A 108,572-nucleotide genomic window follows, 5' to 3' on the forward strand; every position below is an offset into this window, starting at 1 on the left:
AGAAATCTCTAATAAAAGCAGAGTCGATTGTACGTATCCGACTATATCATGAGCATGTGTTTATGAATCACTCGAGAATAGTCATGATACCAGGTGTTCGCGAAAAGCTGAGCGTATCCTGCACCACCGGTGGCACCCGTTACAAACACATTTAAAGGCAAGTTAATAAAGGTAGCCCTGAGGGCAGGAACTGGAACCTCCCTCAACACATTACTTATATCATCTGACCTATTGTCTACCCCCGCAAACTCTAAAACTCTTAAACTTAGCAAGAGGATCAAATCATTAATATAAAATAGCATCTAATTTTAAAAATTATATTCCAAATTGTAAACCTATATGGTCATAAAACCGTTCACTCTAAAAGTGACACCTAACCTCACCCCTCCGTATTAAGACACTGGTACTAAGTTTGCGGTTGCTTACAGCGGACCAAACAACTACCCTCGTAGTAAGACTGCTGAATCGACGAAGCTAAACTCGTTCTTCTTGCAATTAATACTACGTTTTATTGATATTAAACCAACAGTTTGCATGTTTCACAAAGAAAACAGCATGTATTGATGTTACTACACCTTTTATAGCGGAGCTGGACAAAGATAGAGCTGCAACGAATGGTTAAAACGGTCATTTCGCAGCAAATACTCTGTATGTGTGTACATACATGTATGTATGTGTTGTTGGCCAATGTGTGAAGGCGTTGGACAAAATTCTCCTCGTGAAAATTTATTGACAAAATAATTCGGTGTGTGTATAGTGTGCACGGGTTCGAATCCCGACATGGGTACAATGTGTGAAGCCCATTTGTGGTGTCGACCGCCGTGATATTGCTGGAATATTGCTAAAACTAATATACACTGCATAAGTGTGTGGAGGAAGCCGTTATGACCTCAACGAAACTGTTTTCTCTTATTTACATCACCATATTAAAACGTTCGCTTCTCTGACGAATATCCGGGTCTTGTACCCAAATGGGGTAAAATGTGTGAAACCCATCCTTGGTCATCCCGACGTATAATTGTGTAATTGGTCAAGTTGAAAACATCAACGACATAGGTGTAAGAACATAAACAGAATTTAGAATCAATATGTTTTATGTACATGCTGTATTCTTACATTAAATGATATGCTTCATTCATTGACGACATGGGACAATCTCCCCCCTCCCACCCCCGCCCCCTCCACACGCACGCACGCACGCACGCACAGAGTGACAGAGAAACCCTCTTACCGGCCTGGTGCCCTTGTGCTGTTTTGTATCGAATATAACATCACATCATCTGCGATTCGTTACAGCCACAGCGATTATTCGTTTACATAATTATCTATTCAGATTGTTGAATTCAATATTGCTGCACTTACCATGTCGTTTTGTTCAACGTCCTCTCCAGAGTGAAAACATGCGGTAGGGCAAGAAAATCAAGCTGAAATGTGTTTCTTCGTGAAAAGTCTACATAATGCACATGACATACCAAAGTTTTAAACACAGCGATCAAAGTAGCGCGTGAATAATATAAACATGAGAAATAAGGGTCTAAGCCCATTGTAATTAATTTAACATGCAGCGGTGCATTTGATAAAGTAAGCGTCGTCTGCTTCGATCAATAGAGTCTGGATTACGCGCAGGAAAAACTCGTGCAACGGAAGTGTATCCCGATTGGCTAAACTCGTTACCATGACATCACGTGACTATTCCGGTGAACACCTGCATGAAATATACAACACTTCTAACCTGATTTGACATTTGTTTATATAAATAATCTCAACCGACAAAGTCATTGGCGACGGGGTTTGTCTAGCGGGGTTAAAGCGTTGACTCGTCACACCAATTCACCACATGGGTGAACCATTTAGAGCCAATTTTGACGCCCCTCTCCGTAATATGGCTTGGATTTTGTTCCAAATTTCGCAAATGATTTTGTAATAATAAATGGTAACTTTTAGCAGTATTCATCATAATAGAATGGGGATGTAATACAGTGGATGGTTGACCATGAGTTGCCAAGCGCCTTAACATTTTAAAGCATTTTAATCATAATGATGATTATGAAAATGACAATTATCAAAGAATTATGAACAATATGTACAAAGTACCACACGAGCAAAAACGTATTAGCTGAGGTTGACCCTGAGGTTTTTGCCCGTGTGGTGCTTTATACATATTGTTCATAATTCTTTGATAATTTTTTTTTCATAATCATCATTATGATTAAAATGCATTAAGAGAGTATACAGAGGTTTTTTTTATGAAATGGAAAATTATTGAAAGAACTGTTGTTAAATTTGATTATGTCTATTTAACCATCACTCATTCTTGCAACAGTTTGTTAAAAGTAATCTGTGGCTAAATAACTTTGGGTAAAAATATATTGGTTCGATGAAGACTAGGGTAGGAAATGAACTTGCAAACACATGGCCCTTAACATGCTTGAAATGTTATAAATTTATGCAGAAAAAGCGAATATTCATTGATTTTCAAGAAAGGATATCAAAGATACCTATCAACAAAATTCATATAGTCGGTGCCTTAGAATGTATATAATTGTGAGTCAATTTTAAAGAGACCAAATTGCTGGGTTCATCACTATATTCCAGCTCAGTTTCAAGTATCCAATGGTTCACAGGATAATGAGGGGAGGGTGGTAGCCTTGTGGTGGTTAAAGCGTTTGGTCGTCACGCCGAATGCCCGGGTTCGATTCCCAACATGGGTACGACCCGTGAATCGCCGTAAAAGGCGACTAACGGGATCGGGTGGTCAGGCTCTCTGACTTGGTTGACGCATGTCATCGATCCCAATTGCGTGGATTTGAACCCTCCGTTGTAGGTTTAAAATGATGCTACTTATGGTACATTTATACACAGAGCAACAATGTAAGGCAAATGCTACTGTAACAGCATAACCTCTTTATTCACGAGTACTAGTATAAATAATAATAATGTTGCAGTACACATCGATATAAATCAACAATCAATAATTATATTCTTTTTAACATTGGACGGATGTAAAAACGTGTAACAAATGTGCCTGTTGTAAAACCTACGGACTAAATGTATATATAAAACACTGCCTACAGCCTATCAAGAAATTGAAGTTATTACAAATGTATATACATGTTCTGAATGAAAAATCTAAAACACATTTAATACCTATTTAAAAGGCTAAGTGTATATGTGTATATGTAAATAGTATATTTCTCTAGAATATATGAGCATGTAGAGGGTCAAGAATCAGTCTAATATTTATCGGGTTTTATATAGTTTTCACAAAAATATCAGATCTATCTATACATAATTAATGTAAGACTCTTATCTAACGATTCTAGAAGAAGGGTCGATAGCAGGTGCGATCTGTTCTGTCGGACGCCTTGATTGCTTTGTACACGGCCATAAACAAGGGAGGGAACCGCGCCAAGAAGTATCGACAGGGGTCATCAAGTACATCTCGGGCACCGTGGGACCTGTGGAGAAACACACGTTATCAAATGTATTACTGCTTATTACTATCTACAAACTGAAAAAGTCGGAAGAATGATGTTGGATGATAAATAAAATCTCACCCTCGTGTCTTCCGATATCAAATATATCAACACTTGTTGATATCTTTGATATCAAAAGACACGAGGGTATCAAATATATCAACACTTGTTGATATCTTTGATATCAAAAGACACGAGGGTGACATTATCTATATAATACAAACAAATGTAAAAACTTATATGAACGGAACTTTATAAGTGAGTGAGTGAGTATGGTTTTACGCCGCTTTTAGCAATATTCCAGCAATATCACGGCGGGGGACACCAGAAATGGGCTTCACACATTGTACCCATTGTCGGGAATCGAACCCGGGTCTTCGGCGTGACGAGCGAACGCTTTAACCACTAGACTACCCGACCGCCCCTGGAACTTTATAAGGGAATAGCGTATAGGATCTCTTTCTTCACTCCAGAAATAGAATTGCTCACATCTTGTCAAAATGCAGACAGCAGTTGTAGATAAACAGCACCATCTCAGCCAGGGTGTTCTTGTACTGGCGGAACGCTCGCATCTCCTTCAGCACGGAGCTGTCGATGACGTTGATCTGCAGAAAAGTGAGTGAGTTAGGTTTAACACCGATATCAGCAACATTCCCGCACAATCACGGCGGGGAACATCAAAATGGTCTTCACACATTGAACCCATGAATCGAAACCGTATTGTCGGCGTGACGAATCAACGCTTTAACCACGAGGCTATTCCGTCGGCCCTGATCTGAGCAATCGTTGGAGTCAATGCAAGTTCTATTCTGGTTCAAATTCATACAAACGGGATGGTTGTGTTTCTTTGATTTATGTTGTTTAACGTCACATTCAGCAATATTCCAGCTATTTGTCTGCCGTATGTAAATAATCGAGTCTGGAAAAGTCAAACTTGATAGCTTGGGCAATGACCAAAAGAGTCGATGAACAATGGCATTTAATCTGTCACATGTCACAAATTGTCACCATTTGTAAAATAAATGGAATTGTGCGATGCAATCCCAATGGTTAAAAACATTGTTAAATGGTATCGGATGAATTCTTTTTTGAAAAGTATCTTTTTTTCTCAAAAACTGCCTGCTAAAATAATTGAACATTCTCTACTCAATAACACCAGCAAATCTGAAAACACATAATGTTTATCTCATAAGTGAGTCAAGTCAACTACAATGAACATGTCTGGTGAACTGGACGCCTGTGTTTCACACGGCTGCAATACCTCACACGAGTGCACTATTTAGGACACTATGAGGACGCCGTACAGCAATACACAAATTCTTCTGTATGATCCCGGAGAATGATGGACCAAACAGGACAGCTGTGCTCTTCGGCTCTGTTCAAAGTCAACTAAAAAGTGACCAATACGACTGCCGAATACGTGAAACGTGTTTTGACCAGTGCATTCAGGCCATGCATAATACCTGTTAGCTGCACAACGTTGCAACATGAGAGACTGTGGGCCAACGTTTGACGCTTGCTACTTATTGAAAGCGAGTTGCACGACAAAGGCACGCTCTACTTTCTATAAAAGAATGACAACACTCTCATGTTAGCCTTCTATACAATAAGCTGTTGAATGGCGATAACACTTGTATGTATAGACCGAAACGTTTCGCCTAAACGGTCGGAGTACGCCAGCGTCACGTCGTCCAACAGGGCACACACTCACTCACCCAGCCGTCGCTGATCACCAGATATTCCGACACATTCAGGAAGTCTGTCATGGTGGTGCTTCCCGAGCCAGTCAGGGCAATTCTGGAAGGAGATTATAAATGACACCACCTGGGCCCACTTGCACAGAACAATCTTAGTTGTGCAAGAGGACCCTGGTCCGCTCTGTTAATTCCTTAACATTTCATACAGACATTGGAAACTGCCGCATGAAGTTAGCATGTCATGACAGCCGATTATGAACACAGGGTATTCTGCACTCAACAGAACCACATGTTGTTTGTTTGTTGTTTAACGCCGCACCCAGCAATATTCCAGCTATATGACGGCGGTTTGGAAATAATTGAGTCTGGACCAGAGAATCCAGTGATTGAAATAATGAGCATCGATCTACGTAATTGTGATACGATGACATGCATCAACCAAGTCAGCGAGCCTGACCACCCGATCCCGTTAGCCAGAAACAAATGCCTTAAACAGATAGTATGTGATGCTTCGATGAAAGATAAAAAACGCCGACAGTATGTTCTTTATCCTTCCATGATGCTCGCTTTTTAAATTGTGTCCTCATTTTTAATTAACAAGGTACAGTTGAAAGTCTTACTTGGCAATTGCCACATCAAATTGTCACCTTTCTGTTGATACATATGTGACTGTTTTTCGTTCTCGCGATTGTCAAAGCCAAGATGTGTTTTATCGATTTACTGTATTTTCACTGATCTAGTAAGATGGATGCTCTATCTTGATTGACGGGAATGGTAGAACTAATTTGCATGTTACTAAGGATACGTTAGATCCCGATGGGAAAAGCGTGTACTTTATCGCAAAACGTGTACTTTATCACAGGATAAAGTACTGTCCGCTCGTTTGATCTTTCAGCAAAGTATCTTAGAATTCGTAACACGATAATGGGAATGCGGACATAACTGGGTAATCCCAAGTACAAGTGATAATGAGATTATTTAACAAAATGTCTGACCCTGTTTTCATCTCCTTGAGCACATCCGAGCCAGCGATGAGCACCATCCGGAACCGCTTCTCTTCTGACCAGAAGAACGGATGCCTGGAACATGGACTAAGCACTGTCAGAAATATTCAACTGATTATTCTTATTCTTATTATCGATATCGAACATAAGATGTCTGAAGGTCAGTAGGGGGGCATTGATGACCAAGCCGTGGTCTAAGGCGATGCATTTGCGTCCAACGGGCAACCAGGAGCCTATGATCACGGGTTCGAATCCAAGATTGCCCTGGTTATGATCTTTGGTTTGTGAGCAACATACCAGTGATCGTGTGTTTAGGTTGTTCTATTGTTGATATAAAACAATTCACATATATTTAAAAACATACATTTTGACTTTAGAAAAGTCTCAATTTCTTTAAGTATACCGCCCCACATCTTGCCTTTGTAATGAGTGCCATGTATAAAACGTAGATATTTTCTTGGTAGACTTTGGGTAACCACTGACTGCCAAACTGACATATATCATAAATTTTGAGCTTCTTCAAAATAAATTGAATTAAGCTTGCAAGGATTACCAATTGGCCCGAAACAAGGTTAACAAAAGGGTTATTTCAGACATGTCTGGGCCCTGATTCATATAGCGCTACGACAGTTGTAGGTCTATGTTCAAGAATTGGAGTTACGGTTATCGAGGCGCTACGATTTCTTTGCTAAACTAGGCCCAAGTAGGTCGTCTTGGCAACTGAGAATTTAAAAAAAAAGAGCATTTTTGAAGCTTCATTCATACAGATTCCAAATGTACATTGATTTCAAACTGAGTATATGTTAAAGGGGAAGTGTACACGCAAAAATCACTTTCTTTCTTTTTCTAAACAAAACGCAATTTTAGAATTAGTTAGTATCTGTGTTTGAAAATATACACTCATTTTTTTCACAGTGAAAGTAGGAAGCTCACAATAGTATGAAAATGATATGCCGTTATGAGGCCTTCGTTTTTCGAGCTAAACAGGCCTGAGTTATCCCCCTTAGATTATGACGTAATTGGTGCCAATTCAACTGGGTCCCTGTCTATTCTTAACGCAAAAGATATCAAGTACAAGTTTTCGGTAAAACAACATGGCCTACGACACACTCCGGCGCAGTGGTGACTCAGCATAACACTATGCTGGCTGGCATCTGAGACGCTAGAATCACACACCTGTACCTACACCACGTGAAGCGGCTCTAACAAAGCATGATGACGTCATAATGTTTATCAATTGGCACCAATGACGTCATATTGCAAGGGGCATAAGCCATGGTGTTTTTGTTATGGAAATAGAACACTTGGTAAATGTGAAAAATATAAATCGTTTTAATGCAAAACATATGTTAATTAATTGTGATATTTTTTATATTTTTGTCTATGACACTTCTAGGTTAACACTTTTATTGTGGAAAAAGTACAAGAAAATTAGGTTCATTTCCGTGTGAACTTGCCCTTTAACAACAGTGGGCAAAGATCTGACTGTATTTGGCTTCTATTCATGGAGTTATAATAGCCCTGCTCCTACCTGAGACAAGCGTCGATGGATGGCCTGGCGCTGACATCAGAGAACAGCATGTCATTAATCAGATCGTTAGCCTCCTCGCTGATGAAGGAGAGCTCCGCACAGTTTTGACACAGGTTCAGCTCAATCTCAAAATTGTTGTTGCCGTAGGGATGTCGTCCGCCGGTGAGGATGTAGTAGAGGATCATGGCGACGACCTGCACGTCCGACCGCGTTGTTGGGATGGAGTTTTCATCCTCTGCAAAGGTCTCGGTTGCTTGCCAGCACAGGTTCCCCCCTGCGAGTAGATCAGTGAGTAAGTGAGTGAGTGAGTGAGTGAGTGAGTGGCTTCTGTTGGCAGTATGTTACATAAAATTGACACGAGACATGTTAACCGATGATCTCGACAGAACTGATGTTAACTGATGATCCCGTCTCACCTGTTGGACGTGTAGAGAAGTGGCCGAACTTGTCCTTCTTGATGATGCCGTAACCGCCCACCCTCAGCTTGCCTTCGCTGTCTACGTAGATGTTGTCGGGCTAGAGGGCGTTAAGGGAGGCGTTTTACGTAATATGACAAATAATAATTGACATATGCAAATAATGAAGATTTCGAATATTAATTGTTAATGTAACAACATGTCACTTGCAAAACAAGAGCAGTCAGTATATGACATATTATCTGCAGTTTCCTGAAAAGATAGACAGGTTTTGAACTAACAGATATAACAGACAGAAAACTTAGAGTGTGTTTTACACGTTTTAGATTAGGTTTGAACAATTTAGTATGTAATACAGGTCGTTTTTCCTCAGTTTAAAAAAATATGCGATTTTGTCCTTTTTGCCCCACATTACCATTTTATGCTTATCTGTCCATTTTATGAATCGCTCAGAACAAAATATTTCCAAGGTTTATCCCAAAACATCAATACACTAATCAAGCTCCTCCGTTTTGATGAAATATCTAACGAGCAACAAAAGAATACTATCCTATACATTAATTATGGTTTACGACTTCGTCTTTGTACAAATGATGTTTAATTATTCTTGAGGTTATTTGCCTTTATTAATCAAATGCTTTAATCTCTTCTTGTTGTGTTGTGATGCGACTTCTTTTTCACAAAATTGTACACGTGCACATCTCTGTCTGTCTGCATGTTTATACTTGTACATGTACAAAATTGTATATATATAATGTTATTGTATGTATATGGGCCTATGGCCAGAATACAATAAATGATGATGATGATGGACTACATTCATACCATTACACTCTGGTTTATCAGCTCCAAGCTCGACTATTAATGCGCCACCATGATACAGCCGTGACATTGCTGACTGCTGATCACCCAGGGCGTTGGGGGTAGCCAAGTGGTTAAAGCGTTTTCTTGCATCGCTGAAGGCCCGGGTTCGATTTTCCAAATGGGTACAATGTGTGAAATCCATTTTTCCCTGTTGCCCCCGACGTGATCTATTGCTGGAATATTGCTAAAATCGTCGTAAAACTATCACTCACTCACCCTGAGGTTGCCGTGGACGATGCCGATGTCGTCGTGGAGGTATCGGATGCCCTTGAGGAGCTGCCAGGCGAGTCTGTTTGCGGCCAGAGGGTCGTGGTTGTGGTCCAGACGGGTGATTGCGATGTATTCCTCCAATGTGTAGTCGCACAGCTCAGTGGCCAGGTAGTGCTTACTCCCCACCTCCGCCAGGGCCTACATTGGTCAATAAATAAGGATCAGTACATATATCTGTGTGTACGGATTTTGGGAAAGGGTGTCCAAGCATCTGTATTTCCGAGGGAGAATGAAGTACAGTGGAAGTCAGTACGACGTACACCCGTTTGTTTGTGTAACGCGCACTCATTAATATTATGACATGAATAATCGACCCGTGAAGATCCGGGGTAGAATAGGTCTTCAGCAACTATGCTTGTCGTAAGAGGCGACTAACGGGATCGGGATGTCAGGCTCGCTGACTTTGTTGATGCATGTCATCGTATCCCAATTGCGTGGAACGATGATCATGATGTCAATCACTGGATTGTCTGGTCCAGACTCGATTATTTACAGACCGCCGTCATATAGCTGGAATATTGTGCGGCGTTAAACAACAAACAAACAAACATTAATAATCGAGTCAGAACCCGACAAACCAGTCACTGATATCATGAGAAACGATCGTAGCTGTCTGGGTACGATGATACCCGATCAGCCATGGCACCAAGCCAACCAGTCGATCTAATACTCGTATCTTACAACAAGCATATAAGTTGCTGAAGACCTATTCTAACCCGCACATTCCATATAATAGGCACACTAATGTCATAATCTATTTATTATCCATACGTAATATAGCTGAACTGAAAAGTGTGTAGGCTACTGAATCCGGTGTCCTGAAGGCAAACTGGGTAAAGGCGTAAAAATATGCCACGTCATTTGTATTGTGACGTCATTTGTACTGTGACGTCATTTGTACTGTGACGTCACTCACTGAACATAAAGTCAATAATATACAAATAGTTTCTCCGGACGAGGTCACTATGCGAAAACAAGGACCGAGGACCCGATCCCTGAGGGTCCTTGTTTTTGTATATTACCTCGTCAAGAGTAATCATTCGTTTTGTCCTACCAACACTCACTTTAACGTTTATGAAGTCTTTAAACTGTCCTCTACTTACAGTAACTTAGCTGCGAACCATGAAATGTTAGTACCAGACGCCATCTTCTTTTTCTAGCAGACGAGTCAATATTCATCACATAACAGGTCAATACAGGGAAATTTTCAGTTATTCACACTGGGTATAAAAACAATTAGCTCATTGTTTTTATTGTTTTCGAAGAAGCCCTAGAAACGTGACAAAGATGACTTCATCCATTGTTCTTGACGTCATGGCGAGTTTATATGACGTCATTCAAACAATAGAGTAATTTCAGATGAGGACTGCCACAATTTCTCTACATTTTCTCAGGGAAACGATTATGGATAACGTAAAGAACAACCTATTTGAACTAGGAATTACGGAATATCTCTCCCTTGTGAATTAAAATTATATTTCACGCCAAGGTTCATTTGAGGCAGATAATCCATACTTCCTCGTGGCTCGTAGGTTATCCTGTCCCTGTGAAGGAATTGTGTAAGCCCCGAACATTTGGCTGATGATGTAGCTCAAACCTTGTATCTCAGGAGAAAGTTGTATTTGGTGTCGGACGCGGCCAGTTTCTTGATGAGGTCTTTGTCCACCATCTCGCGCTCAGCTTCGAGGATGCTGACCCCCACCTCACACCCGTCCGTCAGGAAGCCCAACACCACGCTTTCACCCCTAGAAACACATCCATATATCCTGTACCAGTTGGTAGGTAGGCCCTTGTATCTTGTCAGGACTATTAAGCAGGGACAGAACAATATCAATCATTTTCGGTAGAATTTAACAAAAAAAAGAATTTTCACACCCAACACAAAAAGTACACAAAGTTATGAGGTGTGAACAAACACCCTAGACCAGACAAAATTTGTTTATCTATTAACGCATAGACCTATTAATGTATAATAATTAAATATTAAGGTTTTGCAATTAAACCTTACATGAATTCTTATTATTGTGTCACCTGTCCCCAAGGGTTTGGTCGGGTAGCCTAGTGGTCACGCCGAAGACCCGGGTTCGATTCCCGACATGGGTACAATGTGTGAAGCCCATTTCTGGTATCCCCCGCCGTGATATTGCTGGAAAATTGCTAAAAGCGGAGTAAAATCAAACTCACTCACTCGTTTACTCACTCACTCACTCTTGTCCCCAAACTGCCAATTTAACTGATACGGGTTTCGTCCCACAAAGGGATCTGCATGCATGATTATCGTCTAAACTATCATCTTGTCAATTAACAAAATACTGTAGCTACTCGGGGGCACGGGTGGCCCAGTCGTCTAAGGCGCTGCGATTCGCTGTGCAGAGTTGCGTCCCTTGGGCACGCCAGAAACCTATGATTGTGGGTTCGAATCCCGGTTCGCTCCGATTATGTTTCTAGGTTTGTCAGCACCATACCCGTGCTCATGGGTTTCACCGAAGTGGTAAACGTCTGAGACCTGCATCACTTCGGGCTTTCCTCCCACATTAAGCTGACACGCCGCGATATAACTGGAATACTGTTAAAAGCGGCGTTAAACACAACTCACTCACTGTAGCTACTCACGACTTGCTAATCTTGAAATCGTCGGTGTTGAGCGGTATGACAATTCTGCCCATTTGCTTCCTCATCGTGTACGGCAGATCGATAAGCTGTGCTAGTTTATCCTTCCACCTGCGACTCTGGGCCGTCCACTGCACTTCGGCCGCCTCAGGGTCCTCTTTCTCAAGGCTGATACACGTAGTGTGATGACCAATCACGTGATCGCTGACCTCATTCCCTTTTGTAGCGCTATTCATCATGGTCGCCAGACCTTCTTCAGGATTGCTGATACCATCCCCTTGTCCAGCATTGTTATTGACGACATCGTCGACGGGGATCTCATTAACGTTGGCATACTGAGCAGCGTTGTCTCGCAACTCCTCGGTTGTTAATCCATACAGAGAGGCGTAGTAGTCAAAGTCGTGGAAGTAGACTGAGTTCTCAAGCATTGGCTTCCCGGCTATTGTCCTGTACTGACGTTTCACCTGCTCCTTGGCCATGTTCTCAAGCAGGAATGGGTTCAGACTTTCGTTGCCAGCCACCGAGCTCTTCATGTCATGGAATCCGGGGAACACCTCCTGGTTCTGAGGAAACGCGGTGGCTGCCGGAGCTGCTGTTGCAGAAGTCTTTTCTGCTTCATCTCTCAGAGTCTCCGGGAAGAGAACAGATTCGGATTTTGACGCAGCCAAGCATTTTGCGATGTGTGCAATTATTTTGCCGAAGTCCTCTTCATTCAGTCCCTGCTGGCACTCTTGCCCCGGAAACCCATCACGTCGGCACAGATCGGGAGACTTCTCTGAAAGGACATTTTGCTGTACACTTTGCTGGGCCGGTTCTGGGATGACGATCCCTTCATTAATGCTCGTCGTCGTGTCTTTGGTCAGCATGTTTGTCCAAGACGCAGGTGCCCCAGGTGAACTGCTCTCAGATGTTTCCAGGAAGCAGTTGTCTGGCTGTTCTGCGTTCCAGATATTCTCTGTAGCATTCGGGGATGCGTTGTGGAAGACTGGACTCACTGTCAAACAGTCCTCCTCAGTAATCACAGGATTGTCAAAGCCATTCCATTTGTTCTCTTGAGGCCGACATTCTCCAGCAATCTGCTCTCTTTCCTCGCCATGCTCCTTCTCTCCCCCTACTTTGTCTTCGACAAGGTACGGCTGTAGCAGAGACTGTGCAATGTTAGCCATCGTCATCTGCGGTGCAGGGAATGCTGGACCTTGAGGAAAGTTGACTCTAAAGCCGTACGGCTGGTGCATCTGTGGTACCCTTGGCCGCATTTGTGGATGCATCATACGAGGCTGGAACCCCGGAGGTGGTCTTGTAGCAGGATTTAGCCCATACCTACACATCCACGTTTGTGTGGGCACTGGCATCTGACCCATCATCGGATATGGAGATATGAACTGAGGTGGCGGAGGCTGAAAATGTTGAGGATATTGTTGCTGTTGCTGCTGTTGCTGCTGTTGCTGATGATGATGCAGCTGCTGCATATGCATGTACGCAGTGTCGGTTTGAGAGTTATCATCCGAATGAGCCTGGTTGACTGGTACACTGCCCATGATATCAGACTCCACTACAGGGTCAGGAATCTGATCGATTTCCTGCTCCTCACAGAAGGACACTGTGGAAGTCGACTGAGCTTCTGAAACGTCGGTTTCGCAAACGCTTGCCCTTTCTTCTTCCTCTGGCAGGTTAGGGAAATCGTCTTCATATGTGAAAACCTCCTGGCGATGGGCACTGATGTCTTGGCGTTGCTGTTCAGGACACCTCGGGTGTTTTTGGCGTTCTTCAAGTTTTTCCTGCTGCAGTCGATACTGTTCTGTCTGTAGCAGTATTTCCTGCTGTTGATGCAGGTGCTGTGACGACACTTTACCCTTTGCAACATCAGCCCAACACACATTGCCCATGACTCGTTTAGCGGGCTTTGCAACTGCCGGTTTAACAAAATCCTTGGTTTTGTTTTGTTGCCTCTTTGGTTTCCTTGATGGTTGAATATTTTGATTCCTCTGGGCATGTTTGCTGGCTGCTGTCTTTGCAGCTGCTACCCGTCTGTTCTCAACCTTCTGCCACTCAGTCTTATCGTCCTTGTTGGTTCTCAACGGCGGAGCCGTCTGATGCATGTGATAGCCGTTCGACTTCTTAGCATGTGTCGGTTCCACGTAGTTGTATCTGAACTGCATTGGATCATGTCTTGTCTGGATTATATTACCGTCACTTTCCCTGACGTTCTCTATACACACATTCCAGTCAGGCATAAGCACGTGTTGGTCGTACCTGACGTTTTCGTCTGTCCTCTTTGTGGATTTCTCCGCTCCCACAGCTTTGTTGATCTCTTCGTCCGACAGTTTTCCATTGGCGTTCTTATTGACATTCTCCTCCTTCGCCTCCCGCTGTTTCTGTCTCCTCAGCCTCTTCCGATCCCTCTTCTTTTTTGCCTTCTGTTTGTCCTTCTCCTCGTTCATCAACAGATGGGTCTGATTCTCCACCCTCCTGTCCATCACCATGTTATCGAAGAACTCAAGATAGGAGTTCCAGGCCTTCTTGAACCTAGGGGGACATTTGGCACAATTGAAAAAATTCTCAATCGTGGATCCAGATCGGAGGTAATCCGTCATCTTAACCAGATGCAAGTTGCTGAGGTTTTTCTGCAGCCAGTCCCGCCCTTCCTCGATCCCATGCATGCATATCAGAGGCAGCAGCATCCCCGCTATGATATCCGTCTCGTTCTCCTGTCTCTGTTCCAGCTTCTCGATGTCCGGGTTCTGCTTGATTGTCTTCATGACGAGGTCATGGCCCTGCGATCTGATGAACTGCAGGGTGAACCGCTCATCTATGATAGTACCAAAGTCGGTCATCAGCATGCTGCAGAGGAAGAACATGGTGGACATGATGTCGGCCTCGGCTGTGTATTGGCGGGAGGTGTTTAAGACGTTAGGGATGGCCTTGATCCTGTACAGCGTGTCCTTGAATATATCGGACTGGAACATGGTGAACAGTGTTTCGAAGAAGGCGTCGTGTTCCTCATTGCAGTGACTGTCTAGTTCCTCCATCGTCAGCGCTCGCAGCTTGTCAATGCGGCCCTGAAAAACGTTGAGAAAACAGGGAATGAGTTTTCAATTTCGACCATAGACGGCAATATTCCACACACAGCAAACTTGATAAACTGGAGTATGTACATTTTAGAAAACAGTGAACTTCATAAAAAATGATTTGGATAAATGCAGGTAACCAAATACATATACTAATTTAGGTTTAATATTATACATACAGACACGTCAGCAGCAAGGTAACACACATAGAAGCACTTCTATTTCTGACGTAACCAACAAAATACGGCATTGTTTCCGAAGCCTTAATGCTTGTAGACAGATTTGTCGATTATCTCAAAGAATGATTTGCCTGTTGATTGGTTGTCTTTTTTTTTGTGCGCCACAATCAACAGTTTTTTCCAGCCATATCACGGCGATAATTTTCGAATAATCAGATTTTATCATCGACATAATTAAGTCACTGAACCGGACCATCCGATCCACTTGGTCGTGTCTTACAAGCATTGATTACTGGGGACTTATTCGAACCCGGAATCCCCCACAGGCCCAAGCTGAGACAGTCGTTTCCATCGCCTGTTCATCTTCCCGGGGGCAAGGGAGTTAACTGACTGTGAAAGTCCAGTTTCCAATCAGAAGCCTCGGGAAGATGCCGCCTTTAAGGCAAGCATGGGTTGCTAGGGACGCCCTATTCTGTGGCACCTACCTTGGCGTAGAACTCTTTCTGGGCGTTACTGAGTTTGGTCATCAGGTACTTGACGATGTCCTCTTTCTCCGCCTCAATGCCGCGACATATGGCGGAGAAGCCGTCCTGTTGGAACAGATTCACAATAACAATCACCAAACCAGTGTATCGGCTGGCGTCCAATGCAGCAGCCTTAAGTTTAACCAAAATGTATTGGCAACAATTAAAAGCCGTGTTACATTCTATATGTTCTGTTGTGAGTGAAGTGGGCTTAACGCCATATTGAGTAAACAAACAAACACATAGGCTAAGCTGTATCAACGTATCTTGGCAACTGGGGAACGGTGAGGTAGGTCACTGGCACTTACTGGCAGCAATAATAGTTTAAGTATTAACAGAAAAAGTAGTAGTAGTAGTAGAAGTAGTAGTTGCAGTTTAACATGAATACCCCACTCAGACACAGTATACTGACTCCGAGCCGAGCAGTCCTTGTTTTAGCCCCTTAATGCCAAGCGCCAGACATGGTGACAACAAGTACCATCTTTTAACGTCTTTTGGTATGACGCGGTCGGGGATCGAACCCCGGACCTTCCGCTATCCGGGCGGACGCTCTATCACTAGACCACGGAGGCAGTCAGTAGTAGTAGTAGTAGGAGTAGTAGTAGTAGTAGTAGTAGTAGTAGTGGTTGTGGTGGTGGCAGTGGTGTAGTAGTAGTAGTAGTAGTAGTAGTAGTAGTAGTAATAGTAGTAGTAGTAGTAGTAGTAGTAGTGGTTGTGGTGATGGTGGTGGCACTGGTGTAGTTGTAGTAGTGGTGCTGTTGAAGTAGTAGTAGTAGTAGTAGTAGTAGTAGTAGTAGCAGTAGTACTCACATTGTCCTCGATGAGGATGTCTGTTCCCTGTGCCACCAGTTTCTCCGTCAGCTTCATGTCGCCGGTGACGACAGCGATGAATAGAGCCGTGCAGCCATTCTGAATACAAATTGTACAATCCTCAGTATAATGTGAGATGTTTTCGAAAGAATGTTTGAGGAAATATTATAGCAACTGGTACAAATTCTTGGAGATAGGAATGGTAGGGTGGGGGGACAGTTGTAGCTATATCCCGACCCAGGGGGGGTGGTAAGCTGTAGGACAAAGTGGAAAGACTGCTATATCATGTGGTGTTTCATTCCTTGCTATGACGATGGTGTTAATGGTGATGACGTTCAAGTCGTTACTCACAGCGTTGCGTCTGTTGACATCGGCACCGTTCAACAAGAGGAACTCAACACATCCCTCCCATTTCTTCTCCGTTGCCAGGTGTAGCGCTGTTGTCCCATACTGCAGCAGTGACGGCAACGACGTTAACAAAACGTACATGTCTACATAATCACTCCATCACACCGCTCCATACAAAATGATAAACACTGGCCTCTGTACTATATTTATGGAAAATGTTGACAGTAATATGTACAATTTCCGATAAATATATTTTAGGGAGCCTGGGTGACGTTTCACGAAAGCCTCTCAGCTTACGTCTTTAAGTCGTGGTATTTGAGGTGAGGTGAAATTGGGTTTAACGTCGCGTCCAAGGTTTTTGCACTTATATTGCGACGTGCATGTGCGTGTGTGTGTTTATGTGGCTGCTTGTACTGATGCCGATTTTTAGAGCTAGCTCACTGAGATACCATGCCGCAGTTTTAACTCAAATACCCCACTCAGACACAGTATACTGACTCCGAGCCGACCAGTCCTTGTTTTAGCCCCTTAATGCCGAGCGCCAGACAGGGTAACACCAAGTACCATCTTTTAACGTCTTTTGGTAAGACGCGGCCGGGGATACCCCGAACCTTCCGCTCTCCGGGCGGACGCTCTTCCACTAGACCACGGAGCCTACGGTCCTCGTGGTATTTGAGTTTGTAACACTAAGACTTCCGTGAAACGGCATCCAGGCCTGTACAGGTAGATAATTGTAGTCGGAACTATTTTAGAGAGTGTGGCAGATATCGTCGCAACCTTGCTTCTCCCTTACAGAACTTTATAGTTTTCTTAATCGGTGGGAAAATTGTAAATAGGAGTCAATTATTGTACTTACAACACTAACTGGAAGTACCCGTCAATCACAATAAAATTTTCTAATTCAAAAGTTCCGCCTTAAATTGGCCATGCGCAATGAAAGATTATAAACGAAAATTTGACCCCGAACAATTTACGCTAATGAGGCCTATTTGCAGGGCTCCAGATAACAGGTTGAGCATTTAGGGGGTTAACATACAGTGTTTTCAATGTAGACCAAGGTGACCTGCGCTAAATTTAAATTGGAGCCGAGCAGGTAACCTAGCTCTACATTGAAAACACCGTATGATTATCTCAATTCTACCATGCAAAAATAAACGCGAACTCTTTAGTGTTAACGAAGAATGTTCGAAAGCCTAATGGTACCAACTTGGCAGCAATATGTATTCTTTTAAATCGAAATTTCTCGTTATTTCAATTATTTGTTTAATTTCTCGAAATTTCGCGTTTTTTCTCGTTACTTCGAATATCTTATCGTTATTTCAATTATTTCTCGTTGTTTCGAGTTTTCTCTCGTTAATTCGATTAATGTCTCGTTATTTAGATTATTTTCCCGTTATTTCAAGTTTATTTCAATAACTCGAAATTTCGATTATTTTTCTCCTTATTTCAAGTATTTTCTCGAATATACGACTAAGCAACTCATAACAATATGAATTTTGTCACTCAATAAGAAAAACCTGTTATTTGACAGACAACAGAAAAGCCAAATATCCTCTATTTGTTAATCAGTGAATGAAATAACGGTTTTGAGAGCATGATCAGGAAGGTCAATAAGGAAAAACATTTTGAACGCAACATGTTTCATCTCTGCTTCACTCAGGAACATATCAACTTTGTCAGGTCACTGGATGAGTAATATGACAAAAAGGAAATGAAAAAGTGAGCCTAAACACAATAAAAACAATGACGTCATCTTCACGATAACAATGCGACTCACTTTGTTGGCCTGGTTAATGTCAAGGTCACCTCTGTAAGGCCACACCTTGTTGATGATATTGGCGTCTCCCGTTACTATGGCAATCATAAAAGCGTTGTCCCCTTCCTGGTGTAAAAATAAACAAAGACGCATACATTACCCGAACAAATGTCTATATTTAGACACAGTGAGTGAGTGAGTGATTTGGGTTTAACGCCGCTTTTAACAGTATTCCAGTCATATCACGGCGTGTCAGCTTAATGTGGGAGGAAAGCCCGAAGTGATGCAGGTCTCAGACGTTTACCACTTCGGTGAAACCCACGAGCACGGGTATGGTGCTGACAAACCTAGAAACATAATCGGGGCGAACCGGGATTCGAACCCACAACCATAGGTATCTGGCGTGCCTAAGTGACGCAACTTACAGCGAATCGCGGCGCCTTAGGCGACTGGGCCACCCGTGCCCACATTTAGACACAGATGTAAATGAGCACGTAAACTGAGTTAATGACAATGTACACTACTTCCGGTCCTGTTTCCATGCATGGTTTCCTTTGTTTAAACCGGATGTCTATTTTCGTCAGGGACACAATGATGTTGCTACTCTGACACAATGATGTTGCTACTCTGACACCGCTGATGGAAAATAAATATGGAAACTATTTAAGCCTTACAAAAAGTTTTTTGGATAATATTTTATTATCGTGTAATTTCCGATTCGTATATACATCGTCAATATTGTCAATCGAAAACGGACCCGTGAAGATCCGGGCTAAAATAGGTCTTCAGCAACCCATGCTTGCACTAAAAGGCGACCATGCTTGTCGTAAGAGGCGACTAACGGGATCGGGTGGTCAGGATCGCTGATTTGGTTGATGCATGTCATCGTATCCCAATTGCATTGATCGATGTTCATGATGTCAATCACTGGATTATCTGGTACAGACTCGATTATTTCAAGACCGCCGCCATATAGCTTGAATATTGCTGAGTGCGGCGTTAAACAACAAATAAACAAACAAACAAACAATCGAAAACGAAAGTAAATACCTACGCCTTCAGTGGGATGGATATAAGTTAGTCATATGTATTCTTTCCTCGGCTAATATACCAACAATGTCACTCGTGAGTATGTAGGTGTTTTGGCCAACACACCTCGAAACGTATAATTTAAAGGGCAAGTTCACACGGAAATGAACCTATATTTCTTGTACTTTTTCCACATTAAAAGTGTTAACCTAGAAGTGTCATAGACAAAAATATAAAAATATCACAATTAATCAACATAGTTTTCGCATTAAAACGATTTATATTTTTCACATTTACCAAGTGTTCTATTTCCACAACAAAAACACCATGGCTTATGCCCCTTGCAATATGACGTCATTGGTGCCAATTGATAAACATTATGACGTCATCATGCTTTGTTAGAGCCGCTTCACGTGGTGTAGGTACAGTTGTGTGATTCTTGCGTCTCAGATGCCAGCTAGCATAGTGTTATGCTGAGTCACCACTGCGCCGGAGTGTGTCGTAGGCCATGTTGTTTTACCGCAAACTGGTACTTGATATCTTTTGCGTTGAAAATAGACAGGGACCCAGTTGAATTGGCACCAATTATGTCATAATCTAAGGGGGATAACTCAGGCCTGTTTAGCTCGAAAAACGAAGGCCTCATAACGGCATATCATTTTCACACTATTGTGAGCTTCCTACTTTCACTATGAAAAAATGAGTGTATATTTTCAAACACAGATACTAACTAATTCTAAAATTGCGTTTTGTTTAGAAAAAGAAAGAAAGTAACTTTTGCGTGTACACTTCCCCTTTAAAGTATCATTTATAACATGGGAGAGGAAATTGCGCATTGAATCATTAGAACTCAATTACGTTTGATAATGGGGTCAATAATGGACTCTAGACGAAGGACACGTGTTTGTTGTAACTTACATAATTTTGTAGGGTCACTATCGCCCCTTTCTTCAAGAGCAGTTCGACGATTTCGAGGAACTTTCCCCTCACCGCTTGAATGAGGGGGTAAGTCCCATCCTGAAAAAAACAAGCATTTCTAAAAATAATTGTCATATTTCAAGTCAGCTGATTTGTTTTGCGTGTGCAAGACGTCACTGACGTCGCTTTGATGCGGGTACTTTGGGGGAATATATTTAATAACGCTTTGTACTCCTGACTCTAGCATTAGTACATTTATAGAAGCGTCGCTGATAACGTCTTTGAAAAGTATAAGAAATACAAACCTGGGAATGTGAACGGACAGATCAAAACGATCACGAATGTTAGCACCATTATTGGAATGTTGACGTCATTATCAAAATTCAATAACTCATGTACTGTTTTGGAAGTTCGGCGACAGCATTATTTACCGTTGTAAGCTACGGGGTTTGCAAGTTAACCCTTAACAAAGAAGACACATGATCGCGGGTTGTTTAAATTTCAGACATTTATTCAAATTCCGTGCTCACTTTCTTATTAAGATTGATTTCAGGGCACCTTTTAGAATTCGTGGACCCATTCCACAAAGCGATCTGGGTGTCGTTGTACAAAACAACCTTAGCGCTACGACTATCGTAAGACTATGTTAAGGTATGGGAGTTAAGATCACCTTAGCGCTAAGATCGCTTTGTACAATGGCATCCTGAGCGCTACGACTATTGTACGCCTTTGTTAAAGTATAGGAGTTACATAAATCTAAGCACCAGCTAGACCTCTTTCTGCAACGGCGCTCAACCCCGCAACAATACGATTACAAAGCACATTAAAGTGAAGTCGATGCCTAATATAATACATATGTATATACTCACCGACAAAAGAAACGTGAATACCATATTTGTTGGTTAATTGATAACGAATTACTCATATTCAAGAGGTGTTAGATTGGTTCGACGCACAAACGAACATACTGTTATGTTGTGTGAACTGATGTTCATGAACGCATCACGTGTGACGTCATAAATCCATGACTCGAGATGCACCATTTATCTCGAGCAGGATAAGCGTGTAAAGTTTGGAAACCACATGCAGCATGTGGTAACACTTGACTGATTGTTAGTTTGGTCATTATTGTTTGTTTGTTGTTTAACGCCGCACTCAGCAATATTCCAGCTATATGAAGGCGGTCTGTAACATAATCGAGTCTGGACCAGACAATCCAGTGATTGACATCATGACCATCGATCCACGCAATTGGGATCGATGACATGTATCAACCAAGTCAGCGAGCCTGACCACCCGATCCCGTTAGTCGCCTTTTACGACAAGCATAGTCGCCTTTAACGGCAAGTATGGGTTGCTGAAGACCAATTCTACCCCGGAATCTTCACGGGTCAGTTTTGTCATTAAGTGGTACACATTGGACACACGTGTGCTCATTGTCACTCTTCTACGTAAATACTACTTCTCAATCATTCATCACCATTCGCCCATTTCAGTAACCTGCAAGAAGACTCGGCACCCTATCAATGAATGTTATGTGCGAAAATACGACAAACCAATCAGAATGCGCAGATGATTTCAAGTACTTCGTCAAAGAATCCCTCAGAAATAAATTTTGATTTTACATATGTCATACATTTAAAAATATACCCAAGACACAGTTAAATGTGTTCAATCATACTGTATAATTCCGCACGTCCAGATGTGCATAAAATTGCATCTGAAATATATATAATATATGGGGAAATATATGTGAACCATTACGCAACGAGTTGACAATGTGTTTTAGGTATGTCCGTTTGCGCTAAGACGGAACCCGGTCGCAAAAATGGCCATGAGAGGGGCACGAGTCGCTATTCGGCTTGTCCCGGAATAACACGAGTTTGTCACGAATGCTTCTCTATATGTTTCTATGGTTCGCGTTTCTTTTGGCGGTGAGTATATATGGATTACATGAAGACATAACCTGTGTGGGGTATCGTGACAGTTATGTCATCCTCTGGTTCTGGGTCAAGTTTTAAGATAGTTTTACGATAATCGTAGCCTGATACATGGCAGCAGCACAACCTTTCCCCCAAAATTGACAATATTATTACGACGTTGACGTTTGAGGTTACGTTAAACACTTATGGTAATGAGTCGATATCAACAATGAATTTGTCTTGGTTTGGAAAAGGGGAGACGGGCTGTCATTCATTGTATTGTGCAAGTGCCGACGTACCGGTGACTGCCTGTTGACGTTGTAGTTGACGTTGAGGAGACAGACGACGGCGTCCTTATGACCCACACTGGCAGCCAGGGCGAGGGGGGACATGCCCAGCTGAAAGAGGAGACACGGGCAGCGAGCCACTTTGAACACAATTTCAGTTACATGTATATCACGGCAGAGATGTCAGCAGAAGAGCTAAAATGTTTTTGTGTTTGTTGTTGTTTTACGTCACTCAGCCTATTCCAGCTTTTTGACGGCGCGCCCTGTATATAATCGAGTCTGGGACTGATAAGTGTTAGACAGACAAACACGTGGTTGATATCATGAGCAACACCCCACGTCGGGTACGATGACAATCGAACAAGCTTGTTTGACCGACAGATGTAAGTAAGTTGCATATTGGGTCAGAATGCACTATACTGGGCACCGTTTCACGAAGCGATCTTAGCGCTACGACTATCGTAAGCCAGTGTTAAAGTATGGGAGTTACGATCACCTTAGCGGTAAGATGGCTTTGTGGTACGGGGCACTGGACACCTACCGCCATTTTGGTAAGGGATGTGCACGAGCTCATTCCTTGGTAACGGTTGTTCAGACGCCATATTTGTCGCCCCGCTGAAACACTGGGGGGTTTAGACTAAAATTACCCATATTTGCGAGGTTCTTGGCCCTTGGTGACCAGACTAGTCCTTTCAGACCATGCCTAAATGGCTTATAAGGGCTTATAAAATGCTATATTTTTACTGACGGTATGGGGTTAGTCGTTCTATCTGTTCTCTAATTGGCCAATCTCAATTTGAGGCATTTTTTCCTTAATATTAGTTATGGTGACTTTAGTTGCCATATACGGTGTCATATTAGGTAAGCAGAAAGATATTGGGCGAGGCGTCAAATAAGACCCAATATGCAACTTACTGAAGGATACAGGCTGGAGGCCCCTTGATTTTAAGCATGTAGTTGAAGTGTAGTTCATGCCAATATTATCAAAATTTTGTGTAAAATGTAAAGTTTAAAATGGTTAAAGGTTTTCGGGGCATTGATGTCGCAAGTTATTTTGGGGCAGAAGAAGTAAAAAAGAGTACACACATGTGTTTGACTAATGTAAGAATAATTCATTAAGTAAAAAACTCACAACATCAGCCGAGGATCCCATTTTCACAATGGCTTTTGCATCATTCCGTCTGAACAGATCTGTGATGATCCGATACCCCTCTGTCTCGTTTATGGGTTTCGGTTTTGGAATTTTTGCAACGGCTCTCCCGCCATGTCGTTCTGGTTTCGCTTCGGCTCCTTGATATCTCTTTTCGTTGATTTTCATAAACATTATATTCTTCAAACCGTTAGCTTTTGTCATGTTGATTCACAATTTATACCCTTTTCCTTATTTTCATCGCAAAAAACAGCATTGCAACATGACTGTCAAACGACAGACTGAAACGGCTTCAGAGTTGCCATGGGCGACTTCATAGCAAAGAGCGTCACAAAGGAGTGACGTCATAATGCTTTGACGTCACAGATCTGATAGCGATCGAACATGGAACCACAGTGTTTGCAGAGGAAAACATCTGTGGCGTTTATGAGGATTGTTACAATATCCACTTCAAAACTTTACAATATAAATTCTTCCCACCTTTACAAAATAAATATATATTCTAAAACTAGAATTTGGTGACAATAGTGAACAGTTTTCAGTGGATTCAAGACTGGTCAAAAGATACGTTTGTATTTTGCAATGCAATTAAAAATAGTATTTCTATAAAATAATAGTTATCTTAATATGTTGGTTGTTTGCAGTGTTTATGAAGCCGACCTTGTCAGTTTTACAGTTTAACTAATAGGATGAATAGATTTGTGGTTGCAGTTGCCGAAAAACGACAGAAACCTTCAGATTTCTTTTCCACTTTTTAAATTTTTAGGGCTGGGTGGATCTGTGAACAGTGGTTTTTCTTACAGTATTGACTGATATGTAAATAACTTTCAGATAAAACAAGAGCCATAACTCAACATATTAGTATCTGTTTACTTTTATCTGCGATTTCGCTGTGTTTATCATACCATGATGTAACCCGGCAAAGTCTCATTTCAATATTGGAGCACAGGTGACCAAGCAATTCACTGTTCAGGGTCCATCGGGCGTGCCAGAAACCTATGATGATTAGTTCGAATCCTAGAATCCTGCATTGATTGAGTTTCTAGGTTTGTTCACACATACAATAAAGATCCGAGACCGTCTTCACTTCCGCTTTCCTCCCACATCAAGCGGACACCCAGAAATACTGAAATACTGTTAAACCAGACTAACTCACGCACTCTACCAATTTCTCTAACATAAGTTTGATATAATCCTGCAGTCTTTGATCTGAAATGACAAATGTCATAAATGCCCAAGTAACTGGTAACAAATTTCATATATTCCTTCCATGACAGGAAATGCTATAAAAGAGATTGTAAATTTCCAGCAATTTGAAATGTAGAAATTGCAAGTGATTTCGTGGCATTTGATTGGTTAAACAATCAATTGTTTCGGCAATTTGCATAAACCGAAAAAATAGGCCACGCCAATCTAAAGAACTTCTGTTTCCTGATCGGCTGATAATACAATGGGCGGGGCTTGTGTATATTGCGCTGAAAGATCACCATTTTGTACTGTTGTCAACATTTTTTGGGTGTTAATTATCAAATACGTAGTTTTTGAAGATAGTACTGTAGACACGGATTTACAGAGTTTACACACCGGCTTTCACGTGCATACCTTCATAAACGCAAAACACAAGTGGGATCTACCATACAAAGAAAAGTTATGTAGATCTAGTGATGCCAGATGTAAACAAACGTAAGCTATTATGTCCCAACGACAGGTTACAACAAGCATCTTCAGTATTGTCCATGATCTGTGATCTGACACTGCACTCAGTATCAACATTCAAGTTCAAACTTTCCCAGCCAAAATAGAAAATTAAGTCACCCTCCTAACCAACCCCTAGTGATCCTCCTGTCACCCACCCAAAGCGACCGTCCTTGATTCTTCGTCTTTTTTACACATCTGCCTTTTTGGGTTAGAAAAACAAACACCAACACAGGATACATCTAAACTTCAAAATCAATCATTTATTTCAATTTGCACTAAAACTCATATTTACAAATTTTACAAAGCAAAACAATGACATTAAAATATAATATAATTCAGTCAAGAATGGAGACTGGTAATTCAACAAGTTTAAAAATACAATAAGGGGATATCATTAAATAACTTTCATCTCCATCAGGTATAAATGTGACAGACTAGGCAAATCAGATGTTAACTCATCTTGAAACAAATTACTCCGCCATCTGACCTAAGTTTTTCCCTGCATTACAGATGACCTTACCCTATATTCAGAAAACAAGAAAGAAAAAAGGAAATAATGCCTTTTGTTGAATGCACCTTTAATTCAAACCCTTCCTTGAAAATAGGGTTGTATTCTTTGATATCCTGACATCATGGGTTATATTAAGTTAATATTCTTTCAGTCAACCCTACTTTTATTTTTGGAACTTCTGCATTTTAGCAAATTAATCTAACGTAAAACAAGAATAAAATTAATATGGCCCAATGATAGAATTTCATTACAATTTTAAACTGTAAATCATGAATATAATAGTACTCACTACCACCATTCCATTGTCGTGTCTTTAAAGTGATGTTGGTTGGTAAAATGTTCATTTGAATATCTGGGAAATGCACATTGTTAGTGAGAATGCCACTTATATTTTAACTTTGAACTGTAGCTCATATTACTTTCATGATTCACCGCAAGTTCTCTCCACAATCAAGCCCTGTGGAATATATCCATTAATTCTTTAGAAAATACTTTGATGGAAGAAATGATGTAGAATATTTGCACCAGTGAAATAGGACAAATTTAAAACTTCACAAAGTGATACTAATTGTTATGATGGATCTGGCTTCTATCAGGCTTCTATTAATTGTGTTGTATCATTATGGCAAATAAAAGTTCATGAAATCCACACTGTCAGACGGTCTCTAGAAATGGCAAATGTAGACTGGAAGTAGCAGTACCCTCAGTACAACATGAGGTCAAGTTCTGCTTTTTGGCAAAATTGCAATTCAAACATGAGAAAAATATGAAATTATCAATCAGCTGTTCACACTAAAAATTAAACACAAACAGGAAATATAACATTAAAACATCGGATAAATATTATCGAGACAGAGATTCAAAACTATTTACTTTTCATTTCATCTTTTCAACAAATTAAAAAATGGACATTTTCGAGTAACTAAAATCCTGAAAATGTCTAAAGCTGCACAGGAAAAGACACGGTCTGTTACACAGTTCATGACATACAGCCTTAACTGAAGTGGCTCAAGAGGTCTCTTCAGATAATGATACTCTTTGAACACTGGATGTTTTTGAAACAGTTTCAATCGGAAGCAAATCAAAACAGATGTAGGGCCAAGAGTATGGTGTCAGGGATCAGCAACCAATTACTGTCTAAATCCCTACAGGTTCAGTCTTTCTATTTTTAGCCTTTCTGTATGACTTCATGATTGTGGGTGATACACTGAGAATTACTCACATGCTGTACCCCACGATGCCTGCAAGGAGTAATGATGTTGAATAAAATGGATCATAACATTAAATCAGTCTCTTGCAACTCGCCCAATAATACCAATGAGGATCGTAGAAAATATCAACAGGAGACACTGTTTGTTTGTTGTTTAACGCCGCACTCAGCAATATTCCAACTACATGACGGCAGTCAGTAAATAATCGAGTCTGGATCAGACTATCCAGTGATTGACATGAGCATCGATCCATGAAACTGGGATGTGATGACATGCATCAATCAAGTCAGCGAGCCTGACAACGCGATCCCGTTAGTTGCCTCTTACAACAAGCATGTCCGCCTTTAACGGCAGTGTGAATATGATGAACAACGTAGACTACAAAAGGCATCAGACAAAGATAATTATTTCATCCTTCCTAACACATTTAGATATTTAACTCAGACAATATCAGCCAGGATTTAACTCTGACAAGATCAGCCAGGAAGGATACAGTTATCAGGAAATATGTGAAACAAATCACATCTTGAAAAGTAATGGAAGACAAGACAAGTGATAGCTTCAAAGAAGGCAAATACCACATTCAGCAACTGAATCTATATTCAATTATGTTTCCTCTTAAGCATATAAAGTAATATTCAATACAGGCTGTTTCATCTAAACTGATCCCGTTACAATATACAGTTTAAAGTGCAACACAGCATGAACTACAGCATACACAACACAGGTGAGTGTTTGATAAGCTGCTTGTGTTAATTGCCACAGTAGGACTTCACATTTAGGTGGGGGTCCAGTACGATATTGAAAATGTGTTGATATATTCAACTACTGTGATACAGTTGTTCATCCCTACAGTTAGATTCACTGGATGAAAACAAGCGGTGTACATAATGAATTAGACTGTAAAACACATAAATAAGAGTGACTTTCAATTGCATTGCATTGTTGCAAATCATTAGCCTTGGAAAGCGGCTTGCCACATTATTTTTCCAGAGATATTGTAATACTGTGGAAGTTAGTTAGTCTTACTCCTAACCCAATATCCTGAAGCCACTAATTGTTTTTAGATGATGTCAGCATCATTACACCACAAAAGCAAACATGTTAGAAACATTTTATTTACATACTCTGACGTTAAAGTACTTAAAATAGCTATAAAAAAAAACAGCGTCATAACTATCCCCCGCCATTGGGCACATTAGAATGATGTTTGTTCATATAGTATTGAATACAAACTATAAAAAGATAGTTCTATAAAGCCCCAAGAAGAGATAGGCACTAGGGTCGCTTTATGTCATCAGAATATATTATCAAATGTGAAATTATTACACACTAAAGGCCCCTTCTCGAGAAAAAATCATTTATGGCACAAATTCGAGAACTTAGTCTTGATTAAGTATCTCTTCGATAACTTCAGTAGTTTCTGAGAAAACTTGGCAGGGGATAAAAATAATTCAGGAACCAATAAGAACAGGTTATTACTCCATTAACCAATCAAATGTAAGCAAACATGGACTACCCATTGAGCATGTACAGCTATAAAAATCATCCATCACTCTGCCTTCAAGGTTGCAGTCTGACATTCTCACAACTTCCACCAGCTGATGAGTCTGTACATTCTCTGCTGAAACTGTCTCTACTGCACAACATCGGTCAAGTCAACATTTAAAGACATTGAATCAATGACTAGCAACAATTGCTCCATAGCTTCAGTTGGCAAGGTGATGACATGACTCAGCATAAGCATGCGACCTACTGATTGCTAAGTTCACATCATCATCAGTAGTGTTGAAAGTCCATCACACAAGAATGAATCAACATAAGGCATGTTATGTATAGGTTACTAAGCTCATGACCAAGCATGCTTCATACAGGGGGTGGATCCCATATCAGGTTCATATAAACACCATTCCTGAGATACAACAAAGCATTTGACAGACATCGTGGTGGGTCGTGTAACACATGATTGACCTTTATATTATCAAGGGATAATACACAGATCATGTTTGTCAGAGGATACGACAATTGAGCTGTTACCTACCACATGATTACAATAGGGAGAAATTGTTTACCTTTCACTTATAGAGGTGGCTAAAAGATCAATAATCAGAATCATTGTTGATGGGAAGAAATATTACCAATTATCTATATGAAAATGTTGTCATCAATAATAACTTAAATAAACCATTGTGATGAAATAACATTTTGATTTTACAGAAACAGACTTGTTATTGTCAATAATGCCAATTGTTGAAGACGGAAAGCAACTGTTTTTTTCGACAAAATAATCTATGCATAAACGCCTCACCACTCACCAGTGGCGTGAATTATGTTGATTTCTTTTGGGATTTTCTTGCATATTTGCTTCAAGTTACTTCTCCCATAGTTATCGATAATTGATCAATATTTAGATTATCAATCTCAATAATCTATATCGACAGCCAGCCCTATTCAATTATACATAAAGCACTATTTTACATTGCAAATGACTTAAAGTAAGTGTGGGAACCTTATACCGTCATCATAAAGAAAATGGATCATAACATTAAACCAGTCTCTTGCAACTAGCACAATAATACCAATGAGGATCGTAGAAAATACCAACAGGAGACACTGTTTGTTTGTTGTTTAACGCCACACACAGCAATATTCCAGCTCTATGATTCCAGCTCTATAATCGAGTCTGTATCAGACAATCCAGTGATTGATATTGTGAGCAAGGATCCACATCATCAGGGGATGATGGAACACAATCATCAAGTCAGTGAGTCTGACCACCCGATTCATTTCGTCACCTCTAACGACCAGCATAGGTTGCTGGGGACCTATTCTAACCCGGAATCTCCACAGGGTCACCCCTAACGACCAGCATAGGTTGCTGGGGACCTATTCTAACCCGGAATCTCCACAGGGTCACCCCTAACGACCAGCATAGGTTGCTGGGGACCTATTCTAACCCGGAATCTCCACAGGGTCACCCCTAACGACCAGCATAGGTTGCTGGGGACCTATTCTAACCCGGAATCTCCACAGGGTCACCCCTAACAACCCAACATGGGACATTAGAAACGGCAAGCACCACAGTGAAATGAGGATATCTGTATATACACATCAAACTATCTAACATACATATTAGCTGTCACTTTCTACACAGAATCACACATGATGGAATGAGTATGTGACACAGAAGCATGATGTTTCACATCTGTGCATAAATTAGGACAAGACACTCATGAACATCAGAATTATCACAAGAGATCGCTTCACATAAATTTCTGCAAAAATAAATTAAAGACGCTTATACATACTGACATTAATTCAGACATTATTGTTTTCATTAGTAATATGGACATGATGGATGTAAAACATTAATTTCTTCTTTCAAAACGATACAATAATATCATATTACAGTATACCCATGTTCTCTAGTGTGCTAAAACAGAGACAGCTAAATGGCTTTTTTACGATAAGTTAACAGGCTGAGCACTACATGGTCAATAAACATAATTGCAAACACACAAGTGGCAAAAACCTATTGCCATACTCAGTGCAAAGTAATCAAAACTGAAAAGGTATTTTCGTTCTGAAATCTACCCATTTTCCAAGTCAACTTGCTCAAATTAAAAACAAGATATTTTTAGCTTGGTCAAACTGAATTCTTTCATTAGGTCACACTTGATTAATTTAAAGTTTCACAGATTTATTCCAGCTTTTCCACAAAAGGTTGGTCGAAATAAAAATAAAAATAAATAGCATTGTCAATAATATATTTATTTTATGAAATTCTTTCTGCCGTGGCGATAAAACTGGCTGGCTTCTTGAATCATTGATGGTGATGTAGACATGGACTTTACATACCGTATAACATTTTATATTGTATAAGAGGGTCCATATTACTAGCGGGATATATAATAAACATAAATCTTTTATGATTAAATCATTTCTTTTGCACCTGCTTTTCTGTAGGGGTAGGGGGCCTGTGAAACGAAAAATAAAAAATGTGTGGCCTTAACAAGTTTAACATGAAACTAAATAGCCCGACCAAACAAGGATAAAAAGTGTCAAACTGTATATCAATAAGTACAGAAATAATCTACAAACACCTCGGTACTGACATGACACAGACACAGTTAGAGGTGTTGCTGATTGGAAATTTTAGTATCAATGCATCAATTAATAATGAGATTAATTTATTCTGTGTATAGACAAAAATTACCCATGAAGACCTGCAATTAATCAGTATAAAATTAAATTGAACTCAGACGATTTTCTGCCTTCTGCTAGTCCATCTTTATACCATGGTTATTTTAATAAATGTAAATGTTTCTGTGGCAGTGAATTATTAATTTAGAAGTAATATTTATAAATTTGTATCGGTACAGTATCAACATTAAAAATGTATCGATACATGTACGTCAATATCGCAATACATTCCTAGTCTCAGTTAGGGCATTATGCATTGATAGGATGCTCTTGGAATGACTGTGATTATGCATTAACATTTTTCATTATCACTTTCAGAAGTGTGGAAAATATATCAGCTATACCTGTTTCATGATCATATATCAGACAATCATCTATAGGGTAGGCAACATGAGGCCAACTAGTGGCTGTGTAGATACCTGATAGTTTAGTGTGACTAGCCTTGTACCAAATGCAAGAATCAGAGTATATTCTCAGTACTGAAGAGGTCACTGTGCATATATATTCTAACAAACTATAAAATTCTCTTCGTCCTCAAATTCGTCACTGTTTACCGGTACTGATCTGGGAGTTTCACCTCACAGTGTCGCATAAGGGTTAAAAACAAAACTTAACATCAAAAGCTTCTCTTGATTTGCACATATTCAAACAAATACATATTTCCCAGTTCAAAAGAAATTGTAATCAAATCACACCGAGATATTTTATCATTTACATATAAAATATAACCAATACTCATTTCATTACCCATTCAGTACCTTTCATTTCCTATTTAAAAAAAGACTAACCTTTTGATGCATTAGCTATTGACAACTGTTTTAATGTAAGCTAAGACATCTTTATTGGAGAGAATTTCTGTGTGTTCTGCCTTGGGGAACTCTTTATGGTAAATCTTCTGTTTCTGTTTTCCTTGCCAAGAGAGGCATCCATGCAAGCTTCGGATGTTGACAGTGCCATCCCCGTTCCCAGTGACCACTTTAGGCTGCTTGTCAGGCCACATTCCCTCTTTAAATATAAACTGCAATGGTGTTGGAACCTGGACTCCATGAAGACAGTGGATTTCCACCCCAGGGGGAATGAGGTCTTTCACAAGATTCTCTGTGTCCTGGCGCATGAGGTATGCATTTGGAATGCCCAGATCTGTGAAGAATGCCTTGTAGTCCTTGACTGTATAGTTCCTCTTCGGCTGGGAGACCAGCACTTCATTCGCTGCCCAGAATTTCTCCGATGGCATGAGGAAGGCAGAACTTGGCATGGACCTTTGCTCTTCTCTAACATTGATGCCCTCGACAAAGGGAACATTCAAGTTGTCACCTGAAATTGAATTTTTAGTGTTTTATTAAAAACTTACAATAAATAACAATATATCGTGTCCAATTACTGAGTATGGCTTAACACTTTTAGCAAAATTCCAGTTATATCACACCAGGAACCCATGTGGGGAATCGAACCCAGGCTACCCCAACGCCCTCAAATTTGTGTCATAAGATGTGACTTATATACAATGCATGTATACAGATACAGAATTATTATGGATGAAAATTGCGTGCACTTTAAGTCCAAAGAAATCATTTCAATTGTAGACATTGTGCTTGTAGCATGCACATGAATTTTTACTGTCTGTGTGTGACTTTCTTCACTCAATCGCTAAGCACGTTAAATATTGTTTCAAACAAGGAGTGTGTGAGTGAGTTGGGTTTAACACCTCTTTTAATACTATTCCAGTTATATCACAGCATGTCAGCTTAATGTGGGAGGAAAGCGTGAAGTGATACAGGTCTCAGAGGTCTACCACTTCCGTGAAACCCACGAGCACGGGTATGGTGCTGACAAACCTAGAAACATATTCGGGGATGAACCGGGATTCGAACCCACAATCAAAGGTTTCTGGCGAATTGCGGTGCCTTAGATGACTGGGCCACCCATGCCCCCTTCAAACAAGGAAAATTCATCAAGGTAAAGCTGGGCTCGATTTCGCTAGAGTGCAACCTATTGTTGAAAAATGCAACCTTGTATTAGATGCCCCAACATCCTGTCAAAATGTTTCAAATTTGTGTCCGACTGAAACTTACTTGTCTAAACAATAACAATTTTGAACATTAAATACCTCTAAGCTATATTTACCGTACTACATCACTAATCCAGGTGTCACATGCAATTTGTCATGCTTTCATGGGCTTGATGTCATCAAACTGTGGTTACTTCATGACAATTTGTAAATGTTCCCATTACATTTTACGCCATGTGTAATTAATTTATTCAACACTGGCAGCAGGCCGACTTAAATCTCTAGCACTCGTGTTGTTGCTTCATGTGAAGGATGAAAATCTTGACAAGCAGGAACCAAAAGTCCATCAAGACATTTTTCACCATTCCCAGAAGCAGTTCAGTAACTGATACTAAATCATATTACATTTGTAATTCCATAGACAGTGGCAGCATCCCGGTCTGTTCAAATGTGTCAGTTTTGGCTATGCCTAGTAATGCTAGTGAGTGTTCTAGAATTGGTTGGTTGGTTTGTTGTTTTACGCCGCACTCAGCAACATTCCAGCTATATGAAGGCGGTCTGTAAATAATCGCGTCTGGACCAGACAATCCACTGACTGATATCAAATAATCATGAGCATCGATCCACGCAATTGGGATTGATGACATGCTTCAACCAAGTCAGTGAGCCTGACCACCCGTTAGTCGCCTTTTACGACAAGGATAGTCGCCTTTTACGACAAGCATAGTCGACTTTTACGGTAAGCATAGTCGCCTTTTACGGTAAGCATAGTCGCCTTTTACGGCAAGCATGGGCTGCTGAAAGCCCTGTAAAGTTGAATTTGCGTCAGGCGCATCATCTGGCAGCATAATAAGTTTTGTCATGTCAGCCTACATCACAGTGTGGATGAATAAATTACTAAATGTTGTTTTAACCCGCAGACAACAAAATATCCGCTTTATTCCACAACCTGCAAATAATCGTACAATAGCCCTATATGGCTATAATTCTGAACCAGTTCTCAATGCTGAACTGAATAAAACTGACAGTATTAAACATTTTTATCTTGTACAAGCACGACTAGCTTTAAAATCTGAAAAATACGATTTCAACGAACCTTACAAAAAGCACACATTTCTGTCCTGGAGACAAATTCCGTCCTAGCATCCCCAAAAGGAAGCAGAGCAGAGCAGAGCAGGGCAGGGCAGGGCAGGGCAGGGCAGGGCAGGGCAGGGCAGGGCAGGGCAGGGCAGGGCAGGGCAGAGCAGAGCAGAGCAGAGCAGAGCAGAGCAGAGCAAGCGAGTTACCTACCAGCAGAGAAGAGGCGGAGTGGTTTGACGGCTCCTCCCCACACCCCTGAGATGGTGATGAGGCAGTGCAGGTACTTGTCCTTCCACACCTGAGGCCTGTGGTTGAGGAAGTACAGAGTGGTGGGGTTCCCCATGCTGTGGGCTATGAGGATGACCTTTGTGTTGTTGTTCCTGACATATGTGTCCTCAACCAAAGACGTCAGATTTTTGTAGAAAACATCAAATTCATCTGAAATAGTTTGGAGAAAACTATGAACTATAAATTTTGTCTGTTTCATCTATACTATTGTGGTCTGTAAATAATCAAAATTGGGCCAGGGTCACAAGTGATACAAGTGATAGCCAAATTACACTTTTCTGAGGGTACCCAAAGCATGCGATCTAGACTACAAGTTGTAGGACTTCCATATTTTTGAAGCCTCAGTGGGCTGAGTGGGTTAGACATCTGACTTAGTGTGCTGGCGATTAGGTTCTTCTCTCTGATAGTGTTGGTTTGAATCTCAGATAGGATTGAACCCCCAAAAGTTCTAGCATTTGTATGTTACTAAGAAAAGTGTTATCCCAAATATTACATTGTGTATCAATATAATATTGTCAAAAAAAACCTGATATATTTCAGTTCATTAATCAAACAACTGCCTTTCCTTGGAATATCCCCAGTTAGAATTTTAAGTACTTCTTATCATGATCATAGTCATAGAAATTCATTGCAATGAGAGCCAGTTTCTACCAAAACCTTTAACCCAAATACACTATAACTGACTTCCTTCATATGGTAGGCAGTATATGAACAAATGGGCTAAAATTAGTCGAGTTCACTCCCCAGAATAAAATCCTGATTATTAGATTTTAGAAAAATATACTGATAAAATTATATAAGGGAACACAGAAGTAACTGTTTGTTTGTTGTTTAACGACACACTCAGCAATATTCCAGCTATATGATTGTGGTCCGTACATAATCGAGTTTGGACCAGACAATCCAGTGATTGACATCATGAGCATCGATGCACGAAATTGGGATACGATGACCCCCTTTAACCATGTAAGCAAACCTGACCACGCGATCCCGTAAGTCGCCTCTTACAACAACTTTCATGTGCGTTTCTGGTGTATCAACAATCTCAATAAAATCTTACTGCCTGCTACTGTTTTGTGCAGTGGAAGTTGGAATGAAGATATAAGTTAAAAGAGGTTGGGAGCGCTGACATACACTATCAGGATTTACCACATGTCATTCCCTTATTTCTTTCCATCAGCATATCATATGTCATAAGACTTTCTTTTTTTTTTTAAAATCATTTTTATTCCAGTCTCAGTGGTTACATACACAGTGATAAATACATATATATAGCAATTAACATTTTGACACCGCATATTTGGAGGATAGGCCTTGATCATGAAGGATCGAGCAAGATGTTCTGGCATGAAAGTAGTTAAAACCATATTTATGAGCAATCGTAGAAAGATAAGCTAATAATAAAGGAATAAACAGTACCGAATTATAGTATTGTAATCTTTATCTTGGAAAAACATTAGTCTTTCTTTGGCAATAGTGTCAAAGTGATTGGAAACCATCAATAATAACACACAGTCAGCAATCTATGTAAGATTCAAGCCATCATGTAAACCACAATACAATATCCACTTTTTGTTATAAGTGCTAAGCTTATTATTAGTTTTTGCTGACAGATATTCCAAATAAATAGCATCTTTTAATACTTGTTTAAAAACGTCCAATGAGGGTTTCCTTTTCTTTAAACTAGAAATAAAAATGTGTCTCTTAGCTAACATAATAATAAGACTTACTTGGTGCCTTCCTGAAGTCATATGGTGCTCCGCGGACGCTCTCTCCTCGCTTGTATCCCCATTTTACCAGGGCTTCCACAATAGGGGCGAAGTAAGATGCTGGAATGACATCCTTAACTCTTAATTCAACTCTAGCTGACCTGACTTATTATCACAATTCCCTTTCAGGCAAATCAGTCTCTGTTTTAGTTACAAGCTGGTGACAATTGTTTAGCACTTCTTATTAACATATTGTTGTTGTTGGTTTGTTGTTTAACGCCGCACTCAGCAATATTCCAGCTATATGACGGCGGTCTGTAAATAATCGAGTCTGGACCAGACAATCCCAATGTTCACCAATGTTCACCGTGACACAGCTCCAGGAGCAATATTTTGTGTTTCCAGAATTACTGATTGGAACACATTTTGGTTTTGAGTCTTGACTTAACACAGAGACATACCAGCAGACATTCGAAACAGAACGAAAATTTACTCCTGCAATACATTATATAGTAATAAGTACTTAATCTCAGAATAATCTCACTGAAAACAAACATAAAAAAATACATTTCCAAAAATGTAAAATGTTCACAGTATCAGTAAAACAATGCGTATTACCCCAAGGCTGCCCATTATCCATAGTATACATGTTCTAACACCAAGCTTGGTTTTTGTCATTTTCCCTACAATCCCTTCAGCATGACTTCATATGATTTTCACAGGAAATAAGACATTAAACTTAATCAATAAGACTTGTGAGACTCTGTCTTGGTCACTATCATATTACCACAAGAATCAGGAGATTATAGTGTGCTCGTAAGTTGAAAATAGCCCTACTGTATGTATAACTATGTGTACGGTGATGTACCATATCTTAAATACACTGAATGAAAAGCTCAACAAACCTTTTTCTTTGTGAACATTTATACAAACAAGTACACAACTAAATGTTTCTTCTTATTGTGTGAGCAAAATTATTTGGAAATTTTGCAGTGCACAAATCAAGTGGCCTAAAGGACTAGGGTTAGATTTTTACAAGGGCATTTCTTTCCTCGTCTGTATCTTGTTTACATATAGTACATATTAGGTAGGAATACAGCAATCAGGCAATTATATCACAACCCACACTTAAATTTCAGCTTCCTGTGATAATTACAGATTCATATCAAGGATTCTAGTGCCCTTGGCAGGCAAATTGGGGGAAATCTTTCTATTGTCCAAAATGGGGATTTTTTCAAAAATTCTTATTTTCTTAAAATTCAGAGGTACTTTAACTTTGAATTGTGACATTGCTTCCATGCAAAAATGTAAAACCGAACATAAAATCCTCTTCCTCTGTATTGGTTCTGTTAACAGGGAAGTCACCTCTACAAAAGCCACAACATTTGTTTTAACTATATAACTGTATGAATTGGGAAATGTTTAATTTCAATTTGGAAATGTCAACAGACAACTGCTGCAGATTTGGGGTCAAATATTGGTCTCTAAGCAGGTCCAGATAAACACTTGACCTATCCCAAACTGTGTATCACTGTTACCCTTATCATCACACCTCACATGCTCCTATCTCTTTGAAAACTGTCAAGATAGTGATGTGGACAAATGTGCTTATCACGTGCAGTCACGTAACATCTCACTACACATTACTCCTCTAATTGTGACAGGTTCCGTTGTTATCATAAGTTAGTTCGAGAAGAATACATTGGTATCAAGCAATTGACTATTGACCATCTGTGAGCATCTTCACTCTTAAATGTATCATAAGTACTCAATGTACATGTGATTGTATTGCAGATGGACACATGATATTGTTAACCATTTTCATTTACCGTCTTTACAACAGACTTACATTCTCAATAAGGAGGTTCTTCCTGCTAAAACAGTTTCACATGTGTCTGCATCATTTGGCTTCAACAATCAACTACAAACTTCTACAATCATGACATGGTTTGAAATAATGGGGGGACCTTGAGGTTTGCACCTATTATATTTCAATACAGCAGTGTCAGAAACTAACAGTTTTAATCCACTAGTTCTTATAATGATAACATATAGCAAAACCCTTAAAAAGGGCAAAATTTCTACTATTCCAATCCTTATGATACCTTAACTATTGGGCAGCTTGGCAAGGACTATAGGACTAGTGCCAATTTCTTAAACTGTACAGGAACCCCTAAATTGTTAATTCTTAACATTAGGGTCATCACGACCCCTTGGCTTTGATGCTTAATTCCCGAATTGCATAATTCATTGCTTGATATGTGGCTTAAAAATAAACTGCTATATAAAGACATAGTCACTGATTGCTTATTACTGGTATTAAGGAAAGATAGTTATTTTTTTGTATCAATGCTGAGCATAAGGATGATATTAATATATGTACTTCATGTGTTCTTATTGCTCAAAGTCATAAAATCATTTTTAAAGTTGCCATGATCGAGGACGAATATCAAGAGATATTGTTACCATGGAAAAGGTGTTTCTAAAATTGTTTCAATAAGGATATTGTTAAGATTGACTGGAGATAAGCGCAACCTTGAAGATAACAGTGTGGCTATTGTTTGCTGTCCATACAGAGTCAATGTTGGTTTGAGGGAACCCTTTAACACAACGCTATGAACTTACTAGCAGCGAGCTGACTGGAGTCTAACCATTCAACAGACGAAGTGTTGCCAAATCCGGGGATCACAATGTCTACCCCGACTTGGTTTCTGGTTTTACGAGTTGTATTATCATAGAGAAGCCTGCGAGAAAACAAGTTTCATCTTGAGTTCACGGAATTGCATCCTAACAGAAAAACAAACTCAATCTTTGTACAGTGTTTCGCTTCAGGAGAGATTCTCTTTTCATTACTTAAATAAAAATAATTCAACCAAACCTCACTGCAGTTGTCTGGAAAATGACCCGATAACAAGGACTACTTACAACTTACCGTATTCAACGTAATAAGCGCCCAGGGCGCTCTCAAAATTAGAAATAGGGGGCGCTTATTAGAATATTATTTTGAGTTGAAAGATCGTAAATTTCGTGGTTTATGCTAACAGCCTGAAGTGTTTACATACGACAGATATATTTTTCAAGAATTTAATTGCCCATAATTAAGGGTAATATAACACAAGAGTGCGTATTATTCACGAATAAAAAAGTCCTGTGTACATTGATCAATCGGAAGGGGTGCTGATTGGGATTGTTCACTAGCCAATATATTAGCAAATATCGCCGTGGGCGCTTATTAGAGCGGGGCGCTTATTACGTCGAATACGGTAATTATTTAGCATGATGATTAACATGATTATTGTGATCGAACTTTCAAATATCAGGAAGTTTATCCAAAAGGCAAGAGGAAATTGTCTGTCAATAACTGATAATTTAAACAAAGCTGAACTCAACAATCACGAAATGCTAAGCAGAAATTACTCAAAAGAATAGTTTCCTCATAATGCATATTAGTTACACAAATAAACTTTCCTGATTGCTTTTTGTTGGATTATTATGCTTGTTATGCTTTCTTATTTGTAGGCCTGTTATGTTTGTGAAAAACCAAAGGCTACATGTGTGTTGATAGCACACATTTTCCAGTACCAGTACATTGTTTCATAGGTCAAGCTTTATTCTAGCAGTAATATTTTCTGGCAGTATCAAGACATAAGGTGAAGATTCGCTTGTGGGTAAAATGATATGGTTTTATGATATAAAACCTCAGGGTTACAAAACCTATGCTGATAAATAATGTTCAGAGATCAGGGATTTAGCCACGATTCCAAACTATTAGTGCCAATGGTAGCCAAATTGGGAAATAGTGAGATTTTTTTTTTAAAAGTTCTTAATTGAGAATTTTGAATTTAACGCAATAATATAAAAAATAAATTTAAAATCTCTTCTCATTTATTGCTCCTGTTAAAGATCATAGATGTACAAAGCCATTCAATTAGTTATTATTGAGAAATTTGGAAATTATTAATTCCAATTTGGAATTTTTTTATGACATTTGCTGCAGACTTGGTGAATAACAGCCTCTGAGTAGGTCAAGATAAATCTCTTGAGATGTCAACTGAAATTGGTGCTTTCTTCATGTCTTAATTTGCTAAATTTATATATGCTAATTTTTTCCCTTTTTTATACATCATCTCATACAGCTTGGCTTATTTTAAAAACTTTTCAAGTCCACCAGCCCAAACACACATTATTTACATTATTAAGGCATTATTTACAGTGTATTTTAGTCTTAGTTAGAACTACCTGGTAGTACAAACTGAAAATTTCATAGATTCGGTTTTCAGACAAGTTTCAGACTGTGATTACCAGCACTAAGAATAAGTAAGATACTTTAATCACAACATAATCAGGAACTCTACTGCACTACAGCAACTGTGATCCGGTCTGATATTTCATTGAACAGCACTTAAATTCATGTTCATGAATGACATGATACACAAATATTGCAAAACATATCAAAATACAAATCTCTCCTGTATGGAAACACTGTTCATAGATGAAGCTTTGGCCAAACCCACATGCAGCCCTGGGTTAGATACACAAAGGCTATATAGCGCACACTTACTGGATGAGAAGTGCACATAATAATCAGGGTCAAGCCATTCTACACTAGACGTGTTCCCAAAACCAGGGATAACGATGTCCACACCAGGGGTATTGCTTGTTGTGTGTGAAGTTGAATTATAATGAAGTCTGCAGCAGAGAGAGAAATAAGTCACTGTCAGTCACAAACACAAGCAACACATGCATACTGTTATAAATCAAAACAACTTGGCAAGGGTTAGTGGGCAGGGATATACAAAGGCAACATGAAACGTCAGGTGGGATGGAGGGATGCCATAATGTGTTTTGAACTGTGCAGGCTGCAATATTAAAGTTAATATCAAATCTCTAACACCCCCCCCCCCCCCCCCCCCCCCAATAATAACAAAAATAAAAATAAACAAATAATTAAAAAAAATAAAAAATACACAAAATACAAAAACAAGTGAATGTGTTTCTGGTTTCTCAGCCAACCCTATAGTTAAACCTGTCAAGAAAAGAAAAGAAAAGAAAAGAAAAGAAAAGAAAAGAAAAGAAAAGAAAAGAAAAGAAAAGAAAAGAAAAGAAAAGAAAAGAAAAGGAAAAGGAAAAGGAAAAGGAAGAGAAGAGAAGAGAAGAGAAGAGAAGAGAAGAGAAGAGAAAAGAAAAAAAGTCCTTCCCGCAGTACTTTGGGATGGGCAACAATTCAAGCTCTGATAGTGTTTCAAATTAAGGATAAGAATCTGTTTGTTGTTTGATGTCACACTCAGCAATATTCAAGCTACATGACAGCAGCCTGTAAATTATTCAGAAACAGAGTCTAACACCCCAGGCCATTGGGACAGATGTTGAAGAAATATTACAAATGATAGTTATTTGCCCCTCAAAACTGCTCGAACTGCAAAACAGTTGAGAAATAAATTTACCCAAACACAAATATTGAAAGAAAACAAAATGTGCCAGAGATTTGAAGCATGCATTAGGATAAGGAAAATTAAGTGACAAAACATGAAAACTGGTCCCCTGGTGTAGACAAGGTAACAGTCATCAGCACCTCATTAGCCAGACAAGTGACATTTTACACTCCTTCCTCGTCAACCGACAAATACACACTTCCAAAATGTCAGATGACCCATTATATGACTTTACATCCTGGTGATCTGAACTCTCAGAGGAAGAACTCGGCCTAGAAACTCTACCAGCCCCAAAAGTGGTAACATAAAGTTCAACCTTTCAAAACTCAAATAGATCTGAGGATATCCTAAAAATGATGTAAATGTGCACTGGCTAGTGCTTTTAGCATTGCTTAGCAATCAGCTTTTTTTTACTTGATGTATCAAAAATGTTAGATTAGAGAGAGTAAGAGATTATTTCACATTTCAAAATTTTCATTTAGAACTGGTTAAATATTGTCAAATGGGGAAAGATCAAGTAGTCTAAACGTCATCCTCAACCACCCAGTGTATCATATCACCATTCTGTTATGACTGAAACTTTTTGCCAGCAGAGTATAATCACTAACGTAGCTCGGAACTTCTCACTCATGAGAGCTATTTGAAATGATGGCTATTTGTAGTGCTGTGTCATTTAATCGAGCTCGAAACCACGATAGTAAATGAATCCAGGGAGTTTATTATAACAGGGTGGAAATATCATGCCCTGGACAATAGAGGATGCAAAAAAGACAGCGTTGAATCTCAGTTGTTTTTGGTACAAAACTCATGATCCATGATTGCTAGTTACCCTGTTGACATCATTCATTAGCATGATTACAGTTGCAATTACATCGCACCAGGTATTTGTAAAGTGTCAAAGTCTGGCTAAAATAGTTAAGGTGACTGTTCTGCTAATATGTATATTCAAGCAGATGTTTGGGCAAAGGACTGGGGAGAAACAATACTGCTTCTAGAAGCAAAGCAAAAACATTCAATTAGAGAAATTCACATATTACAAAAACACACAACTCAAAATAATCAAAGAATATTGTCTGTATGCAGTGATTAACACAGAAAGCAAATTAGAATGGAAACTTTCAGGTAGAACAAGTTGTGTCATGGTACACAGGTATATTTACCACAATGTTTGTGAAAACACTTTGCAACAGTCCTACTTCATTTGCAATACGTACCAAACATATTTTAAGCATCTTAAAGTGAGTCTTCAAGTCGCACCCCAAATTTGGAAGACGTAATGTAGCACACACTCAGTTAGGGTGCTGACATTTGCACATGTAATGATGTATTATGGAATACCATTGACAGGAATAGAAACAAACAGTTTTAGTCCACTAAACCTTATAATGATAACATATAGTAAAATCCTTGAAAATGCAAAATTTCTACTAGCCCTTAGGATACCTTAACTATTAAGCAGTTTGGCAAGGACTACAGAACTAGGGCCAATTTCTAACGCCAATTGACACGAAATTGTATGTTCACAATGTTCAACTCTAAGACATGAGGCAGCAGTTTAAATACAGACAGCAGACAAGATTCCAATTGTTACTGAACCTTAAAGTTATTTACGTAAATATTGACCAATCAAATCATCAAACAATAACATAAATAATATATAATAATCATGATAATCCAAGGACAATTAAGTGGTCCTTAACTTCTTTTGAGTAGTAAATTACTATTCATAAATGATTCTATCTTTTCAACAAACGATGTCATTAAAAATCTACTCACTTCATATTATCGACAAAACAATCTATGACATATGGGGCCAATTCCTCCAAGTTGAGCCACAAGTTAAAGTAATATGATGTCTTCTGTTGGCAGAATTCATGTGGTCCTGTTGATTTGTTCAGCTTGGCCATAAACTGACTTCCACCATCACCAGGAACTGGAAAAAAAAAAAAAAAAATATTGTCCCTTAACATGTTTAATGCCACACCCAGCAATATTCCTGCTATGTGACCACAGTCTGTACATAATCCAAGTCTGGACCAGACAATCCATCATGAGCATCGATCTACACAATTGAGAAACGATGACATGCATCAACCAAGTCAGCGAGCCTGACCACCTGACACATAGTGAGTGGCCTCTTATGGCAAGCATAGTCACCTTTTACGGCAAGCATGGGTAGCTGAATACCTATTCTATCCCGGATCTTCACGGGTCGGGACTAATGAGCAAGTGGCCCAGTCAAATAGGGGTGTGCATTAATACTGGTCTACTGCAATACGGCAATACAACCCTTGAGTATTGATATTTTTCGATACAGTCACAGAAGAATAAATCCACAATTCTATAAATTATATCTACTAACTTGAGGAATTTGGATGGACTGGGTTCCTATCTAAACCTAGGAAACAGCACATGTTTCATGCTGTTTACATTAACATTCCACATTGATGATGTAATACATACCGTATTCGACGTAATAAGCGCCCAGGGCGCTCTCAAAATTAGAAATAGGGGGCTGTTATCAAAATATTATTTTGGTGAAAAAAAAACAGAGTTGAAAGATAAATTTCATGGTTTATGCTGATGGCCTGAAATGTTTATGTATGACAGATATATTTTCCCAGAATTAAATTGCCCATAACTAAGGGTGCATAAGTCTTGTGTACATTGATCAATCGGAAGGGGTGCCAATTGGGATTGTTCGCTAGCCAATAATATTAGCAAATATCGCCATGGGCGCTTATTAGAGCGGGGCGCTTATTACGTCGAATACGATAGTCACGTTTATCATGTTTGTCTATACTACCCATCTTGCAATCTGAAGACGAGATTATTGAATGAAGAAATTACATACGTATTGAAATATGTATCACAATACAACTCTCTGTATCGTGATATATATTGCAATACAATTTATGTGCCAATACACCAACCCTACTGTCTAACACTATACAAGTGCCTGCAGTCTAATACATGTATATACACACTGTATTATCCACACGTCACACGTTTTTGAGCCTCACCTCTTTTCGAGCCCTAAACAATATGTAACAACATGCCTGATAACGTAATGAAGTTAGACACTTCAAAGTCCACTGAAGATATCCAAGTGTTTGCTACTTGCCGCTGAAGTTATGTTACAAATTTAGCTGCACGAGGTAAGAAATTCAATAAGTAATGAAAACAAATCTCAAAACTTACTTTTTCACTAATGCACATTTTATTCCAACTTCATTTGATGATAATTTTGCATCAGAATCAAACAATTGTATGCACCGAAATTGTATCTGATGCTGTATGCAAACTTCCTGTCTGTAATGTGATGTGATGTGACTGATCATGTTGTACATCTATTTTTAACTTCACTGCTATGGTGGGGCTCGAAATCATGTGACAGTAACAAGATGGCGCCTGATCGAGTCGTCTTGTCTGGCAAGGCATTATCACTAAAAAAAATGAACAAGACATGGTCATTTGACCATCCAATTGTTCACAGAAATAAATGTCCCGAAAGGTAAGACTTAATTTTAGTGTCATGGGATTGTTATAAGACACAATCAGAAATACTTTTTAGGAGCTCGAATGTATTCATAAGTGGTGGATTCAGCCAATAGACCTTGCAGGACTAGTTATTTTTTATGACCCTGTATTGCAGTAGGCTAAGGCTACACAGTACTGTGATTCACCTCTTCTTTTTATTTATCATAAGAGCAAATCTTCAATGCTACTGATCAGCACCTACAATGTAAACAATCATGTGTACTTTCATTCTTTCACCAATAAAAAAATAAACTGAAAAACATTACCTTTACATCCGATGGATGACCATCATTCATAAAATAAGGTGAATGGCGAGATATAGGCTAACCCTTATCCCAAGTCCCAACTAAAGTGGAAAGGGGTGCCTTACCCCATCCAGAGACCACATACCGGTATATGGTCTCTGCCCTAACGATTGTGAAGGGTTTACAATCTAAGGCTAGTGTTAGGATAATCTCCCCTTACCATTACATAAGTAACGCCTACAGACACTGCAGATACGGACCGACGAGGCTTTCAGATCAGTGAAGCGTAAGCCAGCGTCACATAACATTCAAATCAAAGTAGATGTATCCGGTAAACGGCTTTCCCCAAAAACATTTCTTGTAAAATAGGGCATTTTAGTACAAAATGAAAATAGGGGACGAACACAACACAGAAAAGAGTGACCAGATGACATATCGAACAAATTTATACGATTTAATTGTACAATGTACTGTCACTTTTCCTAAAGATATATCTGAATCAGTGATGATCCAGTCAGTGAAACACCACGTTTCATGTCATTGACATTGGCATGCTTCGATCGAGATCGTGAGTTGGCCAACTGGTGATTTTCAGTTACTATGGTTTTATCAATAAATGTGTTCGAAGCTTAGTACATGTCTCAGATAACAACACATCAGTATAAACACGCGATACGTACCTAGTACAACCGGATATCTAGCTTCTAATAATGTCGTTAATTGACATATTATCACAAACAGAAGCAGAAAACGGCTTCCCATCTTCTCCGTGTCCACCATTACTGAGGCGTCAATATTTGTTACGGAAACCTTTATTGGACGGAAAGTAGGTGCCCTACATAGCACAAATATGATTGGATAAGAAAAATGGTGTGTGGCTCGCTAAAAATAGATTTTCACACTCGTGTTCTTCATGTGATCGAATGGTCACAGCTACTGTTGTGGTTACATAATATTTATATAACTTACATATACTGTTTGAGAATCTAGATATTATTGAATGAAGACTTGAAACTGGCCTTGTACTTTTCATATGTTTATCTAACAGGTCAAACACGTTTTGGAACGCGAACGTGAACGTATAATGCCGCGAGCTTCTCGGAGTTTGCGTATATTGATCAATGCGAGAGTGAAGAATGTTTTACATCGTATCAAAAACATTTAATACTGTCATTCTCTGCGAGGACTTTGTCTCTTGACATTCTTAGACATTCTTTTTGGCAACAATGCAGTTTACTGGGTGCAGCCCGAGCTCTACCATCCGCTCAGTTACCTCGCTATAATGCCACTGCTGTCTCGCTATACCGTTACTGTGCCTCACGCTCCGGTGACTCTCGCTTCACGATCGAATACCCGTTCTCGGTCTTCGGGAAACTTACACGTCTTTACGATCTAACACCCCTTTTTCGGTCTTAGGGAAACTTACACGTCTTTACGATCCAACACCCGTTCTCGGTCTTATGGAAACTTACACGTCTTTACGATCCAACACCCCTTTTCGGTCCTTAGGGTTAGCATGCTTTGGGCAAGGATTAGCCATAATTTCTTACCTTTTCAAGCCTTAATCCGGTTAATCCGATTAGTCGGTCATGTTGACATAAACAATCGCGGGTGTGGTTTCAAGAAAAGATGAATTTTCACCATATTTCACTAATTATCTGTTTAATTGTAGATCGTCCTGCTTGAACCTGACAAATATGTTCCTAATGTTTACATCTTCTGTCAGTTTCATTCAGTACCACCTTTCAGCAAAATTGAAGCATTGAAGACAGGTTCCGAATTATAGCTACTAGTCAATGAGAACTACTATCTCTGGATTTTAACTTGTCCTCAGCACAATTAGAAGTCTCAGGCTATATCAATCCTGGCCATGACTTTGTTATACTATATTCTTAACGACTTATAATTATCTATCGCCGGCTAAATAATCTGCACCACACAAACCAGTTATTATAAAATGAGCTGGATCCATGCCATCAGCGTATGAGGACAGCCAATCAAAGTCACCGAGTCTGACCACCTGATCTATATCAGCCCCCTCTATAGGAGGGTCAATTAATATTTCAGAATCCATACAGTTCTTAGAGTTGGGGAAACAAGATTAAATACCCATAAGGCATTTTTTTTTTTTTTGGTTTACAAATACATTAAAAAAAGGTTTGTAAAAATGAAAAAAACACACAACATTTTTCAAAGTAACCCCATAAAAGTTGGAGAAAGTAAAGCACAATGAGTGAAAATTGTGCTGCTTGGTGCGATTGTAGTTGTATTTCACTGTCCGCAACATTCTAGCTATAGCACATGGTTCTGTAGACCAGGGAAAACAGTACTGGATCAACGTCCCATGTTTGTTGTAAGGGTATGCTGGCACTAGGGATGGGACGAGTCCAAATTTACTACCCGGGTACCCAACATCCTATTACCCGACCCTACCCGGGTACCCGCTGTAGGTCTCAAGAGTTGGAAAAACACAATGTCTAATTGGGAATAGTTTAACTGTAGCCCTGGCAAAAACTTTTTTTAGATACATGTATGAAACCATCAAATCATGTGTACACTGAAGTTGACTGAAGCTTTATCTTTACTCAAACATATACAAGTCAAAAGGAATGTGTGCATCTTCAGAAAGAAATGCTAACATTAGTGACTTGTAGTGTTACCACTGAGCTTTAGCGAGTTTTTGTCATTAAACAATATATCACATGACTAACCACTTGTCCGGGTAGTACTGTGGGTACCCGGGTCCTACTCAGGACCCACCCGACCATAGTGCCATGTTACAGAGCCTGACCACCCATTCCCCTTTGTCTACAAGAAGCATAGAGGGGGGGTGTCTGTTCAGACCAAGGATCCCACAGGTGTGTGTGTGTGGTTGGGTGCATGTAGTATGTGCATTTCTTTAAATAATGAGACATAGAGGTACTTCCTTTCTATGGGTTAACATGAGTAAACAGGAAGAAATGGACCATTTCCTTGCAATATTGATTTATTCACGCATTTGTAAACATATTTACCTTAAACTGGTATATGTAAGTGTAATTTATTGTTAAACAACATTGTAATTGTATTAAAAGTTTAAAGTTTTGAGATGCAGTAGAATTAGTTAATAGAATTGTTTTGACAATTGTTAGTTGTCAGGTCAATGGTTAGTGCTATCTAATGTTAGCAGTGGTGTGAAAGTTGCTATATTTAGATGCTTTTGGAGTTGAGTGTATTCTGGAATCTTGTAGAAGGTATTTAATAATAATAATAATATGTGAATTTAAAATGCTCCAATTTCCATTCACCAAGTGGATGATGTTTAGACGATATAAGCGGCCATCAGCGTGTCTCTCTCATCTCACATTACATCAAGACCAGCAAGTGTGTGAAGATCATTGTTTTCACCCTGGATATCAAGCCTTAACCTATTTTGGAAGCTTGACCACTGTTGCTGCTAAGTGAATTTCATTATCCCTGACTTTATTGCTATTACCACTGTTATTGTATTTCATGCTGCCACTGTAATTGCACTTCCACGGAATCTTTTGCATTGACACTCTACTGAGTACTGCCATTGTAATAACTTTGCAGTAATTTGTATTGATTTGTAACCCTCGTTCCTTTTATAATACAATTGTTAATCGTATACCATTTCTTTGTTGGTAGTTGGTTTCACACTGGTTAATTAGCCAGAATCCCTGCAGGATAAAAAAACAAAGTAAGAGGAGTGAAGGGAACATCATTTATTGAATATGCATATATATATATATATACACAACGTTGTTCGCCAGCTACCTTGACCTCTTGTTGCGACTGGTGGGTTCCCAACTGAAAGAAACAATACATAAATGTTTGAATTTTCACTACCATCACATGCGTCCAATATTTATGTGATCTATCTGTCAGACATTGAAGCCATTGCAACAAGGAATAACAATTCCACTTAAAAAGTGAAACCCTGGGTCCAATGAAATGGCTATTGGTGAAATAAGGTATATATTCAAATTCGCCGCACGTTTCATTTTTATTTCCATTTTTAACATTTTAAAAAAAATCCTTAAATATTTCAAGTCCAACGGTAGTCAAATACTGTATTCCAGTATTTTACTCATCAAGGAATACAGGTTGATTATACACAATTGTTTATTGATTACACAACTGTTTATTGGTTACATACTAGTTTGAACAACCCAAAAAAAAAAGACACCGCCCGCCCGCACTATATTTTCAAAATTCATTGCCTGAGAACCACTTCTTTTTATTTATTTCAGCCTTAATAAAAAATTTTTTTTGATCTGTAGCCATTCAGAGATGTAGTGCCTTGTAGGTATTACATCCAAAACTTTCACAAACTTTTCCAATTTGTCTATCTGTAGCCCCAAGTCGGGACAACTGATTGTAAATGAATGAATGAGGGGGATGCAAACACCACAGCTGGTTAATGTTCATAAGACTACAGAGGAACCAATCAAATATTTTCATGTTCTTAGCGACGCTCTCAGCAATATCCCAGTTATATGACGGCAGTCTGTACATATTCAAATCTGGACCAGAAAATCCAGTGATTGATATTGTAAACAAAGGATCCACATCGTCAGGGTACAATGACACACAATCAACCAAATCACTGAGCCTGATCACCCTATCTATTGGTCACCTCTTACGACCAGCATTGGTTGCTGGGGACCTATATTCCTACTTAACAATGGGTGGTCAGGCTTGCTGACATGGTTGATGCATATGTGATTGTATCCCAATTGCATAGACCGATGCTCATGATGTCAATCACTGGATTGTCTGGTCCGGACTTGATTACTTACAGACTGCAATCATTTTGCTGGAATGTTGCAGCATTAAACAAAACAAAAAACGTCTGTGCTCACTTAAATAGGTCTTCAGCTTCTCGTTCACGTTCATTCTCCTGACTCTCGGCCTGTGAAAAAAGGAAACCAAACAGTAAACATAGGATAAATACATCTGGAAAATATTTAATGACATAAGTCAGGCTCAACATTTGGTGTTGTTATAACCATGTGATGGCTGACTTAATACTAGGAACGCCTCAGTGGTCAAGTGGATAGAGCATCTGCCAAGAGACCACCTCCGTGGTCAAGTGGTAGAGCATCTAGTGGTCAGCGGATCCCCCGACGCATCGTACCAAATGACGTTTAAAGATGGTACTTGTCTGTCTGGCACTTGGCATTAAGGGGCTAAAACAAGGACTGGTCGGCTCAGAGTCAGTATACTGCGTCTGATTGGGATAGTCATGTTAAAACTGCAGCATGGTATCTCAGTGGGTTAGCACTATAAAATCGGCATTAGTATACTCACGCACAGAGCAATCTTGAAAGCGACCTTAAACCCCATTTCACCTCACCTAACTAATAGTGAGATGTCATGGTCTACAAATCTTCTCGTAATTAATCCTAGATAACCATTATTATGTGACCATGGACCTACAGTGAGTAGGTAAGGGAGTTAAAATTTAACGTCACATCAGCATTATTTCAGCCATAAAGCGATAAGAACAAGTATTGACAGATGCGTCTATCAAACTTGTGTGTTTACAGTGGTGTGTCTCCAAACCATGGTTCCAATTCATCTACAAAGTTTGACAACAGTCCTGGACTAATTCTTACTTAGTCATTTGACCCTTCAACTACTTAATCATGTTCATGCTGATAAACTAGACTATTTAAAAATTGAGATATCTTTACGTCGGGACTGTCAACACTGAACAACACACTAATACCTTCAATATTTGTTATACGTTTACAAATAGAAGTGTGTTTGTTGTTTAATGCTGCAGTCAGCAATATTCCAGCTACATGTAAATAATCAAGTCTGGGCCAGGCAATCCAGTGATTGACATCGTGATCATCAAACCATGCAAATGGGATCGATGACATGCATACACCAAGTCAACGAGCCTGACCACCCAATCCCGATAGTCACCTTGTACGACAATCATAGTCACCTTTTACGCCAAGCATGGGTTGCTGAAGACCTATTCTACCCAAGATCTGATCGGGTGCCATTTATACCTACAACCTCATATTAAACTAAAATATTCAATTTCGGTGTTTATATTATCTACCAATCAAACTACTAATTAATCTGTTGCTACATTATCTCATCATACATTACAAGAGAGAACAAATAATTGTAACATATTTAACAGTATTGTTGCCAATTTGTTCCAAAATTCAGTGCTGACTAAACTTTAAATGCCCGGTTAATAACGTAGTAAGTGAGTGAGTTGGGTTAATTTCTACTTTGAACAGTACTTGTTATATCATGGTGTGTCAGTTTGATGTGAGGAATGTGAGGGTTTGGCTTAATACTGTATTAGCAGTATTTCCAGCATGTTTGGTTGATGTGGGGTCAGACTTACGCAGGCCTTAGACGTTTACCCCTTCAGTGAAATGCAGAACACATAGAAATTATCATAATCCCTTGAGCCTAGGTTTCTGACATGCCAAAGGCAAAGGGACACCAAATTACCGCACCTTAGACAACTGGACCACTTGTTTCCCCTAATAACACAATGATACACACCTGTCTTGCATCTCGGAACCAGTCATCCATCTCACGGCGCTGACTTCCCATGTGTTCTACGAGGTCGCTGCCGCCGATGATACGAGGAAGAAAGTTGGCTCCTGCATGGCTGGACTGAAAAGAAAGCTTGACAACATCAGTCACAGTACAGCTAAATATCTGTCAACATCAGTCACAGTACAGCTAAATATCTGTCAACATCAGTCACAGTACTGCTAAATATCTGTCAACATCAGTCACAGTACAGCTAAATATCTGTCAACATCAGTCACAGTAAAGCTAAATATCTGTCAACATTAGTCACAGTACAGCTAAATATCTGTCAACATTAGTCACAGTACAGCTAAATATCTGTCAACATCAGTCACAGTACTGCTAAATATCTGTCAACATCAGTCACAGTACAGCTAAATATCTGTCAACATCAGTCACAGTACTGCTAAATATCTGTCAACATCAGTCACAGTACTGCTAAATATCTGTCAACATCAGTCACAGTACAGCTAAATATCTGTCAACATCAGTCACAGTACTGCTAAATATCTGTCAACATCAGTCACAGTACAGCTAAATATCTGTCAACATCAGTCACAGTACAGCTAAATATCTGCCAACATCAGTCACAGTACAGCTAAATATCTGTCATGTGATGATATGGAGCAGCATTTTTCTTACACAGCAGTTGCTCTAGCTGGACATAAAAAGTATTTCCTGTACAAAGACCAAATTAAAGGTTTGGTTGTTTGTGATGAGTCAAGTATGTTTTGGCTAGCCTACTGGATTTATAGGTAATGTTCATGGCGTTCTTGTGAGTTTCATGAAGTGTTTAGACTAAAACAAATAATAGTCTTGGTTCTCGGGCACCGCCTGCTTCATCACAAATACTGTTGCGCATTTCATTTATAGTTCCATTTGCAAAACAAAACATAACAAGCGTATAGTCAACAAAGTCATCTATATCCCCCACCCATTTTAACACGTTATGGTCCAAAACAAGGTAACTGACCCAACATTTCTCTTAGCCCATGTCAAAATAGCTTCAATGGAAATTCTAAAATAAACATTTCTAAAACTCCTTAATATCAAATGGCACCAGTTAAGTATGTGCCTGGTGGACATGCAAAGTTTTGTAAGAAAGTATTTTTTGAGTTACGCTCCAGACTTGTTGCCATGGAAACGTAAAAAATAAAAATTTCTAAAATTCCTAAATAGCAAAAGGCACCAGTTCAGTATGTGCCTAGTAGACATGCAAAGTTTTGTTAGAAAGTATTGAATGGGTTTTGAGTTATGCTCCAGAAACAAACTCTACCCTATAGAACCTAAGTCCAACGTGTTGCCATGGAAACATAAAAAATTCTAAAATTCCTAAATAGCAAAAGGCACCAGTTCAGTATGTGTCTGGTAAACATGCAAAGTTTTGTTAGAAAGTATTGAATGGGTTTTGAGTTATGCTCCAGAAACAAACTCTACCCTATAGAACCTAAGTCAAACATGTTGCCATGGAAACATAAAAAATTAAAAATTATAAAATTCCTAAATAGCAAAAGGCACCAGTTCAGTATGTGGCTTGTAGACATGCATGCACAGTTTTTAAAGAAAGTCTTTGACAGTTTTTGAGTTACGCTCCGGAAACGATTTCGGGACGCACGCACACACGTACACCTCCGCACGGATGGACGGAACACATTTCAATATCCCCCGTCAACTTCGTTGGGGCAGGGGATAAAAAAAGCCTAATACTTAAAAACAATGCGATCCAATATAGCACACAGTTACTTCCCTGCCTTACGGTGCATCTCGTGTTATGGTAATGGTGGCAATAGGATTTTATATGCTTGTTTATGTTGGGAGGCCCTTTCCCAGGTTGATGGTACACAACTGCTTATCTGGTTACATACTTGTTTGAACAAGCAAAAAAGAAAAAAACAGCACTGCCCGCCTGCACTATATTTTCAAAAGTCATTGCCTGATAACCAACTTTATTTTTCTAAGCCTTAGATAGCAAAGCTGTCTAACATTTTGTTGCTAAATACAGAGAGTGAGTGAGTGAATATTTCTAAAGCTACAGTCAGTAATTTTCCTACTACATGATGGCAGTCAAATAATTATTGAGTCTGGTCCAGACAAGCCAGTGATCGATATCATGAGGAACATCTAACACAGTCGGAATAACAACTCACAATCAAACAATTAAACAAAACACCAAGCTAACATTCCCCAAAGCGATCTTAGGTGATCATAACTCCCATACATTAACATAAGCTTATGATTGTCTTTGTGGAATGGGGCACTGGGCTTTGTGCTTTATAAACATCCATTTTAGTTCAGAAGTTATTATTTTCATAAATTCCTGGGCTTGTCATAATGTATGTTATTACCTTCCTAAACCTCTTGAAGTTCTTCACAAGTTTGCCATTCCATTCAGCATATCCATCAGGAATATCTTTCTTCCCTGACTTCTTGGCCGGGGGTTTAGGATGCCTGGTAACCAGATTAACAAACTGTGTAACCATGACAGCAGTGGGGATATCTTCCTCTTTGATGAAATCATCTCTTTTCACTGTCTGCTCCTGAAACCATGGCAACAGAAAAAAAAGAGGTTAGTCTTTATTCCTAATACGGGATATTTGTCAGGAAATATCAACACAGCATATTAATAGGGAGATTGTCTAATTAATGGCGGAAACTGAAAGTGATGCAATACCAGTCACATGAAGTCCACGATAACTGCATCCCTGACCTAGTAGATGGAGTGTCAGATGACGATTCAATCCCAGACGCATCATACCAAAAGAAGTAAAAGATGGTGCTTGTTACCCTGGCTGGTGCTCAGCATTAAGGAGATATTATAGGACTTATCTGAATTTGGTAAACAGAGCTGGCAGAAGAAGAAATAGTGCACTACCTTGATGGGCAGCCTGGTCGTCAGGAACCCTGTAGGGACTGTCCTGTTGTCATGGTTACCTCCATTCCTGGTACTGTCTCTGGCCTGTAACAATGAACATCACGAAGTAATGTACTATTCCACTGTGGCAGTGACACACGTGATGTTATCACATACTCATAGGAGAGTGCGGTTTCGCACTGATTTTAGCAATAATGCAGCCCTATCTTGCTTCGAACATTGTACCAATATGGAGAATTGAACCCATATGGAGAATTGAACCTATATGGAGAATTGAACCCATATGGAGAATTGAACCAATACGGAGAATTGAACCCATATGGAGAATTGAACCCATATGGAGAATTGAACCCATACGGAGAATTGAACCCATATGGAGAATTGAACCCATATGGAGAATTGAACCTATATGGAGAATTGAACCTATATGGAGAATTGAACCTATATGGAGAATTGAACCCATATGGAGAATTGAACCCATATGGAGAATTGAACCTATATGGAGAATTGAACCTATATGGAGAATTGAACCCATATGGAGAATTGAACCCATATGGAGAATTGAACCTATATGGAGAATTGAACCCATATGGAGAATTGAACCTATATGGAGAATTGAACCTATATGGAGAATTGAACCCATATGGAGAATTGAACCCATATGGAGAATTGAACCAATACGGAGAATTGAACCCATATGGAGAATTGAACCCATATGGAGAATTGAACCCATATGGAGAATTGAACCCGTCCTTCAACATGCCAAGCCAACAATAACCTTCAGATACTCGTGACTGATGACACAGATCATGTTCATACTTTGGCCACAGTGACTTATAACATTTGACTTTGCTTTTTAAATAATTTGGCAGGGGTAGATTTAACAACAAATTTGTATGTAGCCATCAGGGCTAGGTCCTTTTAAAATTTACCGTCCCTTCTTCAAACTAATTGGCCTACAACAAAATGGTGGATGCTGCGAAGTGACCAAACCTAAGGTCACGTAGCCACCTAGGAGGGCTCTGAAAATTTTAGAACTCCTCACCCCTGAAATGCTGTTTCCTGCACTCTGAGATTAAATCTTGGCTTCCATTTGCCTCATTTCGGGGTGATTTATGAGGAAAGAAAGATGTTGTACGCAACATTACGAAATGGCGGCTGGTTGTCATTCTACAGAGATGATCAAACACATATATATGTTTTTGAGTTAACCATTCACACAACCTTATCCCGCTCTAAATATTTAAAATAATTACAAAAATATACAAAAATTGAACATGCAAGGAGAAGAGGTGAAATTTTGACCAGCCAGACAGGCCTACTTTACGTTCAACAAGCCCTTTGAAATTTTAACTGGCCACGGGCAACGGGCCAGCAGCTTAATCGACCCCTGCTTTGGAGTACAGCCACACCATCACACAACAGGTGACTTTCACGTTCTATATTCAAATCAACATGTCATAGGAAGAAAGAAGTTAACGACCAAACCATTAGAGACAAATGTTATTGTATAAACATGATAAAAGACATTACTGACAAATTGCGGAAATATATAAATCTCCCACAACATAATGCACAAGGAAGCCTTCCTCTTGTAACAAGATAAGTGGAAATTAGTGGTAGTTGTATCTTAGTTTGCTAAGTGCGTGAGAAGTCACTTCCTCAATAGCAGATGAAGTTACCATTGTTTTATCAGAGCATGAGCCTCACTGTAATGAATATTATCAAGATTTGTCATCTTCCTGAGGCAAGGGAATTACCTGACTTTAAAAGTCCAGTTTCCACCCTTGCAAAACTAGGCTGGAATTATGAGGTTGTATTTTGGCTGGACAAACGAGTCTACACATAGTCCAATCAAAATCCCATAATGATATCATCATCCGGGTCATAAACAACAAGAGTGGAAACTGGACTTTTAAAGTCAGTTAACTCCCTTGCCTCAGGAAGATGAGATTTGCCTGATCAGCTCAAGATGGAGATAATAAGGCGCCAGAATGTGATGGAATCCCATCCATTGCTTAAACATTAAATTTAAGTCATAGCTCAAATATTTATTAACTTATTAAAGCAAAGATTGAAAACAGCAAACTTTTCTGGAAAACACTGCACAGCAATTGTATGTCCACTTCAAAAGAAGGGCTTACATTATTACCAGAGCCTGTGAAAGTATTTACTAAAATATAAATGAACAACTTCAAAAATAGTCATCTGATAATAACATTATCTGTGAGGTGAGGTGAGGTGAGGTGAAATGGGGTTTAACGTCGTGTCCAAGATTATTGCACTTATATAGCAACATGCATGTACGTGTGTGTGTTTGCTTGTACTAGTCCGGACTGATGCCGATTTATAGTGCTAGCTCACTGAGATACCATGCCACAGTTTAACATGAATACCCAACTCAGACACAGTATACTGACTCCGAGCTGACCAGTCCTTGTTTAAGCCCCTTAATGCCGAGCGCCAGACAGGGTAACAACAAGTACCATCTCTTAACATCTTTTGGTATGACGCAGCCGGGGATTGAACCCCCGACCTTCCTCTCTCCGGGAGGACGCTCTACCACTAGACCACGGAGGCGGTCACATTATGTGTGAAAGTCAAGCTGAGTTGCAGAAGGTTATTCAACAGTTCACACTGCAAGATATGACCAGGAAATATGTATCTCCAGATGGAAGATTCTATTGTTTTTTTATTGACTTTGCCAAAGTTTTTGATAGTATTAAACATCCACTTCTATGGCATTGCATCATAAAATATAGAATTCATCCAAACATTTTAGGTATTTTACGAAATATGTATTAAAAACTACAGTCTTGCACACGACTGGATCTCTGTCTTCCAGAGTTGCTGTGTGGGTACCCAACAGGGCTGTACGGTCGGCCCAAGTTGGAACTTACAAAAGTCGAGGATTATTGTTTTTAGGCACAGTGCCTATCTCAGACATTACGCTACAGTGAGATAGTGAGTGAGTGAGTTGGACTTAACGCCGCTTTTAACAGTATTACAGTTATATCACGGCGTGTCAGCTTAATGTGGGAGGAAAGCCAGAAGTGATGCAGGTCTCAGACGTTTACCACTTCGGTGAAACCCACGAGCACGGGTATGGTGCTGACAAACCTAGAAACATAATCCGGGCGAACCGGGATTCGAACCCACAATCATAGGTTTCTGGCGTGCCCAAGGGACGCAACTCTGCACAGCGAATTGTGGCGCCTTAGACAACTGGGCCACCCGTGCCCCCCTACAGTGAGATAGAATCGGTATCACTCTGTAAGTATCTTCGGCAGTATTTTAACATTAAACTAGTATGGACAAGATATCCACAAATGTTGGTACAACATGCAGAGAAAGTGTGCTCAATGATATACAGATTGCACTACCCTTCACTACAGCAATGGAGATCAGCCTGGTACCTTTAACCTACATGCAGAAATATTTTTATGAGCACAGGGCACAATTACTTGTTTCAGTAAAACCCTGCCTAGTCCTAAGAACACCCAACCTATACCCATCCTAAATCATGTAAAACACAAGCAAAAGGTTGGTTGCTCAGTTCCCGGACATGTCCTACCAAAAAGACATAAAATATGGTATTTCTTGTTACCCTGCGTGGTGCTTGGCAGAAAGGGGATATCACAAAGGTGGGTGGGCTTAGAGTCAGTATACTGTGTCTAAATGGACCCAATCACACTCACACACCCATCCACACCCACACCCTCCCCCCCACACACTGTCGCTATACAAGTGAAATAATCTTGAAAGCGACGTCAGCCCCATATAACCCACATAACCTCACTTCACCTGCACAGCACAAGTTCCCATAACCGATACCCAGTCCTACATCATGTAAAGCTGAAGACACCAACCTCCGCAGCTGTGACTGGCTCTTCCTCTGGCACTTCCAGCACATCCACTCTGGACCTGGCATCTCTGTTCTGCCTCCTGGACACCGTCTTGACCCGGGTCTGTTCTGTTATCGTTTCCTCCTCGCTATCTTCTTTGACATCCCTTTTGACACGTCTGGTGGGACTTGGGGAGGGTGACTTCTGTCTGGCCCCCCAACCATCATGTTTGGCCACCTTCCCTTGTCTGGCTGCTTCAGACTGGGCTGCATTTGTTCTTGAAGATGGAATATCATCAAACAAATTGTCTTCATCACTGACTCTTGTTCCACTTGTATTTGCTTTGTGTTTCTTATGTTTTGAAGACAAAATATCCATCAAGTCATCGGAGTCATCTCCCCTTGACGTCTGCTTCTGACCTTGCCTCCTGCCTTGCCACAGACCAAGGTCATCTTCATCACTGTCATCAAGCAGGACACGTTTATTGGCTTTAGAAGGTGGAGAGGTTTTAGGCATGACTTTTGACACTTCACTTTCTTGTTCTTTCTTAACCTTTTTGAATGTCTTACTTGAACCTGACTGAACTTCAACATCTTCATCATTCAAAACATGAGAATGTTGTGATTTTCTCCCCGAAATCCGACTCCCAGTTGGCGTCTTAACACTCATATCAAAATCATCATCAAGTTCTTCAAACAGTTCATCTTTCACTCTCTGGGATTTTGCAGGCTTGGGAGATACAGACTTTCTTCCTTTACCAGAAATAGGATTCGATGGCAACATGTCCTCATCTTTGATTACCTCCCTTGCAGGGGATACATTCTTCCCTCTAGCTGACCTTCGACTCGGAGAAGGGGATGGAGAGCGGCTTCTTGCTCTTGGTGCAGTCTTCACAGCAGCCGGTGATGGGCTCCTCCTTCCTCGGCCCTTTGCGACTGATTCCTGTTTCGGTTCGGGGGAAGGGTTCTGCTTTGGTTGCCTGGTTACCTGGACATCTGGGTCTGGCTTTGGAGACACTTCTAACCTTGACCTTCCTTGGGTCTGAGACTTTGCAGGTGTCACCACTTCCTGTTTGATTCTCTTAGATTCACGTGCTTCTGTCTGTGTTTCCTCCTTCGCCTCCTCTGTCCTGGAATTATCAGAAGAGACCTCATCAGAACTTTTCTTCATGCTCGTAGTAAGTGAGTATGGCTGAAGCTTTTTTAAGAACGTCTTAACAATAGCACACCTGGTGGGGAATTGAACCCTGGCTTAACACAAAAATATGCTTTGCCCACTAGGCCATCCTGTCATGAGAGAGGGTGTGGTTTCATTGTTAGTGAGTTTGGCTTAAAGCTGCCTTGTGCAGTGTTTCCGTTATTCCACAGCCTGTCATGAGGGTTTTAAGTGATGAAGGTCTCAGATATTTACTATTTGGGTAAAAACCACGAGCATGGGTATGATGCAGACAAACTTAGAAACATAATCAGGGTGAACTTGGATTCTAAACCATGATCGTGTGTTTCTGGCATGCCTAAGGGACACAACTCTGCACAGCAAACTGTAGCACCTTACCTAACTGGGACACCTGAAACCCTTCCTATAATCAACAGACATTTATAGAACTTTTGTCATACAAGAGGGTGTGGATGGTCATCTGTCAGCATGCAGTATTCATTCTACTAAGTCTGTTAAATTAACAGGAACAGACTTCGAAATCCTATGTAGCCACTAAATGGTGGAAACAACAAGGTTAATTTTTTATTTCATGTCTGGTTTGGTTATCGATAAAACCAAAGCAGACTATCTAACAAGAGACATGAATGTTCTACAGGATCGACTCACCTCTTTCTCTTGGTGGGTGTGGCTGCAGTATGGCCGTCTTCCTCTCGCTTCACCTTCACAGCCTGGAAAGTACGACATGGTAACATCATGACTCTAGCAAAACTGTAAACTGGTGTTAAAATGCATTACTTTGTAACATTTCAAATAGTTCTTTGCTCATCTTCACATATTGAAACATCACACATTTTCTGAACATGTTATACACTATTGACAGGTAAGGAGTCCAACCACTTGATTTGCTTGTTGTTAGAAGCTAAACTCTCCAACATTTTAGCTTCTTGACATTGACATGTTTTTTCCTGTTTATTTGTTGTTTAATGCCGCACTCAGCAATAATCCAGCTATATGATGGCGGCCCGTAAATAATCGAGTCAGGACCAGACAATCCAGTGACTAACATCATGAGCATCGATCCACGCAATTGGGATTCGATGACATGCATGACCACCCGATCCTGTTAGTCGCCTCTTACGACAAGCATAGTGGCCTTTAAATGAAGAGTCTGCACAAGACAAACCAGTGACTGATACTATGAGCACACATCCACATCGTAGGTGTACAATGACATGCAATCAACCATACAATCAAGTCACTGAGTATGATCACCCGATCCATCTAGTCCCACAGATGACCAGCATAGGTTGCTGGGGACTTTCTCTAACCCAGAATCCACATGGGCCAAGCACTTGAGGACGTCATGAGTGAAGGTTATTTTATGCCACAATCCAATAAAACAGTAACACACCTGTGCATGTAAGACGCTCTCATCAACCACAGATTTGCCAGCAGCAAGTTCTCCTGCCTTACCTCGTCTTCTCCTGCAAAAGACAGGGATAATCAATAAAGACCTGTATCTTACAAAAACCTAAATAGTAGTCACCAAAATATGTTAACAATTGGTTACAGTAAAATTAAGACAAAACAAGTCAAACTGAAACAAAAAGACATGTGAAATACTAAATACATTCAGCAAGTCTTACAAAGATTTTGACTTACCTCACCTTCAGTAAAAAGGTATATCATTACTTGATATTAATTTATAAAATATGGAGATAACTTTTTGACCTAAATCAAACCACCCAGACTCATAAAAGGCTTTCCAGATCTGTTAAACACGTCTATTTGTTGTTTTTACGCCACAGTAAGCAAACTTTGGGCCATGTCACGTTGGTAAAGTAAGTCTGGGCCGGATAAACCAGCAGTTGATATTAAGAGCACCATCCCTTGCTATCAGGTCACAATGACATGCAGCGAGCAAGTGAGTCAGAGACTAAGTCTGAGAGTGAGTGAGTGAGTTGTGTTTAACACAGCTTTGAACAGTATTCGAGTTATATCACGGCATGTCAGCTTACTGTAGGAGGAAAGCCCAAAGTGATGCAGGTTGCAGAGGTTTACGACTTCGGTGAAATCTACGAGCAGGGGTTTTGAGCTGACAAACCTTGAACATAATCGGGGTGAACTGAGACTAAAACCACGATCATAGGTTTCTGGTGTGCCCAAGGGATGCAACTCTGCACAGCGAACTGCGACACCTTAGATGACTTGGCCACCCGTGCCCCAACATGCAATGAACCTTGTATTATTCTTAACCACTCACTTCAGTCAACTCTTACAACAAGCACAGTCAACACATGGAAGGGTACCAAACAGCAATGTATTTCTTTTGAAGAATAGATGCAGTAAGGCCCCCATTATTTTCAAATGCGAAAAGATGGATGATGATTTGTTGTTTAACGCCGCACTCAGCAATATTACACCTATATGACGGCGGTCTCTAAATAATCGAGTTTGGACCAGACAATCCAGTGATTAATGTCATGAGCATCGATCCACGCAATTGGGATAGATGACATGCATCAACCAAGTCAGCTAGCCTGACCACCCGATCCCGTTAGTCGCCTTTTACGACAAGCATAGTCACCTTTTACGGCAAGCATGGGTTGCTGAAGACCTATTCTACCCCGGAATCTTCACGGGTCCAAATGCGAAAAGAAATGCTCCAAGACATGCAAAGTCAAACTTTTGATTTTAAGTCTGAAAAAACAACAACATATTTTTCCCCTTGATGAAACAGTGATTGAGAATTAGAAGTTGTTTTCCATAGCTCGATAAAATGTCTACAAATCTGCTGTACCCTGGTGAGACTTCTGTGTTGGCCGCCAGGACATCTGGCATTGTTTGTTCTGCTACACACTGAGACAGTGACTGTGATGGGAGATTCTGAAACAGCTGCTGGGCTGGAAGAAATATACATCAACTTTTAATATCTATTTTTTTCACAGCACAATGCCAAGGCAGTTCAGCACACCTGACATCTTCCCATGGCAAGGGAGTTAACTGACTGTAAAAGTCTAGATCCCCTCCTTGCCAAACTAGCCTGGAATTTCGTGGCTTGATTGTTGCCACCAATGGCTATTTCGAGTTACCTCCCTTCTTTGTTCTTCCTGTTGACTAATCAGATTCCACCTATCATATAACTTGAATTTGCTTCAAACAAAATGGTGGCACCCAGTCAAGACGATCTGATCAATAATCAAGATCTATATTATTATAAAACGGGTCCAACCTTACAAAGTGCATTAAATTACTTGAGCACCTTGATTTAAAACATGAAAACATTTGAAAAATACTGTCGATGCCCAGTCGACGTTACAATCAATTGCTTTGCAAATCCTGCCCAACAGTATACGAACTGGATACGCAATTTTGATTGGACTATGCATAGACTCCTCTGGGAACTGAACTATTCATAATCAGTTACCTCCGTTGCCTCAAGAAGATTGTCTCCTGGATATGTAATTAATTCGTTAAAGTGTCAACAAAGACAGCCACTTAACAAAAGTTGCTGTCAGCATTGATATTCACATACTTTCAAAAGGATTTGAACAAAAAAAGTCATGACAAGGAGAAGCATAAATGTATAACTGACCATGCTAAACATACATATGTCAAAAGCCAGGTGAGCTAACAAGCAGCAGTAAGACCATAATGTGATGAATGTTTCTTGTTCTCTCCTACCATTGAACATTCATCCCTGATCCAAACTGATGTCATTCAACAACAGAGACGTCACAATTTATCATTCAGTATGACCCCTAAAAATGAGCAATATTTCTGTGCAAATGTTGACACAAGAAACAGGTACAAGAATCAATATTTATCAATCATATGCGTGACCATCAGGATGACCTTGACCCATGACATGTGATTAGCATGATAAAACAGTCGCCAGGCTTTAAAGGTCACATATCATTGATAAGATATTGCAAGATATCTCAATGTCTTGGGATGACAATGGGCAAATTCCAGCAGAGTTGAGATGGTTTAACCAGGAACTGGTCGCACTTGCACAAAGCGATCTTAGCGCTAAGACTATCGTAAGCCTATGTTAAAGTATGGGAGTTACGATCATCTTACCGCTAAGATAACTTTGTGCAAGTGGGCCATTGAGTCAATATTTTCTTACCCTATTTTCTTGAGTGAGTGAGTGAGTGAGTTGGGTTTAACGCCGCTTTTAACAGTATTCCAGTTATATCGCGGCGTGTCAGCTTAATGTGGGAGGAAAGCCCGAAGTGATGCAGGTCTCAGACGTTTACCACTTCGGTGAAACCCACGAGCACAGATATGGTGCTGGTGATGAACGGGTGATGAGAAACTTGGTCAGTACAAATTTGAAATTTGAGATAAAAAATCACCTGACATGTTGATTTACCATTTAAGTTCTATTTTTTGTTCTGCTAGGCATTACCTTGTGTATTTTCTTGTAAACTAAGCCGGAAACAGCAATCAGCTGTACACATGTTTTCTTGGAATCTACCGGTGATTCGGTCAAGACACACCCAATTATATAACTTTACAGGATTTTAATGCAAGGATCGGCAAAAATGTATCTGAAACTATTTTTTTGGTTATCAGGAATAATATATTAAAATATCTTGTTAATTTAGTTGCAGCTTTTACTAAATACATTTAAAATAATAATAACCCTAAGCATGGCAGTTGATCGCTATTGTTGGTTATTTTTTTCCCATGGAACCAGTTTGACCAGTCACCGTCCTGGCTCGCGTGCACGTGATCGCAAGAACTACATGTTGACATAGAATCGTCAAACTACAACGTCTTTGGCATTTATGATGTATGTATCCATTCTCTGTCAACTAAAGTTAGTTTCAAGGCATCAATAGTGGTAATCCGACCATGGTTGCTGTTTATATTGGTGAGTTGTGCGATCTTCCGATCGCTCCACACATGATTTCGCCGTAATTAATTAAAACAATTTTAAAAGGAATTTTTAATAGAAGTAATGAAATATGTTACAAACATAAGTCCAGATATACAAAGAACACTTTTTATAGCCAGTCAGTGTAATTACAAAAACATCAAAACTCATTATGGCGTGTACAATGCACACCCCCTTCTATACAGCTGTGCTTTTTGCAAAAAAAGTGTGCAGTATACTCAAGAAAATACGGAAGTTACAGTACAGACGATCTACCTTTATCTATATCAGGGTTACAGTGTTTGTCGGTGGAGCAGTACAGTACAGTACAGACGATCTACCTTTATCTATATCAGGGTTACAGTGTTTGTCTGTGGAGCAGTACAGTACAGTACAGACGATCTACCTTTATCTATATCAGGGTTACAGTGTTTGTCGGTGGAGCAGTACAGTACAGTACAGACGATCTACCTTTATCTATATCAGGGTTACAGTGTTTGTCGGTGGAGCAGTACAGTACAGTACAGACGATCTACCTTTATCTATATCAGGGTTACAGTGTTTGTCGGTGGAGCAGTACAGTACAGTACAGACGATCTACCTTTATCTATATCAGAGTTACAGTGTTTGTCGGTGGAGCAGTACAGTACAGTACAGACGATCTACCTTTATCTATATCAGGGTTACAGTGTTTGTCGGTGGAGCAGTACAGTACAGTACAGACGATCTACCTTTATCTATATTAGGGTTACAGTGTTTGTCTCTGGAGCAGTACAGTACAGTACAGCCGATCTACCTTTATCTATATCAGGGTTACAGTGTTTGTCTGTGGAGCAGTACTGTCGGTGGAGCAGTACAGTACTGTACAGTACAGACGATCTACCTTTATCTATATCAGGGTTACAGTGTTTGTCTATGGAGCAGTACAGTACAGTACAGATGATCTACCTTTATCTATATCAGGGTTACAGTGTTTGTCTGTGGAGCAGTACAGTACAGTACAGTACAGACGATCTACCTTTATCTATATCAGGGTTACAGTGTTTGTCGGTGGAGCAGTACAGTACAGTACAGTACAGACGATCTACCTTTATCTATATCAGGGTTACAGTGTTTGTCTGTGGAGCAGTACAGTACAGTACAGTACAGACGATCTACCTTTATCTATATCAGGGTTACAGTGTTTGTCGGTGGAGCAGTACAGTACAGTACAGTACAGACGATCTACCTTTATCTATATCAGGGTTACAGTGTTTGTCTATGGAGCAGTACAGTACAGTACAGATGATCTACCTTTATCTATATCAGGGTTACAGTGTTTGTCTGTGGAGCAGTACAGTACAGTACAGTACAGCCGATCTACCTTTATCTATATCAGGGTTACAGTGCTTGTCTGTGGAACAGTACAGTACAGCATATCCGATCTCTGCATCCTGGATCACATTCTTCTTCTTTCTGAAACATAGAATTTTGAGTTCATGGATCTTTTCGTTTTGTTTATTGCTCTTCAAAAACATATTGAATGTGCTGCCTGTGAGCAGTATGACTGAAACTGACCTCATCTATCTTGCTGTGTGTCCGTATGCAGCAATAGAGAGTAACACTTCAGTCCACAAGTTCTTATAATGATATATAACAAAACACTTAAAAATGGAAAATTTCTACTTGTCCTTATGATACCTTAACTATTGGGTTGTTTGGCAAAGGACCATAGGACGAGAGCCAATTTCTATCGCTGCTTATGCATAATTATCTATGTGTGATGAACAAGTAAGTGCTTCTAAAGTTTTAATCCTTTTCAAATTTCTTCATTTTTTAGGGTCATAAATCTATTAACCAATACAAAAACAATTCTCGCCTTGCATGGTAATAACAAGAGTTTGCCACTAACGTGGCTATATCCCCCGCCCCTGTTGCAGAATTTATGACATAATTTAATCTAAACAAACCCTAACCTTTTTTAACTGAGGTGGAACTTGTCATGGAATTGTAAAAGAAAGAATAGTTTGGAACCTAAGTCCATCTTGTTGCAATGGAAACATAAAAAATAAAAATGTCTAAAATTTCTAAATAGCAAAAGGCACCAGTTCAGCATGTACCTGACAAACCTGCAAATTTTCATGAAAAAATATTGAACGGTTTATGAGTTATGCTCCGGAAACGAAACGTGACGGACGGACGGAGCCCATTTCTATATCCCCCGCCAACTTCTTTGGGCGGGGGATAAAAAATATTACAAATAACCAGCCGGAGCACTGGTGTCAACGAGGCAACTAATTTACTCCCACTCCCTCACCGCTTGAGGTACTTGTTGACATGGGCAACCCACTCCTGCCCCGCCGGCGTCAGAGTCTTCAGGTCTTCAGCGCCACAGTTCATGACAACAGTTCCACTCTCAACCAGTACTCGGTCATCATTGTCGTCACTTCCCTCCTCCATCAGTATCGGCATTCCGCCCGCCAACTCCACCGCTAGGTTCATCTTCTTGAACTACCAACACACAAAACGATTACAGCTTCATGCAATCACATCTGCACAAATTCACCACAGTGTACTAGTGTACCGTATTTTCTTGAGTATAGTGCGCACTTTTTTTCCAAAAAAACAGCTGTGTAGAAGGGGGTGCGCATTATACACGAAATAATGCGTTTTGATGTTTTTTTCCCCATGGAAAGATATTACCGTGAGCACGTAACACCGGAAATACCATGTCAACAAGTCCATACTGAAGTATGCAAATTAATCATGTAATTACACTGTCTGGCTTAGTTTACGAGAAAATACACAAGGTAATCTTAATCCCTGGATGTAAAACAATGCCTAGCAGAACGAAAAATACAATTTAAACGGTAAATAAACATGTCTGGTGATTTTTTTATCTCAAATTTCGAATTTGTACTGACCAAGTTTCTCATCACCCGTTCGTTTACTGGAATTCTCTGAAGGGGTAGATCTACGGTGTAATTTTTTTCTGCGCTTGACATTCAATTTTTTTTCCAAAATACTGAATCCGCTAGAGGGGTGCATATTATACATGGGTGCGTCTCAAGAAAATATGGTAAACCTTATTTCTCTGGAACTCAGTTTGTAGCTAGTCTACTTAACGTTTCCTATGTTTACATTTTCTGAGTTTTTTTCAGTTCCAATTTGTAGCAAAATTGAAGTATTGAAAACAATTTCAGAATCATAGCCCTCAAGTTCAACAAGTCAATGAGGACTACCAATAATAGATTTACTTGTCCTCAGCACAATTTAGTTGTCTCGGGCTTGCAGACTAGCGTTAATCTCAAAGTATGTCTATTGGGAGAAATCAAATGAGCGGTCAATTCTTCCATAAAACAGTCTTTAAGGATTCCATATTTTCTTGCAAAATAATGTCCAGATTGTTGAACCAGTAAAAATGTCTCATTACATCAACAAATGTTTTGAGATTTCAAAGTGAGAATTCAACATGTTCAAATTAATATACAAATTAGAGCTGAAAAATTGAAACCATGCACTATATATTCATTTTGGTATATATTTTTTATTTATTTCTCCTGTTTTTGTAATACAGGCATGTATATAGTCATATCTAAAAACAACTATATATCGCATATTCCATTAAAAATGGACGGACAAAAGTGGCTACAACAGCTTTAAAAAACATGTAAAAACATGTTTATTTGAAACAAAACGTTTTGAATCAATCTTATTTTAAGTGAAAAACACAACACCATGGGTGGTTCATGTCCTTTGCACATCATAACAAAATAAAAAACAAAATTAAAACAAATCCTACAGAGTCATTCAGATACTGATAACCATCTTTATCAAATATTTCGTCAAACACATAAATGTTTCTTTTTCAAGATGCATCATTTCTCATCCAGATGTCACCACCACCACCTCCCCTTGATCATTCGTCACCATTCGCCCATTTCCGTAACCTGCAAGAAGACCTGTCCCCCTATCAATGAATGTAATGTGCGAAAATACGACAAACCAATCAGAATGCGCAGATGATTTTAAGTTCTTCGTCAAAAAATCCCTCAGAAATAATTTTCGATTTTACATATGTCTTGCATCTAAAAATATACCCAAGACACAGTTAAATGTGTTCAATCATACTGTATAATTCTGCACGCCCCGATGTGCTTTAAATTGTATCTGAAATATATATAATATATGGGGAAATATATGTGAACCATTACGCAACGAGTTAACAATTGTTTTAGGTATGTCCGTTAGCGCTAAGACGGAATCTGGTTGCAAAAATGGCCATATTTTGGGCTTGTCCCGGAATAACACGAGTTTGTCACAAATGCCCCTTGATTTTGTACACAGTAAGGGCAGGTAACTCTTGTGGTAGTTTCAAGTCAAATGAAGCTTAATTTGCACTCGGCAGACTCTTGAAACATGATCCTGACTGAACTGCCATAAGTCTGTCTCACCTGTCTTTGACTTAGAAATATGAACTTCATCCCTTCAAACACTGAGGCCCTGTTTGGGTTGGGTTTAAAGGACACCTCTTCTGGGTTGACTTGGGTCTCAGACACTGTCGGCAGATACCTGGTCACAAGAAGGATTAGTGCAATGAAAGACGAAAGAAAATGTTAGAGAGACTGAGTTAGGTCAAATCAGGCTTTGTGATTATATATCACAACCTTTCAGTAAAGTGTTTGAAGACAGCACGAAGTGATACATGTCTTGACCGCCTCCGTGGTCTTGTGGTAGAGCGTCCGCCCGGAAAGCGGAAGGTCCGGGGTTCAATCCCCGGCCGTGTCAGACCAAAAGACGTTAAAAGATGGTACTTGTTGTTACCCTGTCTGGCGCTCGGCATTAAGGGGCTAAAACAAGGACTGGTCGGCTCGGAGTCAGTATACTGTGTCTGAGTGGGGTATTCATGTTAAACTGTGGCATGGTATCTCAGTGAGCTAGCACTATAAATCGGCATCAGTTCGGACTAGTACAAGCAGCCACACAAACACAAACACATACATGTACGTCGCTATATAAGTGCAATAATCCTGGACGGGACGTTAAACCCCATTTCACCTCACCTCACCTGATACATGTCTTAGACTTTTAGCATTCGGGTGACACCCACAAAAATGGATATGGTGCTGCACCAAGAAACATAATCGGGGCGACTCTGGGATTCACGCCTATGATCCTAGGTTTCAGGCAGGCCTAAGGGACGCAACTCTGCACAGAAAGTTGCAGCACTTCAAATTCACGAGCTCATAGAGCTGATAGACCAAGGATAATAGTGGGGGCGAATCTTGAGATTCAAACCCAGCACTTTAATGTATACCTATGCCCCCCGAAATATCAGACACATCAACTCTGCTTTAAAACCAAGTGCACAGAATCAGATGAATGAGGTACAGAGCAGGTAGCAACTGATACACTGAAACGTTTAGTGCCTGTCCATGAAATACAGTCAAGTCCCTTTAATCCGACATGATTGGTTGCATATGATTATGTCGGATTAACGAGTATGATCAAAAATCGGACAACTACACGATAGATAACGATACAAACACTAATTGTTCATTAATTTTTTATTGTTAAGCAAGTTTATCTCTGCAGCCATTGTAATATGCAGCTACCAGCTGACTCATCTTGAATCAAAACACGGGCTGTGTACTCGCGGGCAGATGACCACGGAGTCTGCTTATGACTGTCTCGGATTAATAAAGTGATTTCGGTAAATCGTTGCAAATTAGATGTGTCGGAGTCAGAGTGCGAGACTGTCAGATTAACGGGTCTAAATAGCACTGATTTAATCGGTTCCAAACATTAGGGTCGGATAAAGCCGATTGTTGGATTAACGAGTGTCGGATTAACGAGACTTGACTGTCAATATGTCGACAGCCATGTAACTTTGTTTTTACGCATACTGTTTCTAAATGCCTAGAAAGGCTATCTGATGCTGTCAAAATTATTTATAACGCCAACATTACATTTTATCAATCCTAATCATCATGTAGTATGAGTAATCGGAGATATCATATCATCAGATCATCATCCCGAACAAACATACAGTAACAGTAATGTAGGAGAGAACAGCTCCTTGTAGCAACCTACACTTCTGGGTCAGGCTTCTCGACTTCTCCTTTGAGATGTTCCAAAAGATTTTCCAAATATGACGGGAGCACTATGGACTTCTGGGTAATCATTGCACAAATCACCTGAAAACAGAACAGTATTTTTACATTGGATCTTTGTAGATGACAAATCAGGCTTATTTCAGAGACTGTATCAGAAAATGTGTCTTTATTAAGTGATTTAGCACAGAACATTCGCCTGTGCTGTAATCACCAATTCCAGTTAGCAATCAAATCTGGAAAAGTAAAAACGGTGGTCAAATGTAACAATTCATGATCATGAACTTGGAGTAAGATGACAAATGAATGGGGTTTTTTTCAGTTAGTCCATCAGCTATATTCATACACAACACCTAAAATCGACAACTAAATTTTGTCCACCTTCTAAAACAAGGATGGGGTGAAGGTGGTTTGTTCCGGAGTTTCACTAACAGCATTATCTGTTATCTGGGTCGTCAGGCATGCTCATTTCAACCACTTTTTAGTTCGACCTAGACTTGATTATTTACATGTTGCTGTTATATATATACTGCTGAGTGCGGTGTTAAACAAAAAACAACTTAACTTTTGATTGGATGTGGCAGATATACTTCAATAAACACTTGACATATTATGTGAATCAGTTTTGTGTATCATAGAAAGATAAAAATATCCATGTAAAAAGTGTAGTATAGAGTCACTGCATCACACAGGGAAGACAACCGACCTTTATGGTGACGCTAATACTGTTCATCACCAGCAGCGAACAGTTTTTCGTCCATTCGCTCACAACATGGCCGCCAAAAGTTCGTACTACTGCTTTAGCGGATTTCTTCGAAGCTACGTCCAGGCAGGAGGTTGTGATGATGAAGGGCTCGTTGACAACACTGTAAGAAAACACCTTCCCTCAGACAAAAGAAAATAAGTGTTCCTGAAATATATACTCTTAAATGTCTACATTCTAGATTATACTGCTGTTCAACTTCAACAATGTTTGGCTCGGAGCAGACTTTCTCTCATACATGTAGTTCGGATGTAAATTTAAGACTTGCTCTCAACATTTAACTAAGAAGGGAATGTTTCATTAGCAGTGATTTATCGCTACGTCCAATGCAGGACACAAAAAATGCAAGTAACTGCTTCTAAATAGGAATGACATGATTCCCCAATGTTTCTATGCATTGTAAATTTACACTTGACGATACACACAAAACACCTACCAATGCATCGATTCATGCTTACCAGTGCTGAAGGTTCTATCGATTTTAAAAAAGCAATACCCCGGTATGCTTAATCTATCTGCACGATACCATCGAAACAAGCCTATGTTTACAAGCCCTGCTAGTTAAACACAACTGGTTGATAGGAACAGCCTCGTGTCCAGCTGGGCCCCATGGAACAGGAAGATTTCATGCAAACTCAGCACAAATTATGTATTGCAATACATGTTAGCGTGACTCAATTACCACGACATGTACTGATACGTGAGGTAAGCGTACAATGACACACCTGTCTTTCAAAATAAGGAAGTAAGTAAACTATGTTTATAATGAACGTGCTTATAATGAAACGACGGATATAATGAACTGGTTTTTGGTCTCAGACATTTGCTGTATACATGCTCATAACGAACTCGGGTCATAATTAACTAAAATTAGTGGTTCCTTTGATTCGTTATTACTGTAGTTTACTGTAGTCATATTCAGGACTAACTCACAGGAAGACTGACTTGGGAGAGCCAAATGCCACCTCATCTCCATCCTTGATCGGAACTTCTCCCGATATCCGCTTCTTGTTCACCCACGTCCCGAACTTTGACACGTCCTTCAGGGTGACCAGGGCAGACTTCTGGGGGTGGCTCTGCACGACACACACACAGTCAACCCTTGCTCAGTGGTAAATCAAAGCCTTAGGGGCTGAGTAAAAACTATCTACTTCGTTGTTTTTGTCACCAGTTCCATGTACATGTTCTGTCTCATAACGGTTAGAAAAGCTAAGTGTTTGCATATCAATTTCCTTTTGGCAGCTGGCTACATGGTACTCCGGGTAAAAAAACAGAGAGTGTACATAAAGTGTGATCGAAATCAGGAAGTAAACAGTACACTGTCGCCAGTTGGATTGGTCATAGACCAATCTCATTAAAATCAGATCTTAGTTCTCGCTAAACAAAGATCTGAGGACATCCCATTACGGGTCACGTCAGCACGACCTTTCATCCAACCAATCAGAGCGTCGCTTACCAGATCCTGACAGTCGGAATGTGTTTTCTAGTCATGCAACCTCAAATTATTAAACAGAGGGTATTCCCAACGACAGTTACGGGTTTTATGATTATATCCATACAATCTAGGCCATCTATAAGACCAATGCTGTTTTGGTCAGTTTTAAAATTATGTTTCGAAGCGTAGTCGCCAGTTTGAAACTAGTGCCGTAAAGCTCGAGATAGCTGCCTTCTGGTTGGCAAATGTCGATTTCTGGTCAGTCATTTCATTGGTTGGTCAATGTTCGCGAAAGGTCGTTCTGACGTGACCCGGATGTTTGGTTAGCGGTAGCAAAAACTAAGATCTGATTTTAATGAGATTGGTCATAGACGCGATGATTTTTTCAAAGCTATATTTAGTACTAGTAATGAACATTTCATCCAAATTTATTAAATATTTGCTAAATTTTAAGTATGTCCGCAGACAACTGAAGATGAATGAGTTTTTGGCTGTGGAATATCTCAGCATGTTTGTAATTGGGGAAAACAGAGAGGTGCAAGTCTTTAACCATTTCCTAACTCATTAGCACAGGAATTATGATGTATCATAAAAGATGTTTTATCCATATGAGGTTGAAGCGTTTAAAAAAGTAACACACTGTTAATGTTATTCTTCCGCAAATATGTTACGAAGTGAGTGATTTCCTTATACCATGTACACATATATATATAGTAAAATACAAATTTGAAAAGTAAATCTTAGAAAAGTTAGTACTCTGAATGCTGACCAGTACCCTTACTACAGCTGTTCTAACAAAATGTAGGAATGGTTGAAGTACCAGATTTGACTCTGCATGGGTCAGCTGCAGCACTGAATGTTTTCTGCTGACGGTGGGATCAGTTGTCAGGAGAATATCACAGTCTTTACGCCCCACTGTGTGCTCACGGCCAACCAGCAACACATACTTCAGATCTGGAAAAAAAATTACGTTTTTTCCTAACTACACTTGTGCATGTTACATATTGTGCAGACTTTAGCATGGGTAGACTTGCCGAGCTCCCACCAGACCAGCCATATAGGTTAATCATGGGAATATAAGATCAATAGAGGTGCTTTATATCAGGACTTGAAATACTTATTAATATGTATTTGAAAACTGGTATATTGCTTTTTTCCAAAGCATGCATATTTTCATCTTGTAGACAAAGCTTACAAAAGTGACCAGTCAAATTGAAATTATGAAATTAAGAAATTAGCAACTTATTCCTGTGATTGAAAAAGCAAAACCATTTGTGACTAGCTTCCTGAATAACAGAGCCTGGTGTGCCTGATTCATATCACGAAATGGACTGACAATACTACTTGTATCACAATATACCACAACAAAATCGTAAGAAATGAAGAAATCACTGAAATACAGCTCTAAAATCCCTTGCTTCATACATTTATATATTATTATCTCAAAAACTTTAAGAAAGAATAACAAAACAGTTTTAAATGAAGGGATGGTTGTTAAACGTAATAGTTAGTTGTCGCGTCCTCAGTGGTATCATCCCCTTGTTCTGCCATGCTTACAGGTGGCGCTATATGCTACTTCTGCCATTACGGGACCTAACTCTATAAGTTCTTGTTCTATTTATAGCATATCGCAATTTCACAAACTGACATGTGTACCTTAGTATCAGTATCAGTATCAGTATCAATGAAATTGTAGGTATCGGAGAATCGTTACAGCCCTACTGTTTACTGCTTGCACATGTGAACATTGCAACATCCAACAAAATGGCTGACGACTATGAAGTTGTCAAAAATGTGCTGGGGAAGTCTGATGTATGGGTCCATTTAGACCATGCAAGTTGTTGGATTATATTTGTTCAGATTCATAAAAAATATGGCAATCCAAAAGAAAGGCCAATACCCATCACTACAATCAAGGCTATGAGAAATATATCTTTTCAATTCCTGAATAAATCTCATTCTAAATGTTGACCTACCTGGGTTATCGGCAGCTACCAGGTACCACATATTGGAACTGTCACCTCAGTATTCCACGGTCATATCTCCATATCAAGTACTGGAACTGTCAAGAGTGATTGTAATTTAAGCAACAAAGACATTTGCAACATGACTATCCACGTTAATTGATACAGGTTGGTCCCAAGAAACGATACAAAGGAAAACATAAAACATATACCGTATTCGACGTAATAAGCGCCCCGCTCTAATAAGCGCCAACGGCGATATTTACTAATATATTGGCAAGTGAACAATCCTAATTAGCACCCCTTCCGATTGATCAAAGTACACAAGACTTATTTATTCGTGTATAATACGCACTTGTGTGTTATATGCACCCTTAATTATGGGCAATTAAATTCTGGAAAAATATATCTGTCGTATATAAACAGTTCAGGCCGTCAGCATAAACCACGAAATTTATCTTTCAACTCTGGTTTTTCCACCAAATTAATATTCTAATAAGAACCCACTATTTCTAATTTTGAGAGCGCCCTGGGCGGTTGTTACGGCGAATACGGTATGCTGCCCCCTCAGTATCTGTAGTATGAACATTTGGACGAGAACATGTGAAAAGAGTCATCAGAAAGATGACATATCCCCCCGGCAGCTGTCTGTAAAGTAACCACAAGTAAATGTGCAAATCTGTATGTAATGAGTCAAGAGTTGAATGTTCTTTAAGAAGCATACATTGTTTACCAACAAAAGGTCCACCATGGTCGCATCCATGTGAAATGGAAAGTAAAACGTGTGTTTCTGTGGGTTTTTTTATGCAAACAAATGACAAATTACAAGAAACAATAACTAAACAAGCGTATAGTCAACGAAGTCATCTATATCCCCCGCCCATTTTAACACGTTATGGTCCCAAACCAGGTAACTGACCCAACATTTCTCTCAGCCCATGTCAAAAAAGCTGCAATGGAAATTCTTTATAAACATTTCTAAAACTCCTTAATGTCAAATGGCACCAGTTCAGTATGTACTTTATATGTAGACATGCAAAGTTATGCAAGGAAATATTTAACAGATTCTTTGTTGTACTCCATAAGTGAACCCACCCTATATGAAACCTTGAATCCACTTGTTGCCATGGAAACATAAAAAATACAAATTTATAATATTCCTAAATAGCAAAAGGCACCAGTTCAGAATGTACCTGGTAGACATGCAAAGTTTTGTAAGAAAGTATTTTACAGTTTTTGAGTTACGCTCCGCATTATATGCCTAGGGGATAAATGTCACATCCAGAAGCTTGGATTCATGAGCGATTAGGGTGATGTGCTTAACATCAAATGAAACCTACATTAGTTGTAGAAATCTCTGATGGCAAGCGTACCTGATATGACCATTTCTCTATTTTAGCAAAATGGGATTTCAGACGAATGAGAGCATCTTATGATCTTTCAAATATAATATGACAATAACATTAGCAGCTGATTAAAGAGTAATTAACAGCCTACATTGCCGTCAACTGGATATCGAGTTGGCTACACGACCTGATAATCAGCCTTTTAGAACAACTGACAGTGACATACATACATACATAGATCTACAATCGGCTGTGTACACATTCAGAAAAGGGTTATGGCGGTGCCAACATGTGACACTACTGAAAGTTATTGTTTACATGACAAGATCACGCCTACGGTCCATCACTTCCTGTTCACTCGATGATCTTGACCTTTCGCGGGAACAGTTAGTCTGGTTCTGTTACGTGCACACACAGCGCTCACCGATACCTATTCTGCATCAATAGAAGGAGCCCAGTATGAATTTATTACAAAAGCTAAACTTTACTGTGGAATAATGCAGGAACAAACTTCATATTATTGAATTGAAAATAACCGTGGGTTATTTAATGACTCCAATTACTTAGAACATGCTGACCGCGATAATGGAATTTCTATTCAAGTTAATTTGCGGCAAGACAAAAACAAAATCAACTCATACCTTATCCATAGATTCCACGCCCCACTTTGAAACTAACCAAAATGGCGGCGCCCATCTTGTTCGGCATGCAGATTTGACAGATAGTTTTTAATCCAATTGTTTTGTATTTGTCATGTAATTCTCCTCATTTTGTGCATGTATGGGTGAAGCACACCAAAGAGCAGAGGTTGTCTGGTCCCTGTCTATATATAGGTGTGTAATAAAGGTCTTCATATAAGTTTATGGGTTTTCGAGCTCCTAAGAATCAACTGTGTCAATTAATCTTTTTATTAATACACTTATATTCTTACCCTTGAGAAAATGTATTTCTTTTAACACTTGGATGGTTAAATGATCATGTCTTGTGAAGTTTATAGCGATAATGGCGAACACTTTGATGTCTTCAGTGGCCTTTGAAGCATCTACTTTGATCACATCATAAAGCGACTAAGAGGATCTGGTGGTCAGGCTTGCTGGCTTGGTTGATGCATGTCATCATAACCCAATTGAGTGGATCGATGCTCATGATGTCAATCACTGGATTGTCTGGTCCAGACTCAATTATGTACAGACCGCCATCATTTACCTGGAATATTGCTGAGTGCAGCGTTAAACTACAAACAAACAAAACACATCATAAAGCGCATGGTTATATATTGTTAAGGGGCTCAAAAAAAGGTGAGGCTCAAAAACGTGTGATGTGGGGATCCGATATAACATTTATTAGAAAAATAGGCAAGACTACACAGTCTACAGTTTACCACAGCTGATAGCGAAACTTGTATCATTTATAATGCACTGAAAATTCATAAAGGTTCAAGGTGCTTTCCAAATTAAGTACTAATAAATTCAGTGCATGCTGCGAGAGCTAAGTGCACTTTAGAATACAACTGCTGGCAAGCAATTAGTTATCGCTTAGGACCAAAGGAAACAGGTTATTTCATTTCTTGGTAGATTCGTATCTCGGCAGTTTCATCACCTTTGGTTCTTTTCATATCTCGGCAGTTTCGCATCCCTTCTTCATACTGATGTCAATAAATGTTAAATTAAATAAACATTTAACAACAATGACCTTTGCAGTCAGTTTCTTTGAAGACATGTTTTTTAACTTTTGCTTATTACTTTATAAAATATACTTATGTTTAGGATAAGAAAAAGCTTAGATTAACTGTTGAAGATATCATATGTATGCTGAAATATTACCAGCACATATTGAAATACAAAAACTTACCGAAGTGAACTACTGCAGGCATTTGCATGTTGAACTTTGTCAACAGTCAACTAATTTGTTTGTGTCACAAAGTGTGTGATGGTCGAAGTGACAAGCAAATTTGTGTTTGTATAACAATGACTCAAACACAAGTTACAATGCATTCAACAAATAACTGAGTATAAAACTGATGAAGGTACATGTATAGGAAACTGATGAGATGCGAAAGGAAGTAGAGGTATCAAAAGTGCCGAGATATGAATCTACCGGGATACGAAATGACATGAAACCAAACCAATTAGCACATGTGATCATGACTCATTTTTACTTTTGCTAGTATTAGAAGATATAAATATCAATCCGAAATGTTGAGCAAATTTAAATGAAGATGGTCTATTGCCTCTCATCATGCTATGAAATCCGAAAAAGTACGCCCAGTAAAGTGCACTTCTCCCAAATGTGCCACATAAAATTTCACTGATACAATTTTTCTTTAAATATTCAGGTAAACAAGATGATGACTTCTAAGACACTGACATGGAGTGCTTTAAAATATTTGAGATCGAAGGTCAACAATGTCAACTCTTGTCGCTACATCTTCAGTAAAACAGGACGATGGGTGGGTATCTATTTCTATTTGAGACTATTGTCAGGATCATCATTATCAGTGTGACCAAATTATTTTACACCCTTTACCAACAGACTTTGCTTATGATGAAATAACGAATACATAATTAATGCTTCCTGTTACCATGGTTACCCCACTCTACAAACTTGTGACCAGAAAACTTGTATATAGTCCACAAACTGGAGTATAAAACCTGACCACTTACCCATTTACAAGTTTACAAGCAGGGGAGGGGGGTTCAGGTGGCCCAGTCGTCTAAGGCGCCGCGATTCGCTGTGCAGAGTTGCGTCCCTTGGGCACGCCAGAAACCTATGATTGTGGGTTCAAATCACGGTTCGCCCCGATTATGTTTCTAGGTTAATCAGCACCACACCCGTGCTCGTGGGTTTCACCGAAGTGGTAAACGTCTTAGACCTGCATCACTTCGGGCTTTCCTCCCACATTAAGCTGACACGCCGTGATATAACTGGAATAATGTTCAAAGCGGCGTTAAACCCAACTCACTCACTCACAAGCAGGGGATATAATATAAAGTATATGTACAGTAGGGGTGAAAAGATACAGCAAGGTCATGATACCATTCATATCGTGATAAGTAGTTATCTACAATACATATTGCGATGCACATATATACGTCAAATCATGTGGAAACTTCTTGACTGTCAATATTTCAGAGCAAGTTCTAAAGGAAAAGCTAGCTGTAGACACATGGTCCTCAGGCTATTTTTAGTAGCTAACTTGGAATGCTAATTACAACACATTGACTGACAAAATTGCTGGTGGCCATTAAACAAGCAGTAAATAATATATCTTAGCGAGTGTAATGTCATTTTTCGATATGGAAAAAAACGTATCGTATCATCGCATGGAAACATATGATGCACTGGTGCACCAATGTTTCGTTTCACCCCTTTTGTGCAGGTTTTGAAAGAATTTGTGTTGTTTCTTTTCACTGTACAGGATAAGGCATTCAATCTAGATGTCCGTCAATCTCTGGAATCATACTGGCATCCAATACTTAACCAACAAAATGCATCAAAACATCTGAAACAAGATCAGAAAAAGGTAAACTCATTATATGGCACAAGTGTTTCACAATGTTCCTGAATCCTGTCATCTGATGATACAGAAGCGTGTTTGAGATGAAAAACATCTTTTCAAGTATGCATTTGTTGTTACAAATATTTGCAATATGTTAACATGGTTAAGACATATATATTTGCTGTTAAAAACATATTAGATTTCTATTCATCATCATGTGTGGTTGTTGATCATGTTGATAGTTTCAATTTCCATGTTATTTATTTTAATGAGATTTAATTGCATCTATTATTTTATTTAAAGATTTAGTAATTTGGAAAAGGTATATATTTGGGAACACAAGACAATTAAATGTTGGCATAATTACATATCATTTATTCTTGGTCTTACTTTCATAACATATTTATGTTGTTAAATGTGTTTAAACACTATTTTCTTATTCAGAATGATCGACCAAAGTATTATGTCCTGTCCATGTTTCCATACCCGAGTGGCAAGTTGCACATGGGACACGTCCGGGTGTACACCATCAGTGATGCTATGGCGAGATACCACAGGCTCACAGGGAAGGAGGTAGGCTGGAACTCGCACCATGTTTCGGTACTCTGCTTTGTGAGTCATACAGAGTAGTCTCCCTTTTAATGATGTTTTTTTGGTTTGTTGTTTTATGCCACATCCAGCAATATGACGGCGGTGTGTCAATAATCAAGTCTGGACCAGACGATCCAGTGATTGATATCATGAGCATCGATCCATGCAATTAGGATCGATGACATGCTTCAACCAAGTCAGAGAGTCTGACCACCCGATCCTGTTAGTCGCCTTTTAGGAAAAGCATGGGTTGCTGAAGAACTATTCTACCCCGGATCTTCACGGGACTCTAATGATGTATTCTCTGCTATTCCCAACATCTGATAGGCAGTATTTAACCTAGATCATCTCTGTAAACATGCTGATTTGATTGGTTTTATACTGAAGTCTATTATCTGTCATGCATCCATTCATCATGTAACAGGGGGCACGGGTGGCCAAGTCGTCTAAGGCGCCGCGATTCGCTGTGCAGAGTTGCGTCCCTTCGGACACGCCAGAAACCTATGATTGTGGGTTTGTACCCCCCCGATTATGTTTCTAGGTTTGTCAGCACCATACCCATGCTCGTGGGTTTCACCGAAGTGATAAACGTCAGAGACCTGCATCACTTGGGGCTTTCCTCCCACATTAAGCTGACATGCCGCGATATAACTGTAATACTGTTAAAAGCGGTGTTAAACCCAACTCACTCACTCACTCACTTACTCACTCATCATGTAACATGTTGCTTGGAGTGAGTGAGTTGGATAAATGAAACATTATTCAGTTATATTATGGTGTCTGCTAAATGTGGAGGAAAGCTTTGATACTTTGGTGAAATCCCAAGAGCATGATGTTTGTGCTGACAAATAAGTTTGATTTGGGTATTCGAAGCAACGATCTTAGGAAAATAGCAGAGCTAAGCCAAGCTCCTCACAGTGATATCCCATTCCCAGAGCTCTCTATACTATCACTGCTACCAGTCAAAACTCCCCACTGTGATGGGTGGCCACAACCATGCTTGGAGTTGAACTCACAGCTGACTGACGGATATGTTTATGACCAAGTGATGACTGCCGTGACACTGAATACTCTTTCATACTCCTGTTTAATTATTTGCTTTGTTTGTCAATTTGAATTTCTATTTCATTTCAACTATCATGTAATTGGTATAGTAAGAATGTAATAGGAAAGTTAAGTGATTTTCCATTTGTCTGCAATCTCGAACCAATATGATCAAACAAACAAAAAGTTAAATTCATCTGGGATATATGGTCAGTTGTAAACTTTTTCAAAATGAGCTATGATGGCAATTTACTACATTTGGGGTAAGAGAGCAAATATCAAGATTCTTGTAATGGCCGCACTCACACTGGTGGCAGCGATGTTACCGAGAACATAACTAAGGTGTCATACGCTGGGAAGGAGCTTGGAGCTCAGCATGCTAAGGGAAGCAACTCTGTTCTGCAAATTGCAGCTCCTCACACAGCTTGGTCATTCCTGCCTTGTAATATACCAGGAAATCATGACAGACCCAGTTGTCTTAGATGACCTGATTAGATGTACAGAGTTGCATCCATTTTCTGGGATAAAAAATAAAATATAAAATTTTCCCCTGTAATGAATATTTGTCTGTGAGCACATTTGGGGAGGCCCCCATGAAGCTGTCCGTGCTAAACATGCCTTGACAAAACTGAAATGTTCTTCAAAGCATCCTTAAACCCAGCCCAATCTGCCCACCTTTCGTTCATTCATTGCCACATCTTTTCACAGACCAGTGAAGATCCGGTTTAGAATAGGTCTTCAGCAACCCATGCTTGCCGTAAAAGGCGACTATGCTTGTTGTAAGATGCGACTAACGGGATCGGGTGGTCAGACTCGCTGACTTGGTTGATGCATGTCGTCGTATCCCAATTGCGTGGATCGATGCTCATGATGTCAATCACTGGATTGTCTGGTCCACACTCGATTACTTAGAGATTGCCGTCATATAGCTGGAATATTGCTGTGTGCAGCGTTAAACAACAAACCAACCAACCAACCCTGTCAACTGCTTCAGGTGATTCACCCTATGGGGTGGGATGCTTTTGGTCTGCCTGCTGAGAATGCTGCAATAGAAAGAGGGGAAAGGCCGGATGTGTGGACCTACAGGTAAGGGGAAACAACTCTTGTTTACTTGGACATAACCTCACAGTCCTGAGTTTACCATCACCCATGGATGCTGGGAATATATGAACAAGTTCATCTATCAGTTCAAGCTATATGGAACCCGGGTTCGATTCCCGACATGGGTACAATGTGTGAAGCCCATTTCTGGTGTCCCCCGCCGTGTTATTGCTGGAATATTGCTAAAAGCGGCATAAAACCATACTCACTCACTCACTCACTCACTCACTCACTCACTCACTCACTCACTCACTCACTCACTCACTCACTCACTCACTCACTCACTCACAGCTATATGGTCACAGTATCAGTAAGTATGTTAAAGTGAGGAAAACAGTCTTATTTTAAGGGTTTCTTGTTTTTATTAGCTTGGTGTGGATTTGATTTTGCTTTGATGTATGGTAACATTCACAACCACCAGTAGATGATATTTTTAAAATCTATAAAAAAAGTTATTAATTTGAAACATTATTTATAATAGGGAGGGTCGTGACAAAATGTCACATGTATTTGGGGTGGATTGTGATATGCAGGGGTGCCATGTAAAAATGTCACATACAATAGGTGGCTCAGCAACGTAAGATACAGTCCTGAGACCAATCTCACCTCCCTCCTCCACCACCCCCACCAACCCTCCCCATAATCAATTGACCGCCTCCGTGGTCTAGTGGTAGAGCATCCGCCCGGAGAGTGGAAGGTCCGGGGTTCGATCCCCGGCCGCGTCATACCAAAAGACGTTAAAAGATGGTACTTGTTGTTACCCTGTCTGGCGCTCGGCATTAAGGGGCTAAAACAAGGACTGGTCCGCTCGGAGTCAATATACTGTGACTGAGTGGGGTATTCATGTTAAACTGCGGCATGGTATCTCAGTGGGCTAGCACTATAAATCGGCATCAGTCCGGACTAGTACAAACAGCCACACACACACACACACACACGTGCATGCACGTCGCTATATAAGTGCAATAATCTTGGACGCAACGTTAAACCCAATTTCACCTCACTTCACCATAATCAATTACCAGTCCCCTGCTCCTATTTTTCTGATTCTGTGGAATATGATTTGGCTTTCATACAGCATTTAATAAAGTCTTTTTATAATTGTAATTGTTTTTAACAGTCTGATCTCGTTGTGTTCTATATTTCAGCAATATTGAAAGCATGAGGAAACAGCTGGACGAGCTGGGCTGTAGTTTTGACTGGGAGCGGGTAAGGTTGCTTCTTGTGCTAATGTTTATAACTTTCTACTACAGTGTCAGTCTTCATGTATATATTTAGTTACCCGTGAAGACCCGGGGTAGAATAGGTCTCCAGCAATCCATGCTTGCTGTAAAAGGCGACTGCTTGTCGTAAGAGGCGACTAATGGGATTGAGTGGTCAGGCTCGCTGACTTGGTTAATGAATGTCATTGCATCGCATTTGCGCAGATCGATGCTCATGATGTCAATCACTAGACTGACTGGTCCAGACTCGATTATTTACAGACCGCCGTCATATAGCTGGAATATTGCTGAGTGCGGCATTAAACAACAAACAAACCAAACCATTCCACAAAGTGATCTTAGCACATGGACTATCGTAACACACATACATTATTTAGATTTAGGACAGTCATGATGCTTAAATTGCATGTGGAACAAGGCTGAGGAATGCAGTCTCTTTTCAAATGTGCTTATTCTTTTCTAGGAGCTCGCAACTTGTCATCCTCAGTACTATCGATGGACACAGTACATATTCCTGAAGATGTTTGAAGCTGGGTTGGTTTATCAGAAAGAAGTAAGATCCACGGTGTCACAATGATCAAAACTCATTAATGATGAATAAGGTGAAATGTATGAAGCTGTTTTTGTCATTTAAATAAAGGCAGTTGCTTTTGAACAAGCTGAAGCTATGAGATGTTTGCAAACACCTGAAAAGTCATCGTGAGGAAGCGTCCATGTGTTACTTTTGTTCATGTTTTAATATTAAAACTTTTGAATGGTGACAATATCAGCCGTAAAGCTGCTGAGCCTAAATGATTCTTCATCTGAACCTGCTGAGCCTAAATGATTCTTCGTCTGAACCTGCTGAGCCTAAATGATTCTTCATCTGAACCTGATGAGCCTAAATGATTCTTCATCTGAACCTGATGAGCCTAAATGATTCTTCATCTGAACCTGCTGAGCCTAAATGATTCTTCGTCTGAACCTGCAGAGCCTAAATAATTCTTTGTCTGACTTGTGACTGTTTGAAGACTTTGATGACTTCTGTATAATATAGTATTCTATGTATTATGTGTTCAGGCTGAAGTCAACTGGGACCCCGTGGACCAGACTGTGCTGGCAGATGAACAGATCAGTGATGAGGGGTTGTCATGGCGATCCGGAGCAAAGGTGGAGAAGAGATACCTCAGACAGTGGTACATCCGCACTACAGCCTATGCTAAGGTACTTGACTGGAGTACTGTTCACACAGTATTACCCGGTACGCATACCTAACATTATTAATAGGATCCTAAACTTCTGCTCTTTGTGGAATTTGTGTCACCTCGAGTCAAACAATTGTTTCTTGCCTCCCACATTGAGGCATTTTGGCTTTTGAACTTGGTAAAACAAGTAACATTGGCCTTAAGGTTCAATCTGTTCGGTCCTCATGATGAGCTCCTGCTCGACTTCCAGGTGCAGTGAGTCAAGCCTGTGTGAGTGTGAGTATGTCAGGTGTCTCATACTGTGACGTTGCCAGAAAAGCTGTACTGTTTTCTTCGCTCCATCATTGTATCTGAGTCAGTGTTCTGTTGCATAGAGTCTTTTGGACGGCCTGGAGGAAGTGAACTCTGACCTGTGGAAAGATGTGGTCCAGCTACAGAGACACTGGATCGGAGAGTGCAATGGCTGTCGGTTTGATTTCAAACTCAAGGTCAGGAGTGGTATTATCCTTCATAACAGCTCTCAAATTCACAAACACATACAAACATCATGTTTTTTACTTATGCAGAGATATCCTATCAGAAAAAAGTTTCTCAAACAGTTGAGTAAACTGGCCTATTATGAAGCTACATAACGTTACCAAGAAAGTAGCTTAAGATAAAAAATATTTTCAACCTAGCTAAGCTAAACTGTTCTAATCCATCAAGCATGAAATCTGAAAGGTATTTTTTAATGTTGTTCTGATCTGTGACCTTGACCTTCTGTTGCAGCTTGAGGGGGAGGAGCTCCCAGAACCCTTGTCTGTGTTCACAGACTCCCCCGAGTTGGTGTACGGCACGTCCCACATCTGTCTCTCCCCACAACACAGGTTCAACAGCCCACAGTACTGCCAGGTACGCTGGGTAACATGTGGCGTAGTGGAGGGTGGGGGGGGTCGTCTTGATTTGAGACAGGAGCTGTTGGAATGTGTAAAGATACCACGCCTTTGTCACATTGTAATGAATCTGATCATAGTGAGTGAATGTTGTTTGATGGCTCGAAAGTAAGTATGAATCACACAGTTGCTATGATCAACAAATCAAGCTTTTTCTCATCTGTATGTAGCGGCCATAAAATTTCCGAGTCCTGTGATGGGATTCGAACCACGGACCTTCTGATCAGAGGTCGGACGCCTTGTCCACATGACCAAAGAGGTTAACCCCGTCAGCAAGCTGACAAGGTGAGGATGTCATCTGTCGGATGACTCCATGCCCTGCTACATTTAGCTTTGTGGTTAAGCAATCGTTTGTCACACTAAAGACCTGGGTTCTGTTGAGACATGTTGGATATTGTTGGACGATATTGCTAAAGGCGTAAACCCAGAGTCACGTATTGGGTCATATCTGCATAGGAAATTGTAAACTGAAAACTTCCTGCAAGAGCTGTCTCCTCACCTATACAATTTTGATCTTTTATAGGAACGTGAAAGGCAGGAGTGTGACAGTGAGTATACTTTGCTGGATTCAGTGTGACAGACATTTAAAACCTGTGTTGATCATGTGATCAGGAATAAACCCCAATTGTATGCGGGGGTGGAACAGCTTGAGGAAGCAAGTTAAAATTTAACGTAGCATCAGCTTTATTTTAGATGTATAGCGACTAGAAGAAGTTGATTTTTATCCAATTGAGTCATGAATACAAATTTGTCAAACATACCATTGCTTGAACAGGTCCCCAGCACCCAATGCATGCAATAAGAACTGATATCATGGTTACAATTTGTGACCTGACAGAGTCCATCACGACCATGTGGTATAGAATTCTGGAACCTGTCTGACACTGGGTTCTGTGGCAGAAACCTCGCAGACAGATTCTGATTGGTGTCCTACATCTGTAATATTGCTCACTGATTCAGAATGAAGTATGTAAGTTATTTCTGTAAAAGAAATTAAATGGTTTTATGTCCACTTGTATCTCTTCCAGCTGTTGCCATGGTAACAAGACTTCGGGCAGTGCACCCCCTGACGGGCAAGGAGCTCCCAGTAGTGGTTTCAGAGGCTGTTCAGTATGATGAATACAATGATACACATATGGGTGAGGGTTGAGTACAATGATACACAAATAGTTGGACTGAGTACATTGATACACAGAAGAACCTATTTTTCCAGTTTAAATACAGTGAAACCCTATCAGTATGGGTGCTTCTGTTCGCAGTGAAATGATGAACTCATGTCCTGATGAACAAATCATGTAAAGAGTTATGTCCCTTTGTAAATAGACAAATCCTGAGTTATGTCCCTTAGTAAGTAGGCCGACAGTTTCAGCACTTACTGTCCAGAAACAATGCCTTCCTAGTAATAACTGTCAGGAATCCCTCAGGCATCCTAAGATCGTGGGTTCAAATACCAGACTCATTTTGTCAGCAACATATCCGTGTTTGTAGGTTTCACCAATGTGGAAAATGTCAAATGTCATTTCACAAAACAATCTTAGCGCGAAGGTGATCGAAGCTCACATCTTTTAACATAGACTTTCGATCACCTTAGCGCTAAGTTGACATGCCGTGATATAACTGACATACTATTCATCACTCACTCACTCCCTCCCCCAGGTATTCCCAGTAAGAGTGAAGTGGATCGGCGTGTAGCTGACAGTCTGGGACTTGACTGGACGACTGTGTCTGACGTAACACGAGGAACTGTTGTCAACTCACAGGAGGTATGTATAGAATTGACAATTTATTGTGTTTAGTGTTGCTACCTAGTGTCTTAATGCCGTTATTGAAATGGTCCATTTTCCATCACATTGAAGACCCAGGTTCTCGCATATGTACAGAGCCATTCATGATGTCACCTGCTGTGATATTGCTGGAATATTGCTCAGAGTAACATGATTGGTTGCTTTGTCGGTTTGTTGTTTTACGCTGCACTCAGCAATATTCCAGCTATATGACGGTGGTCTGTTAATAATCGAGTCTGGACCAGACAATCCAGTGATTGATATCATGAGCATCAAACCACGCAATTGGGATCGATGACATGCATCAACCAAGTCAGCGTGCCTGACCACCTGATCCCTTTTACGACAAGCATAGTCGCCTTTTACGGCAAGCATGGGTTGCTGAAGAAATATTCTACCCCGGATCTTCACGGGTCTTGAGTAACATGAAACCATACCCACTCACTCCATCACTCAAACAGTCGGGATGTGAGTTAAGGTGAAATGATAGATCAGTGCACCAGTGCATCGTGAGTTTTCAATCGATGATACAATACAGGATACATTTTTTTCTGTATCGATACAAGAAGATACAAGAAGGTACACACTTGCCAAAAAAAATTACCTACTACTCGTTTTAATGACAACCAGCATTTTTGTCAGTCACATATTACGAAATGTGTTGTAATTGATGTTTTTTAAGATAACTACTAAAAATAGCAGCTACGAACATGTGTCTTCAGCTAGATTTACCTTTTGAACCTTCTCTGAAATATTTCTAGTCAAGAACTTTCCTTGTCATTTGACATACAGATGCCTATCGCGATATGTATCGTATCATGACCTATGTATCGTGATATGTATCATATTGTGACCTTCCTGTATCGTTTCACCCCTAACATGCATCCACAGCAGCCCATGCTGGTAGTAAGAGGCGACTTGGATCCGGAGGTCAGGCTCGGAGACTTGATGGACAGCAGCATCATACCAGGATGACGTAAATTGTTCCTCAAAATATGAATCACTACTGGATTGTTGCCCCTTGAAGATCCTGGTTAGAATAGGTCTTCAGCAACCCATGCTTGCCGTAAAAGGCGACTATGCTTGTCGTAGGAGGCGACTAACAGGATCGGGTGGTCAGGCTCGCTGACTTGCTTGATGCATGTCATCGATCCCAATTGCATGGATCAATGCTCATGATGTCAATCATTGAATTGTCTGGTCCATTATTTACAGACCGCCGTCATATAGCTGGAATATTACTGAGTGCAGCGTTAAACAAACAAACAAACAAACACTGGATTGTCTGGTCCAGACTTGTTGATTTACAGGCTGCCATCACATAGCTGGAATATGGTTGAATGTAGTGTTAAACAACAAACAAACAAATAGTATATGAGATGTATCTCTGCCATGTTTTCAAAATCCTGCATCCATCTTTGAATTTGATGCTTGTTATAGTTTTCAGGTCTCACAACGGATGAAGCAAGAAAGGCTATCATGGAACGTGCCAAGGTAAGATGAAGTATTTGATGGATGAGAGTGGGTGCCTGGTATCTGGTGAGCTGTATCCTGCAGTACAGCTTCATCATGTTTGGTCCAATTTGGCAACATGCAACTCAGACAGGTTATGTCCTTTAAGGCTAAAAAAGAGAAATAATAGTCTTGGCTCTCAGGCACCGCCAACGTCATCATTTTGTCTGCCTCACATTTCGTTTTTATTTCCACTTTAATTAATTTTCTTAAGGACAATGCAATCCAATATAGCATGCAGTTACTTCCCTTTTCATGCTCACTGCTTTACTGCGTATCTCGTGTTATGGTCATGGCAGCAATAGGAGTTTGTATGCTTCTATAAGGTAGGAGGCCCTTTCCCAGGTTGATGGGACACAACTATCTATTTGGTTACATACTAGTTTGAACAAGCAAAAAAGAAATATGCCGCCTGCCTGCACTATATTTTCCAAATTCAATGCTTGAGAACCAATGCTTTTACTTTTTCAAGCCTAGTGGAGAGGCAAGAAAATACTGTGGTGCATTATTTTTCATGTATATGTGAATCATAAACTTAGCTGCGATAGAAACTAACAGTTTTAAGCTACTAGTCCTTAAAATGATTACCTATAGCAAAACCCTTATAAAGGGTAAATTTCTACTAGTCCTCAGGATACCTAACTATTGGGCAGTTTGGCAAGGACTGTAGGATTAGTTTCTTACGGTGCTTATGTATCTGGTGAAATAACCTCTGCATCATATACTCACCGACAAAAGAAACACGAATACCATACATATGGGTTAAATATGAAGAATTACTCTTATTCAAGAGATATTAGATGCACAATCAAACATACCCTTATGTTCTGTGAACCGACTCTAATGAACTCATCACATGTGACGTCATAGATCCATGACTCGAGATGCACCATTTGTCTTGTGCAGGATTAGTGTGTGTAAAGTCTGGAAATCACGTGCAGCATATCGTGATAAGAATAAAGACACTCTGTGGTAACACTTGACTGATAGTTAGTTTTGTCATTAAGTGGTACACATAGGAAACATCTTTTCTTATGTACATACTTCTCTATATGTTTCTATGGTCATGTTTCTTTTAGCAGTGAGTATATGTATATATATATATATTTTCCCCACCACCTTTGCTGTAGTTAAAATTAATGACGCATATTCAAACGGAAAATTAAATTCTGGCGTTGTAGCATTCAAAATGTGTTCCTTACTTGTCTATTAATTCCAATTTATTTTAGTTTATTCAAACAGTTAATTCCAATGTTGTTTCCATATTTTGTGTAAATACATTGCTCCATCTCGTCAACTCATATATTGTGTTGCTGTTGTAGGCACTTGGTGTTGGCGGCCATGCTGTCAGTGCACGTTTGAGGGATTGGCTCATCTCTCGACAGAGGTACTGGGGCACCCCCATACCCATAATACACTGTCCCAACTGTCGGGTGAGTCTACTACCACACCCCCATATCAATGATAGACTGTCCCAACTGTAGGGAGTCTACTTCTACACCCCCATACCCATAATACACTGTCCCAACTGTAGGGTGAGTCTACTACCACACCCCCATATCCATGATACACTGTCCCAACCGTAGGGTGTCTACTTCTACACCCCCATACACATAATACACTGTCCCAACTGTCGGGTGAGTCTACTACCACACCCCCATATCCATGATACACTGTCCCAACCGTAGGGTGTCTACTTCTACACCCCCATACACATAATACACTGTCCCAACTGTCGGGTGAGTCTACTACCACACCCCCATATCCATGATAGACTGCACCAACCGTAGGGTGTCTACTTCTACACCCCCATACACATAATACTCTGTCCCAACTGTCAGGTGAGTCTACTACCACACCCCAATATCCATGATAGACTGCATCAACTGTAGGGTGTCTACTTCTACACCCCCATACACATAATACACTGTCCCAACTGTAGGGTGTCTACTTCTACACCCCCATACCCATAATACACTGTCCCAACTGTCGGGTGAGTCTACTACCACACCCCCATATCCATGATAGACTGCACCAACCGTAGGGTGTCTACTTCTACACCCCCATACACATAATACTCTGTCCCAACTGTCAGGTGAGTCTACTACCACACCCCCATATCCATGATAGACTGCATCAACTGTAGGGTGTCTACTTCTACACCCCCATACACATAATACACTGTCCCAACTGTAGGGTGTCTACTTCTACACCCCATACCCATAATACACTGTCCCAACTGTCGGGTGAGTCTACTACCACACCCCCATATCCATGATAGACTGCACCAACCGTAGGGTGTCTACTTCTACACCCCCATACACATAATACTCTGTCCCAACTGTCAGGTGAGTCTACTACCACACCCCCATATCCATGATAGACTGCATCAACTGTAGGGTGTCTACTTCTACACCCCCATACACATAATACACTGTCCCAACTGTCAGGTGAGTCTACTACCACACCCCCATATCCATGATAGACTGCATCAACTGTAGGGTGTCTACTTCTACACCCCCATACACATAATACACTGTCCCAACTGTAGGGTGTCTACTTCTACACCCCCATACACATAATACTCTGTCCCAACTGTCAGGTGAGTCTACTACCACACCCCCATATCCATGATAGACTGCATCAACTGTAGGGTGTCTACTTCTACACCCCCATACACATAATACACTGTCCCAACTGTAGGGTGTCTACTTCTACACCCCCATACCCATAATACACTGTCCCAACTGTCAGGTGAGTCTACTACCACACCCCCATATCCACGATAGACTGCATCAACTGTAGGGTGTCTACTTCTACACCCCCATACCCATAATACACTGTCCCAACTGTCGGGTGAGTCTACTACCACACCCCCATATCCATGATAGACTGCATCAACTGTAGGGTGTCTACTTCTACACCCCCATACACATAATACACTGTCCCAACTGTAGGGTGTCTACTTCTACACCCCCATACCCATAATACACTGTCCCAACTGTCAGGTGAGTCTACTACCACACCCCCATATCCACGATAGACTGCATCAACTGTAGGGTGTCTACTTCTACACCCCCATACCCATAATACACTGTCCCAACTGTCGGGTGAGTCTACTACCACACCCCCATATCCATGATAGACTGCATCAACTGTAGGGAGTCTACTTCTACACCCCCATACCCATAATACTCTGTCCCAACTGTAGGGCGAGTCTACTATAACATCCCCATATCCATGATAGACTGCTCCAACCGTAGGGAGTCTACTTCTACACCCCCATACACATAATACACTGTCCCAACTGTCGGGTGAGTCTACTACCACACCCCCATATCCATGATAGACTGCTCCAACCGTAGGGAGTCTACTTCTACACCCCCATACACATAATACACTGTCCCAACTGTCGGGTGAGTCTACTACCACACCCCAATATCCATGAAAGACTTCTCCAACTGTAGGGTGTCTACTTCTACACCCCAATACCAATAATACACTGTCCCAACTGTCAGGTGAGTCTACTACCACAGCCCCATATCCATGATAGACTGCTCCAACTGTAGGGAGTCTACTTCTACACCCCGATACCCATAATACTCAGTCCCAACTGTAGGGTGTCTACTTCTACACCCCCATACCAATAATACACTGTCCCAACTGTCAGGTGAGTCTACTACCACAGCCCCATATCCATGATAGACTGCTCCAACTGTAGAGTGCCTACTTCTACACCCCCATACACATAATACACTGTCCCAACTGTCAGGTGAGTTTACTATAACAGCCCCATATCCATGATAGACTGCTCCAACTGTAGGTAGTCTACTTCTACACCCCGATACCCATAATACTCAGCCCCAACTGTAGGGTGAGTGATGATGGAAATTCTAATGATGTTAAACAGACATACTGGACTCACTAGATGATGATGATGATGATGATGATGATGATGATCTGATAATGATGATGAGGAGGATTTTTTGTGTTAAATATATTTGTGGTTTATTAATGTTTTAAATTTTGCAAATACTAGTAAAAGTCAGCTGGGTGAATCTATCTAATGATGTATGCGATAGGACACAGGAGGCTGTGTTCATCCAATCGTATTCTCCACCCTGTTCCAGGCAGTGCCTGTTCCTGTGTCAGACCTTCCCGTGGAGCTGCCAGTGGTCACTCAGCTGACTGGGAGGGGGGCGTCGCCTCTAGCAACTGATGACCAGTGGGGGAGTGTTCAATGTCCAAAGTAGGTTTTCATTTGGTGTGGGTTGAGGCGAGATGGGTATGTGTAATGACAACATATAGATCTGTTTTTCCTCATGTAGTATTACTGGTAGTCATTTACTGTATACATTTCCAGACCAAATCTGCACACTCAGCTGATTATTTGACAGATACGTGTAGCTACTTATTTTACTGACTTATAATTTTGCTAAATTGACTCACTTGAGTTTTTTAGTGGATATACCTCTATGGCATGTAATGTCCCGAACAATAATTTCACTCTTAAGAATTTCCTTCTGTGTCAGGCTCAGAAGTTAACCATCACCCCCCGTGGCCTTTCATTAAGAATATTTGAATCAATTTCTCCCGAACATTGTTATATTTTGTAAAAAAAATGCAATACCTTCAACATTCGTTTGGTGGCATTTCTTCAAGCTGTTTCGAAAACATTTCCCTGGTTCAAATACAAAAATCCATATAAAGGTTTGTAAGTGAAAACATTCATGTCATTATAACTTTTGTCTTTGAGTATATTAGTGAAATTGTAAGTCATGTGTGACTAGATGTGGCGGCCCCGCCCGGCGCGAGACGGACACAATGGATACATTTGTAGACTCCTCCTGGTATTTCCTGCGTTACCTTGACAACCACAACACACAGGAGCCGTTTGGTCGAGACCTGGCGCACCGCTACATGCCGGTCGATCTCTATATTGGAGGCAAGGAACATGGTGAGTAGAAGAAACCTCAAACTAACCAAACTGAAACCCAATATAACTAACTTTGTTGACATCCAGTAAGACCTGCATCATTTGTTAATAAGCATGACATTAGTTTGACTTAACCTTTCTTTTTGAATTGTTGTAAGGTTTACTTGGGTGATCTAAGATTCAAATATTTATTGGAGTTACCGTATTCGACGTAATAAGCTTCCCGCTCTAATTGGCGCCCACAGCGATATTTGCTAATATATTGGCTAGTGAACAATCCCAATTAGCACCCTTTCCAATTGATTTTAATGTATACAAGAACAATTTATTCACGTATAATACACACTCGTGTGTTATATGCACCCTTAATTATGGGGAATCTAATTCTGGAAAAATATATCTGTCGTACATAAACATTTCAGGCTGTCAGCATAAACCACGAAATTTATCTTTCAGCTCTGTTTTTTTTCACCAAAATAATATTCTAATAAGAGCCCCCTATTCCTAATTTTGAGAGCGCCCTGGGCGCTTATTACGTCGAATACGGTATATAATATAATAATTGTGTTTATTAATCTGTGTGAATATTGCATTATCTCCGTGTTCTTGCAGCTGTCCTACATCTGTACTTTGCTCGATTCTTCAACCATTTCCTACATGACCTTGACCTTGTTCCTCAGCGTGAACCCTTCATCAACCTCTTGACCCAGGGCATGGTGATGGGGCAGACCTTCAGGGTCAAGGGCACTGGTCGCTATATACAGCCAGGGGACATAGATTTCTCAGGTAATTCGCAGCTTGACATCAGGCTATGTCACTTTGATGATAACATAGTTAAGATTATAGTCAACTCAACTCGAAAGGGTGCACGGGAATCACGCACGCACGAATACGGTGTTAGCGTTGGGCGTCTCAACGTGCGTGATTCCTGTGCACCCTTTTGAGTTGAGTTGATTGGTTCAACTGTGTCATATGGCCCTGTGACGCAGGGGTAGCATTATGCTGATGGCTGTTTCAATGAATGCTCGTTCCATCCGTGACGAACAGGTCTGGTTGTTGATGAAATATAGTGATAGCTAAATAGACAGATGTTTTATTCATGCACCGATTGTCTTTAAATGTAATATCCAGTTATGTATGACTGTTTAATAATCTCATACCAACTTTGACCTGGAGTAGGTCTGATAGTTTTTCAGATATTGTAGTAAACGTCAGTACCTTAAATTACCTTCCAGACTATAGTAGTACTTCAAAACTTAATGTTGTCTTTGAAAAGCTCTTGAGAAGAACTTGAATTACAAAGTAGCGCCTAAAGATGCTCGTCGCCAGCACAACAGGTTGTCTCCACAATGTTCCTCCATCCGTCATCCATTGTGAATACATACAGCTGCTATGCGGGCGCTACAGTGACTAGGGCTGTTACGATTGTGACTAGAGCTGTAAGTATCGTCGATACTTACGATATCATTGATACTTAGGTACACATGATACTAGAATCATCAGTTTGTAAGATCATGATATGTCATAGTTAGAACAGGAGCTAATAGTGACCTCCCATAGCATAGCATAGCGCCACCTGTGGTTGTCTTTGTTAAAGATTTTGAGATAACTATAAAAAAATGTATGAAGAGAAAGAGGTTTTAGAACTGTATTTCAGTGATTACAGGCAATGCTCAGCTCTACCAGTGACATGTTTCTAATTTTAGTCAGGTTTGTTTGTTTGTCTTTTGTTAAATGCCACACTCAGCAATATTTCCGCTATATGACCGCGGTCTGTAAATAATCGAGTCTGGACCAGACAATCCATTGATTGACATTATGAGCTTCGATTAACGCAATTGGGAAAAGATGACATGCATCAACCAAGTCAGTGAGCCTGACCACCCGATCACGTTAGTCGCCTCTTACGACAAGCATAGTCGCCTTTCACGGCCGGAGAGCAGAAGGTCCGGGGTTCGATCCCCGACCTCGTCATACCAAAAGACGTTAAAAGATGGTACTTGTTGTTACCCTGTCTGGCGCTCGGCCTTAAGGGGCTAAAACAAGGACTGGACGGCTCGGAGTCAGTATACTGTGTCTGAGTGGGGTATTCATGTTAAACTGCGGCATGGTATCTCAGTGAGCTAGCACTATAAATCGGCATCAGTCCGGACTAGTACAAGCAGCCACACAAACACACACATGTACATGCACGTTGCTTTATAAGTGCAATCATCTTGGACGCAACGTTAAACCCCATTTCACCTCACCTCACCCCATGTCACTATGACACAACATGGCAGCCATATGCATCCATGACGATGGAGAAGCGTTAGGGTTTACAGGAGATGAAGTGAAATGGGGTTTAATGTTGCAGCCAAGATTATAGCTCTTACATGGCGTGTGTGGCTGCTTGTACTAGTCCTGACTAATGCCGATTTTATAGTGCTTTCCCACTGAGATAACATGCTGCAGTTTAACATGAATACCCAACTCAGACACAGTATACCAACTCCAAGCTGACCAGTCCTTGTTTTAGCCCCTTAATGCCGAGCGCAGACAGGGTAACAACAAGTACCATCTTTTAACGTCCTTTGGTATGATGCAGCCGGGGATCGAACTCTGGACCTTCCGCTCTCTGGGCGGATGCTCTACCACTAGACCACGGAGGCGGTTGGTTTACAGTGAGGTGGATGCATGACACTCCTCAGTTACTGATGTATTTCCCTGTCCTTATATCTATTCAACATTTTGGTACAGATGCTTGTGTCATTATGAGGCGAGGTGAAATGGGGTTAAACGTCGCATCCAAGATTATTGCACTTATAAAGCAAAGTGCATGCATGTGTGTGTGGCTGCTTGTACTAGTCCGGAATGATGACAATTTTTTAGTGCCAGCCCACTGAGATACCATGCTGCAGTTTAACATGAATATCCCAATCAGACATAGAATACTTGCTCCGAGCCGACCAGTCCTTGGTTTAGCCCCTTAATGCCGAGCGCAGCCAGGGTAACAACAAGTACCATCTTTTTTATGTTTTTTGGTATGATGCGTCCGGGGATCAAACCCTGGACCTTCGGCTCTCTGGGCAGACACTTTACCACTAGACCACGGAGGCGGTCGGTTTATAGTGAGGATGCATGACGCTCTCCAGTTACTGATGTATTTCCTTGCCCTCTACAGCCAGCAAGCCGGTGGAGAAGGGTTCAGGGAGCCAGGTGGTGATGGACTGGGAGAAGATGAGCAAGTCCAAGCACAACGGTGTCGACCCTCAGGTGAGATTCATTCAAGAGAAAGTTGAAACAAAAACCTTAAAAGCTTTTCTTTTATTACTTCTGAAACCAAAGCCACATTTAAAGATCTTGGAGATCTTGGGTGTAGAATTCGTCCCCAGCATCTTGTTGTAAGAGACGACTAAATGGATCAGGTGATCAGGCTCGAGGACTTGGTTCGTTGTACTTGGATAGCATGGGAGATTGCTAAAATCAGCCATTGCTTTGTCAGGTCCACAGTTAATTGTTTACAGGCTACTGTAATGTAGCTGGAATATTGTCAAGTCCAGTACCATAAGTCAAGCACCGTGGTCCACTGTCATATAGCTGAAAAATTGCTGAGTGTGGCATTAGATAACAATTTTTAAACTAACTAACATTTAAATCTCCACTTATTTAAAAAGTTATCAATCATATGTTGTCAATATTGTGGCAGTTACAGGGAGATGTTACGTGTGTAAGAGTTATCTCCCTTGAATTATCATTGATGCTGTGCATAAAATGTTCAGTGCTATAAATACTCCACGGGAAACCCCTTAAGTATTTTTTGGGTATAGGTGTTATCAGCTCAAGGCATCTTCAGTGTTGCAATTCACTGTGAAGGGTTGTGTCCCTTATTCTAGATTTTCCTTGACTATGTGGCCCTTAGTCTGTCACCATCATGTTTGGCACCTGGTAAGTGCAAGTGCAAGTGCAAGTGCAAGTGCAAGCATCTGCAACCTGTGTCACACTTGGCCTTCCTCCTCCATTAAGCCTACATTTTGTCTTGCCAGTGTTTGATGTAATTTCTTGTTCCAGGAGATGATGTTTGAGTTCTGGATCGACTCCAGCCATTATTCCACCCATCAAGTCTACATTTTGTCTTGTCAGTGTTTGATGTAATTTCTTGTTCCAGGAGATGATGTTTGAGTTCGGGATCCAATCCAGCCATTATTCCACCCATCAAGTCTACATTTTGTCTTGTCAGTGTTTGATGTAACTTCTTGTTCCAGGAGATGATGGCTGAGTTTGGGATTGACTCTACCCGTCTGTGTATTCTGTCCAACGTTGCCCCGCAGTCACACAGGAAGTGGTCTAGTGAAGGTACACTGTCATACATACCACATCTTCTCGAGGCAAGGGAGTTAACTGACTATAAAAAGTCCAGGATCAACCCTTGCCGAACTAGGCTGAAATTATGGAGTTATATTTTGGCTGGACTAGCAAGTCTATGTACAGTGCAATCAAAATCCCGTAATGATATTGACATCTGGTTAAAAAACAACATGGCAACTGCCGCTATCTGCCGAATCTGATTGGTTGGTTGGGGGGACATTGAAGGGACATAACTCTTAATAGCCACTGGTGGCGCTACGATCGAGCCCAGAATTTCGAGGCTAGTTCGGAATGAGTGTAAAAAGGACTTTTAAAGTCAGTTAACTCCCTTGCCTCAGGAAGATGAACATACCATGGAACTGCGATAACGTCATCAGGAAAATGTTTTAACTTTAACATACTTCAGTTTCATCACTGGATTGTTACTGTTAGGGAGTCATGATTTAATTCAAGTGCCTGGGGATATAAGGTGTAGTGCCTCAGATTATTGTGCAACTCAACTGCAGGAATGTCTTGCACAGAGAGGTATCAGTTTGAAGCAAACTGGCAATACTTTCATGTTGGTGACTATATTTTTTAGTGTTAACCTGTTTCATGTTGTTTTGTTTTGTCTCCAGAGTTCAAGGGCATTTTACACTGGCAGGGCCGAATGTGGGCCCTTGTGGCTGACCTGATCGAACAGAGCAAGGGAGATAACTCCCGTGAACCATCACAAGAGGACATAGACAAAGTGAACATGTTTATGTTTGAGAACAGGAATTACTTCCTGAAAGAGGTAAAGTGATGTGGACTAAGTAGCATATTTTTCCTGAAGGAACTGTGATGTAAGATACAAAGTCTTTATGTCAAAGGTGGTTATGTAATATGTAGTGAGTAGCTAGGTCAAGGCTTTAGCTCATCAATCCACTGGTTCAATTCCCAATGTGGATACAATGTGCGAAGCCCGAACATCATATTGCTAAAAATGGTGTACAACTTGACTCATATTCCAGTAATATCATGGCTGGGGACACCAGAAAATGGCTTCACACATTGTACCCACATGGTGAGTCGAACCAGAGCCTTCGGTGAGTCGAACCAGAGCCTTCGGTGAGTCGAACCAGAGCCTTCGGTGAGTCGAACCAGAGCCTTCGGTGAGACGAGTGAAAGTAATGAGAAGATAATACATGATATGAACGTGAAAAATCAACTTTATTTCCAGAGCTTTTATAGATACAGTTTGAAATAATACTTTTGCAATTTGCTTTCATTTTGTATGAAATGTCCTGCTTGTACATACAGGTACTGATGTATATGGCTGCATCACTGCATGATTTTGTGGTGTAGCCTAGTGGTTTTACGACACACTCAGCAATATTCCAGCTATATGACGGCCGTCTGTAAATAATCGAGTCTCGACCAGACAATCCAGTGATTAATATCATGAGCATCGATCCACACAATTGGGATCGATGACATGCATCAACCAAGTCAGCGAGCCTGACCACCCGATCCCGTTAGTCGCCTTTTACGACAAGCATAGTCACCTTTTTACAGCAAGCATGGGTTGCTGAAGACCTAGCCTAGTGGGTAAAGTGTTCATACATCACAATAAAGAATAAGGTTTAGTTCTCCACATGGTTTCAAAATAAACTCATTCGTGATGGTCTGCTGTGAAGCCACTCGCTCACTGCAGAGGCTTGTATAGTATCACTGATCTTGCGGGTGGATGGTTAGACGCCTCCTTCTTATCTAACCTTAACATCATCATCATGCATTGTACTCATTCTGATTTTGTGGGGAGAAGAGTTCAAATAAATCCCAGGGACCCACTGCTGGCTGTAAGGCTTCTATATTTTATTCTGTGTTTCCCATCTCCCTCCTGCCCTGAAGTTTTATTCTGACGTGAAATAATAAAAAGTTTTCGTATCGCAATGTTCCCCGCCGCTATGGAAATGTATTTCCCGATGTCATAAAAAAATACTTATACCATTGCACACTCATAAAAGCCCCAGGCCAGCTTGATCTTTCTTTAGCTACCGGTACATTTATAAAGACTTCATTTCTGAAGCAAACTGACTTAGTCTACGTCATAAATTAATGTAAAGACTGGTAACAAGTGTTCTAAACTTTAAAATGTCATAAGATAATTTACACAATAAGTGAAATTTAAAAAAAAAATATTTTGGCTTTTTTTATTTATTTTTGACCACCTACCCGCCCTCTTGCAGGTTGAAGTTGGAGATTTAAAAAAATATGAATGGCCTGAGAGGCGACTAAGTTGATCCGGTGGTCAGTGTGGTCAGTGTGACAGACTGCTTTGTGCCTTGATGTGGGCTGATGCCAGCAGTCTGCTGGTTCTCCTCGTCAAGATTTGATCATTGATACAGCTCCTCATGATATGGCTGTACTATTGTGGACTGTAGCATCAACCAACATTCACTCACTCACTCACTCACTCACTCTATTTTCAGGTCAACTTCCATATGGGGAAGACCTTTCTTCTGAATGCTGCCATATCTCGCCTGCAGGGCCTGACAAATGCTCTCAAGGTCAGTACCTCCACAGTAATAGTTTTCTGGCATTGTTTCTCTCCATATGAGGGGCGGTCGGGAAGCCTAGTGGTTAAAGCGTTCGCTCGTCACGCCGAAGACCAGGGATCAATTCCCGACATGGGTACAATGTGTGAAGCCCATTTCTGGTGTCCCCCGCCGTGATATTGCTGGAATATTGCTAAAAGCAGCGTAAAACCATACTCACTCACTCACTCAATCTCTCCATATGACGACAGGAATCTGTAGCTAGGATTATGATAATGAAGTGTTGTGCCTGTTCTAATATCCAAGCTTTCCTCTCCATACTCAAAAACACCAGGAATTAATTGTGAACATAAAGGAGTATGCACCGCACCACCATCTATTGCGTCTTGTTTCAGTTTAAATATCAGTGCAATCAGGAATTTTACCAGTACCCTCTCAGACATATTCAGTCTTTAAGAGAGGAAATTTTGAATAACTTATTCAGAACTGATAACTTTGTGATGGCAACACATCATGGATTCTTGAACACAACATAAAATGTTCCAGTATGGAGGAAAACATTTTTAACATTAATGAAAAAAAGTTTACCCGGTACCAATCAATTATATATGTTGTATGAATTTCAGTTAATCTCATTTGAGTGTTTCTTCTTTATCAAGTGCTTTATCTCATATCAAATGATAATTCTCACATCACATGCTTCATTATCAAATGCTCAATCACATATTGAATGATAATTCTCATCGCAAATGCCTCATCTCATATCAAATATCCAGGGGGACGGTCAGGTTGCCTAGTGGTCAAAGCGTTCGCTCGTCACGCCGAAGGCCCGGGTTCGATTCCTGACATGGGTACAATGTGTGAGCCCATTTCTGGTGTCCGCCGCCGTGATAATGCTGGAATATTGCTAAAAGCGGCGTCAAACCATACTCACTCACTCATTCAAATATCCAGGGCTATTTTAGAAGAGTAAATGGTCAGCCAGATTAAAACATTTTTTGGAAGTTTTATGTAAACTGAGACAAGAGACATTTGAAATTTATCTTTCATTGATTCTGTTGGGATTTATCCAACAAATTACAAGAGTTGTCACTCAGGTCAAGTGACCATTATGATTAGTGAAGTCAAGTGAGATTTAGTTTCTATGGGATGAAAACCTGATAATTATATGCATGCGTCTTTTAATCTGCCACTCTCCAGAGGTTGCAATGGGAAGGATGAAATGATATTAACTCTTAGCTTTCAACTTCCCTCAGAAAGTCCAGCCCTCCCTGATGCGTCGCAGTGCCCAGTTCGAGCGTGGTCTGTGTGACCTGGTGGTGATGATAGCACCTCTAGCACCCCACCTGGCATCCGAGATGTGGGCGGGGCTGGCCAGTCTCCCCAACAAACACAATCATCACTACTGCTGGGTAGGTTATCAGAACACTCAGACCACGATCAGCGGTATAGTAGGTGCATGGAATTCATGGCGTGGTAACTATTCACACGTTATTGCTGTGCAGATTTTCTACCTGTTCTTATAAAGCATTCCTTATTTGTAGGTCACCTGACTGAAAGTCAAGTGAGCTTATATCATGGCTGATTGTTTGTTTGTTTGTTGTTTAACACCGCACTCAGCAATATTTCAGCTACATGACAGCAGTCTGTAAATAATATAGTCTGGACCAGTCAAGTCAAGACAATCCAGTGATTGATGTCATGAGCACCGATCTGCGCAACTGAGATACAAAGACATGCATCAGCCATGTACAGCAAGCCTGACCAACCGATCCCATGAATTGCGTCATGACAAGCATGGCTTGCTGAAGACCATCTCTGACCCTGATCTTCACAGGCGTGACGGTTGTCCGTCATGTGCCATCCATTTTCCGTCATCTGTCACAAACATCTACTCCCTTGATGCCCATCATCATGTTTGTACATGTGATGCTTGTAGTGGGTCTCAACGTATATGTTTTAAAGTTTGACCTTGATTTGACCATTTCATTTCGTCCACACTGCCAGGTGAAACATCTGATGACCATCACTCACCCTATTTCTTTCAAACTATAATGAAATTTGGCATGTGTGTCGTTAGTTAGTTAGTTAGTTAAACTTAACACTTTTCTTTGTTTTTTCGTGATATTTTAAGATTTGTCACCATGGCAACCATATTGAAAAAGCTAATTATGGCCATAACACTTTGTCAGTACAAAATATGATGTTATTTGGTATTTTGTTTGTTGTGGGATTCAACACATCTGCAATAATTTTTGTTTACTCACCTACTGTTTGTGCTTTGTTTTATTTAAAATTTCAGCTCAGTTTCAAGTAATCATACATTATATTATATTATTTATTGTATCATTTGTGTTAATTTCATGTAATGATTCCACAAGTTACATCTGTGAGTTTATCCACAAGCCTGTGTCTTCTAATAAATAAATTCTGTCTGGTAACATCAGCTAAAAGTAGTGCATATATTAACATGATTTGCATTAGATCTCATGAAAATGATCTCAAAAGACAGGTTTGTAAATTGTATATGTATATGTAAATACAAAATCAGTTTTCTTCCTGGAATGATCACTTACACTGAGGGGTCAGGCTCTGTGACTTGGCTGACTGCCTGGCTTTGTTGCCCGACTGTGCCGTATGTTGCTCATCATGTCAACCACTGGTTTGGTCCACACTTGATTATTTATAGGATGCCATGGTATATGTAATATAGCTCACAGTGGTGTAAAACAACAAACAAACCATTTTCTTTTCCTGTTAATTATTGCCAGGTATCTCCATAATCTATGGACATAAGCAGTATCATTATTGATATTTAATCCTGCACATTGATATCTAATACTTGGTGTATTTCCCTTCCGTTTCTTGAAGGACAAGAGTGTGCTGGACCAGGTTTGGCCGGACGTGGACCAAGATTACCCTCTACCCCTCTTCATCAAGGTAGGTGGGGCCTTTACTAGACTGTGGTAGGTCCGGAATATCTGCACCCCCATTGAACGGGCAAGTTAGCATAGTGATAGTACTAGCATCAAGCTGAGGAACAGATTTTGGTGCTGAAGCAAAAGGAATTAAAACGTGACTGTGAATAAAAGGTATCTTGTCTCAAACAATCTTAACTGCCACACCCACTTATTTTAATGGTGGTTCCTGGGTCACTTATACAAGCAGAAGATCATTGACATCTTCCTGAGGCGAGGGAGTTAACTGACTGTAAAAGTCCAGTTTCCACCTTTGCCGAACTAGGCTGGAATATCTGGGCTCCACCAGTGTCTATTACAAATTATGTCCCTGCTGTGTCCCTCCTATTGACCAATCAAATTCCATATCTCATATCACTTGGGTTTGCTTCAAACAAAATGAAAGCACTAAGTCAAGAAGATCTGATCGATAATCAAAATCTATGAAATGGGTCTTACTTTAAGAAGTACATCAAATGACTGAGCGCCCTCATTAAAAACATAGAAAGATATCGAAAGTATCTGTTGATGCCCAGTTGGTTCATATGTTTTGCAAATCCTGCAATCGACCAAAATCTGCACGGCAGTTTACAAACCGGATATCAATTTTGTTACGAGATTTTGATTGGACTATGCATAGGCTCATTAGTCCAGCCAAAACATAACTCCATAATTCCAGCCTAGTTTGGCAAGTGTGGAAACTGGACTTTAATGGTCAATTAATACCCTTGCTTGGGGAAGATGGATCATTGATTGTAGGTTCGATCTGTCATTTGTCAGCTCCTAACTGTGCTCATGGGTTATCATGTGTGACCTGCCTCACTTAAACCAAACTTGTGAATTCTAGTTGCCAAATTCTGCCATACTGATCCTATCCCTTCCAGATCAATGGACAGGAATCCAGCCAGGTTTTTGTTGCCAGGCAACAACTAGAGGCCTTGACATTAGATGCAGCTCATGACCTTGCCCGGACGAACCCTGTATACCAGGAGTACTGTGAAGGTCGTGAGCTGGAGGACGTCCAGTATCGTATGGAGCCTGGGTATGAGGCGGTGATTGACTTCAGTGTGCCGTCCTCTGGCGAGAAGAAGGAGAAACTGAGCAGACAGGAGAAGAAAATGAAGAAAAAAGAAATGAAACTGAAAAAGAAAAAAATGCAACAACAGAATAACCCAAGTGTGATGTGAATGTCAATAAAAATTGAATGTACACAACATAGTTTGTTTTGAGTCCAATTAAGGATCAATTACTGACCCTTTGCAATTTTATCCAGACATGGTTGGTTTGTTAGTTTGTTGTTTAACGCCGCACTCAGCAATTTTCCAGCTATTTGACGGAGGTCTGTAAGTAATTGGGTCTGGACCAGACAATCCACTGATTAATATCATGAGCATTGATTAATGCAATTGGGAAAGGATGACGTGCATCAACCAAGTCAGTGATCCTGACCGCCCGATCCCGTTAGTCGCCTCTTACAACAAGCATAGTCGCCTTTCACGGCAAGCATGGGTTGCTGAAGACCTATTCTACCCCGGATCTTCACACGTCTAGACATGGTACCTGTGGGGTTGCATAATAGATGAGGAATGGATAAGGGGATACAGTAACTGCAGCTATTGTTATCCTGTTGTCTGAGGGACAAGGGCCTAGTGGTTAAAGCGTTCACTGGTCAAGCCAAAGACCTGGGTTCGATTCCTCACATGGGTACAATGTGTGCAGCCCATTTCTGGTGTCCCCCGTCGTGATATTGCTGGAATATTGCTTAATGTGGCGAAAAACCATACTCACTCACTTGGGGAGCGGATCTGTGGTCACAGACTTCTCCAGGTAACTAACTTCCAATCTAAGATCTTCTTTGAGTTTTACTTCCACATTAAGCTGACACCCCATGGTATGAGCAGTTTACTGATCAAAGCGACCTTACACCACAGTCACTCACCAGCTCTCAAAGGTCTGACCATACATGGATCTAAATGGATTGGGTGGTCAGACTCCACAATTTGTTTGATTGTCATTGTACCCAGATGGATTGGATTGTTGCTTATAATATCAATCACTGGGTTTTCTGATCCAGACTTGATTATTAGCTCACCGGGATCGAAGGACCTAGTAGAGCTAATACCATACTGTGGCGACCGTCGTCCGTCCGTCGTCCATACATCAACAATTTATTCAAACAACTTCTTCTTCTGAACCACTAATTGGAAATTAACGAAATTTGACTCGAAGCATCCCTAGGTGGTGGGGATTCAAAATTGTACAAATGGATGAGCTGACCCCCCAAGGGTCTGAGGGGCGGGGCCAATAGCGTTAATTTGGCTATATTGCTCTAATCAACTTCTTCTCTGGAACTAAAGATAAATATCAACCATATTTGGTTGGAAGCATCCCTAGGTGGTGGGACTTCAAAATTGTACAAATGGTGGGGCTGACCTCTCAAGGGGCTGAGGGGAAGGGCCAACTAGGGGTAATTTGGCTATATTGCTCTAATCGACTTCTTCTCTGGAACTAAAGATAACTATCAACCATATTTGGTTGGAAGCATTCTCCAGTGGTGAGGATTGAAAATTGAACATGTGGTGTGGATGACTCCCCAAGGGGCTGAGGGATGGGGCCAAATAGGGGTAATTTTGCTATATTGCTTTAAACGACTTCCTCTCTGGAACAAAGAGATATTTGGTTGGAAGCATTCTCCAATGGTGGGGATTCAGATTGTACAAATGGAGGCGCTGAACGCTACCCCCCACCCCCAACCTTTTTTCAGTTCGAGTTGAAATGGGCTCTGGCTGTTTAAGAACAGACAGAAGTCTGACAGAGCCAGATAAGGAGATCCTCAAGTTTGCCAACCTGCGTATGTTTAGTCACATATCACAAAACTATCCCAGCTTCAACTTGAACATATTATTAAGGGAGGGATAGGATCGCGCATTGCCATAAGTTGCTGTGCGAAACTGCATCCCTTGGCCATGCCAGGATCTGCTAAACATGGATTCCTATTCCTCTGATACTAGCTCTAGCTTTGTCAGCAATATACCTGTGCTCGTGGGTTTCACCAGAGTGGTAAACTTCTCTCCCCTTTTTTTAAGAGACTCAAGATATCTCAGATTTTGCAAGAAGAGTGAGTGTCACACATGTCAAGACACTGAGTCCTGACAGAGTCCTTTTTTTCTTTGTTTGTTGTTTAACGCTGAACACAGCAATATTCCAGCTATATGACGGCGGTCTGTAAGTAATCGAGTCTGGACCAGACAATCCAGTGATTGACATCATGAGCATCGATCCAGGGAATTACGATGACATACATCAAGCAAGTCAGCGAGTCTGACAACCCGATCCGCGTCTCACGACAAGCATGGGTTGCTGAATACCAATTCTAACCCATAATCCTCACAGGACGACTAACTATATATAGTAGCGAACCATGGCTCATATGAATTGGAAAATGTTATGTTATTGGAAATAATAACAACATATTTGGTCATCCGTCTGATCAATCTTTTATCATAACAAACTCATTGACAAAACCGATACCTAGATACAGGAGACAGAGCGACACACCATAAGGAGGGGTGGTGTATCAACTCAATTAACTATGTCAATATCGGGTGTGAGCACCATTTGCGGTGATACAGGCGAGGCAGCGGAAGATACCAGATGACTGACAAAAAGTCTGGTTGATGTTCCAAATGTCAACCAAAGATTGGACCAAGATAGCTTGCGTTACCGGCTGGTTCTGGTCCGGTCGTAGACGTTGATCCATCTCATCCCAGACATGTTCTATCGGGAAGAGGTCTTTAAAATAAGCCGGCCATGGCAGTACAGCAATGTTATGCTGCCTCAAAATGTCTGTTACATCACATGCAACGTGGAGTATGGGCCTTATGCTGTTGCAACGTGACGTGATGTCCATGCATTTGCCCAAAGGGTAGAACATGATCTCAAACCAAGTCATCCCGGTAGCGTAGCCATTCAAATTGCCATTATCGATGAGGAGTTGTGTTCTCCCATGTACTGTGATGCAGCCCCATACCATTACACGCCCACCCCCAAACTGACGACGTTGATTAACGTAAGCGTCGCTGAAACGTTCTCCTGGACGCCTGTGGACCTTTGCACGACCATCAGAGCTGTCCAAATGAAACCTGGACTCATCTGTGAACTGTATACTGACCCAGTCTTGTCAGTCTTCTGAACCTTTGATGCTATCTTCACCGGAATGACAGAAT

At 40.4% G+C, this 108,572-nt stretch overlaps 4 protein-coding genes across 8 annotated transcripts; 1 reads left to right on the forward strand and 3 right to left on the reverse strand.

Moving 5' to 3' along the window:
• Positions 1–2,914: 2,914 nt before the first annotated feature.
• LOC124141939 lies at positions 2,915–24,158 on the reverse strand. The gene is made up of 16 exons (XM_048397459.1): positions 23,842–24,158; positions 22,722–22,820; positions 20,501–20,599; positions 18,575–18,679; positions 16,801–16,899; positions 16,450–16,548; positions 15,601–15,705; positions 11,872–14,927; positions 10,856–11,003; positions 9,205–9,396; positions 8,125–8,224; positions 7,709–7,982; positions 6,169–6,252; positions 5,192–5,273; positions 3,966–4,081; positions 2,915–3,458 (listed from the first exon to the last, which is right to left on the reverse strand). Exons 1-16 carry the CDS (start codon positions 24,061–24,063, stop codon positions 3,320–3,322), a joined length of 5,019 nt encoding a protein of 1,672 aa, XP_048253416.1. The 5' UTR covers positions 24,064–24,158; the 3' UTR covers positions 2,915–3,319.
• Positions 24,159–30,357: 6,199 nt separating this feature from the next.
• Positions 30,358–46,614, reverse strand: LOC124141807 (phospholipase A2 group XV-like). Of its 2 annotated transcripts, none has more exons than XM_046510065.2 (6): positions 46,465–46,614; positions 43,776–43,932; positions 39,193–39,311; positions 36,589–36,687; positions 34,781–35,008; positions 30,358–32,796 (listed from the first exon to the last, which is right to left on the reverse strand). In XM_046510065.2, the coding sequence occupies exons 1-6, from the start codon at positions 46,562–46,564 to the stop codon at positions 32,282–32,284; spliced, it is 1,218 nt and encodes a 405-aa protein (XP_046366021.1). In that variant the 5' UTR covers positions 46,565–46,614; the 3' UTR covers positions 30,358–32,281. The 2 variants fall into 2 exon arrangements, with proteins under 2 accessions (XP_046366021.1, XP_046365940.1); XM_046509984.2 differs by lacking the exon at positions 39,193–39,311 and adding an exon at positions 41,129–41,256.
• Positions 46,615–49,494: 2,880 nt separating this feature from the next.
• On the reverse strand, positions 49,495–77,154 carry LOC124141495 (nibrin-like). Of its 4 annotated transcripts, none has more exons than XM_046509623.2 (18): positions 77,036–77,154; positions 75,384–75,469; positions 74,228–74,361; positions 72,906–73,048; positions 71,916–72,075; positions 71,190–71,293; positions 69,551–69,668; positions 67,414–67,607; positions 66,481–66,572; positions 63,033–63,135; positions 61,644–61,716; positions 60,899–60,960; positions 59,099–60,203; positions 55,230–55,313; positions 54,703–54,894; positions 52,325–52,438; positions 50,650–50,699; positions 49,495–49,594 (listed from the first exon to the last, which is right to left on the reverse strand). In XM_046509623.2, the coding sequence occupies exons 2-18, from the start codon at positions 75,412–75,414 to the stop codon at positions 49,558–49,560; spliced, it is 2,796 nt and encodes a 931-aa protein (XP_046365579.2). In that variant the 5' UTR covers positions 75,415–75,469; positions 77,036–77,154; the 3' UTR covers positions 49,495–49,557. The 4 variants fall into 4 exon arrangements, with proteins under 4 accessions (XP_046365579.2, XP_046365659.2, XP_046365515.2 ...); XM_046509703.2 differs by having other exon boundaries at positions 76,952–77,104; XM_046509559.2 differs by having other exon boundaries at positions 76,948–77,097.
• Positions 77,155–77,400: 246 nt separating this feature from the next.
• Positions 77,401–105,661, forward strand: LOC124141407 (probable leucine--tRNA ligase, mitochondrial). The gene is made up of 25 exons (XM_048397461.1): positions 77,401–77,550; positions 79,053–79,166; positions 80,136–80,240; positions 80,661–80,789; positions 82,846–82,937; positions 84,101–84,161; positions 84,639–84,728; positions 85,235–85,378; positions 85,734–85,847; positions 86,128–86,250; positions 86,815–86,839; positions 87,320–87,430; positions 87,948–88,054; positions 89,516–89,569; positions 90,910–91,020; positions 93,718–93,836; positions 94,378–94,544; positions 95,136–95,309; positions 97,687–97,778; positions 98,768–98,858; positions 99,488–99,645; positions 101,324–101,401; positions 102,646–102,801; positions 104,261–104,329; positions 105,231–105,661. Exons 2-25 carry the CDS (start codon positions 79,062–79,064, stop codon positions 105,531–105,533), a joined length of 2,778 nt encoding a protein of 925 aa, XP_048253418.1. The 5' UTR covers positions 77,401–77,550; positions 79,053–79,061; the 3' UTR covers positions 105,534–105,661.
• The last annotated feature ends 2,911 nt before the right edge of the window (positions 105,662–108,572 follow it).

The sequence above is a fragment of the Haliotis rufescens genome, unplaced genomic scaffold (genome assembly GCF_023055435.1).
Source record: "Haliotis rufescens isolate VD_foot unplaced genomic scaffold, xgHalRufe1.0.p SCAF_17, whole genome shotgun sequence".
NCBI lineage: Eukaryota > Metazoa > Mollusca > Gastropoda > Lepetellida > Haliotidae > Haliotis > Haliotis rufescens.

Bases quoted from the DNA above. Each gene is read 5' to 3' on its own strand.
- LOC124141939 (XM_048397459.1), bottom strand. From the start codon at position 24,063: ATGACAAAAGCTAACGGTTTGAAGAATATAATGTTTATGAAAATCAAC. The intron at 8,225-9,204 runs GTGAGTGAGTGA...AACGCCCTCTAG, and splicing joins TCGTCCACGGCAACCTCAGG to CCCGACAACATCTACGTAGA. The intron at 3,459-3,965 runs GTGAGCAATTCT...GTTTCTCCACAG, and splicing joins TGTCTGCATTTTGACAAGAT to GTCCCACGGTGCCCGAGATG.
- LOC124141807 (XM_046509984.2), bottom strand. From the start codon at position 46,564: ATGGTGGACACGGAGAAGATGGGAAGCCGTTTTCTGCTTCTGTTTGTG. The intron at 43,933-46,464 runs GTACGTATCGCG...TTTTTTTTCCAG, and splicing joins TAGATATCCGGTTGTACTAG to TTCCTGGTGATGGTGGAAGT. The intron at 35,009-36,588 runs GTAAGTCTTATT...AAACTATTTCAG, and splicing joins TGACTTCAGGAAGGCACCAA to ATGAATTTGATGTTTTCTAC.
- LOC124141495 (XM_046509623.2), bottom strand. From the start codon at position 75,414: ATGTGGTACCTGGTAGCTGCCGATAACCCAG. The intron at 73,049-74,227 runs GTACTTCAACCA...TGTGTCGTGCAG, and splicing joins CCCATGCAGAGTCAAATCTG to AGCCACCCCCAGAAGTCTGC. The intron at 72,076-72,905 runs GTGAGTTAGTCC...GTTTTCTTACAG, and splicing joins TCTCCCAAGTCAGTCTTCCT to TGTTGTCAACGAGCCCTTCA.
- LOC124141407 (XM_048397461.1), top strand. From the start codon at position 79,062: ATGATGACTTCTAAGACACTGACATGGAGTGCTTTAAAATATTTGAGA. The intron at 91,021-93,717 runs GTGAGTCTACTA...ACCCTGTTCCAG, and splicing joins TACACTGTCCCAACTGTCGG to GCAGTGCCTGTTCCTGTGTC. The intron at 104,330-105,230 runs GTAGGTGGGGCC...TATCCCTTCCAG, and splicing joins CTCTACCCCTCTTCATCAAG to ATCAATGGACAGGAATCCAG.